Raw genomic sequence first — 144179 nt, forward strand, 5'->3', positions numbered from 1 at the left:
CATAATCACTGAAATAGTATACATATTTGTTAAGGAACCAGCCGAAGGACGTCTGCGGGTGCGGGAATATTTCGCTGCATTAAAGACCTATTGGTGAACTCCTGCTGATGTCTGTTCTATTGTCGGGTTTTTGTCTCTTTTACTTATTCCCCATTTCCATTATCAATTTTATACTAAGTCTGGTATCTGGTATGGTGCGTAACCGTATGTGTGAAAGATTTTTAAAAAAATTTGCGGTATGGAATTTGGTTTTGGAAATATTAAATACATATATAATAAAAATATAAAATGAGATTCTTGGATAGCATTGACTTATTTACATACATGATCTTTAAATCGAATTCGTACCTTGTTTATAACAATAACTTTTATTTTTACACCAAAATTTAAAACAAAAGGTCTCTTCTCAAATGGCAAAATTAAAAGTTCAAACACATCAAACGAATTGAAAACATCTCTCATTTACCTGACTTGGTCATGTTGGTAAGATTTTCGTATATACAAAATAATGGATTAAACATGGTTTTAAGCTAGCGCATCCTTTTACTAGTATGTCAGTCTCAACAAATTCCATTAAGTTGACAACGAATTTTGAACAAAACAAACAGACATAATAGGTAAATGAAGGTTACAATCATAATTCGTATACCAAGACACCCTTATAAAGATTGAGGCCAAGTTTGGTAAAATTTTGCCTAGTAGTTAAAAAAAAGCAGGTCATCCCATTGTAGTCTTACCGTATTTACCAAACCGATTAAATTCGTTGTCAGATATATTTTTTTTTGTAATACGTGATAACGGATTAAATTTTGTGGCAAGAACTATATGAATTTGTTATCACAGTTGTTTTTTACTTTGTTATTCATGATTACTGCAATACCTCATTTTAACAAAAATAATGATACATTCTGAACTTACGAATATTAAATTCATTTTTACAGCGTTTGCTTCTTGTTCAGTGTTCGGTCTCCACAGGTAGGCACCATCTGTCTGAGCACAAACGGCCTACAATTTAGTCAGATGACATTCATATCATATTTACATTCTTTATTTTTGGAGGGATCCGTGGTTACAGATGAACCACGAAATTAAATATTCAACGAATAAACATTAATTTTCTATAAACTTGTTTATAGACATAAGATTACGTATTTGTGCCAATTAAACAACTGTCCATTGAAGTCACAATTTATAAAAGTTCACCATTACAGGTCAAAGTGCGGTCTTCAGCACGGAGCATTGACCTACTCCTAACAGCAATCTATGAGGGCCCCAATTTCTAATGTACAACCATTTAAACATGAAAACCAACGGTCAAATCATATAAAATATCGAGAAACGAGAAACACTTGTTAACAGAATCAACACACGACAACTACTGAACATCAGTTTCTTTCCTGTCAATAATTCCAGCGGGTTTACACATTTAATGGTATCACATCTTTATTCTTATCTGAACCAATAGTGTAACATCACAACATAGAGAAGCAGACTATAAAATATCAATTGGAATGGCTTTATTCAAAAGAAGTAACACAAATGAACAAACACAGACCAAATAAATTTGATCGATGATAGAATAAATATACAAAATTAATAATAATAAGGGATAACTAATAAAATAAAAAAGTTTAATGATAAACAATTGCAGAAAAAAGTCAATCCTCAAAGTCAGCCATTTGCAATAATGTTGATCAAAGGTAAATGAAAATAACTTTGTTGTTAGGTATATTTCTTTTGTCTATATTACATTTCGTTTAGGAACAAAAAGAATTTTCTTATACAACAATAAAACTATCCAAAACTTTTGCACACTGGGTTCAATATCAAGAATAAAATAAAATGGGAGCTCGATAATTTTGTGGTTATCTGCATGAACAGGTGCCAGAAATGTGATGTACATGTGTATACAACATACAATTCGAAAGGAAATAATATTAGTTTAAACATATTTATGTATAGTGGATAGGGAAACAAGTTTTGCAACTTATATTAATCCCTTTCCACTTTGCGGGTGCGAGTGCTGCCTTGTAGCGGCATTAGCCTACTCTTTTTCGAAATAAAAAAGGAAATAATATTGATGTTCATAGTATGAAATTATAGTTATTCCAAACACTTACAGATATATGTATGCTGATTCCAGCAGCAAAACCACGAAAATAGATAACCACGGACGTAAGAGTTTTTTTTTTTATTTTTCACGAAAACTGAATTTTTACTCTTCGCAGATATAGTAATGTAAAGAAACCTTTAACATTAAACTTTCCCTTAAATTTATAGGTTGACATTTTGAATCTACTTAATTCCTTTGCTCTTGCTTGACCGGTTTACAAAATAGTCTACCACAGAGAAGGTAACATGTTGAAAATATTATATTCCGGAGTCAAAAGTCGGTAGTATGAAAACAAGGTCTATAAGGAGTCAGAATTATGCCAAAGACCATTCAGGTGTAATACCACCAAATCATGGTACGCCACATCCGGTTGCATACGAAAGTAGGTCTAAAAAAATATTCCCTTGAATTTAACCTTTGTAGGTAATTAATCCTACATTTTATTGCAGTATAACTATTTCTGTGTCATAAACATATGTCTAGGGTATTTCAAAACACCATTATTTTTTATTTGTGATTTCTATAATAAATTTTGTAATCTTGAGGTTACATGGTGACTAAACCTTGTACACAGATAGAACAAGGGGAGAAATTTGATTGGTTTACTTCCAATGATGGTTATTTTCTTATATGCAATGAAATGTTATGTGAAACTTTTTCTATAGAACTGGACAGGATAAAACTTTACTCATGCCAAGTATTTCTTTATTTGAAACAAAGATAAATTCCTCACATTTTTTTGAAAAGTGCAAATTTAACAAAGACTAATAGGGGAAAATCAATGGTGGTATTACACCTAATATGGGAAGCTGTACATGCACCTATGGCCTTGTGAGTAATCTCATGTGTTAAAATTTCCTTGCTTTTAAGTGAAATAATACAAAAAATTAAATATTCTGAGTGTATTGAGTCTCCAAAACACATTTTATGAGAAAATTGTCTTGAAATAGGACTGTACCATGAATATTCAGTTGACACATAGAGCCATACTAAGAGCATATATTTATTTTTTTTGGAGGGGGTGGGTTTTTTCTTCTTATTTCTTATATTTTGCTATGATATAACATTTTCCTAGGTAATACTTAAATAAATATGTAGTTATAAGTAGATGAAATTAATTTTAATGTTTTAACGACAAGTTATTCCTTAAAAGAGAAGCCTTTAATGTCGCTCTTTGGAACGCGGCGTAAATTTAATTTTTACGTAAGGACTTATTGAAACCTCCTTGGAGACAGTAAACTTTTATAAAGATTGGTCATTCTGCTTAAATGCTTCAATTACTCATTTCTTATAACATTTCTACCATAAATGAGTGAAAGTTACCCCAATATTTTTATTTATTGGCCTGAAAAGTTGAAATTTTCAGGAAATGTGAGGTATAAATTGACCCCAAGATACCTTATAAAGAAGACAAAGAGGTTTATTAGTGGTATTTTATCTTCCTAAACTCATCTTGTGTATCATATTCAACTGTTTGTAGGCAGATAAGATAGATATCTGATCATTTATTGGTCCACACTCTATTCTAACTTGATGCGGCTTGGTTTGGATTTGTCGAAGAAATTTTACTCGGATTGCTGTAGATGTCGTCTTTCATTATACTAGATTTTTCTCAAACTATTGAACTGATTATGACAAAACTTGACAGAAATGCTTGAAATAACCAGTATTACAAAGGGAAAAAGTCACATTCAGTTTATTGAACAAAAAGGTCTTCTTTAGGTGTAATACCACCAAATCATGGTACGCCAAATTCGGTTGCATACGAAAGTAGGTCTAAAAAATATTTCCTTGAATTTAACCTTTGTAGGTAATTAATCCTACATTTTATTGCAGTATAACTATTTCTGTGTCATAAACATATGTCTAGGGTATTTCAAAACACCATTATTTTTTATTTGTGATTTCCATAGAAAATTTTGTAATCTTGAGGTTACATGGTGACTAAACCTTGTACACAGATAGAATAAGGGGAGAAATTTGATTGGTTTACTTCCAATGATGGTTATTTTCTTATATGCAATGAAATGTTATGTGAAACTTTTTCTATAGAACTGGACAGGATAAAACTTTACTCATGCCAAGTATTTCTTTATTTGAAACAAAGATAAATTCTTCACAATTTTTTTGAAAATGCAAATTTAACAAAGACAAATAGGGGAAATCAATGGTGGTATTACACCTTCAGTTATTTTGTTTTACTATCCTATTTTAGTTATGTTATCAAAATACCATTGTGGATTCAGATAAAGTTTTGTCCAAATATTTCGGCTTCATTCAACACTACTTAAAACGTCACATGGTATCCATATAATTATATAAAAAGAAATCTGCAACAAAATTAACCAGACTTTCATTAAAGTACTGCATCAATTGAATACAGATACAGATATAACGCCAATGACATAATTATGAACACTGTAGAAAAACTTTTTGAAAGTCGTCATTCTTCGTATGTTAAACCAGGTAATCTTTTTTTACTCTTATAAGTCAGGGATTAAGAATTATAGGAAATCATAAGAAATTACGTAAGTCAGGGATTAAGAATACTGAAATGTCCCTTAATAAACACATCAAACATATACTGTTTTTGTAATCTTATATGAAAACTATTGTCTGCTTACATATTAGGTAAAGTATTGTATATAGTGTGTGATTCTTGTTTGCTTTTGAAGTAACATGCTCGTCCTTGCAAATGGGGACTAATTAACATACTCACAAGAGTTTCAGGCCAGGTATACAATCTATTACCATCATACGTGGAATAACAATTAGCACTACTAGTTTGGTTTGATAATAGCTTGAACCCTTTTGGGCAAGTTTCAGGAACACACAGCGCTTTAAAAATTAAAACAAATAATTATAATTTTATCAACAATAGCAATTAAAACATAAAACGATGGCGTAATTACAATAACGTTTAAAGAATCATCATATTTAAATTTTACAGAACTTCATTAAAGAAATAAATGTTACCAATCGTCTGCACCAGATGCACCTTTCGACAATCAATGTCTCGTCATTGATGCTGGAGGCCCAAATATTTAAAAAAAAAAAAAAAAACAGGAACAGCTATCAACCAGCAAGAATACAAACTTTAAAAGGAGGTTTAATTCACCATTTTTTTCATATATATATATATATATATATATATATATTTGAAAATGCCGGAACGTTGTAAGGAATATAAAAATTCTTGTCCATTCGTTTTTTATGTGTTTTGTCATTTGATTTTGCCATGTGATTATGGACTTTCCAATTGGATTTTCCTCTCAGTTCGGTATTTTTGTGATTTTATTTTTTAGCCAAAGATGGACACAGAATCAGAGCTTTTCATTTTGAATAAAAGAAGCAACTTTCCACCATAGACAAAGAAGAGGGTTCAGTAGGACCGCTTTTTTGGCTCGAGAATATAGCAGTTTTACAAAATCGTTCAAATGTAATCTTTTAGGGTTTTTTTTGTAGATATTATGCATTTACTACATAAGCATGCACTGTTTATGGCATTACAATGCACATATATCGGGTACTTAAATCATTAAGTCATGCTAGATTACTGAAATTTTCATAATTTCAGCATTTTAGTTAATTTTAGACGGTTTGCGCCTTAAATGAAAGTGGCCGCATTCAAGTTCATTCTTGATATTGAAATGTAAGTTGTGTCTAATGATAATACATAACATATTTAAAGGTATAGGATGAACAAAGACGCGACCACGTTCATTTTTGACAAAAAACATATGCAAAGTGACAGTTTTTAGCATATTTGATAGATTTTTCATATTTGAGCAAGAATGGGAGCGCATTTAATGAGTAAATCAGTTAATAATAGTTCACAAAAATTAACTGGATCAATTGAAATAGTGTTAAATAAGTGTTCAAAATCTTTCGTCAGTTGAACTTGAAATTTGAGGCCAAAACCGGCGCTTACCGGACCTACTCCTTTGATATGCATTTCATACATAGACATTTTTATTTTACAAATCTGTTTATGATAAAAAAAAAAAACACAACAGAAAAAGGATGAAAAGAAATAGACAGACAGGCTATACTTACGTTGCAAATAAATATCAAAATAAGTTAACGTTTTTAAAGGGTACACTTATTGCAGTAAATTTGATTGTAAAGGAACAGCATACATTAGTGTTGATGTTATGTTTAATTTTGCATATTGCAATGAAGGCATATAGCGAATTTCAGCGACGACATACAGTTGTTTTTATTTGACCTTTATGCTGATTTAGAAATAGGCGATTATGATATTTTTAATCTTGTTTTAGAAAATGGTTACAAAGGGAATTTTTAGTTTTGATTTTGGACGGGTTATTATTCTTGCATTTTTACAAAAAAGAAACAATAATTAAAACCGTTCTTTATGCCTGTGTACAACCAATCGTTGTATTATGTGTTTATGGCTTCTGAATAAATGACATTTATCGCAAACCTTGAATTAGATATTTTGCATGTGAACTGTAATCCTTGAAGTGTATCCGTCATACGTCATCCGTTTAAAAGGAAAAATGAAAACAAAGAAAGGGCGGACAAAAATACACTTTACATAACATTTTTTTTCAGAAAAAAAAACCGAAGCTATAGGTAGTGCAAACTGATTTCTTTTATAAAATGTATACTTACATTATTAAAAGATAGAAAAAAAACATTTCTGATGACGTGAGGCGTTTTTTTTAAACCATGGCAATTGTTTTAATTGAAAGTAAGTTGACATTCATTTATTGAATATTATGAAAACAATTGCAAATAAACACATGTAAGCACATAATTGTGCTTTCAAAGTGTATATTATGCAGACGAAAAGTCAGAACATAAGTTAAAAAAATTAAAAAATCTGAAAATTGTAACAAAAAGAAATCTGTATGGACAATATGGCAACTAGTTTGTATAATTACTTTTTCTTTGACTGCAAAATTGCAAATGTGGTATTGTAAGTATAAACATGTCACATGTAGATCTTCTGTCTATGTTGTGGTATTGTAAGTATCAACATGTCACATTTAGATCTTCTGTCTATGTTGTGGTATTGTAAGTATAAACATGTCACATTTAGATCTTCTGTCTATGTTGTGGTATTGTAAGTATCAACATGTCACATTTAGATCTTCTGTCTATGTTGTGGTATTGTAAGTATCAACATGTCACATTTAGATCTTCTGTCTATGTTGTGGTATTGTAAGTATAAGCATGTCACATTTAGATCTTCTGTCTATGTTGTGGTATTGTAAGTATAAGCATGTCACATTTAGATGTTTTGTCTATGTTGTGGTATTGTAAGTATAAACATGTCACATGTAGATCTTCTGTCTATGTACAAAACAACATCATCAACGATGTTGAGCACAAATTATTTCAATAAAGGGAATGAGAAGCTGTTCTATGATTTTTTTTCTCTCCAAAAATAACTTCTTTGTCTATAAATTTCATTTGCATTTTGTTCGACGTCATCAACAGTGACTAAAACTATTAATTAATGTATTTGTTTACTTACATTTGCAACATGGTCGTCCACTGCAGCATTTTCCGTTATACGTCCATTCAGGTCCGAACGTCTCACTACATGAAACATTTTTTTCCCCACAGGTACCATTAGAGGCGAGGCATTTTCTAGAAAGAACTGAATAACAGAGTACTCAGATAAAATATATAATGATTTACTTTGATTTTTATAGATTATTGTTGATCATTTCAACGAGATTGATTTTCTCGCTTGAGCCGTCCCGGCTCAAGCGAGAAAGGCAGCCGAGTTGAGATGACTAATGACAATCTGTGTATCACTATTTAACCTACATGTATAATGAAGTTGTTAATTTCATGTCAATTTCGTTAGCAAAGCCACGTTCCTCCTTAGTATCTAGCGATATTTTCCATCTCAAGCGAGTAGCTAAGTTACTAAGTGCTTGTGATGCTTAGAAAGTTTTAAAATTAATTCTTCTTAAATGCAGATTTTGTTTTTATTGTTCTTATGGTAACTAAGAAAGTAGCGTTAAACAGTTTTGTTCAGCTTCGAAGCTCGACAAATATACTGATACTATCGTTGTTTAAAGACCAAACAGCCTATTGTTTATGCGCATCTGCTAACGCAACTTGGTAGTGACATACAATCTCTATGACGTTGTTTCCAGCAATGAAAAAAACGTCAAATTGTAACGTCCTATTTCGCGTTTTTCACGGATTCCAACATGGTGTACGCTACGTCTCCCAAGAAAAGAGGAACTATTATGCGTTGCGCTACTTTAAAATATCTTGTGGAAATTTAACACAAATGTACACATAATTTAAGATACTACATTATATTTAACCTTCGTTCTAATAGAAATAAAAAAAAAAAATTTTGATCTTGACTTTTTGCATTTGCGCCGTTCTGCCTTTCATTTTTTTTTCATTCTTTCACATGCGTAGATTTTGTCTTATTTTGGCGTCGATCTGTATTTCATTTTTTTCTTCTTCACTTTCGTAGATTTTTGTCTTTCGTTTGTGCCAATTGTATACAGGTTAGGTGAAAATTATTTGTATGCCCGATTTATGGACATATTATGTTTTCTGGTCTGCGCGTCCGTTCGTTCGTCTGTCCCGCTTCAGGTTAAAGCTTTTGGTTACAGTTTTTGGTCAAGGTAGTTTTTGACGAAGTTGAAGTCCTATCAACTTAAAACTTAGTAAACATGTTCCTTATGCAATGATCCTTCTAATTTAAGTGTCGATTTTGCAAAACTTTAAAAAAAATGAGTATTCACAAGGTTAGGCCGATATTCAATGATCCCTTAAAGTTTTAACATACTGGTAACATGTGCATGTAACTGATGTCTGGATGATTCTCGTAAAATAATGCCCGATCTTGTTATGAAGTTAAAATTTATTTATACTGCTTATTGGACAAAATCTTATAGTAAAAATAAAATGATGACTAAGGGTCATTTTTGTTTGTCATTTGTTTCATTTCAAATTGTCTTTAAGAGAAATGATAAACATATCGTCTAATCTCACTGAAGCTTACAGCTAATTTCCTAATGTCTGTAGATCAACACTTTGGTTTGCATGCTTGCTTTGTTTGTATGTTTTGTATAATTATATTTTGATAACGTATATACAGATTTACATATCTATATATAAAGATGTCAATCTTAATTTCAGAGCTTCAGTAGATATTCATACAAACAAAGCAAGGAAGCAAACCAAAGTTTTACCCTACAAGCATTTGGAAATTAGCTGTAAGGCAAAAATATTAATAAAACTAATACTACTCAGCGAATGTGAATTAAAATCAAAATTTTCAGTGTTTAAAACTAAATTGTCAGTGTAAATTTAACTTATGACAAAAAACAAATGCTCCAAGAATAATATCTTACATCAAATCGCTCCCATTCATTTAGCTACAACTGTGACCGGAACGATTGAAAAAAAATCGATTTTAAATGCCGGCAACAATTTTTTCTTTGTTTTACTTTTTAATGTTTTTGAATCGAAACGTTCATTCATATATTATACCTATAACTTTAATTTGCTTATATCTTAAATATTCAAAAATAATGAATTCACAAACTTGATGCAATAATTTCTAAACGTCCGTCTTAATCAGGAAAAATAATAGTTTAATAATTGTATGTCCGTCTTTTAACAGTACTGAATGAGTTCGTTACGGCAAACTTCCTTCTGAAATTGACGCGAAAAAGACACAAGCACATATAGTCTGGTATAGTCAAATACTCTGTAAGTTAACCAGTGCAATCTTTCATTTCTTTTTTTATTTTCAATAATTCTGCTTATGTGGAACAGATGACAAAAAAATATATAAAGCGACGTGAAAGCTAGGTTATTTCAAACAATTTTCCATTCCGACTGATGGTGTTTCTGAAGGTTTATATTGTGCGGAAACATCATAAAGATCTGAAACTGATACATGCTTAATCTCTAGTATTAACGGACAATAAAGTAGGTGAATATAGTTGTTGCTCTTGGAAATTTAAATGTGGGTTTCAAACGTCCAATTTGTGATTTCTTTTGTCAAATAGTGCACCATCAAGGAAAGTTTGTACTATGACGTCAGATGCAATGTTCTGAAGAAAGACAACTCTTTTCTTCAAAACGAACGAGAAAAAATCATAAAAATTACTCATAACTTTTTTGAAAGGTCGGTGACATACACTTTTTTTTGCTTTATTTTGAAGAGTAAATATGGCTCTTTCCTTCTTTAAATTTTTTTGAAAAAATCACTGGTAGTTATTTTTTAATACTGGAAAAGTTTTTCAGTTTTACGTTTAATTTTTGGCGGGAATGAAATAAATCATATCTTTAAAGATCAAATCAATATGAGCCTTAAACTCTTGAACCTGTATTTGAAAGATACAAATCTACTGTTTAACGTGAAACAAGAATTATGATTGTAGGTTTGATATAAAGCATTTTTTTGAGAGTTTAGATAACAAGCAAATATTATGTCAATATTCGGTAAAACAGGAAAATGAGGTTGCTATAGTGACAAAACTAAGTCGGTGACCCCCATTTTTTTTCATCATATTTTGTTCCTCAAATCATGAAATATCTTCACACAAAATTTTAAGGAAAAATCACTGGTAGAAATGAATAGGCTGTTTGGTCTTTAACTGAAGGTGTCTATCCCCAAAATACTATAAAAACAAAGGGTAGATAATTGTATTAGCATGATTGAATATCTGTAACATAAAAAGCTTCAAACGATGTCTGTATCTTTTGACTTTCGAAAGGAGAACTTTTGGTCACAGAGATATGACCGTACATGTATATCATGAGAGAGTCTAGCAGCTTAATCTTTAATCTTCACTACAGTGTTTTTAACTTATAGAATACTTACTGCCACCCTTTGACACACCAATTGTGCAAAAGATGAAAACAATCAAACAACACCACTTCATCATAATTCTGAAATGAGATTTCATCTATATCAATTCATAGACCATGATTTTTAGAAATAATCACATTATCGATACATGATTGAAATAGAGTCTTGTCTACAAATATGGAATTATTTTAAAAAAAAATTACCCAGAAGTAAGCGCAGTGAGCCTATATACATTAAATGTTATATTCTGATCACTTATTTCAAGTTCCAAAAACATGAAACAGTTTTTAACCAAAGTTCCAACTTACCAAAAGAAGGATTATTATGATGTCTGAAAGTCCTTTCAGGTTGTAAACATTAAAGAGGTTTACAGTTTTGCTTTCAAAGTATTTTGATAACGAGCATTTCTTATCAACACCACTGTAATTCACTTGTCATATGTTAAAATCGGAAGTTTGTAATCGGACTGTCAGAAATAAAAAAAAAATATTTGGAATTATTTGTTAAAGGGATTCGTATTGATTGTTTTCTTTTAAATTTTGTTCTTTTTAATTTTATATTGAATGGCATTGTTGTTTATAAATATTACAAAACTTTAAATATTTCGAAAAACTGAGGATTTTTTTTATAACAGGTGTAGATTACCTTAGCCGTTTTGGGCAACATTTTTAGGAATTTTGAACTCTCAATCCCCCTCAACTTTGTACTTGTTTGGCTTTATAACTATTTTGATATGAGCGTCACTGACGAGTCTTATGAAGACAAAAAGCGCGTCTGACGTACTAAATTATAATCCTGCTACCTTTAATAACTATTTACAGTCTTATCTATGAAAAACGTGTTTGAAAGTCAACGACTGTTATATTCAGTCAAGTTTAAGGGTAAGAACTCATCCGAAAATTTACAAATTTGGTATGACTTATTATAAGATACAACTTAATTACTTGTTTCTTATAATGTAATATCAAGAAGACCGTACGGTTAACTATAGTTGTTAATAACTGTGTCATGTTGGGCTCTTGGTTACAATTGTCTAATTAGAAGTCATGCCACTTTTTTTTATGTATGTAAACAGACGCAGATGACATAAAAATTTCAAAAATTAATGCATCTTCCTAACGGGTACATCTTTTGGTACATTGTTAAAGTAAAGTAAGATTTTATCTTTCAATTAAATACTTGCAAATTTGAGGTTTTGATGAGCTGAAATTTATCTAATTAAATAATCTGTTATATTGAAACTTATTTAAACCAAACCTCTTTGGGCCTTACGATTTTGTTCGGTTTTGGCCAATGTGAGGTTTAAGTAGACTCACAACGCATACACTTGGTTATACGGTTTTTAAAAACAAATTTTGTTTCCGGTTTATACATGATTCGGTTAAGCCAGGTTTCACTATATGTTACATATTAAATTGTATTGAATAAATTGAAATCACAAGAATACCGTTTGTAAGAAAATAATTGAAAACTTACCAATGTGTGGAATAGCAGAGCCCGAGATAGAAAGATGATTTTTGAAATATACTTGCTACTTAAATAGCAAGTTAAATACAAATACAAAGTAAATGTTATGCGTAGTTTATAACATCGATTAGTGACATATGTTGTTTTTCTGTCGTAATATTCATTGAGTAAGCATAATATGTTAAACGTGTTACTTCCTTTATTTGTTACTAAAAATTGTCAATTCTATACGAACATTGTAAGTCAATCAGCAAACAGTTATATCATTAAAATTCTAAACTCAGAGGAAGTTTAACGGAATCAAAAGAGAAATTCAAATGCTGAAACAAATTGAACAAATGGGCAACAAATGTCATATTCGTAGTGTGGTTTTGAAGTACAAAATGGATTAAACCTGGCTAAAAGCTAGTTAATGTATTGCTTGTATGACAGTCGCATCAAACTCCATCACTTTGACAACGATGTATGAACAAAACCAACAGACACAACAGACACAAATGAAAAAAATGGGATACATCAGTAAACATTGTGTTATAATATTAATCACCATAAAAACAAACATATATGTAACAAAAAAAACATGTATACATGTATACATAAAATACGAAATCATTAAAATACATGAGTGAGTTGTTATATGTCATTTTAAGTCAAGAAATATACACATGTTTGTTTCAATGTGTTTTAGACCAAATGCGGTATGATTGAAAATAAATCAAGTTCATATATATAATGTCGATGATATATGTTACTATGTATACCAAAGATGTCTGATGCTGCCTTCCGTACTTTCTTTTTTCATATTATACATTCATTCCCGTGCCTTTTGAAATTTTGTTTTGTTTTTAGGTCTTGAATCAGGTTGAATTATTGTAATATATACTTATAATAATTTTTAACATCGCTATTGTTAAAAAGGTTTAAGACATTATGTAGATTAAACGCACGTAACGCCGTACGGTGTAGTCCCGGTGTTTCAGGGGGGAATATGATATAGAGGTAAATACGAAGATTTGTCCCATGACATTTTGAATAGTCCCAACCAATCAAAGGTTGATTTAACTATCATATATATAGTGAAATAACACAATTTATTCCCAAATTAATAAGACGGTTGGTTAACAGAAGTTGAAATATATCAATGAATACATTTAAACATTAAAAAAACATGTGTGATATATATGTATGGTTTACAAAAATTGTAATATTTCATTTATTCTTTTGTATATTATATTAATAAGATATTAATAATGTGTTCTAAAAGTATATTCAGCTATTATAGCAAAATAAAAGTACTTTGATTATTCTAGCTAATTATACAACAATGTCGACGGTCTTTGTTTTTCGTCATTAATATTGATTATGCAAGTGATGAACATGATATACGTGTACCATCTTTCTTACTTCGTTATCGATAAATTAATCATGATAAAGTCAGCGGAATTTTACATGTAACTTTTAAAGTACACTAAAAATATGTATTATATGAATTTATATATTTTATTCGTTATTATTATATACATTTTCCTCATCTGCGTAGTATCGCCTACTCTAGACTATCCGGTACATCTTACATTTACTTGTTGGTATAACATTGTTGGGTTGGTATAACGACAATGGAGTAGAAATAGAATGTGTGTTCAGCCTTGTATCACCATCACTGGTGATCTGATGTATGAAATCTGTCGTAGAGTTGTCACCGGTTCAGACGAACTTATAATATAGTTATTTATGTGACTTCATTCTATATTAATTTGTAAGATCTTCAGCAATTGAAGCTTCCGCTGATCTGTAGGTTTTCCATCTTCATGCTTTTAAATAGATCATTTTATGTGTAAGACAAAAACTGATGAGAGCTTTATTACGTTGTATAGAGCTTAGATAGTCGAGTTGTCTAGCGCGTTGGACATAGTGCAAGGCGATTTGGTGCCATGATATCTCAGAGGCGTGAGTTCGAGTCCAGACCAGAGGAGAACAACAACTTACTCTCGAAAATTTGCAGATCTTACATTGTTGGGTTACGAAAAAAATACATTATATATTTATAAATATATAAGGATTAAATAAAAATTGTAAAATTGACAATATGATATGTTGTGAATTAAAAAAGTATTTTTTTTTTAAATGATTTCACAAATTTAAAGTTATTTTATTATACTAGCTAGTTATATAACATTAAATATCGACGGTCTTTGTTTTTTCTTCATTAATATTGATATTGATTAATCAAGTTATGGACGTCTTTAGACATGTAATAATGTACGTGTAACATCTTTCTCACTTCATCATCAATAAATTAATTATTATAAAGTCAGCGGAATTTAACATGTAACTTTTAAAGTACACTAGAAATATGTATTCTATGATTCATATATTTTATTCGTTATTATTATATACATTTCCCTCATCTGCTTAGTATCGCCTATTCTAGACGATCCGGTACATTACATTTACTTGTTGGTATAACATTGTTGGGTTTGTATTACGACAATGATGTAGATATAAAATTTGTGTTCAGCCTTGTATGACAATCACTGGTGATCTGATGTAAAAAAAAATCTGTCGTAGGGTTGTCACTGGTCCAGACGTAGTTATAATATGATTATTTACGTGACTTCATTCTATATTAATTTGTAAGATCATCAGCGATTGAAGCTTCAGTTGATCTGTAGGAATTCCATCTTCATGCTTTTAAATAGATCATTTTATGTGTAAGATAAAAAATGATGAGAGCCTTATTAGTTGTATAGAGTTTAGATAGTCGAGTGGTCTAGCGCGTTAGACATAGTGCAAGGCGATATGGTGCCATGATATCTCAGTGGCATGAGTTTGATTCCAGGCCAGAGAAGAACAAACAAGTGAAACTGCGAGCTACTGCTCACTGATGATACCCCCGCCGCAAGTGGATAATATTAATAGTGTAAAAATATGCAAGTGTTCGGTAAACAGGAAGTTGTCGAGTGATGAATCTGAAAACGCATCACACAGTATAGCTGACTTATAAAAAGCCTGAGACCAAATTTCAGAAATCCTTGTATTGTAGTTTCTGAGAAAAATGTGACAAAAATTATCAACTTGGCTATCATGTGTAAAATCATACAAGTGTCCGGTAAACAGGAAGTTGTCGAGTGATGAATCTGAAAACGCATCACACGATATAGCTGCCTTAGATAAACCCTGAAACTAAATTTTAGAAATCCTTGTATTGTAGTTCCTGAGAAAAATGTGCCGAAAATTTTCAACTTTGCTATCATGTGTAAAATCATACAAGTGTTCGGTAAACAGGAAGTTGTCAAGTGATCAATCTGAAAACGCATCACACGGTATAGCTGACTTAGATAAACCCTGAAACCAAATTTCAGAAATCTGTGTATTGTAGTTCCTGAGAAAAATGCGACGAAAAATATTCATGCTACGGACTGACTGACGGACGGACGGACGGACGGACAGACAGAGGTCAAACGGTATACCCCCTATATTTCAAAGCGGGGGTATAAAAAATACTTTCAAAAATGTGCAGATTTAACATTGTTGGGATACGAATAAAATATATTATATATTCATAAATTTATAAGGATACAATAAAAAGTGCAAAAACTACAATTGGATAGAACACAATAGCTTTTTTAGTTTTTATTAGTATGCTTGTTTTTTAGTTTATTTTTATCTTTAATTTTCTATATAATTATGTTGAAATAAAGCTACATTTTCGTCTGCTAAGATTAGTTAAAGATAACAGTATTTTCCAAAGAATGTATTACTGTGTAGAAAGTTAATGGTTAATCTTAACGGTATTCCTAAATTTTATGACACTTTCAGTAGGTCAGTCTAGTCATTTAGAGTTCAAGTAAAAATCTTCTGCACGTGCAGCTGTGGCTATTTAATTTGATTACTTTGTTTTGATCATCTCTGGGAATCAGGTTAAGTTAGTGTGAAATTTTATGTCTACTGGTCAGACGTAAACAGATCGTCTTTATAACATAATGCGATAAGTTAAATTCGAAAACAATGGTGTGAAATTGCATTACGAAAATGATTGTATATATAATAAATATTGGATTAAAACGTAGTTATTAGCAAACATTCGTTAGTTATATAATATGGATATAATAATGCTATTGATTGGTATAACGTTATCTTCGAACTCCCAAATCCCAAATCGTCGAACTTTAAATGAAACAATTTATTCCACTGCACATTTCAAATCGTCTCCGCAACAACAATATTATATATTCTGCATTAAAAAAGTTAAATGTTACTAAACATATCACACATTAAATGGGCTCCAAAGGTCAACAACAATATACGTAAATACGTCATCAATACTTGTGTACCTATCAAAGGTGAAGATATTTCACTTTAACGGTAAATGTTGTGAAATTGAATTTCTTAATTCAGAACATCAGGTATCGATATTTTACAAATGTTAATTGTATTTTGTGTTTAAGTTTTGCGCAAGTTTACGAATAATTCATATATATATTAAAAACCAATTGTTCAAAGAATATTGTTCAAAGAACAATTGAGGGTCTTTCCACCAATAAGTATCTATTTTGATATGAAAATATTAAAATTCAGTTGAAAATGTCAGTTCCTATGGCTTAATGATGTATAAATATGAATTTGAAGCAAAGGTCAAAATCTAGAACGTCCAATTAACCTATGACCTTGACCTCAATTTTAAGGTCATAAACCAAGGATTCCATATCAAAAGACCCTAGGTCTGTATTATGTATGGTTCATGAGTAATATCCCTTTACGCATAATCTAAATATAAAAGGGGCAAAAACTCCCATTTATTGTCTACGCACCCTTCCTATCAAAATTTTTAAGTTGCGACATGTCGCAACTAACAATTTAGTAAAAATAATTTGTCGAAATCTTATAAAGTTAATGAAAAGAGTGAAAAAAAGCCAAAATCAAAATTTAGAATTTGACCTTGACCTTTGACCTTGACCTTATTTTCATTTTTATGGACCAAGGACCTCAAATCAAAAGATCCTAGGTCTCTAGCACTTATGGTTTACAAGATAGAAATGCATATCACTTATAACAAATGCATAAGGGGAAATAACTCTCATATGGAGCGTTCATATCGCTTCGGTCAAAATAGGACAAATCATGCGAAGGATATAACGAGCAATTTTGTAAAATAAATTTGTCATAATATTTTGCGGTTGTGAAGGAGTTGCGCTCACAAGGAAAACAGTGTATGGGGAGATAACTCCTACAAAGAAAAGTATTCGTTTACGCAGGGTTAATTTCAAAAGCGCATAAACTGTTCGATATCATATACCAATTATCTAAGCGACATATTGCGAAACAAATGTTTATTGCAAGAACAAAATTAGGCGGAAAAAAAAATAATCAGAAGAAAAACAATAGGTCTTTCCACAGAAAAGTGGAAAGACCTAATAATACACGTCTAATTGAAAACAACGTTCAAATATATGATTGCGTTAGACAAACACCGTTATTTGTATACGTGTGCATGTAAACCGAATTCCGTTGTAGAGGGACTCAATCCAGCATAAAAAACATTTTATTTTTTTAGTCCATTCAAACTATTCTGCATAGAGTATAACATTTTTTTGCAAAGCTTTAATTAACTACATCAGGATAAGGAATATACTATTCCTAACAAAGCAATCACCAAATTCAATTATCTGCATATAAATTATCAATTATTTTTGTTTTTTTTATACCCTATATACCACAATTCACTAATATGTGAAAATGAAATTTTGAAAATACTTCGATCAACAAAATTATTTTTATATTTCTCCGTGTATACATTTTGACGTCAAACACGCGACTCTACACTAACGTTGACGTGAATGCAGTCACAGAACTTCAAATATTTCAATCATTTATTGGTTGATTTAAAATACATATTAAGTAAGAAATGAATGTAAAATTTGAAAGATGCTTGTTGTGCTTCGATGTTAAATATTTGTTTGTTTTTGTTCTATTTGAGATTGTGACACAGTGAAGAATGCCGTACTACTATTTTGACAATTTTGCCTATTATGTCTTTTATGTTCACGCATCGTTGTAAACATGATTGAATTTTATGCGACTATCATACGAGTAAGACGTAAATAAGAATATGCCTGTGCCAAGTCGGAAATGTGACAGTTGTTGTCTATTCGTTTGATGTGTTTGAGCTATTGATTTTGACATAACATTTGAACGCATATTTAGAAATTGAATATGGGGTTCGGTTGAAAATAACACTTTATTTCAAAAGATATATTTTCAGACTTCCTATTGTGACCTTTCCACTTTTGAATAAAGGCAACACATGCAACAGTAATATACCGCTGTTCGAAATTCATCAATCAATTGAGAAAAATACAAAACCGGTTTACAAACTAACATTGAGGGAAGCACATCAAATATAAGAGGAAAACTACGACACAAAAGAAACACAACATTAAAATGTAACACACACAGATACGAACTTAAATATAGAAATGGTCATGTTACTGGCTTTTTCTGGCATTTTCCTGACTTGGTACAGGACAATTGAAGAATAAATGGCGGCTTGTATCTGGGTTTGTGTTATAGAAAACCTCCCGCTTTTATGGCAATGTTGGACATAACATTATAATGACAACATTACATGTCAGGACTACAATACAAATAAATGGGAGAAAATATAGGACAGAGAAACACACGAATAATAGCTATCATAAGGTATCAGGTTTGAATTTTATTACGCCAGAAGTAGTTTCATCAACACAAGACTAACCAGTGACGCTCAGATGACAAAGTTCGAGAGCAAAAACAAGTTAAAATTTGAAGAGCATTGATGACCAAAATGCCAAAAATGGTGCCTAATACGGCTAAGATTTTCTGGCTGTAAACAGTATTTGTTTTATAAAATGACTATATAATATATATACTTGATGAAACCGTACGTAGTAGTGACTATCCACGAAATAAAAACGGATACATAAACAATCTAAACTAGCGCATATAAATGCACAGCCAAGTTACCCAAAAGCGATTTAAGCACAACGTGACGTCACATTTGAATTTCTAAAATAATCCCTAACAAAGGATAAAATGTGGATACAATTCAAGATGAGGTTTGCCATATTGATATAACATTCATTAATAAGAATGATTTAAGTCAATACTATATAGACAATAATAGTGCATAGACTTAATATACCAACAATATAAAGATGAGGCTTAGAAACGGTGAAATGCGAGGTTGTACCGAGCTATTTTCCCGTTTCGGGCCGAATCTTTATATCGCCGAAATGTCAAGTCAATGCACTAGTATTGTCTTTATACTGCAATCTAAAAAAAACATTTTCAATTGTAGTTTAATGCGTTGAGGTTATTTATTTGATTTAAATATTGGGAGAAATCCCCTTTAAAAAGACCTCATATCATGCAGGCGGAGAAATGTACAACACAAGTAAATGTACATTTACCTGTTGAACCCAATTTTCGATGGACTAAAATATCAACCATAAGCATACAACATAATGATTTATAGATTGCAAACAAAATAAAATAAAATATGTTTTTCAATAATTGTAAAAGAAACAAGGCTGAGTCGTTCCGCGCATCGTTGTATGCATTGGAAACAAGAACACGTTGAAGAGGCCGTATGAATAATTAAATATCATTTCGGCAACTTCTATTTGAATATTCATGAAGAAAAGTGATATCGGGTAAGTGACTGTATATGACATAGAAATATACAGTTAACGCATTTTGACTGCTCAAATAGAACGAGTGCAGTATAAAAGTAATTAAGTAATAGTAAAAGTTCAATGATAAGTTACTATTGATATTAAAAGACGTCCGAACAAACAGGGATGTTCAGATCCCCGAGGCCCGAACTTTTATTGACTTACAAACCGTCAAAAATATAAGAAAAGTCCATAAAAAGCACTTGCAGAAATCTAATTCCCCTGAACTGGACGAGTCTAAATATGTTCAACTTAAATGATAGTTAAACAGTACTCAGACTGGTATATACAATTAACAGTTACCAAAGTGAAATGAAAATGGACCGATTTATTACATGTATCATATAATTATTATTTTTGATAAAAAAATAAAAATAAAACAGCATTTAAATAACACTAAATGATAGTTTTACAATATTAGGGGGTAAATTTATATTTTTTTATCCAATTTTTCAAAATAACGATTTTTTATTTTATAAATCAGGCAATCAAAACCCCATACAGACCTCATTTATAACTGACCAATGAATATTATGCCGAACAAATTCATGCTATATATACCTGATGTTTTTGATCAGTCAGTAATCTTGAAATAGATTCGTAAAGATCAGACCTGAGAAAACAGTAAGTAAGCTCTTCCAACAATTATTTTTTTAAACAGCTTGTTTCAGAACTTCTTACTGGACAGACCTAGATGCATAAGGTCCGTCACAATATTCATCCGGTAAATGTTCCTTTTGTATCTGATTTGGTTATTTTCCTACAAAACGTTACATGCGAGTCAATGCAAAATAAGTTTCTCTATTCAGTCAAATTAATAAAAAGATCTTGCTTCAATTGTGTTTCTTAGAAAAAAATAACTATGCATGCAAGAATAAAACCGTATTAAACTAGGTTTGACTGGCCCGATCAAAACTTGTGAGGCGATATAAATTCGCAAGGTCAATGCGGTATATGAAAACAAACTCTTTAATTTGTTCGTCCGCTATTCCCTTTTCGTGTCTTAATAAAGCAAAAACACATGAAAAAACTTGTATCTTTCATAGTTTTATTCCTTGCCTGGCCAAACAACGTTGAGTTTTCTTCTTTTGAACTAATATCTTGTGAACTTAAACAATAAATAAACCGACTTAGCTTGTCAGTCTAGTAAAAACACGGGGTTAATACTCTTATTATATTTACATGTAATCGTCCTGAATATTAATTTTATTTGCCGCTGGTCGTCATCCATTATCATTATATATTTTACCGTTTTATTATACAGTGAAGGGTTTTTCTTTTACTGGTTTACATACCATTTTCTTAAATTTTCACGAATCAAAATTAAAATATGGCAGGTGATTTTTTTTTACCAAACACTTGTGATTGTTGGGATATCTTTGAAAATAATATAATTAAATCAAATGTGCTTTTTCGGATACATAATATCTGACGGTAAATATTATTGAATTAACTCCGTAGAACTATTATTTAGTCATGGGTCGGTTTTGAGCTTATTATTCTGTATACGCATCTTTCTATAAAAAAATGACCGAATGTTGCAATTGATTCTAAATATTTTAATTTTATCTTTGTCTTTGGGTTGCTGTCGCATTAATGTATACATTTATCTCCTTGTATTCAAAACCAAATGATTCGCTTAGCTATAGAAATATTGACATCTCTGGACCTCTCCCGTCCCAGAGTATACTCTTGCTAAATGGGTGCGCTCGTTTGGCTTTTTGGTAATATTAATACACAGCTTTGTCTGAAAAAACATATGATAGGAATGTATATCCGATGCCTGGTGCAGTGATGGTTTTTCGCTATCTTTACTTTAAAACAAGAAATATCTTTGAAAAAGATATTCGACGTATTTAAATTTGAGTATATGTGTAAAACTATCATTTCGATTTTCCATTTAAAAAACGTTTTCTCTGTTTGTGTTCAGTATTTTCGGTCCTCGTATCGTTCTGTTTACATTCACCAAAATCCCGCGGAAATCTCACATGCGTAGGTGTGTTTTCAAATACAACCAAATCACCCACCATGACAGCATTTTGTCCAATCATAGAAAGGATTTTCGAGCATGCGTATTTTGTTGCCATAGTTAAGCGTCCTAAAGGGCACTAACCGTAACTATACCGACTACGTCGGAAAAACATAAATTGTTGTCAACCTTTTTTTGCAATTATTTTTTTTTTTACTTCTATGACAGCTATTATACCAGTCTAAGATATAAATAAAATTGAAACAGCAAGTGTTGTCACCTAGACGGGTTGGCCGTCATTGTACGCTTCAATATATGAGTAATTACCACTCATTGAAGATTGTTTTTTCTGTTCTAGTCCCTCATCTTTTAGTTTTGCTGGAAATTATACAATGTTACATCTGATGTGCACTACGACAAAGTTTTTTTTATGTTAAAACAAAAGATTAAATGCAAAGAGAAAATAATGGAAGATATGCTCAAATTTACGCATTAAAATTCAAAAGTAAACAATGATGCAATATATAAAAATTGGAAATATATTCGAGACTATAATCAACTGAGGACAAATGGTTATACATCACTTCATGAAGCTGTTTAATGTATTGCTCCTTTTTGTCCAGTGGCAAATATTTCATGCCTATTTACGACTAGATTCTAAGTGGATCAATTTGAATGAAATGCCTACACATTTAGAGTGGCATTGTTTACAATAAGGCAGAGCCTTCGCTAGAGGTAAAACGTATGCCGTAATAGAATAGATTTCAACCATAATGATCGAAATCGTAAGTTGAGCTATTAGCCCTCGTTCCCTCTTTTTTCTTCACGTTAGACGAATGTCATGAATAAAACGTCATGAATATACAATCAATAACGGGCACTGTAAGTAAATGAGATATGGACTTTTTTATATATAAATTCCTATCGCAGTCAACATCTCCTCGTGCGGGACAGGTCATTATTTCCACAAATACCGCCTGATTATTGACCAAAAGCAATTGCTTCACCTTATTTAAATTCTTTAATTGAGGTATTGTGCTGGGTGTTTTTCCCGATCCTATTTCGGACCCCCTGATTTTAAGAGGGCGTATCTTATTAGTCATGCCCGATTAACTTTAAGTAAATTGAACCTTAACTTAAAGACCTACATCGGGTAAATAAGTTCCAGGTACAATAAGTAGACAAAAGAAATCCTTTGTGAAATGAATCGTCCCGGGTTTCTTAGATGATTATTTTGCTTTGAATAACAATAAAAATTGCACGAGCAGGTTTGTAATATCAAATTGTGGTAGTAATTAGATAATTATTGGATTATCTAGCTATGTCGGTGTTTCTTCTAAATCAATCTGTGAACCAAATATACTATATATTATATATAATATATGATAGTAATGAGTATTAAAAGCAAATTTCTAGTACTACATATTTCAAGTACAGAAATAGTACCTTAACAAAAGTTGCTTTGTATCTTATTATTTTACGTGAACCAAACTTAAATCTTATAAATGAACTGGGTGTTTCATTATCTTTACTGTAACACACGCATGCAACAGAAAAAAAATAAGAAAAACAACTTCAAATGATGAGATATTTGAACAAAATCCGATGAGAATAACAAATATAACATAAAACTAAATACATGAGTTTTGGATATAAAAGTATCTTGACACGTCTTATAGCAATGCAATATCACATTTAGCAAACAGTCAGGATGGGGAATAATTAGTTAGCAAAGGTACCAGGATTATAATTTAGTACGCCAGACGCGCGTTTCATCTACATAAGACTCATCAGAGACGCTCAAATCAAAAATATTTATAAACCCAAACAAGTACAAAGTTGGAGAGCATTGCGGATTCAAAATTCCAAAAAGTTGTGCCAAATACGGCTAAGGTAATATATGCCTGGGATAAGAAAATCCTTAGTTTTTCAAAAAAAAAATTTTTTTGAATACTGGAAATTTATAAAAACGACCAAATTATTGATATTCATGTCAACACCGAAGTGTTGACTACTGGGCTGGTGATAACCTCAGGCACGAAACGTCCACCAGCAGTGGCATCGACCCAGTGGTGTAAATAGTTATCAAAGGTACCAGGATTATAATTTAGTACGCCAGACGCGCGTTTCATCTACATAAGACTCATCAGTGACGCTCAAATGAAAAATATCTAATAACCCAAACAAGTACAAAATGGAAGAGCATTGAGGATACAAAATTCCAAAAAATTGTGCCAAATAAGGCTAAGGTAATCTATGCCTGGGATAAGAAAATCCTCAGTTTTTCAAAAAAGTTTTGTATACAAGAAATTTATAAAAACGACTACATTATTGATATTCATGTCAACACCGAAGTCACGTTTGGTAATTAAAAAATCAGACGTTGTAATGCCAAGCCACAATCAACTTCTTAAATTTTATGGACGCCATCACAATTTAGTTGACGGTTATTGAATATCCGTTTTTCAGATGATATCGAATATATTCCGTTGATATGTCGTAACAATACCGTTCCCTTTTCGAATGTGATCTACCGAATAAGAGTATTTATTATCTTTGTAATAACAAGAGAAGCAAGACAGGTGCCAAATATGGAGCAGGATCTTCTTATCATTCCGAAGCACCTGACATCACTACTAGTTTCTGGTTCGGTTCGTGATGTTTTTCTACTCCTATTTAGGACACTTATTTTACACATCGATGTAAGTACAGTATAATTTGATGCGATCGTCGTACAAGTGAAATGTTTAGCACAACATAAACAGGTTTACTCCATCATTTTCTAAATTTGAAAATGCCTTTACCAAGTCAGGAATATGACGGGTGTTGTCTATTCGTTTGATGTCTTTTTTGACATTGACATTTGATATTGATATTTGATTAGGGATTTTCCGGTCTGAATTTTTTTCTCGGAGTTGATTTTTTTATTGTGATTTTACTTTTTGCCCATCAAATGTCAAGTTGGAAGACAATGCAACAAAACTAGACAACTGTCATCTTCATTTAAGACTTTCAAGGTTTAGTATCATATGTGCGTGCTTTTGTGTTTTGTTAGTTATGATTCGCAAATTAATAATCATTATAGAAAGCATATTCTCATATTCATTTTGACCATCTGAAAAGTGTCACATTTCAAAGCTTTATCCACAGGAACATCACCATTTATTTTGTAAACAGATGATAAATATTTCGCAGCTTCTTTACCTCTGTTAACACATTGTGGTATATCATTCACATAGTTTTTCAGTTCTCTAAACTTAGGACCATGAGAGATCGTCTTTCGGTGATGTCCATGTTAAATTATGTAATATATCAGTTAATAACATGGCCAAAGGGCCGATACAAGTAGGCGAGTTGGAATAGACACATGTCAGTGGATTTCATGTATTGTTTAAAATCAAAGTGCTGCAAGTCTGGCTTGTAGTTATATGCTGTAGGTTCAACAGTTTTGATGTAACCGTAGAATATAATAGGAACAGACTGGTTTTGAAAATAAAGCTGAATTAGAAAATTGACCACCTTGTGATGTCGAACATTGCTGTTGCCTATTGCATCAATTTCTTAATTTTAAACTAAATAGGGAGGAATTTCTTTTTTCATCATGTTAGTTAAGTGCGTAGTCTCTCAAACGTTTTTGAAAATAAACAGGCAGTTCTAATGTAGTGTAAGCCTAGCGGATTAAACAAATGTGAAAGACTGTCATCAAAGCTCAAGAGGGATACCTACATTTGGAAGACCTTATTTTACATTACTCATTCGACATTGTAATTGCAACCATATGTCATAGTAATATCTAGTTCCCTTAATTATACATTTTTCCTAAATATTCGGAAACGGGTACGTAGTATAGGGTGTTTAGAAGATGGGCGGAAGAAAATATACCAGTGGCGCAATGAACAGTACTATCATGGAATATGTGAAATTATGTAATACTTCAGTGTCCAACACAGTACAAAGTAAGTCCTCCGATTTACTATTCAATGGAATGTTTATTTCAGCCATGACAGACTTATTTTTCGACACATTTTCATCCTTGTCAAACTATATGTTTTTTTGTAGGTGGAATTTCCTGAGTGCTTATTTGTTTCTCAATAATTAAGACGACACTCGTAGTATTTACATGCAGACACAATATTCTTGGAAACTTAATCCACAGGAACATCAACATACATTTCGGTAACATCTATGTATCTCTGTTAATGAATTTGGGTCTTTCATTCACATAGTTTTTCAGGGTTTTTTTTGTAAATTTTAGTCATCTTTGATAGGTTTGAGTTATTTTAATTAACTAGTAAATAGAAGAGGATGTGATATGAATGTCAATGAAACAACTTTCTATCAAATTGCAAGTCACAAGATTTTAAACAAAAAAACATTAAGGGTAAATTTTAGGTCTTCCGAGCCATGAATTAAACAAAACACCAATGAATAAAAGGCCCGACAAATGACAAATGTATAACTACATAAACGGGAAAATCAACAGTTAATCCATATAGAGTCGACAACGAGAAAGCACTTATAAACCACATCTGCAATCGACAACCACTGAATACAATGTTAATACCTATTTGATATAAGACACAATTCTATTTGTCTGTTCTTTTGTGAGCTGAACTATTCCAGCAGCTCTCATGTATGAACTATTTGTCTTATACGTTTCCTTTTTTCATTTTCCCCAGGTGGTTTGCCTATAAAGGACCTTTATGAACCAAGTGGTTTGTTTTAGTTTATTTTGTATTACTGCAATTGAAAACATTGCAATTGCAATCATGGCTTAAGTTCTCCTTTTATAATATTAGTGACCACTTTGAATACAATTCTTAAAATTTCTCCTCGATTAAGGTGGTACATATATGTAACACACGGGGAGATAACTATATAAAATCAGCTGAACGTCTAATTACGTTCTTTTGTTAAAGATACATTAAGCTTCTCGATGATCAAAACTAGTGTTTGTCACGTTTTTACAAAGGATTTTTATTTCGAGAAATTGTGGGGTTCGCTGGTTGAAATTTCGTCCCCGAGTGTATCATCAGCTCAGTAGTCAGCACTTCAGGATTGACGATAATATCACTTATATGGTGAATTTTACAATTCATGTTTACAAGAGATTGACCTTTTCGAAATACTAAGGATTAGTTTCAGCCTAGGCATAGATATAATGTAACCTCTGCGGTATTTGGCATAACAATTTGCAAATTTGAGTCCTCAATGCTCTTCAACTTATTACTTGTTTGGCTTTAATACTTTGTTTTATATAAACGTCACTGATGAGTCTGATGTAGACGAAACGCGCATATAAAATCATAAGTCTGGTACCTTTGATAACTATCAAGCTTTTCGGATTTTTTTCCTTATTTTTGACAAAGTGTCAAATCAAATTTGTTGTCAAAATGGAATGAAAATTAAACGCGCCACACTAATTTAAGTCAAGATTATTGGTATCAAGACGAATTCGACATACTATTAAATTACTCATAACTTACATTGGCTAGAGGTATAGGGGTGGGTTGAGATCTCACAAACAAGTTTAACCCCGCCGCATTTTTGCGCCTGTCCCAAGTTAGAAGCCTCTGACCTTTGTTTGTCTTATATTATTTTAATTTTAGTTTCTTGTGTACAATTTCAAAATTAGTATGGCGTTAATTATCACTGAACTTGTATATATTTGTTTAGGGGCCAGCTGAAGGACTCCTCCGGGTTCAGGAATTCCTCGCTACATTGAAGACCTGTTGTTGACCTTCTGCTGGGTTTTTTTCCATGGTCAGGTCGTTGTCTCTTTCAAATATTCTCCATTTCCATTTTCAATGTTATGGCATGGCATGATCATACCAACCAATGCAAGGTGGAAATAAAGTTGATACTCTTATAATTTATTATTTTTGTTTTGTTCGTTTTGCATTGATATATCCTTTCTATTTCATTTTTTAAAGAAAAGAAAAATTTGCTTGAACAATTTAATTTCATCAAGTATTGCAATGGCCTGCATCCTCTCTACGGACAAACTCTCTGAAAAAACACAATACTATAAATCAACAGACACATACAAATAACTACTATCTGATTTAAAATGGAGATCACATGATATATATTGGTATAGGTTAGAAACTCTTTGTCAACAAATGGTTATGTGCGCTATTACTCACGTACGATACCCCCGCCTGCAAAAAATATACGTCCAACAGGAAGTTGTTGATGAATTGAAAACGCACACCACAGTATAACTGACTTATAAAAACCCTGAAACCAAATACTAGAAATCATTGTATAGCAATTCCTAAGAATAGCGTGATGACAATTTTCAATTTGTTTACAATGTGTAAAATGTTACAAGTGCTCGGCGTCTGATATGTCTGGCGTAAATATAAAATTATAATCCTGATATTTATGATGAGTAAACAGGAAGTTGTTGAGGGATGAATCGTAAAACCAATCACACGATATAATTGACTTATATAAACCATGAAACCAAATTGTAGAAATACTAGTATTGTAGTTCCTGGGAAAGATATCCATTGGACGGACGGACTGACGGATGGATGGATGATCGGACGAACAGACATAAATGAAACAGTAGACTTCCATTTTTCTTTAAGCGTGGGTATAATTATAAGAAACATAACTAATAGTATATGGTTCTCTTGTCTGCTGGTTCATTGATCAAATGAAAATGAGTTCATTTTGTTCGCCTTACACTATCAAAAAATGTAATTGGTTCTCATCAATTTACCCACATTATATATTTTGATGTCCATCATCTTAAATTTTGTAAAAAAGGTAACATATACAATGTACCATAACAAAAAATTGCAGGAAGAGAAGCATCGGTTGTTTCCATAAGGGATAATAAATGAAACCGAATATAATATTGATTTAATTGTATCCAATATCATCAATTTAAAATACCAGAGATCACAATAAGCAATCTTCAATGCAGCGGTAAACTCCCATCAATACATGTTTGCATAGTTATCTCCCCTTAAATGGCTTATTTGGAAAAACAATATTTTCAAAACCCAAAAATTAGATATTTCTTAAAATGTTTTGAATAATATGATAAATTAAGAAGTGTTCTTCATATAACGAAACCTTCCTAACTATTAAATTTCAAATCTATCTCCAAATTTGCAGATTTGGCCAAATAACTAGACCGATTGTGTACTATGATTGTACAATCCAATATGGCTGTATCCCACTTAGCTACCTTAAATTATCACAGATCACAATAATCAATCTTAAAGCAGCGTTAAACTCCCATCAGTACATTCTTGCCACGTAAAACGTTATATTGAACAGCCTTTTGCTGCAAAATTTTCTCAAAGATAACAGGGTTAACTGATGGTCAATTGTTTGTTAAAGATAATCAAACTTGACGATATGTCAGTAAATATATAATGAATGTAAACAGTTAAATTGGCAAGCCTTATTGCTTCAATATCATGAATATTTTCACAGAGAAAACGGGAAAACTAAAAATCAATTGTTAGTTTAAGACAGTCACGATATGTCAGTAAATATATATTCATGAGAATGATATTAATCAAAGTGATAATTTTCTAAACAATGATACCAATGATATGATGTGGTTATTTTAATAAATTACCTGTTTACAAAACTTTGAATTTTTCGAAAAACTAAGGATTTTCTTATTCCAGGCGTAGATTATCTTAGCCGTATTTGGCACAACTTTTTGGAATTTTTGATCCTCAATGATTTTTAACTTTGTACTTGTTTGGCTTGATAAATATTTCGATTTGACCGTCACTGATGAGTCTTTTGTAGACGAAACGCGCGTCTGGCGTACTAAATTATAATCCTGGTACTTTTGATAATTATACCAAAATATTTATTGTATTTACTTATATTGTTTTTTTTGGGTGGCCGAACAGCTTAAATGGGTTCATCTTAACCAGGGGTTTCGGCAATTACCCCTTGTACGAATAAGAGTACTGCTCTGGAACTCATTCATCATTTGTACTTCATGTGATCAATATTTTATATTGTTTATTTGTCATTGCGTACGACACTTTATGTGCTCCAGCTTTTGGAGTTTTTATACAGGACAGGGTTGTAACCCGTGTTACTTTCCTCTCTATTCTGAGTGACGAAAACTGCTCAGCAGGCCGTGTGCACAACTGCAATGCAAATTCAGCGGACACGTTGTCCAAAGTAACAATTCGTGGCTACTTACAGCGTGAGTTACCTTTAAAACATTACAAAGCTGTCTGTTCAGTGATGAACTGTTTTAATATTTCTTCCTATGTTATAAAGAAACTATGAACAATCAACCGTTCAAACTGTTCGTATTTGCTGTTACATAATTTAATTCAGCCAGAAACCGACATGTGCCAAAATATTCATCTATTTACTATTATAAAGAACATTAACAGCTTTATTTATCTGAAAACTATTAATTAGTATTTTTAATGTACTTTAATTATTATTGAACACATTGTTCAATTGTGTTTTTATTTGTATTTTGAGTGTTTCACAATTAGGATTGGTAGCGAAAAAAAATTTCAGCTCCTGGTTGTTTTATCTTTACATAAAACCAGTCATATTGGTTAAAATCGCTGGTCCGACAAGAACAGTCAGAAAGCTACAACTTGCTTGTTGTTTTTTCTGGATAACGTACGCCACTCCACGACAGTCAGCCGACCCATAACGTAGTTTCAACGACAACGTTTCCTGCTAGTAAATTGACGACAACCTGTCTTTATATATCCAGAAAAGGAACGACAACGTAGCAACGTTCATACCTATACACTGACAGTGGACTACATAACTTGTGTGTACTAAGCAGAAACCTAACAACGTTGAATCATAATGGATTCCAGCCATGTGGAACAACAAGACGAGGTTCAACTCATAGAGGGAGAACTATTAGAAAATCCATCCAATAATACATCACAGTCTGTTGCTTGATCTCACTGACAAAGGACATTAAGTATTCACAGAGAAACATGAACAGTTATGTGAGAAACTAGAGGCTCTTTGGTCAGATTTAGAATTGCAGTTATTAGAAAGACCACTCCTGTTAATGAGCTCCAACAATTGCTTACGGCAGAGGACAAAATCTTACAAACATGTATTCATTACCGCAAGCGCACAGATGAGTGCCTGAACTTTTTGGAAAAGACCAGAACGTCTGAAAGTCTTAACAACATAAACACATGTAATCAATCATCAGAAATGTGACTGTCTTAAATAGATCTGGCTATGGAAACTCTATGCGAGCATCGCCTCGCACTAACAAAGGCTAAGTCCACCAAAACATGAACATCTATGGCTCATTAAAATTATCATAGCGGAAGTTCAAATGCCTCCGATATGTCAAGCCTTACACGGAGGAAGCGTGCCAATGCAGAAGCTGCTTAGTCAAAAATTGCCTTTGCTGAAAAACATGCATTTATCATTAAACATTAGGCATTTAAAGAGGAACAGGCTCTGTTCAGACAAACTGAAATCAAAGCCGAAATGGAGCAACAAGCCATTCAAGCAGAACAAGAAGCTTTACGTATAAAAGTTCAAATGGAACAAGTAGCCAAAGGTAAAGCCTATCAAACGGAAGAACAGGCTGTACAAAGAAAAGTTCAAGTGCATCAAGAGACTGCGTTCCTGTAAACTCAAATGGAACAGTAGGCAGCACAAAGGAAAGCTCAACTAGAACGAGAGGCCATACGTAGGAAATCTCAATTAGAACAAGAGGCAAGACGAGTAAGTCGGGAAAAGTTGAACAAACGGCCAATTTGAACCTTCTCAAAGAACAGAGTGAGGCTGCAGCCGCAGAAGCCGCGGCTCGTATCCTGAAATACGATACCAGCTAAGCATTTAGCGATCTTCCTGACGAAACAGAGGACCCACTCCAGCGTGTTCAAGATTTCGTCAGTAAACTTTATGTACCACGTGTTGTACAAGAAGTTACATGACCTCAAAAGATAAAACGAATTCCTGTTAAGATTGAGCTGAATCATTTAAAAGCACAAGCATTCGTGCCATCTGTGGCAATGAACTTGCCGTCACAGACATCTGTTGTCTTGCCTTCTGAAACTAAGTCACCGGAAGTTACAATAATCCCAGATCTAGGAAAAGTTACCGGCATACAACAATTGAGCCTTTCAGTTGGATTCCCTGTTGAACACCAATAACAAGGCGTAATAGAAGCGATCCCTGTTGCACACCAGCAACAGTCAAGCCAACGTCGGATATTTCTACTACGTAAGGACCTGTTGGGTTCCCGGTAAACAAACTTAAACGACCGTACAGAATCCGTCTGTACATGGAAAGCAAGCTTTAATAACGTCAAAGACACATTTCAAGTTTTGGACTTTGAACAAATAGACCTACTGATTAAGTGGCCGAGTTCAGAGTCTGCAAAACCTGCCATGAGAGTTCGGGCATCAAACGTCAACAGCCCAACAAGAGGCCTACAAATAAAGGTAGTGGCAGAGACTGGATGAGCAATATGGTGCTCCAGAAATGTTGAAGGATTCTCTTACAAGCAAACTTGCTTATTTTCCTACCTTGATGAACAGAGATAGCGCACGTCTATATGACTTGTCTGATATTCTATCAGAAATACAATATCGCAAGGAAAATCCCATGCTGGGATGTTTGCGTGCCTTATTCGACTCTTAGTCGTGATAAATCCTATTGTGGAAAAATTGACATACGGGCTCCGAGAAAAGTGGATAGCAAGGGCTTCAAGAAACAAGTGTAAATATGAAGTTGCCTTTTAACCTTTCACAGAATTATCTGTGTTCATCAGGGAAATTAGCAAAATCAAGAACGATCAAAGGTTCATTTTTGGGTCAAGAGTCACACCAAGTACCAAAGATGCTGCGCCAAAGTTCATACCTCACGCAAATGTTAAACTCAATGTGCATACGACTGCAATTGAACAGCAAACTGGAAACATCAGTGAACAAAAAAGTCGTTGCATTTTGCATAATACAAAGTATACATCAAACGAATACCGACCGTTCCGTGCCAAATCAATCGAGGAACACAAGGAACTGTTAAGGTAAAACAATCTTTGTTGCAAATGTTGTGATTTTTTACTATGCACAGAAGTCGTGATTTCAATGCAAGTGCCAGGTGCAATGAATTCGGATGTTATTACACATCACTGCATTACACACAAATCGAGTGACCTTAAGGTGCACTGCCTTCAACGCCTATATCAGACGACGGAGGGGAGCTTATTGATACACCCTATACGGCAGAGAGAAACTTGAGTTAGCAGAAACCAAGTTAACCTCTGTTATATAAAAAAGAAGATGTGGTAAAATTGCCAATGACACAACTATCCACAAAAGATCAAAATGACACAAAAATTACAAACTACAGGTCACCGTACGGCCTTCAACAATGAGCAAAGCCCATACCGCATAGTCAGCTATAAAAGGTCCCGATAAGACAATGTAAAACAATTCAAACGAAAAAACTAACGGCCTTATTTAAGTTCAAAAATAAACGAAAACAAATATGAACCACATAAACAAACGACAACCACTGAATCACAGGCTCTTGACTTGGGACAGGCAACTTACACATATGAATGTCTTTCACAAAAATAATCAGGACAAAGTAAATCGCATGTTTGGAATTATTGACGAACAAAGCGACCGTTCTCTCGCCGCTCCTGAAGCTACACGTGAAGATATATTGCAATATCAACACTTGCAAAAACGGCAAAAAAATATTCTATCGATTGATAGAAAATGCAAAATCCTATTGCTCATTTGAAGAAACCTAAAAGAGGCACATCACGTTCTTGATCAATGTTAGGACCACCACGGGCACCATTTGTGTAATAGATAAACATGGGTTTGATTATCGTTGTTGAAATACGATCTGATAAGCAACATGTTCACCTTGAACTCACTACAAAGGAAACAAATCCTACTTGGAGTGTTGTGAAACCACATACAAAAACATTACCTGAGTGTTATAAAACCAATGCCCAGTAAAATGGAATTTGAAATGATTCGTTTAAACACTATCCCCGTTGACATGGGCAACCGAAATCGAAATTGGCGATATCGATCGTCAGATTTGCAGAAACCGAAATGTTTATTTCGGAAGTAACACGATAAAAAGTGAACACCTACAAAGAAAAAATCCATCCGAAAACATTTAAGTCCCAAGTACAGCTTCAAATCGCCTTTAGATATGCAAGGACAAAAAGAAGGTAGAATGGACAATTCTGACTTAAGTCACAGAGAAAAGGAACATGGCATCGACAGGTGTACTATATGCCGTAACCGTAATGCCGTAACCGTAACGGAGAGCATCCGTATTGCGAGATGTCCTTGCTGGATTGCATATCGATGTCGAAAGGAGATTCTTTCATCAGAACTACAGCCATGGAACTTGAATGTAATTGCCGCAATCTCGGAAAGATCGCCTTGTCTAGGATAGAAGTGGTGAAATACCTAGCGTTCCGTTGGATTACTTCTTAGTTCATATAAGTGGAACTTAAGGCTGTCGTTTTATATATATTATTTTTGTTTTAATAATGGAATAGTGATGTCAGATATACCATAGACGGGGAGTGTTCTGTAACTCATTCATTATTTGTTCTTCGTGTGATCAATGTTTAAGTTTAATTAGAGCTTTCTTACAAATTGACGAAAGGTACGTATGCTTGACGAATCATACGTAAGACTTGTTTTAGGGATCCTTTATTTTGACATATTTAAATAATAGTAGTGGAACTTCGGACAATTATCGTGCAAGCAACGACACTTATTAAATTGGATTTTTTCTTGAGATATATTTACGATTTCGGGACGTACGAAAGGTTAGAATATGATTATTGATACCATCAAGCCGGAGGAGATAACACTACAAAATATTCTAAATATAAGAGTAGTCAGACAAAAAAGATTACCCTAGAAGACTAAAAACCGTTTCCTCCCCCACTCTTCAATATTACAATGTTGCACTGTTTAACCTAAGAAGATGTCAAAGCAAATACATTGTCTTCTTCCCTAACAGAAACACAAATACTTCCTTGATTCAAAATTTGCCACGCTCAAAATAATTAAATGAAAATGAAGTAAAAAAGATCATCTTCATACTATGCCATATGCTAGTGCTCGTTTCATAACGTTTGAATCATCGCCTCTCCCCTGGTAATATTCATTCTCCCTAAATGTGTATACGAAGCAATAGAACGATTATTTTAACGTATAGCTCTAAATTAACATTCATGAAATATTAGCCACTGGACGATAAGTGACAACTTCGCGTGTGTACTCGTAGTTTACGTACGTAACGTATCGGACGTAATTGAATTTGACACTATTTTTCTGTTTGATTATATTAAAACCGTGTATTATTTCCGATATTATTCTTTTTTTAAATAAACTTGATTTAGAAAAGAATGCCGTTTATTGGATAAAACATAGACTCTTTGATCTGTTATTGTAGAAATGAAATACGTGCTCCCTTCACGTTTGTTCGTACCTTTCGTCAATTTGTAAAAAAGCTCTATTACGTACATCACATTATGTGCTCAAGTTTAAGGATTTTTTTTATACAGGACAGTATAGGAAATCATGTTATTTTCCCCTCTCTTCTGAGTGACGAAACCTGCTGGGCAGCCGTAGTGCACAACTGCAAGGAACATTCAGAGGACATGTTGTCCAAAGGAACAATTCGTGGCAAACTACAGCGTGAGCTACTTTGAAAAAACATACAACGTTTGTCTTAACATCAGCGATGAACTGTTTTAATTTATTTTCCTATGTTGTAAAAGAAACTATGATCATTTAACAGTTCAAACTGTTCGTATTTGCGATTACACAATTTTATTCAGACAGAAACTGACGTCTGCAAGAATATTCATCTATTTATTATAATAAAGAACATTCACAGCCTAATATATCTTCGAAGTGTTTATCCGTATTTTTAATGGACTTTAAATATCATTTAACACATTGTAAAATGATTTATTTTTGTATTTTCAGTTTTCACCATTTGGATTGGTAGTGAAATTAATGTCAGCTCCTGATTGTTTTATCTTTACATAAACCCAGTCACCTTACCTAAACCCGCCGGTTCCGGCCAGAACAAGTATCAATACTTTATTTAAAAATTAATCTTAATTTATTGGTATCGATTGACAGGCGATTGTAACCTGTCTGTAATATGTATTGTATTTTTTTTCATGATGTTGTTGAAGTTATATATTAATATTTAAATGGAACATTGATTTTTTCAACTAAAAGCTAAACCAAGGGTTAATTTACCAGTTTGTACTCGCATATGTAGTTTTGAACAGAAAGGTTACCACAGGGTACAATTTCCCAATACCAGAAATCACCGGCGACGGCATATATTCTCCCAGCACAGGGCGAATTTGGGTCAACATAATTGACTGAAATAAATAACCGAATATTTCTTTCATATTTCGTATTAAATAACACAATAGGGACAATTTCTATTCTGATTGTTTTTTATAGTATTAGAAAAAACATTAAAAAAAATAAATAAACAAAATTATCGTTATTCAAACCTGTTAGTCGAACACAAACTGGATTACACGTAGTTCGGAGTAATCAAAAGATCCGTGCTGAAGACAGCACTTTGAACTATAATGGTTTAATTTTTTTTTTGGCAAATTGTGACTGGGATGGAGAGTTGTTTCTTTGACACTTATACCCCATTATATTATATCCATTATCTTATATTTTATACACATTGCCTTGGGCAAAACAGAGAATAGATCAGTAAACAAAACACAACATATAAAAACAGGCGGTGATAGCAGGTGCTCTGGAAGGGTAAGAAGATGCTGCCCACCTAGTGGCACATATGGGGTTGTAAATTGTACACATCCGTAGTACAGTCTTATTCGGACGGTCACAATTGAAAAAAAACTATTGGTTTTTATTCTTTTATCTTGTTAGGGACTGAATTTTAAAAGTGCTGATCAATATAAGTCTATATTTTGTATTACCCTTTTTATACACATATATTGTTTGATACCATGTACTGTCCTGTAGATGACGTTTCTTTTTTGTGCTGTTTATTTTCTGTTTCATCCACGTATGGTGTATATGCTTTTGTTAATTATCATAAAATTTACCCTGACCAAATGGGGGATTATTTAATGAAAATGGACCATTTTCTACGGCAAATTCATAGTTCCCATCCTGATCTAAATCATTTGCTCCGGTCCACACTTCCTCAGCATTGAGTGCTGTAAAAAGAATTAAATGTTAATGAGCTTCATTGACAATTAGTAGAATAAAACTAAGGTATGAACATAAATAACGACTATGATGAAAATTTTATAAAAGTAAGCCTCTCTGTTTCAAAATAATGAGATTTTTAAAAGTTTGATGTTAATAAATAGAATATGAATGTAAAAACTCAAATGTAGAGAGGACTATAAGGGTCCGTGTGCTTGTTTTCTAGATACAGGCTATCAAAATTATGGCGGGAAATTATTCTTTGTGGTCTTTTCATTCATTTACATTGGTCTCATTTTTCTTTGATAACAAAAAATGAAACAAATAACAAGCATTTTCTGGGATTTAAAAATACTGGTTATAAACTATATGTAATGCAATTATGAAAAAAAAGTAGTGGTTAGTGGGGAAATTATATTAATGGCACTATATAGATAAAACCAGGGAGTTCCGAAAATCTGGAATAATTTCACAAACAAGCGAGGCGAACATCTTAAAACTCGATAAACTAAATAATTAATCAGTGACACTAATGGAAATTCTTCATATTCCTGACTAGAAACAAGATCAATCAATTTTGTTGAAATTTATAAAAATGACCACATTATTGATATTCATGTCAACACCGAAGAGTTGACTACTGGGTTGGTGATACCCTCGGGGACGGACGAAACGTCCAACAACATTGGCATCAACCCAGTGGTGTACATATTTATCAAAGGTGCCAGGATTATAATTTAGTACGCAAGACGTGAAAGCGGATTATTGCATTTTTTATTGGAAAGCTGCCTTACAGTATATGGTGTTGCAATAGGATGTTCAGATGGGTACACGGTATCGACAATTAAGCAACATTCACGAGAAAACAGTAATTTATCATGTGGACCGATTGCATCTATCAATATATTGTTAATACCTAGCAAACCAGAATTAATGTACAGATGTATATTATTGTCCTAACTGTTCTATAATGACTTACATATGAATATATATATGTTATGATGGTGTGATACTAAACCCCTAACGGGAAGGACTGTGCCTTATATTCATATGATGAAATAATAATCTGTCGATCAGTTTAACTAAAGTCTGGAGCTGGCATGTCAGTTAACTGTTAGTAGTCTGTTGTTATTTATGTATTATTGTCATTCTGTTTATTTTCTTCGGTTACATCTTCTGACATTAGACTAGGACTTCTCTTGCATTGTATTTTAAATGTGCGTATTGTTATGCATTTACTTTTCTACATTTGCTAGAGGTATGAGGGGGGGTTCAATCTCATAATCATGTTTAACCCCGCCGCATTTTTGCGCCTGTCCAAAGTCAGGAGCCGCTGGTCTCTGTTAGTCTTGTATTTTTTCAATTTTAGTTTCTTGTGTACAATTTGGAAAATATTATGGCGTTTATTATCACTGAACTTGTATATATTTGTTTCGGAACCAGCGGAAGGACGCCTCCGGGTTAGGGAATGTCTCGCTACATTGAAGACCTGTTGGTGACCTTCTGCTGTTGTTTTTGTATATGGTCAGGTTGTTGTCTCTTTGACATATTCCCCATTTTCATTCTAAATTTTAATTGAAATGTGGAAACACATTTATTGTAAAAGCTTTAATAAAAAGCTTTCACATTTTGGTGTTTCTAGGGTTAATCTCCTTTACAAATGAAAAAAAAGTGCTGATTTTTTTGGTTTCAGATCTCTTACTTGAGTTTGTCTCAATTCAATGTTATAAAATGCATATATAATGATTATTGCCACAAAACTCAAATTTTAGTAGCGTCACTTTTAAAGTTCTTGAGATATGTCTCTGTATAACTTTATATGTAAGCAAGGTAATCAACTGCAATGGACACATTCTCCATTTATTTATGTTGAATTATATAATCTTTGGGCGAAGAAAAAATAATAGAAATTAATTGAAATCTTATAGTCATAAATAACATTGTCTTTTCATCAGATCATGAACAATTGATTTTGTTTTGAATATAACAATAGAGAAAAAATAAACATTTTGAAAACAGGGGGGGGGGTATATGTCATAAGCCTGTTGTTAGCAGCAAGGAATCTTAGATTATTATTCAGTATGGAAAAATAAAAACATATGTATCTGCTGTCTCTCTTTTATATGAAAATACATACGTAGATACGTATGCATAACAGTTATTTTATCTGATTTCCGGTGGTTGCTTAGCAAGATATTAAATCAAGGAAACGTCCATGTGTAACCATGGAAACACTGAATTAAGAATTATATTAGAATTGCACATCTGCACTAAAGGTACTCATAAATAACCTTTTGTTCCACGTTTAAAGCTGAAAAATTACACTCAGTAATAATAAACATCTTTTTTAAATGTTCTTCAACTGTTAACTTAAAACGAACTTTGCGTTGCTAAGGAAAACTCGGGTTGATTAGACGGATTATATAGATATAAAATCAAATTGTTTTTTTCATGCAAACATTGTTACTAAATATATCAATATAGTAAATATTCAAGTGTTTGGTAACACATTACCATTCATTTTAATAGATTCAGAAGTTTTTTCCTTGGGAAATAGCAATAAAGATGGATATTATAGTTCGTTTTATAAAACCCGTTGCTAGGCAACCAAATAATCACATAAACACAAAATGTTCAACATTTTTAAAGTAACTATGCATAGACTAATGATGGATCAAATATGAAGTCATTTGAAGAGGGGGCCAAAAATGCCTCTTATCACACCTTGTCCTTTACAAAAAAAATGAACTCGAGGAACAATTTTAAACAAAAGGTCCCTTCCAAATGGTAGATTTTCGTACATTAATAATGGTGGATTTAACCCTGTTTTTAACTCGTGTATCCTTTTACTGGTATGTTAGTCGCATCAAATTCCATTAAGTTGACAACGATGAGTTAACAAAACAAACAGACAAAATAGGTAAATGAAGGTTAAAATCATAATTGTTAGAAAAAAAAACACCCTATAAAATATTGAGGCCAAGTTTGGTAAACTTTTGCCTAGTAGTTAAATAAAAGGCAAATCATCCCGTTGTAGTCTTACAAAAGTTACCAAACCGATTAAATTCGTTGTCACATATTTTTGTACAACGTAATAACGGATAAAATGGTTTGACACGAATTTTATGAATTTATTATCACAGTTTCTGTTTTTGTAATTCATGATTACTGGAAAACCTCATCTAAAACAAATAATGATACATTCTCAACTTACGAATATTAAGTTCAATCAAAACAGCTTTGGCCTCTTGTTGAGTGTTCGGTCTCCACATGTAGGCACCATCTGTCTGGGAACAAATGGCCTAAAATTAAGTAAGGTAACATTCATATCATATTTACATCTGTTCATTATCGCAGAATTCGAGGGTACAGGTAAACCACGAAATTAAATCTTCAACGGATGAAAATGAATTTTCTATAAACTTGTATATAGATACAAGATGAGGTATGTGTGCCAGCTAGACAACTCTTCATCCAAGTAACATTTTATAAAAGTTAACCATTACAGGTGAAAGTGCGGTCTTAAGTATGGAGCTTTTGCTTGCACCTAACAGCAATTTATAAAGGGCCCCAAACAATTTATAGTGTAAAACCATTTAAAAATGAAAAAATAACGATCAAATTATATAAAAAATTAAGGCCACAGTAGTATAGCGCTGTTCAAAATTCGATGGAGAAAAAAACTAATAAAATCCAGAAACGAGATAAAAAGTTTTTAAGCGAATCAACAAACGACAATTACGGAACATCAGAATCCTTCCTGTCAACAATTGCAGCGGATTTACACGTTTTTATGGTACATGTACCACACGTTTATTCTTATCTAAACCAATAGTGTATCATCACAACATAAACAGGCACACTATAGAATATCAATTGAAATGGCTTTTTTAATCATAGAAGTAGTAACACAAATGAAGAAACACAGAACGAATAAATTCGATGGATGACAGTTAAATGTTAAACATTTGCAGAAAAATGTCAATTCTAAAACAAGTCAACCATTTGTAATAATGTTATACAAATATTGACAAAGGTAAATGAAAATAATTTTGTAGTTAGGTATACTTCTTTTGTCTGTATTACACAAAGAACACAAAGAATTTTCTTATATAGCAATAAAACTATTCTTAAAATTTGAACACTGGGGTCAATCAAGAATAACACTAAAAATGGGTGCTCGATAATTCTTTGTTATCTTCATGAACAGGTGCCAGAGATGTGATGTGTATATTATAAAAAATTAGAAAGGAAATACTATCGATGTTCATAGTATGAAATTATAGCAATTCCAAACACTTATAGATATATGGACAAGATATATGTATGCTGACTCCAGCAAAAAAAAAAATAAAAAAAAAAATAATTAACCACGGACGTGAAATTTGTAACAGTCTTTCTCTTAAATTTGTAGGTTGACACTTGAATCTACATATTTTCTTTGTTCTTGCTTGACCGGTTTACAGGATACCGCAGATAAGTCTAAAGTCGGTAATATGAAAATAAGGAGTCAGAATTACGCCAAAGACGATTCAGTAATTTTGTTGTACTATTTTAGTTCTACTATCAAAATACCAATGTTTATTTAAATAAAGTGTTGTCCAAATATTTCTGCTTCATTCAACACTTCTTAAAACATATATACATATATAAATCTTCTGCAACAAAGTTAGCTAGACTTTCATCAAATACTGTATAAATCAAATACAGATACAGACATAACGCCACTGACATAATTATGAACACTGTAGAAAAACTTTTTGAAAGTCGTCATCCTTCGTACATTAAACCAGGTAGTAATTTATAACTGTTTTAAGTCAGGGATTAGGAATTATACGAAATTATAGAAAATTACTTAAGTCAGGGATTAAGAATACTGAAATGTCACTTAATAAAAACATCAACCCATACATATTTGTAATCTTACATTAAAACTATAGTCTGCTTACAGATTAAGTAAAATATTGTTTATGGTGTGTGATTCCTGTTTGATTTCGAAGTAACATGCTCGTTCGTGCAAATGAGGATTACTTGACATACTCACAAAAGCTTCATTCCAGGTTGTCAAACTAGGACCAATAGACGTGGAATAACAATTAGCACTACTTGTTTGGTTTGATAATAGCTTGAACCCGTTTTGGCAAGTTTCAGGAACACACGGCACTTTTAAAACAAATCATTACAATTTTATCAACAATAAAAATTAAAACGTTAACAAGATAAGGCGATGGCGTAATAACAATTACGTAATAAAAGAATCATCATATTTAAATTTTACAGAACAACATTAAAGAAATAAATGTTACCAATCGTCTGCACCGGATGCACGTGTCAACAATCAATGTCTCGTCATTGATGCAGGAGGCCCAAATATTTAAGATTTAAAATCTCATTAAAACATGAATAGCTATATACAAAAAAGAACACAAACTTTAAAACGAGGTTCAATTCACCATTTTCGTCATTTGAAAATGCCTGTACCAAGTCAGGAATATGACAGTTCGTATCCATTCGTTTTTGATGTGTTTTGTCACTTGTGATTATAGACTTTCCGATTGGATTTTTCTCTGAGATTGGTATTTTTGTGATTTTTCTTTTTAGCCAAAGCTGGACACAGAATCACAGCTTTTCATTTTGAATAAAACAAACAACTCTCCACCACAGACAAAGGAGTAGGTTCAGTAGGACCGCTTTTTCGCCCCAGAATATAGCAGTTTTGTAAAATTGTTCAAATGTAAACTGTTAGTTATTGTTTTGAAAGGTATAATGCATCTGCTACAGAAATATTGGCTGTTTTTGGCATTCCAATGCACATATATCGGATACTTGCATAATTAAATCATGCTAAATTACTGACATCTTCCCATTTTCAGCATTTTAGTGAAATAAAAGTGGTCGCATTCGCGTTCATTCTTGATATTGGAATGAAAGTTTAATGATAATACATAACCTATTTAAAGGTCGAGGATGAACACGGATGCGGCCACGTTCATTTTTGACAAACACCATATGACAAGTGAAAGTTTTTAGCATATTTGATAGACCGGCCAAAAACCAGCCCTTAGCGGACGTACTCCTTTGTTGTGCATAGACATTTTTATTTTACACATATGTTTATGATAGAAAAACAAACACAACAGAAAAAAAGATGAGAAGAAATCGAAACCGAAAATATATCATACAAATAAATCAATGGAATAAAAGAAGAAAAGAAAATCAGAAAGGAAAAAAAGACAGACAGGTTATACTAACGATGCTAATAAATATTGGAATAAGTTAACGTTTTTAGAGGGTACACTTATTGCAGTGTGTTACCCTTTTGTCGTGAAAGTTATTTGTAAAGGAACAGAATACATTAGTTTTGATGTTTAATTTTGCATATTGTTATTAATGCAGATACATGTAGCGAATTTCAGCGAAATTTCCTCCGGTCGATCTTTCATTTGATCAATCCTGTCACCCCTCGGTGTGTTCTACGACAAGAAAAACCTTAAAATATGCATTATCTATAACATATTCAATATAAGAATTAAAAATAAAACCTCATTACAATAATGGTACAAATCTTACTGAATTAGATGCGAATTACAACAATTTACATTATAAAGTCTAAAATTTATACTGAAATTTAAGTGATAGATTATATTAGCTTATAATTAGATTATATTGAAAAATGCAAGTTCTATGTGATAAATTAAAAAAAGTTTATAAGAAACTTGTCTTCGTAACAAACCAAAAATCACAAAAAAACGGAACTGCATGGAAAATTCTAAAGTGAAAGTCAAATGGCTAAATCAAAAGTTCAAATACATCAAACGAAATGATAACAACCGTCGTATTCCTGACTTAGTAAGACAATGACGTTTATACATGTGTCCTTTACACAATACATTTCAACAGTATTTTGAACAGATATAGAATGTTGAATTATGCGAGCAGAAAGGTGAGGGAAATTCATTCTCAAGAAATACCCACAAGAACATGCTATATCTGTTTAATTACACCGAATGTTAACGTTAAAAAAAAGCAGTGATGATCGTGACGTTACAGGCGTCTAGTCGGATAGAGTATATTTTGGCTAATTACACCTAATGTTGGAATCCAGGGTTTTGATTGGTTGATAGACAGGGTTTTTTCACCAATTAACTGTTATCAAATGAATATCGTTCATTTTAAACGCCACCGGGGTATTTGCTAAAAGGATATGCCTTTTCTACCGTCTCTGCCGTGTTATTTGCCAAAAAATACTCTATCCGACTGGACGCTTGTAAAGTCACGATCATCAATACGTTTTAGTACATTAACATTCGGTGTAATTAAACAGATATATCATCTTCTTGAGGGGTATTTGTGAAAAACACCTATCTATCAATATAAATATGTTAAATAATCAAGGATATAGGTGGGTGATATTAAACACCTTCGCATTTCTGCAAAAAAACAAAACTAGCGTCTGCTAGCATAAAGTCTTGAGAATGAATTTCCCTCGCCTTACGGCTCGTGAAATTTAACATTCTCTCGACTGGTATTTTTCGCGAATACCCCTCCTTAACAAGCTATATCTGTTCAAAATACCACGGCAGAGAGGGTAAAAATGGCATATCCTTTTGGCATATACCCCGGCGGCATAAACAATTAACGATATTTATTTGATAACAGTAAATTGGTAAGAAATACACTAGCTACTAACCAATCAAAACTCAGGATTCTTACATCAGGTGCAATTATTTAAATAATCTACTGTAATACTGGTGGATTGAGTGCTTATTTTCAATTTGTTTATTTTAGCAGTGAGCAGTTGAGACATACAGTTTTTCAACCTTTTCATAAATCATAAAACATAAACAAAAAATCATTTAATGGTACATAAACACATTTTTGTAAGGAAACTATTCTCATCAAGAGTAATATGAAACTGTATATTTGCATGGGGTTGTCTGTGGATTATTTAAGTTTTTGATTACAGTCAAATAATGTCAGTATGCTCATCTTATGATTAGGGTCAATAAGTATTACTAGTATGATTGTTTATTAATATATAATTGACCAAGTAGGATTACGTGCATATTATCATTTCACATGTGTTAAGATTAGCCAGCATTCTCACAATTGCACTTAATGCTAGCAGACGCCAGTTTTGTTTTTTGAAGAAAAGCGAAGGTGTTTAATTCCACCCATCTATATCCTTGGTTCTTTAACATATTTATATTGTTAGGTGTTATGTTTTCAAATTAAACGTTTTAAATTTCATATGATGATGATTACAATTATTTATTGTACAATATGTGTTTACTGATATATTGTGTTTGTTCTGTTGAGGATGGCAGTATTTATTTCCTTGACAAATTATTGTAATTTATTCAGTTTGAGTTTATTACATAATTGTTCATAACATTCAGTTGTATTATGATTTTATGGTTTTTGAATAAATGACAGTTATCGCAAACCTTGTGCTAGATATTTTGCATGTCAACTCTAATTCTTGAAGTTTATACGTCATACGTCATCAGTTTAAAAAGAAAAAGGATAAAGAAAAAAAGGGTGGACAAAAAATACACTTTACATGCATTTTTTCACAAGAAATAAACGAAACTATAGGTAGTGCAATTGATTGCTTTAATACAATGTATACTTACATTATCAAAAGATATAAGAGAGAACTTGAGTTGACCAATGAACCTATGTTAAAAACATTTCAGCTGACGTGAAACGTTTCTTTTTTTAACTATGAAAATTGTTTTAATTGAAAATAAGTTGACATTCATTTATTGAATATGAAAATAATTGCAAAAAACACATGTTAACACAAAAATGTGCTTCCCCAGTTTGTATTATGCAGATTAAAGACAAAACAAAAGTAAAAAACAGAAGAAACAAAATCTGAAAATTGTAACATAAAGAAATCTCCATGGACAAGATGGCAGCTTAAACTATTTTCATTAATTGCTTTATCCTTGACTGCAAAATTGTAAATGTGGTATTATAAGTATGAACATGTCACATTAAGATGTTTTTTTTAGGTTAGTTGTATAAAACGATATTATCGACGATGTTGAGCACAAATTATTTCAAAAATGAGAATAAGAAACTGTTCCATGCATGTTTTCTCTCTCCAAAAAACAGTATTTATGCATTTCCTTTGCATTTCATTCGATTTAATCAACAATGACAAAAACTATTAACTGATTTATTTGTCTGCTTACATTTGCAACATGGTCGTTCATTGCAGCATTTTCCGTTATACGTCCATTCAGGCCCGAACGTCTTATTACACGAAACACCTTTCTGTCCACAGCTACCATTGGAGGCGAGGCATTTTCCAGAAAGAACTGAATAGTAGAGTACTCCAATACAATATAGAATAATTTACTTTGATATTTATAGATTATCGTTATGAAAAGTTATCACAAAAAAGATCAAAGGAAAAATGCACAAAACAGCGATAAATATATATACACACAATAGAAATATAGATATAAAGTCATTGTTTATTTCTCAAATTGATTTGCTTAACCATGTTGAATATAGGACACAAAGAAGATATATGTTAATGTAAAGAAAAAGGTTGATATATATATATACAACTCGTCTAAATATCAACCCAACAATGTTAGATCTGTAAATTTGCTTTCGCAAATTTTTGGTTCTTCCCTCGCCGGGATTCGAACCAATAGCAAATTAATTTACAGATCTAACATTGTTGGGTTGATGTTTATACGAGTTGTATATACATTATGTACACAGCCATGTATCACCATCATTGATGGCGATCCGATGGATACATCTGTTGTAGAGTTGTCACTGACTCAGACGTACTTATGTATATATATAATTATTTTCTGTGACTGTATCTTACATTAATTTGTAGGATCCTTTACTATAGATAATTTAGCTGATCTGTAACAATAACATCTTCATGCCTTATATATCATGTACTGTAGTACGCCGCTAGATTAAAAACTGACGTGGAAAGGTAACATATGGCCACCGAAAGCTCTTTTTTTGAGAGCCCAGGTGGTCGTGTGGTCTAGCGGGACGGCTGCAGTGCAGGCGAATTGGTGTCACGATATCACAGTAGCATGGGTTCGAATCCCGGCGAGGGAAGAACCAAAAATTTGCGAAAGCAAATTTACAGATCTAACATTGTTGGGTTGATGTTTAGACGAGTTGTATATACATTATGTACACAGCCATGTATCACCATCATTGATGGCGATCCGATGGATACATCTGTTGTAGGGTTGTCACTGACTCAGACGTACTTATGAATATAATTATTTTCTGTGACTGTATCTTACATTAATTTGTAGGATCCTTTACTATAGATAATTTAGCTGATCTGTAACAATAACATCTTCATGCCTTATATATCATGTACTGTAGTACGCCGCTAGATTAAAAACTGACGTGGAAAAGTAACATATGGCCACCGAAAGCTCTTTTTTGAGAGCCCAGGTGGTCGTGTGGTCTAGCGGGACGGCTGCAGTGCAGGCGAATTGGTGTCACGATATCACAGTAGCATGGGTTCGAATCCCGGCGAGGGAAGAACCAAAAATTTGCGAAAGCAAATTTACAGATCTAACATTGTTGGGTTGATGTTTAGACGAGTTGTATATACATTATGTACACAGCCATGTATCACCATCATTGATGGCGATCTGATGGATACATCTGTTGTAGGGTTGTCACTGACTCAGACGTACTTATGAATATACTTATTTTCTGTGACTGTATCTTACATTAATTTGTAGGATCCTTTACTATAGATAATTTAGCTGATCTGTAACAATAACATCTTCATGCCTTATATATCATGTACTGTAGTACGCCGCTAGATTAAAAACTGACGTGGAAAGGTAACATATGGCCACCGAAAGCTCTTTTTTTGAGAGCCCAGGTGGTCGTGTGGTCTAGCGGGACGGCTGCAGTGCAGGCGAATTGGTGTCACGATATCACAGTAGCATGGGTTCGAATCCCGGCGAGGGAAGAACCAAAAATTTGCGAAAGCAAATTTACAGATCTAACATTGTTGGGTTGATGTTTAGACGAGTTGTATATACACTATGTACACAGCCATGTATCACCATCATTGATGGCGATCCGATGGATACATCTGTTGTAGGGTTGTCACTGACTCAGACGTACTTATGAATATAATTATTTTCTGTGACTGTATCTTACATTAATTTGTAGGATCCTTTACTATAGATAATTTAGCTGATCTGTAACAATAACATCTTCATGCCTTATATATCATGTACTGTAGTACGCCGCTAGATTAAAAACTGACGTGGAAAGGTAACATATGGCCACCGAAAGCTCTTTTTTTGAGAGCCCAGGTGGTCGTGTGGTCTAGCGGGACGGCTGCAGTGCAGGCGAATCGGTGTCACGATATCACAGTAGCATGGGTTCGAATCCCGGCGAGGGAAGAACCAAAAATTTGCGAAAGCAAATTTACAGATCTAACATTGTTGGGTTGATGTTTAGACGAGTTGTATATACATTATGTACACAGCCATGTATCACCATCATTGATGGCGATCCTATGGATACATCTGTTGTAGGGTTGTCACTGACTCAGACGTACTTATGAATATAATTATTTTCTGTGACTGTATCTTACATTAATTTGTAGGGTCCTTTGCTATAGATAATTTAGCTGATCTGTAACAATAACATCTTCATGCCTTATATATCATGTACTGTAGTACGCCGCTAGATTAAAAACTGACGTGGAAAGGTAACATATGGCCACCGAAAGCTCTTTTTTTGAGAGCCCAGGTGGTCGTGTGGTCTAGCGGGACGGCTGCAGTGCAGGCGAATTGGTGTCACGATATCACAGTAGCATGGGTTCGAATCCCGGCGAGGGAAGAACCAAAAATTTGCGAAAGCAAATTTACAGATCTAACATTGTTGGGTTGATGTTTAGACGAGTTGTATATACATTATGTACACAGCCATGTATCACCATCATTGATGGCGATCCGATGGATACATCTGTTGTAGGGTTGTCACTGACTCAGACGTACTTATGAATATAATTATTTTCTGTGACTGTATCTTACATTAATTTGTAGGATCCTTTACTATAGATAATTTAGCTGATCTGTAACAATAACATCTTCATGCCTTATATATCATGTACTGTAGTACGCCGCTAGATTAAAAACTGACGTGGAAAGGTAACATATGGCCACCGAAAGCTCTTTTTTTGAGAGCCCAGGTGGTCGTGTGGTCTAGCGGGACGGCTGCAGTGCAGGCGAATTGGTGTCACGATATCACAGTAGCATGGGTTCGAATCCCGGCGAGGGAAGAACCAAAAATTTGCGAAAGCAAATTTACAGATCTAACATTGTTGGGTTGATGTTTAGACGAGTTATATATATATATATATATATATATATATAAGAAAATTATTAAAAGATAATAATGGTTTCAATGCATCACTTTTTTACTAGTACTTTCACTGCTTCCGCAGATCTTCAGGTAATGTGACTTGTATATAAATAAAACAATTAATTGACGTTAACAATAGTATGACGTTAACAAATACAAGGAAGACTACTAATGTCATAATGTCATTTTAAGATTTTAAAATGTTATGTTAAAATTAGAATATCATTTATCATTTAATCCCGGGTTGAGAATGTTTATGAATAATTCTTCCTTCTTCCTCCGGAGAAAATCATTTTGACGATTGTCCATATACAATGGAAATATTTTAAATCGTCCATTAGAACAACGATGGAAATGGTCGTTTGCCCTGATGAGTGTTAAATCTTCATGGTTGGTTTGCTGTCTATGTAAAGTCATTCTAGTCCGCAGTTATGATAGGAATATAGATATAAAGTCATTGTTTATATCTATAAACAAGTCTAAATTGAAAACTACGTTCAAACCTTCAAACCAAATCATTGCGTTGAATAAAAACCGCAATTTTTATACGTGTGCATGTAAAACAAATTTCGTTGTAGAAGGGTATAAAGACAGCACAAACAACATTTTTCAAAAGACCAAAAAAGTGAAAAAGTAAATTTAAACAAAACGCATTTGACTAACAGGTCGAACAACTGATGTTCTTAAACCCTACTGAGTGCCTTTGGCGATTGCCAAGATGTTATGCCACACACACAAGGTGTCAATATTTATTTTGTACACCAGATCTAAATTTCGACTATATATAAAATTGAGAATGGAAATGGGGAATGTGTCAAAGAGACAACAACCCGACCAAATAAAAAAAAAAACAACAGCAGAAGGTCATCAACAGGTCTTCAATGTAGTGAGAAATTCCCACACCGGGAGGCGTCCTTCAGCTGGCCCCTAAACAAATATATACTAGTTCAGTGATAATGAACGCCATACTAATTTCCAAATTGTACACAAGAAACTAAAATTAAAATAATACAATACTAACAAAGGCCAGAGGCTCCTGACTTGGGACAGGCGCAAAAATGTGGCGGGGTTAAACATTAAACCCTGTAGTACTAATTTTTCAGTAATACATAACTTTCACTCATTAAAATCTAAAACATTGTTACATTCAGAAGCGAATCGTACAAGTTGAGATATATAAACACCGTAAGATGGTGACAAGGGAACGTCACCATCTAAAAACGGATAATTAACGATAGGAAATGAAAAATCATCACTTTTATCATTACTTTTAGTATTCAGCTTCGTTAATGATATAGATATCAAGATAGGGGAAAGGGCAGTGGTCATTGATAGTATTAGCTTTATTTAAAGTAAGTTCAGCAGGATAAATTTCATTAATATACATACTGAAGTCGTCATTATTGGGAGCCAAAATATCATCCAAATATCGAAAAGTATTATTAAAATTGTTAATCAGATGTTGTTTTGATGGGTCTTTGCTTTTTTTTGTCATAAGTTGTAACTCTTAACAATACAAAAAGAGGTCCGCAATAAGTGGTGCACAGTTAGTCCCCATTGGAATTCCGATAATCTGACGATATACGGAATCCTCAAAGTGAACAAAAACGTTATCTAGTAAAAATTCAAGGGCAAATATAGCATCAAAGCATGTCCAATTGACATCGTTTTTTTGTTTATTGCTACTAAAAAATGACATAAAAGAGTTTGAACATATATATTCACATTCTGATTTTTTGAATGCCCATTTTATTAGGTGTGTGATTTTTTTCCTAATGAGAATGTGAGGCAATGTGGTAAGCAAGGTAGAAAAATCAAAACTTTGAACAGATTCAAAATCACCAATATAAGCATACAATTTATCAAGTACTTCTAACGAGTTCTTGACACTCCAAAAGTAATTTATTCCACTCTTTTCGAAGGCCTTATTTGAACAATTTATTATAAGGTTTTTAATTGTACGAAGTGTGCTGGTAAGAAGAATAGACAATGTAGTAGTTGAACACACAACATAAATCTATATTTGTAAGGGGTTTTGTGTAGCTTCGGAAGCCAATACATAGTTGGGACTTCTATTGTTAATTTTTTTGGCGTCAATTTTGCCGATTTTTCACCCCTTCTTTTGACCCAGAAGTCCCAGGGTTGCTGGTTAAGGTATCCAGCTGTAGCCTGCGTGTAGAGTGGACCCTAGTGAACAAATTGACCCCAACAGTTGTTAGGTCGGAGTGAATCTGATCTTGATTCATCAGTCTACAGAAGGTCATTTGGACCCAAAATACCGAATTTCACGATTTTTGCTGATTTTTGACTTCGAATGGACCAAAAACCGGAAGTAGTTGTTTTCTATGCGTATTTCAATAATAATTATGATCAGCAGTTCAATGGCTGTGGGTTTGCACTATCTTTGCCAGTTTTATGCCTCTGAACTTCTTGTGTAAGATACAGATGTGAAGCCTACCCCTCCAGAAAACCGAGTTTTAGCAAATTTCAATTTTCCAAGTCCGTATTTGTGCTCAAAATGCTACTTATACATGAGAAACGTGAATATGGATAGCCTCAGGTTGACGGAACATGCATAACTTTTAAAATAAGTATCATAAAGTGGACTTCTAAAAGTATGGAACGCCATTAGAGCCAAATAACGGTTATTAGGGTCCGCCCGTCAAAAAAACGGGAAACGCATGGTAAGGGTTAACAAACTTATAAAACAAAAAAAAATTTTTTAAGCGTTTTTGAACTATTCCTTGTATCTGGAGGCCTTACTGACCCGTTCTGACCCATAATAAGAAGAAAAAACATTCAAATTTGAGCTAAAACTGAAAAAAAAATGGTTTCTTTTACCAAGGTCCTTACATGTAACAAACTTAAAAAAAATAAAATATTTGTTTAAGCGTTTTTGAACCATTCCTTGTATCTGGAGGCCTAACTGACCCGTTCTTACCCATAATAAGAAGAAAAAACATCCAAATTTGAGCTAAAACTGAAAAAAAAATGGTTTCTTTTACCAAGGTCCTTAACCCTTACCATGCGGAATTGTTTTTAGAAAATGTCTAATTTTCGTTTATTTGCAAAAATATGCAAATTATATGCAAATGAGCTTAGCCCTGTTGCTGTACATATTGATTTCTTTAAATCTAATATAGGTGATCACGGGGTTGGCTGGTCGGGGTGTGGAGGCGGATTTTTTTTGGCGTGAATTTGCCCCAAAGTGGGTCAACAAGTGCAAAAAGCGTCAATTTTGCCGATTTTTCACCCCTTCTCTTGACCCAGAAGTCCCAGGAATGCTGGTTAAGGTATCCAGCTGTAGCCTGCGTGTAGAGTGGACCTTAGTGAACAAATTGACCCCAACAGTTGTTAGGTCGGAGTGAATCTGATCTTGATTCATCAGTCTACAGAAGGTCATTTGGACCCAAAATACCGAATTTCACGATTTTTGCTGATTTTTGACTTCGAATGGACCCAAAACCGGAAGTAGTTGTTTTCTATGCGTATTTCAATAATAATTATGATCAGCAGTTATATGGCTGTGGGTTTGCACTATCTTTGCCAGTTTTATGCCTCTGAACTTCTTGTGTAAGATACAGATGTGAAGCCTACCCCTCCAGAAAACCGAGTTTTAGCCAATTTCAATTTTCCAAGTCCGTATTTGTGCTCAAAATGCTACTTATACATGAGAAACGTGAATATGGATAGCCTCAGGTTGACGGAACATGCATAACTTTTAAAATAAGTATCATAAAGTGGACTTCTAAAAGTATGGAACGCCATTAGAGCCAAATAACGGTTATTAGGGTCCGCCCGTCAAAAGACGGGTACCGCATAGTAAGGGTTAATAGTAAAATGTTCTTTAAAATTTTGAATACGTATATCAACTATCTTCATTGCTGAATTAAAAAAGAGTCCAATGACTTTTTGTCAGCTTTTTCCCGTTTATCCATTTCATACAGTAAGTATGAACTGAGTCGTGGATGATATTACGACACTCATTCCAATTAATAATTGACGGGGGACGATATTTAGGTCCATTACTGAGGAATGATTTTAATTCTCTGTCTTGAACGATGTTGAGATCTCCTGTTATAACATGGGAAACGGGTCCATAAATATATTCGGAATTACTGCAATTACATGGAGTAGGTGTATTTTCACTGATTTGAACATCTATACACAATTGACTATAATTAAACACAAATTTCCGGATAGATATCTTGTAAATATAACAAATAAGAGGTAGCTCAGTATTGTCAAAATATCCCGGAATTTGTTCTTTAACAGAATGGTCGTTAAATATACCAGCAATATTTACAAAATCGAAGCCTTTATTGACATACTTAATTTTAATAAAATGTTTTTTTATGATCTGCAGGGCTATCAATTTTGGGAAATAATTTAGATTAACAATATGCCATAATAATTTGAACAATTTCATACTTAGGACTGCTATATCAAATTGTGTTGCAATCCTTCAAAATGTTATTTAACGTATTAACCGGTAACGAACAGAGTTGTGTTAACAGATAATGTCTGCCGTTGTATTTTGAAATAGAAATTAGGTCCGAAATATTGGTATGATTGGTCCGATATTTTCTTTGATTGCGATTTGTTCTACGACCGTGAGAACTGTTTTTACGAACAGTTTTAAAACCTATATCCAAAATTTTAACGGAATTGGTTCTAGATATATTACCAATTCCCATGATATTATCATTTAGACCGAGAGGGTAAACTGTCTGTAATTTTTTTAATCCAATTTAATTCAATTTTTTTCCGTGATCGTACAAACTTAGAACGCGATTCACCAGGCTGCTTATTTACTACTTCTAACGGTTGAACTGCTAAATATTTAAAAGGATGGTTGTGCTTCGTAGCTCGACAAAAGTTCTGATATTATCGTTATAAACTGAAGGTTTTTACTCCCCACCTACTATAAAAACAAATGGAAGATAACTGTTTGAATGATTGAATATCTGTAACATAAAAAGGTTCTAACTCTGTCTGTCTCATTTGACTCTCGAAATAAGAACTTTTAATCACAGTGATATGACCGTACCTTTGTATATTATGAGAGAGTCTAGCAGCTTAATCTTTAATCTTCACTACAGTGATTTAAACATATCGGATACTTACTGCCGCCATTTGACAAATTAATTGTGCAAAAGATGAAAACAATCAAATAACAACACTTCTTCATAATTCTGAAATGAAATATCGTCTATATCATTTTATATTCCGGGTTATTTAGAAATAAACTCATTATCGATACAGGATTGACATTTTATGTTTGCGGCAGACGCCAGGGTTTCGTCCATAAATATGGAATCATATAGAAAAAAAACGTAACCCAGAAGTAAGCGCAGTGAGCCTCTATGCATTAAATGTTATATTTTGATTGCTAAATGTAAGTTCCAAAACATGTAACAGTGTTTCAACCATAATCCCAACTTACCAATAAAAGGGTTTATATAATGTGCAAAAGACTTTCAGGTTGTAAACATGTAGAGGTTTAAAGTTTTGCTTTCAAAGTGTCTTAATAACGAGCAATACTTATCAACACCACTGTAATTCAATTTTCATGTGTTAAAATCGGAAGTTGGTAATCGGACTGTCAAAAATTAAAACAAAATGTCGAATTATTCGGGTGAGGGATTCGTATTGATTTTTGGTTTTAAATTTTGTTCTTTGTGATTTTCTATTTCGAATGTCATTGTTGTTTAAGTATTACAAAACTTTTAATTTTTCGAAAAACTAAGGATTTGTTTTATCCCAGGGATAGCTTACCTAAGCCGTATTTGGCACAACTTTTAGGAATTTTGAACTCTCAATGCTCTTCAAGTTTGTACTTGTTTGGCTCTCTAACTATTTTGATATGAGCGTCACGGACGAGCCTTATGAAGAGGAAACGCGCGTCTGGCGTACTTAATTATAATACTGGTACCGTTGATAACTATTTACAGTCTTATCTATGAAAAACGTGTTTTAAATTCAACATTTTATATTCAGTCAAGTTTAAAGGTAATACATCATTCGAAAATTTAAAAATTGTGTATGACTTATTATTAGAAAAAAATAATTACTTGTTTCTCATAATGTAATATCAAGAAAAGTATTGTTGTGCAATATTTACATATAATACTTCTTGTTCTGTAACGGAAATGTAACATGATCCGAAAAGAGTTTGGCAATGGACTAACTAATTCAGAATATATATTTGTTACCAGGCTGTAAACTACAATGCCATATATCGTAGGCAAACACAGTTGATATCAACATTCAGTACACTCAAATACGACTTTTTATTTGAAAACGAGTTTTCATTGCTACATGTAGCAAAGTTTATATGTTTAGTATGTTCGGTGTTCGAATGTCTGTTTGTCGTTTCAACCTTTTTTTAATTTTGAAATTAGTTTTTTAGGTATGTTTTAAAATCCTTTCCACCTTTCAATAGTTTTTTGTTTTGTTTGATTTGCATCAGAATAGTCTTTTGGGTCTTTAGTAATAAACATATATATGGGTTTTAAATATGTATGTGGCAGTCTCGAGTCAGGAGCCTGTAAATCAGTGGTTGTCGTTTGTTTATGTGTTATATTTGTCTTCGATCATTTTTTTTTTATATAAATAAGGTCGTTAGTTTGAACTGTTTTATGTTTTCAAGTCGAAGCCTTTTATAGCTGATTATGCGGTATGGACTTTAATCGTTGATGAAGGGTGAACGTTGACATATAGTTGTTAATTCATGTGCCAATGTGTGCTCTTGTGGACAGTTGTCTCATTGGCAATCATACCACAATGAGCAGAGCCCATATACCGCATACTCAGCTATAAAAGGCCCCGATAAGACAATGCAAAACAATTCAAACGAGAAAACAAACGGCCTTATTTATATTAAAAAATGAACAAAACACAAGCATGTAACACATAAACAAACGAGAACCACTGAATTACAAGCTCTGATTTGGGATAGGCACGTACATAACTAAGGTGGCGGGGTTAAAAAAAAAGTGGCATTCGATAAAGGACATAAATTTATCAAAACCAGACAATACAATGGTAAAAAATTGGATTATTGTCAGGTAAAAACATAACATTAAAATTTAACGACTAGGCAACTTTTGGTAAATTGTTAAAGAAAAGTAAGATTTTATCTTTCAATTAAATTTTACTTGCACATTTTACGTTTTGTTGTGCTGATATTTATCTAATTAAAAATACTCTGTTAAATTGAAATCTGTTTAAACCGAACCTTTTTGTGATTGAGGATTTTTTTTCAGTTTTGGCCGATATTAGGTTCTAGTAGCTATAGATTCACAACGCATACAGTTGGTAAGACGGTTTTTAAAATCAAAATTTGTTTATACAGTTTTTCGGTTTATACAGGATTTGTTTAAGCCAGGTTTCACTATATGTTACGTATTAACTTGTATTGGACAAATTAAAATTACAAGAATACCGTTTGTAGGAATATAATTGAAAACTTACCAAAATGTGTAATAGCAGAGCCGTAGATATAAAGATGATTTTTGAAATATAGTTGCTACTTCAATAGCAAGTTAAATAAAAGTACAAAGTCAATGTTCTGCGAGGTTAATAACATCGATTAGTGACATGTGTTGTTTTTCTGTCTTAATATTCACTGAATAAGCAAAAATTGTTAAACGTGTTACTTCCTTTAACTGTTACTAAAATATTTTCAATTTTCAATAGTAAAATCACTAAAATTATAAACTCAGAGAAAATTCAACGGAAAAACTCTGATCAAATGACAAATCCAAATGATGAAACACATCAAACAAATTGATAACAACTGTGATATTCGTGACGTGGTAAAGGTAGTTTGTTTTGAAGAAAATACTGGATTAAACCTCGTTGTTTAGCTAGTTAAACCATTTGATTGTATGACAGTCGCGTCCAATTCCATCACTGTGACAACGATGTGTGCACAAAACAAACAGACACAACAGGAAAAACATGACAAAATAGGATATAGCAGTAAATATTGTTTTATAATGCTAATCCCCATAAAAACAAACAAATATGTAACAAAAAAAAATAGAAAGATATAAAGACAATACACATTAGACAGATTCGCGTTTCCTCTCAAAGTGACGAAATGCCATATTAAATAAACCAAAGCTGCATACAATTGATAACTATTGGAAGGGTCGGGTTCCCGCTAGCATGTTCTACTCGCCACATTCTCTATGTATGTGACTGGCCCAAGTCAGGAGCCAGTTATCTAGTGGTTGTCGTTTGTTTATATGTTACATAATTGTTTTTTTTTTTCATTTTGTACATAAATAAGGCCGTTGATTTTTTCGTTTAAATGGTTTTACATTGTCATTCAAGGGCCATTTAAAGCTGACTATGAGGTATTAGCTTTGCTCATTGTTGAAGGCCGTACGGTGACCTAAAGTTGTTAATTAATGTGTCATTCTGGGCTCTTGTTGACAGTTGTCCCATTGGCAATCATACCACATTTTCTTTTTTTTTATATTTAAACACCCGCAGAACTCATTGAAATTTCAGAAAATAATGCATCTACCTAACGGGTACATGTATAAAAATTAGAGAGAGTATAAGAAAATGGCATTCGACAAAAGATATAATCTCACAAAAACCGACAATACAAAGGTGAATAATAAATTTTAAAAAAATGGATCATTGTCTGGTAAAAACATTACATTGAAATTTAACGACTAGGCAACTTTTGGTAAATTATTTAAATAAAGTAAGATATTTATCTAATTAAATACTCTGTTACATTGAAACCTGTTTAAACCGAACCGCTTTGGGACTTAGGATTTTGTTCGAATATAAGGTTTTAGTAGAGTCACAACGCATACAGTTGGTAAAACGGTATTAATTAACAAACTTTGTTTATACAGGTTTTCGGAATATACATGATTCAGTTAAGCCAGGTTGCTCTATGTTACATTTTAAATTGTATTGGAAAAATTAAAATAACAAGAATACCGTTTGAAAAAAAATAATTGAAAACTTACCAATATGTGTAATAACAGAGTCGTAGATAGAAAGATGGTTTTTGAAATATAGTTGCTACTTAAATAGCAAGTTAAATAAAAGTACACAGTCAATGTTCTGAGTAGTTAATAACATCAGTTAGTGACATATGTTGTTTTTCTGTCGTAATATTCACTGAATAAGCAAAAATTGTTAAACGTGTTACTTCCTTTAACTGTTATAAAAATGTTTTCAATTCTTAATGAATGTTGTAGTTCAATCAGCAAAAAGTAAAATCACAAAAATTATAAACTCAGAGGATATTCAGCAGAAAGGCCCCAATCAAAAGACAAATCCAAATTCTGAAACACATCAAACAAATTGATAACAACTGTCATATTCAGGACGTGGTAAAGGTATTCTGTTTTGAAGGAAATACTGGATTAAACCTCGTTTTACAGCTAGTTAAACCATTTGCTTGTATGACTGTCACATCCAATTCCACCACTTTGACAACGATGTGTGCACAAAACAAACAGCTAAACAGGCAAAAATGACAAAATAGGGATACAGCAGTAAACATGTGTAATAATAATAATTCCGATAAAAATAAACAAGTATGTAATTCAAAAGCACAAAAAGATATAAAGACAATACGCATTAGCCAGATTCGCGTTTCCTCTCAAAACGACATCACAATGGCGTGCAAATCTAAAGAGACGAAATGCCAAATTGAATAAACCAAAGCTGCATACAATGGATAACTAGAGGGAGGGTTGAGATCCCGCTAACATGTTCAACCTCACCACATTCTCTACGTATGTGGCTGGCCCAAGTCAGGAGTCAGTAATTCAGTGGTTTCGCATTGTCATTCAAGGTCCATTTATAGCTGACTATGATGTATTAGCTTTGTCCATTGTTGAAGGCCGTACTACGGTGGCCTATAATTATTAATTTCTGTGTCATTTTGATATCTTTTGAAGAGTTGTCACATTGGCAATCTCACCACATCTTCTTGTTTGTAATCAATCTAAACATTATCTGCGTCTGGATCAGATCCAATGCCGAAAGATTTTATATTTTCAATACGTTATAACTTCCTTTCTATTTTCTAGTTATTTTTTTTTAAATACAACAGTAAACGTTATGGTTAATACAATTTGTAATACTCCTTTAATTGCTTAATCCATGTAAAAGTTCATCCTCTTCGTAAGCTATTAATTAATTGATTACAAATATTACACAGCTTACAATTTTGAACATATTATGTAGATGCAATATTCATGCTAATTGTACATTATATGTAGACCGAACGAACAATACATTCATGTAAATACATCAAAACAAAATCATTAACATATATGAGTGAGTTGTTATATGTCATTTAAAGTCAAGAAATCTCCACATTTTTTGTTTCAATGAGTTTCTGACTAAATAGAAAAGTAATACCATGTTACTTTAATAATTAAATTAAATAAGAGCTAGACATAATTATGTAAGATTGTAGGAAAGTATGATTAAAATGGTTTGTAAAGTTTCTATTCACTTTTAAATTTTTTGTCTTTTTTATAGTACATAAAATATTGATTTGGAAAACAATAAATTGTATTAAACTTGCAACGATACAAAAAAAAAGAGAAATGAATTATTTAAATTAAATGGAGGAACTTAACTTATATTTCTTTAAAATATAAAACTGTTAGGTTATATTTTTCTTGAACTTGCCGTATCGCCAGCTATATCAACAGGTGCTCTATCAGCATGTTAGTGATCTAGACCTTACTGGATGAATCATCAACGTCTATTGAAAAGTTTAGATTGTAGATTGTAGGTGTGATACAGTCTTTTTGTTATTACCTTTCATACACATAAGGCAAACGTACACGCATAGCTTGTTCCTCTGTTTTTTTAGGGAAACACATCAAATATAAGAGGAGATCTACGACACAATAGAAACACAACATTAAAGTGTAACACACACATACACGAACTTTAATATATTTATGGTATTTTCATGACTTTTATGAAAAAATGGTGGGTTGAAAATGGTGTTGTGGCATGTTAAACCTTCCGCTTTTATGGCACTCTTAAATAGAACATTAAAATGACAACGTTATGTCACAGGACTACAATACAAAAAAATAGAGGAACATATAGGACAGAGAAACACATGACTAATAGCTACCAAAAAGTACCAGGTTTAAAATTTATTACGCCAGAAGTGTGTTTCATCAACACAATAAAATTGAGAATGGAAATGGGGAATGTGTCAAAGAGACAACAACCCGAACAAATAAAAAAAAACAGCAGAAGGTCACCAACAGGTCTATAATGTAGCGAGAAATTTCCGCACCCGGAGGCGTCTTTCAGCTGGCCCCTAAACAAATATATACTACTTCAGTGATAATGAACGCCATACTTATTTCCAAATCGTACACAAGAAACTAAAATTAAAATAATACAAGACTTACAAAGGCCAGAGGACTAACCAGTGACGCTCAGATGAACACGTTCAAGAGAAGAAACAAGTACAAATTTGAAAATGTCTTTACCAAGTCAGGAATATGACGGGTGTTGTCTATTCGTTTGTTGTCTATTCGTTTGATGTCTTTTTCGATATTGACTTTTGAATAGCGACTTTCCGTTATGAATATTTCCTCGGAGTTCAGTATTTTTGTGATTTTACTTTTTTCAATCAAAAGTCAAGTCGGAAGACAATACAACAAAACTAGACAACTGTCATCTTCATTTTAGACTTTCAAGGTTTAAATCATAATTGCGTGCTTTTGTGTTTTGTTAGTTATGATTCGCAAATTATTAATCGTTACAGAAAGTATATTCTCATATTCATTTTGACCATCTGAAAAGTGTCACCCTTTAAAGCTCTATCTACAGGATCATCATCATTTATTGTGTTGACAGATGATAAATATTTCACAGCTTCTTTACCTCTGTTAACAAATTTTGTTCTATCATTAACACAGTTTTTCAGTTCGCTAAACTAAGGACCATGGGAGATCGTCTTTCTGTGATGTCCATGTTGAATTATGATAGATCTCAGTAAATAACGTGGCCAAAGGGGCAGTAAACGTAGGCGAGTGGAAATAGTAGACTACATAGGGAGGATTTTCATTTTTCATCTTGTAAGTCAAGTGCGTAGTCTCTCCAACGTTTTTGAAAATAAACAGGCATTTTTAATGTAGTGTAAGCCTAGCGGATTTAAAAAATGTGAAAGACTTTATTTAACATTACTCATTTATTATTATAATTGCAACCAAATGTCATAGTAATACTTAGTTCCCTTAACTATACATTGTCCCTAAATATTAGGAAACAGGAACGTAGAATATGGCGTTTAGAAGATGGGCGAAAGAAAATATACCAGTGGCGCAATGTACAGTACTATCATGGAATATGTGAAATTATGTAACACTTCAGTGTCCAACACAGTACAAAGTAAGTCCTCCGATTTACTATTCAATGGAATGTTTATTGAAGCCATGACAGACTTATTTTTCGACACATTTTCATCCTTGTCAAACGATATGTTTTTTTGTAGGTAGAATTTCCTGAGTGCTTATTTGTTTCTTAATATTTAAGAAGACACTCGTAGTATTTACATGCAGACGCACTATTCTTTGAAACTTAATCCACAGGAACATCAACATACATTTCGGTAACATCTATTAATCTCTGTTAACGGATTTGGGTCTTTCATTCACATAATTTTTCAGTTTTTTTTTTGTAAATTTTAGTCATCTCAGATAGATTTGAGTTATTTTGATTAACTAGTAAATAAAAGAGGATGTGATATAAATGTCAATGAAACAACCTTATATCCAATTGCAAGTCACAAGTTTTTAAACAAAAAAACATTAAGGGTAAATTGTAGGTCTTCCGAGCCATGAATTAAACAAAACAGCAATGTATAAAAGGCCCGACAAATGACAAATGTATAACAACATAAAAGAGAAAACCAACAGTTTATTCCATATAAAGTCGAGGACGACAAAGCACTTATTAACCACATCAACAATCGACACAATGTAAATACTGTGGATTCATTTATTTTCGTGGGTACCAATTTTCGTGGATTGAGGAAAACTTACATGTTCGTGGATATTTGATTTCGTGGTTGTGCCGAATCTACATACAAGCCTATTGAAAATTTGTCATTCGTTGAGCATTTAATTTCGTGGTTCAAGTGTTCCCACGAAATCCACGAAAATTGGTATCCAACGAATAATAATGAATCCACAGCACTATTTGATAAAGGACACAATTATATTTGTCTGTTCTTTTGTGAGCTGAACTATTCCAGCAGCTCTCATGTATGAACTATTTGTCTTATACTTTTCTTTTTTCATTTTCCCCATGTGATTTGCCTGAAAAGGACCTTTATTAACCAAGTGGTTTGTTTTAGTTTATTTTGTATGATTGCAATTGAAAACATTGCAATTGCAATCATGGTTTAATTTCTCCTTTTAGAATATTAGTGACCACTTTGAATACAATTGTTAAAATTTCTCCTCGATTAAGGTGGTACATATAATAATTATGTAACACTACGGGGAGATAACTATATAAAATCAGCTGAACCGTCCAATTACGTTCTTTTGTTAAAGATACATTAAGCTTCTTGATGATCAAAACTAGTGTTTGTCAAGTTTTTACAAAGGATTTTTATTTCGAGAAAGTGTGGGGTTCGCTGGTTGATATTTCGTCCCCGAGTGTATCATCAGCTCAGTAGTCAGCACTTCAGGATTGACGATAATATCACTTATATGGTGATTTTTACAATTCATGTTTACAAGAGATTGACATAATAGAAATACTAAGGATTAGTTCCAGCCTAGGCATAGATAACCTCTGCGGTATTTGGCATAACAATTTGGAAATTTGAGTCCTCAATGCTCTTCAACTTATTACTTGTTTGGCTTTAATACTTTGTTTTATATAAACGTCACTGATGAGTCTGATGTAGACGAAACGCGCATATAAAATCATAAGTCTGGTACCTTTGATAACTATCAAGCTTTTCGGATTTTTTTTCTTATTTTTGACAAAGTGTCAAATCAAATTTGTTGTCAAAATGAATTGAAAATTAAACGCGCCACACTAATTTAAGTCAAGATTATTGGTATCAAGACGAATTCGACCTACTATTAAATTACTCATAACTTACATTGGCTAGAGGTATAGGGGGAGGTTGAGATCTCACAAACAAGTTTAACCCCGCCGCATTATTGCGCCTGCTCCAAGTTAGAAGCCTCTGGCCTTTGTTAGTCTTGTATTATTTTAATTTTAGTTTCTTGTGTACAATTTCAAAATTAGTATGGCGTTTATTATCACTGAACTAGTATATATTTGTTTAGGGGCCAGCTGAATGAGTCCTCCAGGTGCAGGAATTCCTCGCTACATTGAAGATCTGTTGGTGACCTTCTGCTGGTTTTTTTTCTATGGTCAGGTCGTTGTCTCTTTCACACATTCCCCATTTCCATTCTCAATGTTATGGCATGGCATGATCATACCAGCCAATGCAAGGTGGAAATAAAGCTGATACTCTTATGATTTATTTTTTTTGTTTTGTTCGTTTTGCATTGATATATCCTTTCTATTTCATTTTTTAAAGAAAAGAAAAATCTGCTTGAACGATTTAATTTCATCAAGTTTTGCAATGGTCTGTATCCTCTCTACGGACAAACTCTCTGAAAAACACAATAGTATAAATCAATAGACACATACAAATAACTACTATCTAATTTAAAATGGAGATCACATGATATATATTGGTATAGGTTAGAAACTGTTTGTCAACAAATTGTTCTGTGCACTATTACTCACTAATGATACCCCACCTGCAAAAAATATACGTCCAACAAGTTGTTGATGAATTTAAAACGCACACCACAGTATAACTGACTTACAAAAACCCTGAAACAAAATACTAGAAATCATTGTATAGCAATTCCTAAGAATAGCGTGATGACAATTTTCAATTTGTTTACAATGTGTAAAATGTTAAAAGTGCTCGGCGTCTGACATGTCTGGCGTAAATGTCAAATTATAATCCTGATATCTATGATGAGTAAACAGGAAGTTGCTGAGGGATGAATCGTAAAACCAATCACACGATATAACTGATTTATATAAACCATGAAACCAAATTGTAGAAATACTAGTATTGTAGTTCCTGGGAAAGATATATATTGGACGGACGGGCTGACGGATGGATGGATGATCGGACGAACAGACAGAGGTGAAACAGTAGACTTCCATCTTTTTAAGCGTGGGTATAATTATAAGGAACATAACTAATAGTATATGGTTCTCTTGTATGCTGGTTCATTGATCAAATGAAAACGAGTTCATTGTGTTCGCCTTACACTATCAAAAAATGTAATTGGTTCACATCGATTTACCAACATTATATATGTTGATGTCCATCATCTTAATTTTTTTTTTAAAAGTAACATATACCATAACAAAATATTGCAGGAAGAGAAGCATCTTTTGTTTCAATAAGGGATAATAAATGGAATCGAATATAATATTGATTTGATTGTATCCAATATCATCAATTTAAAATACCAGAGATCACAATAAGCAATCTTCAATGCAGCGTTAAACTCCCATCAATACATGTTTGCATAGTTATCTCCCCTTAAATGGCCTTCTTTAAACAGCCTTCTTGCTTCAATATCATAAATATTTTCTCAGAGAAAACGGCAAAACTAAAAGTCAGTTGTAAATTTAAGATAGTCACGATATGTCAGTAATACATACTGATAAGAATGATATTAATCAAATTGTTAATTTTCTAAACAATGATACCAACATATGTATTGGATTTAATTCTATTGCGTAGTGTGGTGGCCGAACGGCTTACGTAAGTTAAATTTAACCAGGGGTTTCGGCAATTACCCCTTGTACGAATAAGAGTACCATTCTGGAACTCATTTATCATTTGTACTTCATGTGATCAATATTTCATATCGTTTATTTGTCATTGCGTACATCACTTTATCTGCTCTAGTTTTTAGAGTTTTTATACAGTACAGTGTTGGAACCCGTGTTACTTTCCCCTCTATTCTGGGTGACGTAAATTGCTCAGCAGGCCGTGTGCACAACTGCAAGGAACATTCAGAGGACATGTTGTCCAAAGGAACAATTCGTGGCAAACTACAGCGTGAGCTACTTTAAAAAATACATACAACGTATGTCTTTACATCAACGATGAACTGTTTTAATATATTTTCCTATGTTGTAAAGAAACTATGATCATTTAACCGTTCAAACTGTTCGTATTTGCGATTGCACAATCTAATTCAGACAGAAACCGAAGTGTGCAAGAATATTCATCTATTTATTATAATAAAGAACATTCACAGTCTAATATATCTTCGAAGTGTTTATCGGTATTTTTAATGGACTTTAAATATCATTTAAAACATTGTAAAATGATTTATTTTGTATTTTCAGTTTTTACCATTTGGATTGGTAGTGAAATTAAAGTCAGCTCCTGATTGTTTTATCTTTACATAAACCCAATCACCTTAACTTAAGTCGCCGGTTCCGGCCAGTACAAGTATCAATACTTTATTTAAACATAAATCATAATTTATTTGTATCGAATGCAAGCGATTGTAACCTTTCTGTAACATGTATTGTATTTTTTTCATGATGTTGTTGAAGTTATATATTAATACTTATATGGAACATTGATTTCTCAAATTAAAAGCTAAACCAAGGGTTAATTTACCAATTTGTACTCGCAAATGTAGTTTTGAGCAGAACCGTAACAGGGTACAATTTCCCAATACCAGTAATCACCGGCGACGGCATATATTCTCCCAGCACAGGGCGAATTTGGATCAACATAATTGACTGAAATAAATAACCGAATATTTCTTTCGTATTTCGTATTAAATAACACAATAGGACAATTTCTATTCTGATTGTTTTTGATAGTATTAGAAAAAACATTAAAAAAATAAATAAACACAATTATCGTTATTCAAACCTGTTAGTCGAACACAAACTGGATTACATGTTGTTCGGAGTAATTAAAAGCTCCGTGCTGAAGACAGCACTTTGACCTTTAATGGTTTAATTTTTTTGGGGGGCAAATTGTGACTGGGATGGAGAGTTGTTTCTTTGACACTTACACCCCATTATCTTATATCTATTCAAAATGCCATGGTGAAAAAGGAGAAAAGATCAGTAAACAAAACACAACATATAAAAACAAGCGGTGCTATCAGGTGCTCTGGAAGGGTAAGAAGATGCTGCTTGACAAGTGGCACTTGTGGGGATGTAAATTGTACACATCCGTAGTTCAGTCTTATTCGGAAGGTCACAATCGAAAAATAACTATTGATTTTTATTCTTTTATCTTGTTCATGTTGTTATGGTCATCATTATTAGTCTATATTTTGTATTACCTTTTTATAAACATATATTGTTTGATACCATGTACTGTCCTGTAGATGACGCTTCTTTTTTTGTGTTGTTTATTTGCTGTCTCATCCACGTATGGTGTATATGCTTTTGGTAATTATCAAAACATTTACCTTGACCAAATGGGGGATTAGTTAAAGAAAATGGACCATTTTCTACAGCAAATTCATAGATCCCATCCTGATCTAAATCATTTGCTCCGCTCCACACATTCTCAGCATTGAGTGCTGTAAACAGAACTAAATGTTAATGAGCTTTATTGACAATCAGTAGAACAAAACTAAGGTATGAACATGAATAACGATTATGATGAAAATTTTATAAAAGTTAGCCTCTCTGTTTAAAAAAAAATAAGATTTTGAAAAGTTTGATTTTAATGAATATAATATGAATGAAAAACTCAAATGTAGAGAAGACAAGAAGGGTCCGTGTGCTTGTTTTCTAGATACAGGTTATCAACATTATGACGGGAAATTATTCTTTGTGGTCTTTTCATGCATTTATTACCAATGATTTTTCAACTGATCGGGCGGAGCTTACGTTTTAATTTGCATATGGACAGTCTATTTGAAGATGTGTGTAATAAGGATGATTGCCGTTATAATTATAGTGATTTCTAATCACCTATCAGTGTTACGAAAAGAATTTACAAAAGAATAACTGGACACTTCATTGATGAGTTTATTCTAAAATACCTATCTATAGATGGACTGGTTTATTATGAGCGAACCGGTTAAACTCCGCCCAGTGAAGTGAAATAAATTGAGTAATACATTGGTCTCATTTGACATTTTTCTTTGGAAAAAAAATATGAAATAAATAACAAGGATTTTCTTGAATTTCAAAATACTGGTTTTAAACTACATTTAATGCAATTATGAAAACAAAGTAGTGGTAAGTGGGGAAATTGTATTAAAGGCACTTTATAAATTAAACCAGGGAGTTCCGGAAATCTGGCATAATTTCACAAACAAGAGAAGCGAACATCTTAAAACTCGATACACTAAATAATTAATCAGTGAAACTAATGGAAAACCTTCATATTCCTGACAGGAAACACAATCAATCAATTTTGAATATGATACATTATCAACTTACGAATATTAAGTTCAATCAAAACAGCTTTGGCTTCTTGTTGATTGTTCGGTCTCCACATGTAGGCACCATCTGTCTGGGAACAAATGGCCTAAAATTTAGTTAGATGATATTCATATCATATTTACATCCGTTCTTTATTGCAGAATTCGAGGGTACAGGTAAACCACGAAATTAAATCGTCAACGGATGAAAATAAATTTTCTATAAACTTGTATATAGATATAAGATGAGGTACATGTATGTGTGCCAGTTAGACAACTCTTCATCCAAGTAACATTTTATAAAAGTTAACCATTACAGGTGAAAGTGTGGTCTTAAGTACGGAGCTTTGGCTTGCACCTAACAGCAATCTATAAAGGGCCCCAAACAATTTCTAGTGTAAAACCATTTAAAATTGAAAAAAACAACGGTCAAATTATATAAAAATAAAGGCAACAGTAGTATACCGCTGTTCAAAATTCGATGGAGAAAAAAACTAATAAAATCCAGAACCGAGAAAAACACTTTTTAAGCGAATCAACAAACGACAATTACTGAATATCAGGTTCCTTCCTGCCAACAATTGCAGCGGATTTACACGTTTTATGGTACATGTACCACACGTTTATTCTTATCTAAACCAATAGTGTAACATCACAACATAAACATAAAATATTTTTTTAAACCTACTTTCGTATGCAACCGGATGTGACGTTCCATGATTTGGTGGTATTACACCTAAAGAAGACCTTTTTGTTCAATAAACTAAATGTGAATTTTTTCCCTTTGTAATAATGGTTATTTCAAGCATTTCTGTTAAGTTTTGTCATAATCAGTTCAATAGTTTGAGAAAAATCTAGTATATTGAAAGACGACATCTACAGCGATTCGAGCAAAATTTCTTCGACAAATCCAAACCAAGCCGCATCAAGATAGAATAGAGTGTGGACCATTGAATGATCAAATATCTATCTTATCTGCCAACAAACAGTTGAAAATGATACACAAGATGATTTTAGGAAGATAAAATACCACTAATAAACCTCTTTGTCTTCTTTATAAGGTCTTTTTGGGTCAATTTATACCTCTCATTTCCTCAAAATTTCAACTTGTCAGCCCAATAAATAAAAATATTGGGGTAACTTTCACTCATTTATGGTAGAAATGTTATAAGAAATAAGTAATTGAAGCCTTTTAGCAGAATAAACAATCCATAAAAAGTTTACTGTTTCCATGGAGGTTTCAATTAGTCCTTACGTAAAAATTAAACTTCCGCCGCGTTCAAGAGAGGGACATTAAAGGCTTCTCTTTTAGTGAATAACTTGTCGTTACAACATTAAAAATAATTTCATCTACTTATAACTATATATTTATTTAAGTTTTACCTAGGAAAATATTATATCATAGGTAAATATAAGAAATAAGGAGAAAAAGGCCACCCCCTCCAAAAAAAATAAATATATGCACTTAGTATGGCTTGTTCTGTCAACTGAATATTCATGATACAGTCCTATTTCAAGACAATTTTCTCATAAAATGTATTTTTGAGACTCAATCCTCTCAGAATATTTCATTTTTTGTATTATTTCACTTAAACAGCAAGAAATTTTAGCACATGAGATTTCTCACAAGGCCATAGGTGCATGTACAGCTTCCCATATTAGGTGTAATACCACCATTGATTTTCCCCTTTTAGTCTTTGTTAAATTTGCACTTTTCAAAAAATTGTGCAGAATTTATCGTTGTTTTGAATAAAGAAATACTTGGCATGAGTTAAGTGTTATCCTGTCCAGTTCTATAAAAAAAGTTTCACATAACATTTCATTGCATATAAGAAAATAACCATCATTGGATGTTAACCAATCAAATTTCTCCCCTTATTCTATCTGTGTACAAGTTTTAGGCACCAAGTGACCTCAAGATTACAAAATTTTCTATAGAAATAACAAATAAAAAATAATGGTGTTTTGAAATACCCAAGACATATGTTTATGACACAGAAATAGTTTTACTGCAATAAAATGTAGAAATAATTACCTACAACGTTCAAATTCAAGGGAATATTTTTTTAGACCTACTTTTGTATGCAACCGGATGTGACGTTCAATGATTTGGTGGTATTACACCTACATAAACAAACGACAACTACTGCACATCAGATTCCTGACTAAGGACAGGTACAAACATTTGCAGCGGGAATACACATTTATAAAAGCCTTTAACAGTAAACTTTCCCTTAAATTTGTAGGTTGACACTTGAATCTACATATTTTCCCTTGCATGACCGGTGTACAGGATACTGCAGAGAAGGTAACATGTCAAAAATATTAATTTTCGAAGTCTTAAGTCGGTATTATGAAAATAAGGAGTCAGAATTACGCCAAAGACGATTCGGTAGTTTTGTTGTACGATTTAAGTTCTACTATCAAAATAAAATTGTTTATTTAGATAAAGTTTTGTCCAAATATTCTGTTTCATTCAACACTTCTTAAAACATATATATATATATATATATATATAAATGTCTAAGAATATAACTAAAACACACTAATTGATACATTAAAAAGTTCTATTAGATGTTAAATAGAAATACGCAATATTTCGCTAAACAAATTAGCTTCATCAGGCGTGTGCATCTCTCAAGGTGAAATCGGATGCATGACAGAAAAATATTTTTGTAGCTTAATCTATTCAAGATTTGAGGGATGGGTGTAACATATTACTTCGGTCATAAAATATGTTTGTAGCTACAACTACATGAAGTTGGAATAAAAGTTTAACACATTTATAGATGTTCGATTAATTGTATGAATTTTTATAAATTAATTTGTATGATTTCAAGATAACTATGGTTTTGATTTGCTTTGAAATCTTTTTTCGTCTCTCTCATTGAGTCCATCAGGTTCAAGAGTTCGTAACTGGTGCATCCAAAATCTCTCTCTTTTTTGTCTTCCTTGTGTATCCCAATTTTGATTTTTCTCAATGATTTGAAATGTGATGTTTTCAAAATCATGTCCTGCTCTTAAAAGGTGTCTTGTAATTGGGCAGTTCCTTTCTTTTGTATAAAATGACCGATGGTTATTTAGTCGGATGTTAAATGGGGTTTCTGTTTCACCAACATATTGTAATTTGCAAGTTCCACACGTTAGAACATAAATGCAATTTTGCGTTTTGCAATTTGATGTTATAAATATGTTGTAATTTTTCTTTGTGACTGTGCTGATGAACTGGGTTTCTATATTGGCGACTTTGCAGCACTTACAGTTGCCCCTTCCGCATTGTTTATAACCTCCGATTGTTGATATCTCCCGTTTAGATACTAAAATAAAAGTATCTAAACGGGAGATATCAACAATCGGAGGTTATAAACAATGCGGAAGGGGCAACTGTAAGTGCTGCAAAGTCGCCAATATAGAAACCCAGTTCATCAGCACAGTCACAAAGAAAAATTACAACATATTTATAACATCAAATTGCAAAACGCAAAATTGCATTTATGTTCTAACGTGTGGAACTTGCAAATTACAATATGTTGGTGAAACAGAAACCCCATTTAACATCCGACTAAATAACCATCGGTCATTTTATACAAAAGAAAGGAACTGCCAAATTACAAGACACCTTTTAAGAGCAGGACATGATTTTGAAAACATCACATTTCAAATCATTGAGAAAAATCAAAATTGGGATACACAAGGAAGACAAAAAAGAGAGAGATTTTGGATGCACCAGTTACGAACTCTTGAACCTGATGGACTCAATGAGAGAGACGAAAAAAGATTTCAAAGCAAATCAAAACCATAGTTATCTTAAAATCATACAAATTAATTTATAAAAATTCATACAATTAATCGAACATCTATAAATGTGTTAAACTTTTATTCCAACTTCATGTAGTTGTAGCTACAAACATATTTTATGACCGAAGTAATATGTTACACCCATCCCTCAAATCTTGAATAGATTAAGCTACAAAAATATTTTTCTGTCATGCATCCGATTTCACCTTGAGAGATGCACACGCCTGATGAAGCTAATTTGTTTAGCGAAATATTGCGTATTTCTATTTAACATCTAATAGAACTTTTTAATGTATCAATTAGTGTGTTTTAGTTATATTCTTAGACATTTATATAATTTTAATTCAGTAACTGTATCAGTTTATTTTCACAAACTGATCCACGCTTAATTAGATTGAATGTTGATTGTTGCTATTTTTAGACATTATATATATATATATATATATATATACGAGTCTAAATTGAATATTTTCTGCAACAAAGTTAACCAGACTTTCATCAAATACTGTATAAATCAAATACAGATACAGATATAACGCCAATGACATTATTATGAACACTGTAGAAAAACTTTTCGAAAGTCGTCATCCTTCGTACATTAAACCAGGTAGTAATGTATTACTCTTTTAAGTCATGGATTAGGAATTATAAGAAATTATAGAAAATTACTTAAGTCAGGGATTAAGAATACTGAAATGTCACTTAATAAAAATATCAAACCATACATTTCTTTTTATCTTATATTAAAACTATAGTCTGCTAGCAGATTAAGTAAAATATTGTTTATGGTGTGTGATTCCTGTTTGATTTCGAAGTAACATGCTCGTTCGTGCAAATGGGGATTAATTGAAATACTCACAAAAGCTTCATTCCAGGTTGTCGGTCTAGGAACAATAGACGTGGAATAACAATTAACACTAATTGTTTGGTTTGATAATAGCTTGAACCCGTTTGGACAAGTTTCAGGAACACACGGCACTTTTAAAACAAATAATTACAATTGTATTACCTATAGCAATTAAAACGAGAAAAAGATAAAGCCATGGCGTAATAACAATTAAGTAATGAAAGAATCATCATATTTAAATTTTACAGAACTTCATTAAAGAAAGAAATGTTTCCAATCGTCTGCACCAGATGCACATGTCGACAATCAATGTCTCGTTTTTGATGCAGGAGGCCCTATATTTAAAATTTACACCTTATTAAAACATGAACAGCTATATACAAAAAAGAACACAAACTTTAAAACGAGTTTCAAGTCACCATTTTCGTCATTTGAAAATGTCTGTACCACGTTAGTTCTTGTCCATTCGTTTTTTATGTGATTTGGGATTTTGCCATGCGATAATGGACCTTCCGATTGGATTTTTTCATTGAGTTCGGTATTTTTGTGATTTAACTTTTTAGCCAAAGCTGAACACAGAATCCGAACTTTTCAGTTTGAATTAAAAAACATGGTATAGGGATATAGAAATACAGAAAACACAGTTACTTAAGAAATTTCTTGCCAATGAAACAACTCTCAATCATAGAAAAAATTGTCGTGCATGTAATGCATAGACATTTTTATTTTACACATCTGTTCATGATAGCAAAACAAACACAACAGAAGAAAAGGATGAAAAGAAAAACAGAAACCGAATAATGTGAAAGAAAAATTCAAAGAAATAGAAGAACAAAAGAAAAACAGAAAGAAAAAAAAGACAGACAGGTTATACCTACGTTGCAAATAAACATCAAAATAAGGTAACGTTTTAGAGGGTTATCTTAAGCTCTACTTTCCGCTATATAGATGTTGTTCTTTCACTAAACAATTTAAAATTTGGTGACTATGTGGAACGCATCTATCCAATCGAACTAGAGATAAGGGATACTACAGATACAGTTAAGTCGGCGTCATATCGTGACGTACATCTAGAAATTGACAATGAGGGTCGGTTGAAAACAAAACTTCACGACAAAAGAGATGATTTCAGCTATACAATTGGGAACTTTTCATTTCTAAGTAGCAACATTCCAGCAGCACCTGCATACGGGGTAAATATCTCCCAATTGATACGATATTCCCGTGCTTGCATTTCCTATCATGATTTTCTTGATAGAGGGTTGCTACTCACAAGGTGCTCATAAACTGATTGATATTATAAAATTTATACTTACATTATCAAGAGATATAAAAGAGATCTCGAGTAGATCTATAAACCTATGTTTAAAACATTTCTGCTGATGTGAGGCGTTTCTTTTTTAAACTATGATAATTGTTTTACTTGAAATAAAGTTGACATTCATTTATTGGATATTATGAAAATAATTGCAAATTTAACGCATGTAAACACATAAATGTGCTTCCCAAGTGTGTATTATGCAGAGGAAAAGTCAGATCATAAGTTAAAAAAAGAAAAAAAATCTGAAAATGTTAACATAAAGAAATCTGTATGGACAATATGGCAGCTTAAACTACTTTGTATTATTGTTTGTCTTTGACTGCAAAATTGCAAATGTGGTATTGTAAGTATAAATATGTCGCATGTAGATCTTCTGTCTATGTACAAAACAACATCATCAACGATTTTGAGCACAAATTATTTCAATAAAGGAAATGAGAAGCTGTTCTATGATTTTTTTCTCTATAAAAATAACTATCTTTGTCTATAAATTTCATTTGTATTTTGTTCGATGTGATCAACAGTGACTACAACTATTAATTAATGTATTTGTCTACTTACATTTACAACATGGTCGTCCACTGCAGCAGTTTCCGTTATACGTCCATTCAGGTCCGAAAGTCTCATTACATGGCACATTTTTTTCCCCACATTTACCATTGGAGTCGAGGCATTTTCCTGAAAGAGCTGAATAGTAGAGTACCCCGATACAATATAGAATGATTTACGTCGAAAGCGAGAAGGTCAATCGAGTTGAAATGACCAATGAAAAGCTGTTTATCGCTATTTCACCTACCATGACGTTGTCAATAGTATGTCAATTTCGTTAGCAAAGCCTCGTTCGTCCAAAGTTTCTAGCGACAATTGTCCATCTCAAGCAAGTAGCTACGTTTCTTAGTGTGCTGGAGATGCTCGAGGATCTGCTTAAAAACTAACTTAAATGCAGATTTTGTTTTTATTGTTCTTATGTTAACTAAGAGAGTAGTGTTTAACAGTTTTGTATAGCTTCGTAGCCCGACAAAAGTACTGATATTATCGTTGTAAACTGAAAGTGTCTATTCCTAAGTTACTGTAAAAACAAACGGAAGATAACGGTGTTAACATGATTGAATATCTTTAATATAAAAAGGTTCAAACGATGTCTGTATCTTTTGACTCTCGAAAGAAGAACTTTTGATCACAGTGATGACCGTACCTTTTTTATATCATGAGAGAGTCTAGCAGCTTAATCTTAGATATTCACTACAGTGTTGTAAACATATAGGATACTTACTGCCGCCCTTTGACACACCAATTGTGCAAATGATAAAAACAAGCAAACAACACCACTTCATCATAATTCTGAAATGAGATTTCATCTATATAAATTTATTTACCATGTTATTTAGAAATACACTCATTATCGATACAAGATTGCAATTTAAATAAATTTACGCAAGACGCCAGAGTTTTGTCTACAAATATGGAATTATTTAGAAAACAATTGTAACCCAGAAGTAAGTACAGTGAGCCTGTATGCATTAAATGTTACATTTTGATCGCTTATTTCAAGTTCTAAAAACATGTAACAGTTTATTAACCATAGTCCCAACTTACCAATAGAAGAGTTTATATAAATTATAGAAGTACTGTCAGGTTGTAAACATTAAAGAGGTTTACATTTTTGCTTCCAAAGTATCTTGGTTACGAGCATTACTTATCAACACCACTATAATTCACTTGTCATGTGTTAAAATCGGAAGTGGGTAATCAGACTGTCAAAAATAAAATAAATATTTGGAATTATTTGTGTTAGGGATTCGTATTGACTCGTAAAGATTGTTTTGTTTTAAATTTTATTCTTTTTGATTTTCTATATTGAATGGCATTGTTGTTTATAAATATAACAGAACTTTGAATTTTCGAAAAACTAAGGATTTTCTCATCCCAGGTCTAGATTACCTTAGCCGTATTGGGCACAACTTTTACGAATTTTGAACTCTCAATGCCCCTCAACTTTGAACTTGTTTGGCTTTATAACTATTTTGATATGAGCGTCACTGACGAGTCTTATGAAGACGAAAAGCGCTTCTTGCGTACTAATTTATAATCCTGGTACATTTAATAACTACTAGTATTTACAGTTTTATATATGAAAAACGTTTTATATTTAACTTTTATATTTAGTCAAGTTTAAGGGTAAGAACTCATCCAAAAATTATGAATTGATTTATTATGAGATAAAACTTAATTACTTGTTTTTCATAATGTAATATCAAGTATTGAAAAGTATGTGTTGAGCAATATTTACATATAATACTTCTTGTCATGTAATGGAAATGTTACATGATCCGAATAGAGCTTGACAATGGACTTACTAAATCAGAATATATTTGTTACCAGGCTGTAAACTATAATGCCATAGGTCGTAGGCTAACGTAGTTATTTTAACCTTCAGTACACTTAAATATAAATAAAATTGAGAATGGAAATGGGGAATGTGTCAAAGAGACAACAACCCGACCAAATAAAAAAACAACAACAGAAGATCACCAACAGGTCGTCAATGTAGCGAGAAATTCCCGCAACCATGCAGTGGCGTCCTTCAACTGGCCCCTCAACAAATATATACTAGTTCAGTGATAATGAACACAATACTAATTTCCAAATTGTACACAAGAAACTTAAATTAAAATAATACAAGACTAACACAGACCAGAGGCTCCTGACTTGGGACAGGCGCAACAATGCGGCGGGGTTAAATATGTTTGTGAGATCTCAACCCTCTATACCTCTAACAAATGAAGAAAAGTAAACGCATAACAATACGCACATTAAAATTCAGTTCAAGAGAAGTCCGTGTCTGATGTCAGAAGATGTAACCAAAGAAAATAAACAAAATGACAATTATACATAAATAACAACAGACTACTAGCAGTTAACTGACATGCCAGCTCCAGACTTCAATTAAACTGACTGAAAGATTATGATTTCATCATATGAACATCAGGCACAATCCTTCCCGTTAGGGGGTTTAGTATCATACCAACATAACATATATGAGAAGAACATAACCCGTGTCATGCCAACAACTGTTTTTAGAATTAATGTGTTTAGTTCCGACGCAAAGACCTTATCAGTGATTCAATATTAACGCCAAAATATGCAATCTTTAATGACTTGACAACAGTATCGTAATTATATCCCTTCTTAATAAGTCTATTCAAAGGTTTTGTAAGTTTCTGAGGTGAATACTGACACCTTTGTGCTTTATAAAGAATATTTCCATTAAAAATTGGATGTGAAATACCTGAACGTATAAGAAGTCTGCATTTTGAGCTATATATACGAATGATGTCTTTATACTGATGATAAAATTTAGTAAATGTTTTGACTAGTTTGTAATATCGAAAACCCTGATGTCATAATTTTTCAGTAATACATAAATTTCTCTCGTTAAAATCTAAAATATTGTTACATACACGAGCGAATCGTACAAGTTGAGATAAATAAACACCGTAAGATGCTGACAAGGGAACGTCACCATCTAAAAACGGATAATTAACGAGAGGAAATGATTTTTTTTTTTTATTTTACAAGCTAATTATACAACAATAAATGTCGACGGTCTGTTTTTCTTTGTTAATATAATTGATTATGCATGTTATGTACGTCGTTATAATGAACGTGTTACATCTTTCTTACTTCGTTATCGATAAATTAATTATTATAAAGTCAGCAGAATTTTACATGTAACTTTTAAAGGACACTAAAATATGTATTCTATGAATTCATATATTTTAATAGTTATTATTATATAAATTTTCCTCATCTGCGTAGTATCGCCTATTCTAGACGATCTGGAAATGAAAAATCATCCCTTTTATCATAAATTTTAGTATTCAGCTTTCCGTTAGTGATATAGATATCAAGATCGAGGAAAATTACTTAAATATGACTGTTCACTTTAAAACAATTTTTTATTGCTAATAAATTGTATATGTTTAGTTTCTTCGATGTTCGAACGTCTGTGTGTCATTTCAACCTCTTTTTGATTTTGAAATTAGTATGAAAGGGATGTTCTAAAATCCTTTCCGCCTTTCAATAGATTTTTTTATGTATGATTTGAAGCAGAATAGTCTATTGTGTCCTTAGTAAAAAACATATATATGGATTTTAAATATGTATATGACATTTCCAAGTCAGGAGCCTGTAATTCAGTGGTTGTCGTTTGTTTATGTGTTATATTTGTTTTTCGTTCATTTTTTTATATATAAATAAGGTCGTTAGTTTTCTCGTTTGAACTGTTTTACGTTTCCATGTCGGGGCCTTTTATACAAATGAAGCTGACTATGCGGTATGGACTTTGATTTTGACCTATAGTTGTTAATTAATTTGTCATTTTGGGCTCTTGTGGACAGTTGTCTCATTAGCAATCATACCACATTTTGTTTTTTATATATTTGGACTCTTGTGGACAGTTGTCTAATTAGCAATCATGCCACATTTTCTTTTTATATATTCAAACAGCCGCAGAACACATTGAAATTTCAGAAAGTAATGGATCTTCCTTACGGGTACATGCATTAAAATGTTAGAGAGAGTATAAAAAGGTGGCATTCGAAAAAAAGACGTAAATATCTCAAAACCAGCCACTACAATGGTAAATCAAAATTTGTTTTTAAAAAAAATGGATTATTGTCAGGAAAAAATTGAAAACAACACGTTATTAATTTCTTGCGTCCGAAGGGCTTTTCTGGATTTACCTTCATCAGGAACGCTGAAAGCCAAACATTTGAAATCCGAAGATGTATAGTACCGAAAAACATTCATTGAAATTTAATGGCCAGGCAAATTTTGGTTAATTGTTTAAGCAAAATAAGATTATATCTTTCAATTAAATTTAACTTGCACATTGATGTTTTGATGTGCTGAAATTTATCTAATTAAGTTGTCTGTAACATTTAAACTTGATTAAACCGAACCTCATTGGGACTTAGGATTTTGCTCGGTTTTGGTCGATGTTAGGTTTAAGTAGATTCACAACGCATACAGTTGGTATGACGGTTTTTAAAAACAAACTTTGTTTATACAGGTTTTCAGTTTACTGTGGATTCATTTATTTTCGTGGGTACTAATTTTCGTGGATGATGGAAAACTTGAAAGTTCGTGGATATTTAGTTTCGTGGTTTTGCCGATGTCTATATTCAAGCCTATATAAAATTTGTTATTCGTTGAACATTTAATTTCGTGGTTCGCCAGTACCCACGAAGCCACGAAAATTGGTATCCTACGAATAATAATGAATCCACATTATAAAGGATTCGGTTGAACCATGTTTTACTATATGTTACATATTAGTTGTATTGGACAAATTAAAATAACAAGAATACCCTTTGTAAGAAAATAATTCAAAACTTACCAAAATGTGTAATAGCAGAGCCGTAGATAGAGAAATGATTTTTGAAATGTAGTTGCTACTTAAAAAGCAAGTTAAATAAAAAGACAAAGTCAATGTTCTGCGTAGTTAATAACATCGATTAGTGACATATGTTGTGTTTCATGTTTTTATGTCGTAATATTCACTGAATAAGCAAAACTTGTTAAGCGTGTAACTTCTTTTAACTGTTATTTAAATATTTTCATTTCTTTATAAGGCCACACCAATTTGATTCCTTGTTCGACGGACCCGCCCGCACTTATTTTTTTCAAAACAGAATTTTTTTATTTTTTTAAATTCCCGCTTCCCACATCCGGAAATGTAATCATGTCCATTTCCCGCACCGTTTTTTTGTAAATATTATAAAAAGATATCAACATTTGTTTTTAAAATCACAGTCTAACCTGTATATATAACGATTTTAAACATAAAAGCACCCAACCACACTGTGTAAATATCTGTGAGAATATTTGTTTCAGCATGAAACCTATTTATCCAAAGTGGGAGTGCTCCGATATAAATTTATAAAAGCGGAAATACCTGTAAAGAACAAAAACATTGTTTCTTTCCCCCTTACTTATATTCCCTATCAAAAAATGTTCGTTGTTAGAATAAAGTACAAAGAACTTCTGAATGATTTGCCTTTAACTGCAATTATATTGTATGCTGGCGAAACAAAACTATCCATAGCCGCTGCATGTTTATGCACCTGTCCTGATTGATTCAGGGGCCTGTCGTTCAGCAGTTATCGTTTGTTGATGTTGTTCATTGCCATTGGTATTTTCCCGTTTGGATATATAAATTAGATCGTTGGTTTTCCTGTTCGAATTGTGTACTCTAATAATTTGGGTCCTTTATAGCTTGCTGTTTGGTCTGTATCAAAGCCCTGTATAAAAGGCCGTACTTTGACCTGTGTTTGTTATTATCAGGTTGAGAACAACCCTCCCTCAGACAAGGGGTCATTTTACTGATGTAGAAAAAAATTGAAATACCAAGGATTTGTATAGTTCTTCTATACAAAACCTTTGAAAACTTAGAATGTTGTACTCAAAAAGAGGAGAGTTACATCATATTTCAAACAACTTTAAACAACTTTTTTTCTAAAAGAGGGGTCCACTTATTTTGAATAATATTAAACTGTTAAAGTTAATGTTTTAATTCATAGATGTAATACTATATATTAATATGGGTATTACATCTATGGTTAATTTAACATGGTTAAAGTCCAGGAATATTACAAAATTATTGGACATGTTTTGACCATTTAATACGTATACCAGATAGATATATAGTTCTTTGAGAAAATATGAGCCCTTTTGTACAAACAAATATATATTATAACTTATATGGATCCCTCATAAAACATGTAAAAGGGATATTTATAACACTAAGGGGTTGCCCCCAAACTGATTATGACTTGGATGGAGAATTGTCTCATTGTCAGTCACAAATACATAGACCAGATTTAATTATTTCTTGGTGAACAGGGAAAAAATACTTCAGAAATTAAAGAAACGTCAAAGAACAAGTGATAAATGAAGTTTTAATATTGTCAAAACCTACTTTTTTATGATAACAAAAAAAAATTATAATCGCTCGCCTTTACTTTTCAAGCTTCGCCTCAAAAAATTTAAAATTAAATATTTTGTTATTAAAATTTTCAAATCGCTCGCTCGCCCCAAATTTTGGAGTCCAAAAATCCGTAGAACAAGAAATTAAATTGGTGTGGCCTAAACATTATAAGTCAATCAGCAAATAGTAAAATCACAAAAATTATAAACTCTGAGGAAATTTAACGAATTCAAATGACAAATTGAAATGTTTAAAGAAATCGAACAAATTGGCAACAACTGTCATATTCGTAGCTTGGTAAAAGTATTTGGTTGAAGTAAATAACGGATTAAACCTGATTTAATAGCTAGTTTACCTTTTGCTTGCATGACAGTTGCATCCATTTTTATCACCAGACAAGAATAAAAAAATGGGATTCATTATAATAATAATCACCATTAAATCAAACATATATGTAACAAACAAAAAAACACAAAAAAACATGTATACATGTATACATAAAATACAACATCATTAAAATATATGAGTAAGTTGTTATATGTCATTTATAGTAAAAAAATCTACACATTTTTGTTTCAATGTGTTTTAGACCATATGCGGTAAGATCAAAAATAAATCAAGTTCATACAATGTATATATAATGTCGATGATATATGTTAATACATGCACCAAAGATGTCTGATACTGTAATTGTTCCGCACTTTCTTTTATTATACATTTATACCCGTGCCTCTTGTCAATTTTGTTTTGTGTTTACGTCTTTAATGTATTATATACTTATAATGAATTTTTATATCGCTATTGATAAAAAAAAAATGTAAAAATGACAATATTATATATTCTGCATTAAAAAAAGTAAAATTTTACTAAACTATCTCACAAATAAAAAGGGCTTCCAAAAGTCAATAACTAAAACGTAAATAACGAAATCAACACTTGTATACCTATCACATTTTATATCGCTATTTAAAAAGGCGTTATGTCACCAAACGCACGTAACATCCTGAAGTTTCAGAGGGGAATATGATACTTAAAGGTAAATATGAAGATTTGTTCAATGACATTTTGAATAGTCCCATCTAATCAAAGGTTGATTTAACTATCAATATATATAGTGAAATAAAAAAAAATATTCCAAAATTGATATGACGGTTGGTTTACAGAAGTTGTAATAAATCGTTGAATACATTTAAACATTAAAAAAATGTCTGATATATTTGTATAGTATGGTTAACAACAATTGTAATATGTCATTTATTCATTTGTATATTATGTTATTATGATACTAATAAAAGAGGGACGAAAAATACCAAAGGGACAGTCACACTCATAAATATAAAACAAACTGACAACGCCATGGCTAAAAATAATAAAAAAAAACAACAACAGAAAAACAATAGTACACATGCCACAACATAAAAATCTTTAGAATAAACAACACGAACCCCACCAAAAACTAGGGGTGATCTCAGGTGCGCCGGAATGGTAAGCAGACCCTGCTCCACATGTGGCACCCGTCGTGTTGATTATGTGATTACAAATCCGGTAAAAAGTCTAATTCGGTAGGTCACATTCATAAAAGGGAAGGGGATTGTAGTTACGACGTGAGGAACATATCCGATATCATTTGTGAAACGGTTATTCCAAAACGGTCAACGAACTCGTTATGGCGTTCGTAAACTTTAGGAAGGGATGATTTCAACTTCATCATTTGGAACTCTTGGTTGAATAACTTCCTTTTGAGCAGCAACCCTCTATCAAGAAAATCATGAAAGGAAATGCAAGCATGGGAATATCGTATCAATTGGGAGATATATACCCCGTATGCAGGTGCTGCTTGAATGTTGCTACTTAGAAATGGAAAGTTCACAATTGGAAAGCTCAAATCATCTAATTTGTCGTGAAATTTTGTTTTCAACCGACCCTCATTGTCAATTTCTAGATGTAAGTCAAGATATGAAGCCGACTTAACTGAATCTGTAGCATCCTTTATATCTAGTTCGATGGGATAGATGCGTTCCACATAGTCATCAAATTTTGAATTGTTTAGTGAAAGAAAATGATCTATATAGCGGAAAGTAGAGTTAAAGGGTATTGCTAACTTCTTATCTTTCTTCCTAAGAAGTTCCTGCATGGAGTCAGTCTCATAATAATAAAGAAACAAGTCGGCAAGTAGAGAGGTACATTTTGTTCCCATTTGAATGCCGACAGTCTGTTGAAAAACAATTCCTCCGAACGTAACAAATACGTTTTGAATCAAGAAATCAAGCATCTTGGTAATATCAGTTTCAAAGAATATTTGTTTGAACCAGAGTGATCCTTTTCAAAGTAGAATTTATCCCTCCTTAAAACAAGATACTTGTATCTACGTTGACCATTCTTTTTTATGAAGCAAAGTAATACCAACGCTTTCAATTTATTTTTTAGTTTGGAATATGGAATACTTGTGTAAATCGTTGAAAAGTCAAATGAAAGAGAGTTAGATTGTATGTACTCTAAAAGATCTTTAGAATTTTTAAGTATCCACATCTGAATCACGCCACCTCTACCATTAGCAGTTTCACAATAAATTTAAAGCCCGTCTTTAATTGCTGATAAAATAGATGTTAACAATTTATAAAGATGTTTCGTGGAGCACTTGGAAGACCCAGCAATATACCGTTGTTTGTAAGGACACTTATGTAGTTTAGGTATTCAATACAGTGATGGAAGATCCAGTTCTTTGGTTGAAATTTCAAAGGAACACAAAACAGACCTACGATTATTCAGGATTTACTCTTTGGTAAGTGTCGTGAGGGTATATGTTGAGTTTCCAAGTGCATTGTCAATACTTAACTCGTTGAGTAAGATATTCTAATATATATTCAGCTGTAATAGCAAAACAAAAGTACTTTTATTTTACAAGCTAATTATACAACAATAAATGTCGACGGTCTGTGTTTCTTTGTTAATATAATTGATTATGCAAGTTATGTACGTCTTAATACATGTAATAATGTACGTGTAATATCTTTCTTACTTCATTATCAATAAATTAATTATAATAAAGTCAGCAGAATTTTACATGTAACTTTTAAAGGACACTAAAAATATGTATTCTATGAATGCATATATTTTAATAGTTATTATTATATAAATTTTCCTCATCTGCGTAGTATCGCCTATTCTAGACGATCTGGTACATCTTACGTTTACTTGTTCGTATAACATTGTTGGGTTGGTATTACGACAATGATGTAGATATCAAATGTGTGTTCAGCCTTGTATCACCATCACTGGTGATTTGATGTATAAAATCTGTGGTAGGGTTGTCACTGGTTCAGACGTAGTTATAATATGATTATTTACGTGACTTCATTCTTTATTAATTTGTAAGATCCTCAGCGATTGAAGCTTCAGCTGATCTGTAGGAATTCCATCTTCATGCTTTAAATAGATCAGTTAATGTGTAAGACAAAAACTGATGAGAGCTTTATTACTTGTATTGAGCAAAAATAGTCGAGTTGTCTAGCGCGTTGGACAAAGTGCAAGGCGATTTGGTGCCATGATATCTCAGTGGCGTGAGTTCGAGTCCAGGCCAGAGAAGAACAACAACTTACTTTCGAAAATTTGAAGATCTAACATTGTTGGGTAACGAAAAAAAAAATTTTATATTTATAAAATTATAAGGATTAAATAAAAATTGTAAAATTGACGATATTATATATTCTGAATTAAAAAAATAAATATTTTCTAAACTATCTCACAAATTAAAAGTACTTTTATTATACAAGCTAGTTATACAACACTAAATATCGACGGTCTTTGTTTTTTCCACTAATATTGATTATGCAAGTTATGTACGTCTTGATAATGTACGTGTAACATCTTTCTTACTTCGCTATCGATATATTAATTATGATAAAGTCAGCGGAATTTTACATGTAACTTTTAAAGGACACTAGACATATGTATAATATGAATTTATATATTTTATTCGTTATTATATATACATTTTCCTCATCTGCGTAGTATCCCCTATTCTAGACGATCCAGTACATCTTTCATTTACTTGTTGGTATAACATTGTTGGGTTGGTATTACGACAATGATGTATATATAAATCATGTGTTCAGCCTTGTATCACCATCACTGGTGATCTGATGTATAAATCTGTCGTAGGGTTGTCACTGTTTCAGACGTTCTTATAATATGATTATTTATGTGACTTCATTCTATATAAATTTGTTAGATTCTCAGCGATTGAAGTTTCAGCTGATCTGTAGGAATTCCATCTTCATGCTTAATAGATAATTTTATTTGTTAGACAAAAACTGATGAGAGCTTTATTAGTTGTATAGAGTTTAGATAGTCGAGTGGTCTAGCCAGTTGGGCATAGTACAAGGCGATGTTATGCCACGATATCTCAGTCAAGGCCCGAGAAGAGCAACAACTTACCAACTTACTTTCGAAAATTTGCAGAACTTACATTGCTGGATTACGAACAATACATTATATATTTATAAATTTATAAGGATTAAATAAAAATTGTAAAATTGACAATATGATATGTTCTGTATTAAAAAAAGTTTTTTTTTTCTAAACCATCTCACAAATTTAAAGTTCTTTTATTATACTAGCTAGTTACATAACAATAAATATCGACGGTCTTTATTTTGTTTGAACTAGAGTGATCCTTTACGTAGTAGGATGTATCCCTCCCTAAGACAATATACTGGTATCTACGTTGATCATTCTTTTTTATGAAGCAAATCAATACCAACTCTTTCAATTTATCTTTTAGATTGAAATGTGCAATACTTGTGTAAATAGTAGAAACGTCAAATGTTTTAATACTGTTGCAAAATCAAAGAGAGTTAGATTGTATGTACTTTAAAAGATCTTTAGAATTTTTAAGTATTCACATCTGAATCACGCCATCTCTAGAATAGGCAGTTTCACAATAACTTTGGTGCCCGTCTTTGGTTGCTGATAACATAGATGTTAATAATTTAGAAAGAGGTTTCGTGGAGCACTTGGAAGACCCAGCATATACTGTTGTTTGCAAGGACACTTATGTAGTTTAGGTATCCAATACAGTGATAGAAGATCCAAGGATTTCCTCTTTGGTAAGTGTCGTGAGGGTATATGTTGAGTTTCCAAGTGAATTGTCAATACTTTTAATTAAAATTCGTTTAATTACATATTCTAATATATATTCAGCTATAATAGCAAAACAAAAGTTTTTTTTATTTTACAAGCTAATTATACAACAATAAATGTCGATGGTCTGTTTTTCTTTGTTAATATAATTGATTATACATGTTACGTTCGTCGTAATAATGAACGTGTTACATCTTTCTTACTTCTTTATCAATAAATTAATTATGATAAAGTCAGTGGAATTTTACAAGTAAGTTTTAAAGTACACTAGAAATATGTATTATATGAATTCATATATTTTATTCGTTATTATTATATACATTTTCCTCATCTGCGTTGTATCGCCTATTCTACACGATCCGGTACATCTTACATTTACTTTTTAATTAAATGCTTCTTTTTGTAAATTAATTGGGGTGTAAAAGCGTTGACCGAAGTACATTTTGTATGAAGCGCGGAAGCGCACGGTCAACGCTTTTACAACCCTATGAAGTTACAAAAAGAAGCATTCAATATTTATAATTACATTTTTTAGCTATGATCATAAAAACACGAACTTTATATTTTTCTTATTTTATTCACCTGTGCACTTTATTGTGGGACCACGTGTTAGCATGAATGAAAAGTTTTATTGAGTAATGCAATTGCTTGCGGAATAACACGTGCTGTGTAGTTAGCCAATCATACATCTAATGTAATTATTTGTTGATATAACATTGTTGGCTTGGTATTACGACAATGATGTAGATATCGAATGTGTGTTCAGTCTTGTATCACTATCACTGGTGATCTGATGTATAAAATCTGTCCTAGGGTGATCACGGATTTAGACGTAATCATAATATAATAATTTACGTGACTTCATTCTATATAAATTTGTAAGATCCTAAGAGATTAATGTTTCAGCTGATTTGTAGAAATTCCAAATTCATGCTTTATAGATCATTTCTGTGTTAAAACACTAGACAACAAATGATGAGAGATTTTTAGTTGTATAGAGCTTAGATAGTCGAATGGTCTAGCGCGTTAGGCAAAGTGCAAGGCAATTTGGTGTATGATATCTCAGTGGAGTGAGTTTGAGTCCAGGCCAGAGAAGAACAAAAAATTACTTTCAAAAATTTGCAGATTTAAAATTGTTGGGTTACGAATAAAATATATTGTATATTCATAAAATTATAATGATACAATAAAAAGTGCAAACACTACAATATTGTATATTCTGCATTTAAAAAGTAAAATTTTACTAAGCATATCACAACATAAACGGGCTCCAAAGGTCAACAACAATAGACGTAAATACGTCATCAATACTTGTATACCAAGGGTGAAGATATTTCACTTAACCGATGAATGTTGTGAAATTGAATTGCGTAATTCAAAACATCAGGTACTGATATTTTACAAATGTTAATTGTATTTTGTGTAATAGTTTATGCTATTTATAGAAAGGTCTGTTTGATTGGATCTATAAAGTATGCGGAAAGAATTTCATGCACGGGTGGTTTGATAGTAGTTAAAGTCATTCGAGTCATTGCAGTCAAGTGCTCTGCATGCTTTTTCTAAATAGATAATTAAAAAAAAAAATTATTTACAGGTTGATAGTCCAAGAAGAGTTGCAAATATTAATGTTGCAGTGCTAGTCAGAGACAGACAATTTTCATAATTCTCATTGATATATATTGAATTACGTGTACTTATTACATGAATAAAAATGTACTTGTCTTTTGCAAGTGGCTACTCCCATGTGAGAGGTTTTTGTTATATTAATAAATGTTTTTTGTTCGGTTGAGGTTACTTATTAGAACATTATAAAAAATAATTTCTTTTGGTGGGGTTTACATTTCGTGGTTTTGTAGCTAAAAGTATGTTCGTGGTTTGAAAGTTTAGAAAATAATTATAAAAATGTCACTTTATAATTGACAATATTTATAAATGATCTTAACTTTCGCAATTGGAAAAATCAATAATTGCGTTTCATAGTAACAGAGATCACTAATCAAGTGTTGTTACCTGCACACTCTTACTGGCTTTTACAAACCTTTTAAACCTGTGTAATATCAGAGGACAATTATTGTGTAATACATGTATTATAGCTTAAGGGTATTACCGGCGCATTTGACTGTTGAATGACATAGAATGACAGTTTTTGATCATTATTGATTAATGTACAAACACAAGATAGGGATTATCATCTGACGTTAATACAACCTCAGCATATCGTTGTCTAATCAATTAACATATTTATTTCATTGTATGCATTTAACTGCAATACTCATGTTTATAAAAAAACCTATATCAAAACTGAACGACTAACAATAAGACGAAGAACAACGGTCAAGAGTTGTTGACTTATTTTAAAATATGTTGAAGTCTTTCCTTTAATCACATACTTTTTTTTTAGTTATTAAAAATTAATCTAGAGTTGTCTATCTTTGTATAGTGTTAATTGTCATTCAAAAATACCAAAATTAATATACTACAGACTTTCTGTAAATTATACTGATTTGTGTTTTCCATTTACAACTTATACAAAATTAATCCTTTTAATTGAACTTGCGTTTTATTACATTATATGTATTTATATTTTCATGACTAGAATATATATTTTTACTTTGTGGCATTACTTTGGCAACACAATATTCAATACATTTTTTAGTGCACCAGGGTGACTACCGATTGCCTATACACAATGGCTATCGGCTGACCTATGCTGACATAGTGTCATAAAACCCCTGGTAGTTAAACACGCGTACACAACCATCTACCATGGGGATTGATGGAGAAAACACTCGTATTACCAATGATCAAGTTATTAATGCCCTACCTATTAGCAGGTAAAGGCCTCCCCTCTATAAGATGAGGTGGAGGAGGTCCCAGAGTCACCCATCTGTAGACCTAACCTTTAACACTATCCAAAATAATCCCCCGATCACTACCAGTCTCCCTGGACCGCCACATAAAAACCCAAGTCAGCTTCCAAATCTGACTTTAGTTCTCACCTCCAACTTTTGTTTACTATTGAATCTGAAAAACTTGATTTTGTTGTGCGTAGGAAAGACTCACCCCCCCCCCCCCCCCCCCTTTCTCCCCCGTTTTGTAATTTATGTCAGAAAACCTGATTTCCAGCTTGTGAGTTCCATATACATGTATTCTGTACACTATACTTGTCCGTATATTCTCATGTAATATAGCTGTTCCCAAATTTTCTATAACAAAGTTTTTGACCAGTAAATTAATTTTTTTCTCTTCTTGTCTATTATTGCACCCGTATTCCATGGTGCAAAATGCCAATATCGCACTGTAGCATCGAAGACCAACTATAATAATGGATATCAAAGGTAATAGGGTATTAATTTAGTACGCCAGACGCGCTGTTCGTCTACATAAGACTCTTCAGTGACGCTCAAATCTAAATATGTATCAAGCCAGCCAAGAACAAAATTAAAGCGCATTTAGGATCCAATATTCCAAGAAAAATGGCCAAATACAGCTAAGGTAATCTTTGTCTGGAATAAGAAAACCCTTAGTGTTTAGTAAAGTTTTGTAAACAGGAAATTTATGGAAATGAAGTGTTGACTACTGGGCTGGTGATACTCTCTTGGACGAATAACCTTTTTTTTTCTGTCAAATCATTAGCTCCGCAGTGAATAATAATAAAATAAAGAAATTGTTAAAAATAATATGTTTGCATCCAGTAGGTAGTCCAAACCTTGAAGAGACTATAGAGACAATGACATGTGGAATCACGAAGTTATCGTTCATTAACTCGGCACAGTAACTTATCAGATCCAAGTTGGAGATTTAGTCTGAAAGAAACATATTGATCAGATACGTGAATTCGTACCGCAGGCCATACTGAAGTCCATTCATTTAAGGACAAATAAACACGCGACGATCTTTCTTCAATATAAATTCCCCTTTTAATTTGAAAGCGCCCTCGTCATCTCCCCCATTGCTTTTTGCGTTCTCAAGAGGGAATGAAGCTCTTCTAACTTTCCCTCCTAAACCTTAATGTAAAACAGTACGTGTTATCCCACTGTGTCATGCATATTAGACTTTTGTGACAATTTGAAATCAATGGAATTTATGTTAAAATCAAATATGTTTTTTTCATCCTTCTTTACAAGATTTGTTTTATAAATATCTTATTTTATGTTCAGTTTATTGCAGAGACATATTATCAAGTCATGTATAAACATTTAATCTGATTTAGATTTAGATTTTTGTTTTTACTTTTTCCTGCTCAAGCTCTTTAAAGGGTTACTATCACTATTTGAACAGGCAGACACGTGCCTTATACATCTCAGACATTGAAACGGATTTTGAATTGAAATCAAGAGGGGAACAAGAAAGAGTGATTTCAGTATCAAATATTGTTAAAATAGAGTTTTGTTTCAATATGCTCAAATTAAAAAGAGTTTGCAATTAACATAATGTACACAACATGTATCTAGCAATTATAACCCTTTATATCTAAAAACTCCTGGTCTATGAAATCAAACACATAACCGTGAATTAAGAAATCATTGCGTGCATTTATTATTGCGATTTTGTCATTATAGACTTAAATCTAATTTTATTTTTTACGATTTTTAGACAAATCCTGTTTAATTCACATAAACATATTTTAAATTGCGAGTTAAATTATTGCGCTAACAGTTCTGTCGCAATAATTAAAACCTCGCAATAATTTCTGAATTAACAGTAATTATATTTACACTTAAAACAAATAAATACTCAGTTATTATATATAGATAAGACGAGAGGGGCATGACTACCAACGAAACAACTGTTGATAAAGACTAGAACATAAGGCTTATGCTATTGTATGGTCATCAAGCGACTTAAAAACAGACTCATCAATAACATTGTGATTCCAAAGGCTAAAAAGGTATGATAAGGGGATTGACATTCAAACAAGGACACCAACAGACTGGTCTTGACATCAACAAGAGAAACAAAAAAATGAAAGACACCACATAACAACGGGATGACATACGGTCGTTGGAGTACGTAAACAATATATTGTTGTTAAACATAATTCCCAGCGCTAACCTTAATAAGGAGAGCCGTTGAAAAAAACAATACGATCAGTAAACACCGATTTTGATTTTTTTTTATAAATTTCGAAAACCGTCTATGGTTGTATATAGTCCGCAAATCTTGTACAAACTACATATTTAAGGAAAAAGTGCGGAATATGCATGCCTAAATACGGTAACATAGAAATTTAAAAAAAAATGCATAGGACTCACAGGCTTATTGATGATAACTTCGGAATAAACGAAATTCAAAACGTTCTTCCTTACTTGTATATTGTACAATTAAATAGTTGACTTCATATGGTGAAGATATTAGAAGAAAGTAAGGAGATTGACTTGGTGTATGTTATGACAGTTATACATAGATATGTCGGCCCAAAGTGCCCGTCTGAATTAAGAAGCCAGTGGTTGTAGTTTTTTTATGTGTTTCATAATAATTTTTCGGTAATTTTTTTGTAAATAAGATAGGCCGTCAGTTTTCTCATTTGAATTGTTTTATTGATTTACTAATAATCTTGCATTTCACAATATAAAGAATTATAGTTGAGTAAATGCAAAGATTAAATGAGTAGATTTGCACACTGTTTATCGTTGATTTGAATTATTTAGTTATAATAGAAACATGGTCGTTGCAAGATATATACAGTGTAACCGGCCTCGTCCGACACCTGAGTATTCCAACACCCGGATTTAACCGACCCATTGTCATGGGCCCAAAGTATGCCAATCCTTGCTAGAAAAAAACTCGAGTATTCTGACACTAGCCCCAAATTTGTTGAATTAAACAGGTTACAATGTAATCAAAGTTAATCAAAGTAACTAACATCAAATGCGGCCTGATGTATGTTCAAAATAATGAACGCAAAGTAAATATAATTTTAAACAACAATCAACAGACCATTGAATAACAAGCCCATGATATAAACCCAGGCAAACAGTAGAACACAAAACACATTATAGAAAACCATACAAAGAGAACATGTAACAATAAACTTTAAAAATCAGCTAAAAAGGGCTTCGGTCATCATATCAATTTAGATAACATCTTAAAAAAAAAGAAAAAAAAGTGCTGAGGATCATATCTATCTTAACGTGTACAACGTAAGCACGTACAGATCTGAAAGATATTCTACATAGGAAAACACTTAACGTATATAGATACAAACAGGGAAACAATTGTGCAATGTTCTTTGATCGATAACATCTTTGGATAGTACAAACACAGAATCCTTGTTTGAAATATTAAAAAAAACTGATTTATAGATAGAATAAAATATATTTTTTTCATACCACTTTACAAGATTAAAACAGATCTTATTTTATGTCCGGTTTATTCTTGATACTTATTATTCATATAAATATTTAATCTGATTTCGATTTCTATACTTGTTTTAACTATTCCCTTCTCAAACTCTGCAGGTTTTAAAGGGTAAGTAGTATTGTTTGAACAAGCACATAAGTGCATTATATATCATAGACAATGGAACGGATTTTAAATTAAAATCAAGAGGAAAACAAGAAAGTAAATTAAGTTGAAAAGATTGGTTGTAACAGTGCAATCTGTTACAAACTACACGTCAGAACATATTCAAAATATAGCTTTTCCAATCACATACCGTTTCAATGTGACCTACAATTTCTGTTCTTTTTATGTATTAACTTGATTATATTTGCTATTTAAAAATATTACATAACCATGCACTCACGAATTAAGTTTGTTATGATCATTGTATTTTTCAATAATTTTAACACTTCTATACATGTCGTCTTTATGTTTTTGGTCTGTTAAAATGTTTTTATCTTAATGTTATTTTATGATTTTGTAATTACTTTGAATATCAAAATAGTTCTATAGCAATGTGTTAATTGTAAACCTCGCCATGCAGTCATTTAGGCTGATTAAAAAAAATATATATAAGAAGAAATACATGCAATTGTTGAATTTAATATTTACTTTAGTAATTCTTTGTTATATATTTGTTTGTTTTTGTTCTGAGTAAGATTGTAACACGGTGATGATGGCTGTATCCCTATTTTCACAACTAACCTATTATGTCTGGGTTTTTACACACATCGTTATAAAAATAATTGAATATGAGTGACCACAAGTTAGAGGTTTAGCGCAATAAAACCAGGTTTAATCAATTGTTTCCTACATTTTAGAATCCCTTTACCTTTCCCTTTAAAAAGTTTGTATAAATATTGTCACATGTGAAATATTTGATTTTTTCATAAAAAATAGATATCCTGTCGTTTTCAAATGATTGAAATAATGATATGCATTGTATATGCCGTAATCCATCTGACAGAATGACTTTGACTGAATATATTTCCATTAAAGGAACCACATTTTTTATGTTATGTTGAATAGACAGATACAATTACAGTTATTTCTTATAATTGAATTCTAGATTCCATTCTAAACCGGAGTAAACCATGAGAAAAACTTTGAAGACGTCATGGTCACATGACTAAATTATGTATATGAGCTGTTTAACAAAACGACGTCAGCCAATCAGAAGACGCGTTATATCCAAAATTAAATTATTCAAAATTGAAAATCATAAATGTGTTTTAAATAAACATTATACATACTGTCCTACAAAGACATTATTATTTTGTCACGAAACCTTACGACTATGATAATTTAAAACATTAAAGGTATGTAATATCATTGTTGTCAATGAAGATATAAATATACAAAATGTGCCGTTTTGTGTTATATCAAAGTTGGTGTCACATTTTAAAATTATTTTGAATCGACAGAAACATATAATCATTTAATTCTCAATCAATTCTATAGGAGTGAATCACAAAATATTGCTGATAACGTCACGGTTACTTGAACAAAATCTGTCTAAAATCTGATAGAAAAGATTTTTTAGTCATTTAGAAGGCGTGTTACATCTAACAGTAAATTTTAAAGGGTTAAAGACATTCTACACGATGTTGTGATTCATTATATGGCATAACAATTTTTTCACTAAAAACTTATTTTGAAGTGTCACTCAAATGCTTGGCGTTTAAAGTCAACCTATTTGTACATGTTGTAGTTGCCAAAGTTCTTTGTTGATACGAACCAAGCTTTATATTATACTTTATAGTCTCTTCTGTCTGAATTAAGTGAAAGACACGATCGCTGTCAAAAGGAATTGATCAATATTCGCTTATTTTGCATTTATTTTTGTTTACTTGATCAATATTATTTAATACTTGTCATTTGCTAATGTCTCTATTTCATCGTTAACGATCTTTTGTCTTATCAAGGTTAAGAGATAAAGAAAGATGGGGTAGATTGCCAATAAGACAACTCTCCATTCATGTAACAATTTATAAAAGTAAACCATTATAAGTCAAGGTAAGGCAGCCATGGCTCAAACCGAACAGCAAGCTATAATGAGACACACAAATTACTAGTGTGAAACCATTCAAACGGTGCAACCTACGATTTAATCTACAAATGTATAGTAAGGGCATGATTGTATCGAGTGCGGCTAATTATATACTACAAAAAAATAAAGGAGTATAAATGAAGAAAACAGAATTTTTTGGTTCAAAATTTTCATCTTGTAATTTTTGCAAAAGCAATTCATAAGCGTTGTTATCTGTCTTCATGTGGACAGTTGTTTTCTAGAGTATGCTCGTGCTAAAACGCAAAGTCGAAATTCAACTTGAAATGTGGTGTTTCAACAAGTAACAGGGGTGGTAAACTAATGATATAGACTATAATTCATAATTCCGTAAGATTTTGGGTCATTTTCTCTATGATTTTACATTTAACGGTCTATTTCATTTCAATCTTTTTAGTTATTTCTTGACATATATATTTAGGTGTAGTTCTCAACAGTGTCTATAGTTATAATGAGTTAGTTCATCAGACTACTAACAGAAAGATTCCTGGTTCGATTCCCGTTGCTGGAAGAAAATTTAAGGGGGTAGACCTTGGTTCAGGGAGATAACTCTTTAAATCAGTTAAGCGTTTGTAATAGTCAAGTTTTATTAATGTATTTTAAGCATTTACCTGAAACAGATTGATAATAATCTATGTAACCTAGAAGCTTAGAACGGATTTATTAAAATGGCTGATACAAACGTACTGATGATATTAAGAGTTATTTCCCTTAACGTAGGTCTTCCACCTTAAGCGACTGGATTGTCGGCTCTTCCATGATACCATTTGCAAGTATAGTCTTGAGGAAACGATAATAGACCGTCGGAAGGAGACGATAAATAGCTGACCTGTGCTTAGAGAAAACCACATCCCTTGCACGATAAAGACACCCTTGTAGTTTTAGAAAAAGAGTACGCTAATGTTGAGTAATAGGCAGCACTCGTACCCTCAAAGTGGAGAGGGATTAATATAAGTTGCAACAACGTGTTTCACAATCCTAAAAAAAACAGTTTATGAAAAATCGAAAGCTGAAGAATGGTTTGTCAACTAGTTTTATAGAAACAAAATATGAGACTCATTGTTACAAAATTACATGGAGCTTTTATGTTTTGTAAATTCATTAAGAAAAGATAATAAAATAATCAATATTGTTAAATTTATCATTTTGCCAATATAATGTGAATACACATTTCATCTTTAAAAAAAAAATTGAAATAAAAACAAACTTGACACAGTTAACTGAAAAAACTTTGATCATCCAATTAATTAAGGATGAACTTAGATGAGGTTTTTGAATTTATTTCAAATGTTCGTACTCCTTGAACTTTTTCCATATGTTACAAGGTAAAATATTTTGCCCGATACAACCTATTCATCTTTTAATATAAAACACAATAGCTTATAAGGCGTCATTTGACAAAATTTAAACAGATTGTTGATTTTTCTTTCTTTTGATTGGAGACACAAATAATACCAATGCAAAAATAAGGTAAAAGTCAGAGTCAGCCTTTTCCCGCCATATTTTATATATCAAATATCTCGAAAAAGAGCTCCATGACCTATCAATATTTTTAGCTTATTTTGACCCTTAATTAATGCTCTTCCAGCTAAAAGTATTAATTCTAAATGCTTGATTTATTAAATTTCGTCCAAGGTCACCTAAGTACATCATTAAGTCAACAAGGCAATGGAAAATTCATTAATTGTTCTATTTAAATGTTTGAAGAATACAAAAGTGTAATGTCAAATGAAATGTGTGGTATCTTTTACTGCACAAGAATGCAGATGCATTGGTGCATATGCTTAGGATATTTTTGTTGTTGTTTATCGTTATACATGAATCCTAACTTTAGAACGAAACAAAGGGTTATCTATTTTTAGACATTTACGATTATAGTCATTGCAAAGCTTTGGACTGTAATTTAATTGGTATATACATGTAACTAATTTGTAAAAGAAAACAAGTTTAGGTTAAAGTACGGTCTTCAACTCGGAACTTTTGCTCACACCAAACATCAACTTACAAAATGTATAAAGGTTCCCAAAAATGACTGGTTGAAAAATATTCAAACGGGAAAAACAACGGTATAATCGATATAAAAAACGAATAAAGAGAACAACTTATGAATCACATCAACAAACGACATCTGCTGAACATGTTACGATGGTTTTTTTTAAATTCAATGTATGGTTTCGATACAATGATCAATGATGATAAAATATTAAAATTTCATAATTCGTTGAATTTCAATGCAATTTAACAGGCATGCATAGTGATCTAGTAGAATTTAAAACTGGAATGAGTCATTCTCCCTGTGATAGGGTGTGGAATAATTACTTTGAAAACCTCAATATTGATGATGCCGAACATACACACAGGATATCGGTCATGATATTTTTTATAACATTGTACAACGCACTAAACATAGATATGCTATCAGTTTAAAGCACGAAACGTATGATTTTATTTTATTTGGATTAATATTGAAAGATATACTAAACATAATTGTATATTGTCAAATAAACCCCCAAAAGTATTTTACTTCTAATATATTTTTTTTAAATTTGACACTACGAACTGTCTCATTTTATTTACATGTAATGTCATCAAACCGTGTTATCTTTCTGCACTGATTAAGACTTTTTAAAATAAATGTAATTTAAGTACATTGTATGGCTTTGTTTTTAAGTATTGTTCTTCTTTAAAGAATAAAATTAACCGAATACCATTCAAAATTAAATATTTTAAATCAATGTTTTTTCAGAGAATTATTAGACGTACATTCCTAAATAGGTAAATATTGCTATGACTTATACTTACTTAATATGTATGAATTTATATTTACACGTCATTTTGTTTTCCCCGAGTGAAATATATCATAATTCGTTGAATTTCAATGCAATTTAACAGGCATGCATAGTGATCTAGTAGAATTTAAAACTGGAATGAGTCATTCTCCCTGTGATAGGGTGTGGAATAATTACTTTGAAAACCTCAATATTGATGATGCCGAACATACACACAGGATATCGGTCATGATATTTTTTATAACATTGTACAACGCACTAAACATAGATATGCTATCAGTTTAAAGCACGAAACGTATGATTTTATTTTATTTGGATTAATATTGAAAGATATACTAAACATAATTGTATATTGTCAAATAAACCCCCAAAAGTATTTTACTTCTAATATATTTTTTTTAAATTTGACACTACGAACTGTCTCATTTTATTTACATGTAATGTCATCAAACCGTGTTATCTTTCTGCACTGATTAAGACTTTTTAAAATAAATGTAATTTAAGTACATTGTATGGCTTTGTTTTTAAGTATTGTTCTTCTTTAAAGAATAAAATTAACCGAATACCATTCAAAATTAAATATTTTAAATCAATGTTTTTTCAGAGAATTATTAGACGTACATTCCTAAATAGGTAAATATTGCTATGACTTATACTTACTTAATATGTATGAATTTATATTTACACGTCATTTTGTTTTCCCCGAGTGAAATATATCACACTGATTTGTCTTTTATATAGATTAGTCGCAATATTTTGATAAAGTAAGGAATCAAATTCATTATATCCATATATATGTTTGTAATTTTGTAATTGTATGGTTAAACATTGTATGGTTAAACGTTACTACAAAATGCATATGTAAGTAATATAATTTTAATCACTCAAGCAGCTAAGGAATACAAACTTACATAAATATAATACAATACAACTGTTGATCAAACAAATTGAGGCCCATTAAGGGCGTTATTTAAAAAAAAACAATTCATCAATCTATGAATAGCAATGTACACACAGTATATAGCATTAACAAAGAGAAGGGAACAGACACTCATTACATTTCAGTTAATGATTGTTTTGCAAAACAATCTGTGTTTCTTGCGCATGCTAGTCAGAAATTGTTGTTAAAGTTTCTGACCATTCGTCACAACTCCGTACATGTACCTCATCTAACGACAGATAGAAAAAGAGAAGCGGAGTCACCCGAGGATTGCCGATTGAGTTTCTGACTTTATTTGATTCCCTTAGTTATTGTTACCATGATTTGTATTTTCTGTCTTTTGATCTACCATTCTACATTTGAAAATGCATGTACCAAGTCAGGATTATAGACTTTCCGATTTGATTTTCCTCTGAGTTCAGTATAATTATGATTTTACTTGTTATCAATTTCGAATATCAGTGAACTACAATTGCCTTAATATACAACTGATTTTGTATTTATTGCTTGTAAATTAAATCTAGAGTGGCAACGATATTCTTCTAATTCAAAATATCTTTTAAAAATGTTAGTTAAAATCTTTTTAAATTAACTGAATTATCTAACGCTTGCATTTGAATAATATATCTAAAAAAAAATCACAAAAATACTAAACTCAGAGATAAACCTCATCGGAAAGTCCACAATCACATCGCAAAATCAAATGACAAAACACATAGAAAACGCAGGGACAAGAACTGTCATATACAAAACTTGGTACAGACATTTTCAAATGTAGAAAATGGTGGATTAAACCTTGTTTTTTTAGCGTTACACCTCTCACTTTGATGACAGTATTATCAAATTTCGTTATATTTACAATGATGCGTGTACTAAACAGACATAATAAATACAATAGTCAAAATATGGTTCATCGTGAACAATTTTTTAAGAAACAATTTGAAGTGTTTCTTCTTTCATGCTCAACTAAGTAAAATCAAAAACATATTGTTTTGTTTAGGATTTTTGCCTCTAGTAAAAAGTGTTTGTTGGATGAGATTTAGCCTTTATACATTTCCTACCGTGGAGCTTTTGCAATATACTTTAACAGGTAAAGGGCAAGGCATTCAGCAAACACTAGGTAAAAGTATGAACTGACATGACGGAGCATGTTCCGTAAACCGGGCGTCACTTTTTGTCATTCGTTCTGTAAATCCGTTGAAAGGTAGTTATTTTTATTTTACGTCATCTTCTTATAGGTAGTGAAAATTTACAAACTAACAGTCGACAGAGTTAAGTTAAAATTTGTTGAATACTACAAATTAAAACAGGTTTCAAACAAAAATGGGATCGTCGTAAATGACTAGTTAGATGATGGAATCAGCATTTTTATTTATATTCAAACTGTTCGTTTGTATTACATTGTAGTTCCTTATATCACTGATTTGTGACTGAATATAGATTTAGGACTTTAAGGACACTCACTGACCACATCTTTTCTATGTTTTGATTGAAGTAATATTTTGCTTGGTCTTCATTTTAACGTATTTTGTTTTCGATGTATGCTTCAGTTGTTATAATATTTCTCTTTGTTATAGAGTTCTCTGTCTTTTACAATTAAGCATTTTATCTCTGTCAAACACATTCCGATGATCAAACTCGTATATTTTTCATTGTATGTTGCAATAACGACCTCCACTTTAAGATTTTTTATTAGATTTTTCATCATTTTAGATTTTTCCAATATGGCGGAATATTCATGTGAAGCAACACCTCAAGCTGTAATCATGTGTGTGTTTTGTGAACAACCAAATGTAAAATGGAAGTGTGAAGAGTGTGGTCATATGTGTAATGTGTGTAAAGAAAATAATCACCGAAGGCTTAAATCATCACATACGCACAAGATTTTATCTCTTAAAGATATTGGAAAGGTAGCTACACGTTTTTGTTCGAGATATTTACAATGAATTGGTATTTTTCAAACGTCTTATCTGATTTATGTTTCTGAGATGATAAATATTGATAATAATGTCGTGTCTTAACACTAGGGTTGTATTTATATAATACATTATGTATCTATAAACATAAGAAGATGTGGTTTGATTGCCATTGAGACAACTCTCCACCAGATACCAAGTTACATATAAGTTTACAACCATATGTCTTCGCACGGCGGTCATCCACTTCGTAGACGTGTTCAATTGCACATTTTAAACAACTAATCAGGAAATGTACATGTGACTGCGTGAATCTTACAAATTCCTTTATATTTAAATAAGTTTGAATAAAACAGCTATGCGAAAATAAACTGTAACGTTTAAGCTTTAAATGACAAAGAAACTATATATAAATCGTGGATACAAAACCTGAATGTTTACATTTCAAATACTTTATTTTGTCCCTCATAAACAATATTTGTGTGACAATTTATGTACATTGATTATTTTTTTGTTTGAACATTCATTTCTAAGAGTTGTTTGAAAATATATATCGACGTATCAGATTTATTTAAAACAAAAACTCAATAGGCATCACTGATTCCCCAATAGTTTAATGTCATCAATATTTCAAATTGTGTTTGTTTTCATATTCCATTTAATGTACATACCAAATTCACGGTTTACCTTTCAAAATTAAAAGTATCGAAATACCTGTAATAAAGACAATTCTTCTTATGTTACAAATACGAGAACTCATTATTAACTGTTCTCTTCTGAAATAAATCCAACCATTAAAATAATATAAAAGTTATGATTTTTATATTTACACTACTTGTCCCCAAACTCTCTCGCTCCGCGGTGATTAAGATATACTTCATGACTTTCAGGCAAAAGGAACGTTTTGACAGAATGTTTGTATACTAGAGAGACCGATTTACCAATGCAAATATTGTATTTGCCATTACAAGCTGCGTCGGATAGAAATCTTCATCGTGTAAATAAATAAAAATATCATCTTTTAACCCATTTCGGGTTGAACAAAACTTCTTGAAAAAGTCTATTGATATAAAAATAAAAATGTGATATGAGTGCTTTTTAAACAACATTCCATTCAAGTCACCTTCATAAAAGTAAACCATTATAGGTCAAAACAGGGTCTGCAATACAGATCCTATATCTACGCTGTATAGCTGTTTGGAAATCGCGTTGATATAAGAATCTTACAGAACAGTCGTTTTTTCAATTCGTAATGGAATTTTCAAAAATCAACAGAACTGTTATACATGTACATATTATGTTTTAAAATTGTACCGTTTTGACACAATGTTTGGTTTGTTGCATGACACTAGCATATGCATAGATTTTGAATTATTCAAAATATGTTCCCTTTGCATTACTCTAGTATCGGAACTAAAGATATTGTGTTGTTTGAACCTTGTTCTACAGCTAACTTAACCATTTACTTATATAATTGTTGTTAAATAGTACGTTTTATATTTCAAAATTATGTGAACGACATATTGAGTACGATTGTAAAACAATTTCATAGAATTTCATCAGATGGTAATCGCAGTCATCTGTATGTACAATTTCACAGATATCGATCGCTCAAATACATAGAAGTTAAAATGGTTATAGTGTTATAAGTACAAATGATGTGACGTATTGTACGTCTAAAGTGAACATGAAATTCAATATCCTTATACAATGTTGAATGAGGCAGAGAGGACACGAATATATTCCATTATAACTGTTTGAAAACAGATATCGATAATAAAGCTTCAGATATTCTATTGTAAATCCAAGTTATAACTTGTTGATTACTATATCTACCAGAATATGTTTCTCGTTCTGTATATAGAACATGTGGAGCATGAATTGCTTATCCGTCCAGAGCACTTTAGTTGACCCGATGTGGTTGGTTGCCCTCATTTTGTTCAGTCTTTACTTTTATATGTTGTGTTTTTTGTATTATTGTTCGTTTGGTCTTTTTACCATTTTTAACCATGGCATTTCAGGGTTTTTTTTACCTATAAATTTGAAATTTTTCTGGAATATGTCGTCTTTTTTTTCAAACAATGAATGTCTGAACCAAGTCAGTCAGTTGTTTTTCAGTTGTGTGATGTATTTGAAATTTTATTTTGACATTGGATAAATGACTTTCCAATTTGATATAAACTTGGAGTTTATTTTTTATCTTATTTTACATTTTAAACAACATTTTTGAACCAACTGTTGTAATATGACATCATTTTGGGGTTTTTTTCTTCCGAAAAATGATTGGTTAACCGCTCGAATAAAAAAATACCTTTTTGTCAATTTAAAAGACATATTCATGATATTATTTAATATGACATTCAGAATAAAAGACAAACACAAATTGTAGACAAAACATGCGTCTGGCAAAAATAAAAAAAATCAATCCTGGTATATGTGATAAGTTTATTTACTACAATGCTGTCAACGATTATTTGACCATTATTTGTAATTTAAAAAATTATTAATGAGATTACATAAGCTATTGGTTAATTTGCTGTTATTGATAACATGCATACAAGTTGACTAAACATAGAAAGGAGTATGTTGTCTACATCTTTTGAAAATGAAATTAAATTGAAAATGAAAATCGGGGATGTGTCAAAGCGACAACAATCTGACCGTAGAGCAGACAACAGCCGAAGGCCACCAATGGGTCATCAATGGAACAAGAAACTTCCGCACCCGAAGGCGTCCTTCAGCTGGCCCCTAAACAAATATGGATACGTATTCAGTGATAATGGACGTGATTCTAAACTCAGAATTATACACAAGAAATAAAAATTAAAAAAACAAAGGAAAGACTAACAAAGGACAGAGGCTCCTGATTTTGGAAAGGGGCAAAATTACGGTGGGTTACATATGCTTTTTTGAGAACTCAACCCTCCCCGGAAAGTTTGGTATTGGCTCAATGCATATCTGGATTATGTATGTATGTGTCCGTAATTGTACAAATACATTCTTTTATGCACCAACTGTTTACACTAAAACTGAGAAAAAAACAATTAAACAGTATTAATATACTTTATATTGTCATGTCATACCTTTGATTACTCTCAATTGAGGTATATCCCTTTCTCTCTTACAGAACATTTTTTACGAAGATCAACCATGGTACCATGGTAATATAACGCGCAAGGAAGCAGTGAATTTACTTCAAAAACACAAATATATGGGAGACGGTACTTTTCTCGTACGGGAATGCCAATCAAGTATTGGTAGCTTTGCAATAGACTGTATGTACGTATAATTTTACACTACACAAAAAGATGTTTGGTGTATGTTGATCAGGATCTGCTCACCTCTTTAGAATCTTTCAGCTGTCATTTGAATACACTCTTTTTCAACAGACACACTTATGAGTTATAACGAAAACACTTTTTAAAAGCGTGATTAAGCAATATTATCGTAATTATTAAAAATCATTTCCAGAAGATTTAGGTCTTTATAATTCGATGCAAAGAACCAAAATTCATATAAGGTCAACTTTGCCTGAAGGAGTTGAAACCTTAGTTGTTTTTATAATTTCAAATTTTAAACCGGACAATTTCATAAAGGTGTGTTATAAGTCATATCAGTGCCCTTATTTCAATTTAATTTCTTATTATATGAAATATTTCAGGCTGAGTGGTGAACCAAAACATGTACAGATAAAACCAAAGGAGGTGTCTGGTCAGTTGAAGTATTGTGTAGGTGAAGAACTATTCGATGAACTAAATGACGTTGTCGAATTTTTCAAATCAACTGCATTATCATTAAAAACAACTGGTCCTACAACACACAATGTATTACTTACGGAACCTGTGCTGCAAGAAACCTACATGTAATACCTAGGTGATGTCTAAAAAAGATGAATTTTCAGTGGATAAAGAGGCTACAAAGATAATAAAACTATCATGTATTCCATTCACCGTACATGTGTTTTATTTTTCATTTATTTTCCGGATCAAATCTATTCATGGCCATCTGTCTTAGCATTAAATGAAAATTAATCAGCTTCCTTAACCTAGATAAACTATGATACTTTGGACAAAAAGTAGAACTAGTTAGAAAAAAAATCTTTTGATAAGAATCACTGAACCGATTTAGCTCAGTTTGTATACAGAATCAAAATAAGTTCCGAAACAAGACTTAATTCCATAAACAAAGCAATCAGTCTCAGAAGCCGCATATGGTACCGTTAATGTCAACAATGAACCTAAAATATGCATCACCTCTTTTCTTTTGTTGAAGACTTTAGTGGTGTCGAGCTGGAGGTTTTTTTTATGAATTATTTACTTTAACAGCGCCAAACATTTCATTAAATGCAACTACTAGTAGTCGATATCATATAAACTAATATTATTAATTTGTATATTTTAACTAATTTGATTCGTTCAGGGATAGTCACATGTTAAACTATATTTTCGAAGGTAGAGAGAAAACGAAAGATAGAAAAAAGCTTGTAGCACGGCAAAAAAGCATATTGCACGGTTATTTTGAGAATATCTAAAACAAATAAAGGGATATACTTTGTGACGTCATGTAATGAATTTCATGATATTGTCAAAAGTTTATGATAGATTATTTGAAGAAAATAAATCTTTATAAACATAAGACGTTAAAAAAAGAGAAATGAAAAAAACAACGAATTTGTCGTTATTGTCTTTGAGACAATATAATATATATCAAATTTCAACAATATCACGATTTCGATACAAGTATGGTCGGAAAATAATAATATCACAAGTATAGCCTATGGTTTAGGTCAATACAGAAAATATCGACCAAAAGAAGTATATTAACCTCGTCATTCGTCCTCAATCTATATACTTCTTTCAGGACAATATATTCTTGTATCGACCTCATACAAAGGCTATAATTGTATAAGGTATTATTTGATCTGATGTTAAAAGTAACAAAAACATCTTCCATTTTAAAGTTTAGTTTCAAGGCCATTTCGAAATGAACGGTATATATTAAACCGATTTCACTGTATCTGCGATATCATTTATATAAATTTTGAGGGATAGACATATGAGAACATTATCTACCAAACACAAGACTACGATAATTTCAGCAACTATAAGAAAGTCGTCATTGAGCTTTCATAAATGAGCAAAAACAAAACTGCATATAAGAAAAGTGTGCTGATGTCAAAACAAGACCAGTCAAAAATTGTGACAGCAACCAAAGAAATCCCTGAATTGAAGGCTCCGTGCTTGTCAGAAACAGAGTAAAACCATATTTAGCATATATACCATTTGACACTCCCTTCCTGAAGCATGGACAGAGCTATAACGTTTCAATACACATAAACATAATATAAAAACAAACTATAAAATGTAACAAAATTTAACTATTCCGTACAAAGCATGTGCTCAGTACAAAAATAGATTACAGCGACAAAACAAATAAAACTATTGATTGATAATTTTTCTCACTCCTCGTTAAGTGCTTGTCAGCTATTCCATTGTGATCCTTTATGGTGAAGTAAATGGAGTGCACGGAAGTATACAACAATTTTTCCAAACGATTGAAATCGAGCGCATCTGCCACGTGTTGGATCAGAGCTCATAATCTCAGTGTTGGTATGCTAGTGCTTTTGATAACTATTTACTTCAGGGTAGAAATGATAGTTTTGATATGAACGTAATCGAAATGGCAAAACAGATATCAGAAGATGAGGTATGAGTGCCAATGAGAAAACTCTGGATCAAAGTCATAATAACTATAGAAAACCAAGAAAGGTCAAAGTAAGGTATTCTACACGGAGAATGATACACATCAAACAACAAGCTAATTAAGGCCCCAAAAATTACCAGTGTAAAACCGTTCAAACGTGAAAACCAACGGTATAATCCATATACAAATAACATCAGGTTTTGTTTCTGACTTAGGACAGGTGCAGGCAGATGCTTAGGGTTTAGTCGTACCGACCGCCACTCTTACCTGAAACAAGTGTGTACCATCACAACATTGAAAGACACACTATAAAATATCAATTGGAATGGCTTAACTCAATCGTATAACAATGAAAACAAACAAGTGAATATAAACTGAACCCATAATACATATTTGAGTCATAGTGTGTCGTTCGTTTGAACAGCAAGATCCTGTAGAATCTTCCTTAATGAAAAAAAAACATTTATTGTTTGCGTATGACAGTCTTTTGGGTTAAACACACCTTTAATACACAAATACTGCTGATATATATTGTTGCTCATATTCAAATAATAGTGACGAGAAACATGATTTAGAAAGAAAAAATTAGAGATAACTAGTAATATATGAATTTGTAATATTTATTCAAAGCGAGTACATGTCCAGTCTGATAGATGTGTAAGGTGTTTTTTTTTTAGAAGTCCTAGTAACAACAGCAACAATGACCTGGTCTTTTATTGTTCTCAATATTTTTGTTATTTGTCAACACTTTTGAGAGTAGCGTGTTTCAGTCATTCTTTTTAAGTACTTTATTTCTCTTTCTTTGGAATGAAATTTAAGTTTTAATTAAGAATATTAAAACAAACCGAAAGCTTTCAATAAATGCAGAATGCAAGGAAATAATGTATATGTTCTGAATTATAAAGTTCAGTAACATTCATACTTTTGAAATTATCAAAATCAAGGAAGTTGTAAACTATTGTGTTTGCCATACGACTTAAGCCTCAAGACAGCAGCAGAATAGTATTAACTGTGAGTTTTGTGATGGTGTGGTATTCACTATTATTAAATTATTTACAATCTGAATTGATTTAGGCGAACATGCATGCATATATAAAGATTGTTCCCTTAACAATGCATCCTACAGACAAAACGAAGTACTGAGCACGTATTACACATGTAAAAGTATTGTTTTCCATCGCCATGTAGTACGTGCTTCTTTAATTTTTAATTGCTGAGCATTTTCCTGCATGTGGTAGATGCATTCGACTTAAATTTTAATCGATAAGATTTGTTATTTTTTCCTACCGAAGGTCGGTATTTTTCTCATGGCATACCTGCACCCTGCAAAATAACAAATGACCGCCACAAAAAAGCATAATAATGTTGAAAGTTGCATTAAACACCAATCAATAAATCAATCATTAATCACCGAATAAGATACAAAAGCACTATCATAAACAAGTTATCGCGACACCATTAACAATAATTATAATTGCTGGTTTTATTGAAAGTAACCAAAATTCCTGATGTACCAACAAGACTAATTTATTCAATGAAAAACTTAATTCAAGTTAATATTGAGCGATACATCATCAGTGGATTCATACCGTCCTAATGTTTTTCGATCAAACACCAACAAAGACGTATTCATTATATTTCTGGTGTACAAAAGAACTGTATGGCGGTGCTTGGTGACAACCTATTTGATTTGGATTTTGTTCTGACTAATCTGGATTGAATAGTGTAATTACAAATGCAAAATGATATTATATATAAACATATATTAATATGTCAAACTAATTCATTAAATGCGATATAATTTAACTTGCTGCTATTATTTTTTTCCAAGAAAGTCTGAACTTGTTCTTTGTATTTGACTAAAGGTGCAAACAATTCCGGAAAGTTAACAAAAAGTGTATACACACACATAACATAAGACAGATGATCAAAGACGTTTTTTTGCCATTTTAGTTTATCGTTCAGCATTGCATTCCATCATGCCTACCACATAATATAAGATAAAAGAATAACTACATAAAGTCCGCTGTTTTGTCTTCATTCTAAATTTAGTGTAACTAATTTTTGAAGGACATTGCGTTTCGGTCTAGAGATGTAAGGTACACGAAACTCCCGCCAATATTCCAATAGACAACTTTCGAGTTCGATACATTTGAGTTAAAAGAGTCTGGTTTTAGTGAGCATCATTCCTGCGTTTAGGGGAATCGTCACTTCCGTTCCAATGTTGAGCGAGTGGTAAGAAAACTAAAAGGGAATCATTCGTCAAATTGAATTATCATAATTGACAATCAGAACTGCTATCATAAGGGAAATAAGATTAAGAAATTACAAAACAAATTATTTTTTAGTTTATCCTGCATGTACAATGACGATCACTAGGAAACTTGATGAACGGTAATAGTGCAGGGACACAAGCGATCCCTTCTATAGGGTAAATGACGTCATAAAGGCGCGTATGATTGACGAGGTTTTTTTTGGTGCAGGAAGAACTCTGAGGTGGTCAATTGTTCTAATGTTTTTAGTGACTGTATTAGTTTGGATAGGAATGGAGTCGATCGATGCATAGAAGGACACGCACCCCTTTCATGCCTTTTCGATCTATTCATTCTTGCTTCTGACAACGGTCATTGATTCACACTAAACATTTTAAACAAATCAGATTGGGTTTCATTAATATATCTCCCAGAACTTGATATTGAAAAAAACAACCAACTTTTTCAGACCAAATTCGAAATAGCAATTAGCGAACTTCACCTACATATGGAATATACATTTTAAAACTTATTCCATATTCAAGAGCTTGAAACTCCTACTCACCAGTGTCTAAGCAGAAGTTGGTGAACCAGGGGTATGTAAAAAACTTCTAGTCCCTTTTTTCCTAAACCTATATCGGAAGGTACCAAGTCCTTGTCGATACACAATCTCTATTATTTTAATTTATGTTACCAAATGATCTTAGAAAAGAAATTATGGGTACTGATGTTGTTTATAATCTTTAAAACGTATAAAGGTTTTATTTTGTTTGTCTTTATAGAAAAATACTTACTGTTCAGTCTGGTTTTGGTGATATCCGTTTGACGTGACTCTGTACGTATATATCCCATCAATGTGTTACTGTTCTATGATACTTTTTGTATTCTTGACTTTCATTTTTGGTAATTGAATTTGTCTATAAAACTTTTTGTGTTTCTTCGATATATATGACTTATACATCCCGTCGTTGTTTAATTAGTTAATGCTTGTATTATTGTCTTTAATGTTGGCTTTTGTGTTTTTTATATGTTTTTATATTGGTAAAGATGACAACACAGTGTTGATTGCTGTACTCCTAATTTTAACATTTTACCTATCATTTATATTTGTTTCGTTCACATATTGTTGTCAATATAATAGAATTCAATACGACTGGCATACAAATGAGAGGTTTAGCTAGCTATAAACTAGGTTCACGTCAATATGTTCGACAGAAGAAATTGCCTATACCAAGTCAGGGATATAACAGATTTTTATATTGATTTAATATTTTTACTATTCCCTCTCATGTATTTGTTTTGCTTTTTATGACGAAAGTGTAATGTTCTGTAAGCTTGTGTTATTTGACGATTGCCTGCTGTTATTGATTCTAGATCATAGGAAATGTAATTCTGCAATAAATTAAAATGTTAATGAAGGAACAAAACTACTTTATAGATAAGATGTTTATTTAAAATTACAAGTGACCAATGTACAAGTAAATACGTAATATGTACACACAAAAAAACCAATGCAATATCAAACATCTAATGCTGATCATTTAAATTCTATTCATGATGGAATGATGTTAAACAAAACAAAATGGCATACTGCAACTTAAAGACATATATCAGAAGAATATTTGGTATATATAAAGCTTACTTATAATTATTTAATGGTGGCAAAAAGACGAGACAACTGAATCTGTTTATAGTGGATGACATTGGATCAAATATTCCCTGAATTTCAGTAAACAGGTAAAATATTATCTTGATATTCAATGGTACTGGCCTATGACATACAAAAAAATGTGATGTGTTTAAAATGTTGATGATAAATTAAAATCCCTCTAATTTGAGTCAGTGGCTTACTTCATAATATTAAAAAATACACTGTAAAAGACATTCTCATCTCTTATTAACACACGCACAATTAACGAACACGACGAGGTTAACAAATGATTGAGTTATTTAACCTAATCTGAGACAGTGGTGTAAAACATTACGAATTTGAAGCTATAACTATGTCTTAATTAACTAAAATATAAACCTGTACACATGCACAATATTCAGTTGAAAGATGCTATAACAGTCTGATCAAAGCATAAAATTGTGCAACCCTCTATACAATTAAACCTAACATTTGTACACTTTACGCGCAAATCAAATGAATATCTGACAAAGAAATTGCCATAAAATATTTTTAACCACACTGATTTTACGTGCAGTTAAGCCGATATGTTTTGCTTAGTTATACAACTATGTCTGATATACCTAAAAATTGTACATCAACAAGACAACGTAGACCACGCCTCTTTTGTGGAGTAACTTAATATTCATCTATGTTTTGTTGTGTTTACTTGTAATTACTGGTTCACAGCTTACTGGTCCTAGATATGAAATATATGATTCGTTTCGTAGAGACATACATTGTTGACAGTATAAATAAACAGGAATAGCGACCAAAATAAGTTCTGAGAAAGACAAAAGGTTTGAGTCAAATACATGTTGAGAATATGCCGCACATCGTCGCAGGGTTTCTAAAATGTCGTAATGACTTGTTTGGCTAAAAATACTTTTTGACACCAATGGTGTGGGCAGAAAATCTTTGGTATTACAAAATAGCATACAGTTAGATCAATCAAAATGTGTGAAATAAGACTTATTACAAAACTGCCAATGTCAGTTGTTTGTAAAGTTTGCTTCCAAAATGTCCAAACATTAGAGAGAAAAGGTATGTTTCAAAACATATTTTTTTTCAACAATAAGGTGACATAATTTTATAAAAAAAAATATATACAAAAAACAAGGGATATCAAAATATAAAAATAAAACCGATATATACGTAAAAATACACATTATTCGATTTCCAATCACTTAAAGCGGCATTATCTTCCAAATTCATATTCACTAGTTCGACATCAAATATATGGTTTATAGCATACTAAAACGTTTATCAAAATTACAAAAAAGCATAGAATTAACAATTGACAATACATGAACTCGATAGCATGTATCGCCATTTCGTTCGTGCTAGCTATAGTCAATACGCAATCTAATTACGTTATCTTATCTAAATGATAGCGAAATAACCTGATAATAATATAGATAATAACATAAATAAATAGCGATTACGTGTGATTGAATTTGTCTACGTCTGGTTGATCTTATATTATAAGTAAAACAATATGCTAGTCTGTTTTCATTTAAGAATTGAATGCTTCTTTTTGTAAATTTATAGGGTTGTAAAAGCGTTGACCGAAGTACATTTTGTATTCCGCGCTTCATTCAAAAAAATGTACGCACGGTCAACGCTTTTACAACCCTATAAAGTTACAAAAGAAGCATTCAATACTTATAATTAGATTTTTTAGCTAGGATTATAAAAACACGATTTTCATGAAGTTAAATTTTTAAATTCACCTGTGCACTTTATTGTAGGACCTCGTGTCATCATGAATGAAATGTTATTGTCTCATGCAACTGCTTACGGAATAACATGTGATGTGCATATAGCCAATCAGAATAACGTATTATAATGAAACATACATCTAATGTAATTATTTCACTATAACATGTATATATACGAACTCCATATCAACACAAAAATTAGGAAAAAAAATTATTTAGAAATTAAATTACTTTATAAACATGCCATTTTGTGGTTTTACTTGCTCATCTGTAAGTGTACAAAGGAAAATAAACATGCCATTTTGTAGTTAAATATACTTGCCATTTTATTGTTTTGGTTAACATGTCATTTTGAATTTTAATTAAACATGCCTTTTTGTAGTTTAATAAACATGCCATTTTGTAGGTTTTTAACATAAAAAAAAACATAAAAAAAAGTTTATTTTCCTATTCAAGTAAGGTATGGACACATGTTTGTTATGAAATTTGAGCAATATGACAACACTAGTTTATCACTGTTTGTCGTATTCTTACATGCATCTGTACTTAAGGTGGTACCTAACACTACAGGGAGGTAACTCTTTAAAATCAGCTGAACGTTTTCATCATGTTGTGTTGTTTAGGGAATATAAAGCTTTTCAATTATCAAAATAAGTGTTTGTCGAAATGCTATATAAGCAGTGTAAATTTTCTGATAAAATGGTTGGTTCAATTTTTTTTGAAATTTTATTCCTTTGTCAAATGATCAAATTAAATACTTCGTCGAAATTTTATGAAAATTAAACGAGCCAAATTAATTTTAGTGAAGGTGTTGGGTACCACCTTAAATATTCGAAAACACCCAGAAAATGCATAACCCATATCCAGTTTGAGCAGTACATTGAAAGTATCATGAATCCGAATTCAATGAGGTAAAATTATCAGCTTGAACGCTAATAAAATAGGGTTATTGCATGAATATTGAGGAGTATTGTCCTGAGTAGAATTTTATAGAACGAACTTGCGAGTGCAATATATGTTCTACGGGGGACAATATTCCCCGATACTCCTGCAATAACCCTTGTATAGCAAGATGATATCTGAAAGTAAAAAATAGTTTAAATTAAGATTTTGTTGTTGATAACGTCATGAATTTTGAAAATGTATTGCACGAGTGCAATATAAGAATTTATTGCACGCTAACTTTTGGTACTTTCTGTGGGAAATATTATATTGCTATGCCAAAAACTAGCTATCGATGTTTTGGAGTTTATTTTGCCAATTTTGGTACAAATTGAAATTTGCCCTTATCAATACTTGAAATATGAATAACTGTATTATAATTTTGTATAAATCGTAGAAACATAAATAAAAAAATCACAAAGAATTAAAACTTATGGTCAAATTCATAGATGAGGTTCGTAAAGGTTTTACTAATTTAGCACATTATACAGTATAGCAATTGAAAATTCTTGACAAATCGACCTCATTTAAATAACTGTCAAAATTACGACTTTAGGCAACTTTCTTTAGACAATGAATATGTATACATATATCCCTTAAACATATTGTAATAGTTTTGTCCTCGATAAAATGTAAACAATTTTATTTTTTTCCTGCAATCATTATTTGTTAGGAATTATATAATTTCTCAAACAAAAATTGGGAAATTTGTTCTCAAATTTTAATTTTATGATAGAATAATACTTACGTAATTGGAAATTACATTAGGATTATCTCCCCCTAATTAGTATTCACACCGCCGATCGCGCTTTAAAATATCAATAAAGCGCTCAGGTATATCGACTCCCACCACGCATGCGTGATTCCCCAGTCTCTCTCGGCGAAAAGTGTTCACCAAAAAAGATTCAAAAGGGGAGGTGGGTGGGAGCCAATTACGTAAGTATTATTCTATCATAAAATTAAAATTTGAGAACAAATTTCCCAATTTTATATTAATTCATAATACTTACGTAATTGGAAATTACATTAGGAGATTTCTAAGCTATCCACAGCTGAAGAATCTTTCTGTACTTTGTATACTGTATTTTCTTCACATCAGTTCAGATATAAATAACACAACACTATACAGTTAAAATTTTTTCTTCCATTTTCTATAAATTTTTCTCCTTTTTTTTTCTTTTTTCAGAATTTTCTTCCATATATATACAAAATTCTTATTTACACAGAATTTAAAACTTCAACATCTATGTGACGTAAATAAAAACGAGTAAAGGTTGATTCCTTTGTCCAGTCTGCTGTGTCCATAATAGACTTCACAGATGCGCCGTTAAAAAGTGCCCAAGATGGGCCCAAGGCTCTTGTAGAATGAGCACGAAATTTTTTGTCTTTTTCATTGTAAGCACATTTAATTGCATTAACAATCCAAGACGAAATAGTCTGTGATGTAACCGGTTTATGCGGTTCAATAAAAGATAAAAACAACTTGATCTCAAACTCACTGTCAGAGTTTCTAAAAGGTGCAGTTTTCTTCAAATAATAATAAATAGACCGCTTCGGATCTAATAATTTATCTGATTGATAAGACGGAATAAAAATCTTGCTGCCAAAATGTTTTGGTCTATCCTGTTTTGATAGTCCATGACGAACAAAAGTTACCCCTTTCTTCTGCACAACAATCGACTCTTCTCCAATACACAAAGATTGTAAGTCACTGCATCTCCTGAAAGAAGTAATTGCAATTAAGAATGCAGTTTTCCAAGAAATAAACTTCAAATGAGCATGTTTCATTGGTTCAAAAGGTGCTTGTTTTAATTTTTTTAAAACTAAGGGTAAGTCCCATTCAGGTAAAAGCACTACTTTTGGAGGTCTCGAGTTAAAAACACCCTTTATAAGACGAGTTATATAAGGATGTTGTCCTACTGGAATTTTCCCAATTGGAGCTAGGAATGAGGATAACATAGATCTATAACCAGCTATGGTTCTATACTGAAGACCTTCTGAGAATAAAAATGTCAAAAACTCAGCCGCCTCCGTCAAAGAGGCACTATAGGGATCAATTTCCCGTCTACTACACCAGCTATTGAATTTTCGAAATTTGACAGAGTAATCTTTTTGAGTCCCAGAGCGCCATGAGGCTCTGAGTAATTTTCTAGTTTCTTTAGAAAAACCTTTCTCTTTAAACTGTTTGTCGATAAAAACCATGCAGTCAGATTGAATACTGCTGGATTTGGATGAAATATGTTTGTTTTTGGCTGGTGTAATAGATCCTCCCTGACTGGCAGGCTCCTTGGATAATCTATTATGTACTTCAGAAGATTTGTGTACCAATGTCTGCGCGGCCAATGTGGGGCTATTAGAATTAACTGACAATTGTACTTTGTCATGTGTTGTAGTATTTTTGGTATTAGACAAATTGGAGGGTAAGCATATGCATACATGTTGTTCCAAGGAATTGTTAGAGCATCTATTGCATAAGCCTGAGGGTCTGGGTTCCAGGAGCAATAGATCTGTGTTTGTCGATTTTTCGCAGAGGCGAAAAGATCTATGTGAGGTGTCTCCCAAATCTGAAACATTGCATGAGTTATCTCTTTGTTTAATGACCATTCCGTTGGTTGAATTTTTACCCTGCTTAAATGGTCTGCTAGAATGTTCTTTTTCCCTGCAATGTGTGCAGCTTTCAGAAAAATTTGATTTTCTAGCGCTAATTGCCAAAGTTTCCAAGTTCTCATACATAGCTGGGGAGAACGAGTGCCTCCTTGTTTGTTTATGTAACGAACAACGGTTGAATTGTCTGACCGAATAAGAACATTTTTGTTTATCAATTTTGGGAGAAAATGTTTTACAGTTAGAAAAACTGCCTCCATTTCTAAAGAATTTATGTGGAGAAGTTTTTCTTCTACTGACCATGTACCCTGAACTATGAGACTGTTGTTGATGTGACCTCCGTACCCTGAATTTGATGCGTCTGTTGTTACTGTTATTGACGTTTCCCAAGGTGTTATTGATCTGCCTATGACCAAATTTTCTATTTTTAACCACCATCTGAGGTGACCTTTTAGATGTTTCGAAAAAGGAATTTTTATTCCTAGATTTTGACAAACTGGTTTCCAATGATAAAGGAGGTGTAACTGAATTGGTCTCATAAAGAGTCTTGCATTTGGAATTAATTCTATGCATGAAGCCATAATACCTAATAATTGTAGAAAATCTCTTGCTGTTGCTTGATTTTGCTTGTTTAAGATAAGTTCTACTGCAGAAAGGAGTTTTGACACCCTTTCTGATGTAGGACGAACCATTCCCTCTTTTAGAGAAAACAGTGCTCCTATGTATGTTATTGATTGTGTTGGAATTAGGCTTGACTTTTCTAGATTTACTACAAATCCTAAATTTGTTAGGAGTTTTAGCGTTTTCTCTCGATCTGAAATCAGCATTTTTTTGGTCTGATTTAGCAAAAACCAATCGTCTAGATAAGTTGCTAGACGAATATTTTGGGCTCGTAAATGAGCTGCCACTACAGAACACACTTTTGTGAAAATTCGTGGTGCTGATGTTGGACCGAAGCACAGCACCAGAAATTGGTAACACTGATTGTTGACACAAAATCTTAGATACTTTTTGTGTGTTTCGTGAATTGGTATGTGGAAATAAGCATCTTTCAGATCGAGAGAAATTGCCCAATCTCCTTTTTGTACTAAGTTTAAGACACTGTTTAGAGAATCCATTTTGAAGTGTTTTTTCTGAAGACACTTGTTTAGAGGTTTTAAATTTATGACAGGTCTCAAATCGCCTGTCTTTTTTGGTACTAGAAAAAACGTACTGTAAAAACCGTAGTTTTTTTCTTTTACAGGTACATTTTCTATAGCGTTTTTTCCAAAAAGTTGATCTATTTCTGTTAACAGAATAGGTAAATCTTTCGCAGGAACATTTGTTTTCTTTATTCCTGTTTGTGGGATTTTCCCCGAAAATTCCAATTTGTAACCCTCTTTTATTATTTTTAAAACCCAACTGTCGTTTGTTATTTTTGCCCAATTTTGCCAAAAAAATTTTAAACGACCTCCTACAGGTATCTCTGGATTCTGACATAAAATATTTACCTGCTTTTTGTAGTCATTTAGATCTACCATTGCCACGAAAAGAACCTTTCTTTTCACCATCAGCCTCTTTTCTACCAGAACCAAAGCGTCTGAAATTAGGTTTAAATCCACCTTTGTTTTCACTAGGTTTAGCTGCTACCTTAGGAATGCGAAAATTGGAAAAGTCATTTTTAGCTACTTTAGGACCATTAGTGTCTTGGCTAGTATGAATGATAGCACTCTTCCTTTTAAAACTTGAAGTTGAGGTAGCTGATTTACGAGTTAACTCTGGTAGTAAATCTTTGATTTGTTTGTTTGTCTCAGAACGATTTTTCAGTTTCTCTTCAAAATCTTTCCCAAGAACACCATCACTTGACAATTTAAGAGATAAAAACTTATCATTAAGCTCTGTTATGTCCTCTAGACCTGTATCTAACAAAGTGGCTTTCCTACGGATCAGATGATGAAATGCACCTGTTCTAGCTGTTTGATCCATAGATTTCACTGACATGGCAAAAATATCTTTGACCATTTGTACAAGTAAATCAATATTTGGTTCAGAATCATTTAGTTTTTCCATTAATGAACCTAAGGCTTGTTGCATGTATGCCGTAATAATCAAACCCATTCTAGCTGCTGACTGACCTTTGAAAGCCATATTTTCAAAAATTTTCTCAGGTTTAGAAAAAAGTTTATTATGAGCTTTACCAGCATTAGGACCATGTCGTTTACACAGTAAAGTTTGAGTAATGTCATCTAGTTTTGGTAAGTTAAGAATATCAGCTGATTTATCACTCACTGGAAAACTAGCCCTATATTCCTCTTTATAAGTTGACAATAATAAAGGATTATCACAGTGCCATGATTGATTCAAAATATTAATCTGACTTTGATCCAGAACAATACCAGCTTCAGATTTGTCTGGTTTAGTTTTGGCATCTTCACCAAAAATGTCACCAAGGATATCTCTACTGACATTTTCAGTATCAAGAGAGTCCTTATCAACTACCGAATATCTCTGAAAACGGTTGTGTGTACTGTTTTTCACAGAAGAATGTTGGGATTCATTATCAGAATCTAAATCTAAATCAAGACCCCTTCTTTCGTCTCTATCCGGTTGAAGGGAAATTGCATCATCAATGTCATTATCATGATTTGCAACACTAGCATGTCTGAGAGAATTTTGCCCACCTGACGTGGCAATGTCCCTCGAGTCCTGAGAAATGTTCTGCCCACCTGAAGTGGCAATTTCTCTGTCCGTTTCTATTTGTCCACCTGAAGTGACAGTTTGTGAAACGAACTTCTCGAAAAGAGGTAGAAAAATGTCCATTCGAGAATTCACCGAATTAACGGTCTCTTTGACACTAGAAATTTCTGCCCTCAATTCATTTTCTATGTTTACAGACAAACCTGTTGTTGACATTGTCTCCGGTTCCTCTGATACTTCTTTAGCACACGTGCTGCTAGCTTTACGAGACTTACTTGTCGTCTTTTTACGACTTCCGGTCTGTTTACCTGACGATTTCTCGTTTTTATTATCAGAGCGAGACGGAGTAGCTTTAGGAGAATTTGCTTCTTCACTTGCCGAATTAATGGCCGTAATGAAAGCTTCTGCCATGTTGACAATGAAAAGCGTCTATCTCAAAAACTTAAAATTAAAACTATGAAAATACACGATATATAAATCAAAAAAGTTACATTTCCGAGAGGAAAAAATAAAGCGTGTGAACACTTTTCGCCGAAGAAGAAGACTGGGGAATCACGCATGCGTGGTGGGAGTCGATATACCTGAGCGCTTTATTGATATTTTAAAGCGCGATCGGCGGTGTGAATACTAATTAGGGGGAGATAATCCTAATGTAATTTCCAATTACGTAAGTATTATGAATTAATATAAAATTGTAATTCAACGTATCATATTACAGTTCATGGAGAGATTTCCAGTAATTATTTCCCTAAAGGAACGAATGACGATGTATTTAGTTCTTTAGATAAATACCATACTTTTAACATATTCTTTTATGTTTTTAATACAATTAATAACTTGTTGTCCATTCGTTTGATGTGTTTTATTATTTGATTGTGTCATTTGACTAGGGACATTCTGTTTTGAATTTTGTTCAGAGTTCAGTATTTTTGTCATTCTACTTTTTAGGTCTTGTTTCTATTTTAAAAATGAATTTACTGCCCGAAACCTTACTAAAAAAAATTGTTGAAAAGACCTAACGATTTTACAAACACAAATTGTGTTCATGGAAACATAACGTAATCCCGGAATCAATAATCGAACTCGTTTCATCTTTTGAAAAAAGATTATGTTTTATATGTGTTCTTCAACACATGCCGTGAATTAAGAAGATAGATGGGTTTATCGATATTGCCAGGGGATTTTATCAATTGTCTTAATCCAATGAACTTCATTCAATAATCACTTCAAATAAATACGGCAATACTATTATCAACAAAAAGTTGGAAATTATTCCTACTTATGGAGTACCACTGTGAAGCAGAAAATCAGAACATCAAAATATATTGACAAATTAAAATAGTTAACTTACGATTTAAAAATTAATAATTAAGTTTTAGATCGTCGATTTTAACAATAAGTATTGCAAAATGTAATACAAATACTTTTCTTATTTTTGAACGATGGTATACTACTGTGCCATTATATACACTGTTGGCTTCCAAATGATGATAAAGTATGCTCGTCTAAATTCCAGAATCACTTAAATTTAAATATTGATTTATGATCTGGATTTTCTAGAAATACAAGAAGCCATATATGTTTTATTCGGGCATAATTTGTCAGGATGTGACGTTGATGGTTCGGTAATGGTATACGGCAGAGTAGAGACTTTCAGAGCAGGAATTTAATATTTTCTAGAATATATGATTATCTTATCGAAATTATAACAAATATCGGATGATTTTATAATCGTTAATACTAATATTAGTTTGATGGTCACAATTATTTTTCAAATTTTGTTACTATTTCCAATTTCGTGAGATAATTTTATACTCTAAATGATTGCACTTTGCAAAATGACTGTGAAGCAGAATGTTACATTATCACGCTTCACAGTTTGAAAACAAAAAGCTTTTCATTACACTGGTTATATATTGATAGGGGAATAATAAAGGAACAAAAAAGCCAAAATAAATATGTAGGTCAATGTGCTTGTTTTCGCGATATTAGCCATCGAAATTTTGGAGGGAAAATATCCTCTCTTGATTTTCCATAGCATCTAATGACAAGTTTACGTTCTAGAAAACTATTAAAAAATATCACCGAGTTCATAAGACTTTTAGATATGGCTTATAATTATACATGTAAAAGATTTATTAAAAAAATGGGGGTCAATGGACAAAAAAATTAAGGCATTCACATTGATAAAACCAGAAGATACCGAAAATCTGACACAATTCCAAAACAAGACAAGCGAACATCCTAGAATTTAATTTAAATATGTTTATACGACAAAATGTACGATATGTAGGATGTAAAAATCAATTTTTGAACACAATTCAATATATTTTCCTTTTATATCCAAAAATATCATTTTCCATAACCAGAACTGTTCTTGTTTTTTGTTGGTAAAAATATTGCTGTTTTACTTCACATGTTTGTTGAATGCTTTCTATAATTCCTTATTAGAGTAATGTACATTTATCAATAAAATTATTGATATTGCAAATGCGTTACAAACCTGCCCCATTTTCATCACATTATATTTATTTAAAAGTTATGTTGATATGTTTGATATATTCGCTTCCAATTCTTGAAGTTAAGGGTAATTGCAATAGTATAACGCTTGTTTTAACGGATTTTTTTTAATCAAAGCAAATTAAGATGAAAAGATATGTATTGGTTATCGGCTAGCAATTTCTAATCTTGATTTACATATTCAATTTTATAAGTAAAAATTAGTGTTCGCCCAATGCAATATATAATAAAAAAAATATTGTATTTCAAATGCGACAACTATTCACAAGAAACCAACATGACACATTAATTATCTGCTATAGGTCATCGTACGGCCTTGACCAATGAACAAAACCAATACCGCATAGTCAGTCATCTATAAAAAGTCCCTAAATCATCACTGGAAAACATTATTCAGCATCTTTCAAAGTAAACGCTACCACCATTAACACTTGCAGAATATTTACTTGTTTGAAACAAAGAGCATGTTCCATCAACAGTCATCGTGAAACCAAGGCAGCTATCAGTTTTTCGGCAAAAAACGGCACATCGAAGACGTGTGGTTTTTGTTAAAATTTTCTGAAGACTCGAAATCGGTTGTTTGTTTGTCTGCTTGCAGTACAACCCTGTAAAGATGTATAAGACAAATATGTTTAACACGTAATGTTTAAATCAACATACATAATTGTTCCGAAATGCAAAATATAAAGATTGACATCATTGAAATCGCGAGATTTCAAAAGGCGTTTAGAGTTTGTGGATTTTATTGTTCTGAGTTCTGATTTTTCGATAGTTTTAAGTCAAAAGCCACTGATGAGACAAATACAGACAAACGCAAGGATGACACACTGGAAGAGATCACGTTGTAACATTGAACTTAATTTGTAAAATTTATCAAAACACACTGCTATCGAAACAAACTGGGATGCCAAAAAAAAACGTCTTTTATACACTTTTTAATTTGATTCTATTAATAAAAAAGAAATAAACAATCTTGTTTGTTATACATGTCAAATAGTTAATATACGTCAACTCTATCCACGACCTTATATCATTGATGTATTCAACCTCAGGTTACAATTTGATCTTTAAAGCGTCTCATTGTCTTTCACAGCACATAGTTCACAAAGAACAAAAAAAAACAACAGCAAAAATGGAATATACCAAAAAAACCACTCCTACTTATTTCGATATATGCTGACTATGCTGCATTTTAACCATTACACTTTCTTGACAACTATTGTACTTATTAGATAAGAAGATGTAATATTTACTAGTTATTCAACCCAAAACGTCGTTCATATATACAACTTAATACTACATGTATATATCAACTTATCTTCGCGGACATTTTATTTCGCGTATATACCTTTTTAGTCCATTCGCGGCAAGTTAATTTTGCGATTTTCTAATTAAATTGAGGAAGTTAATTAAGGAAATAGCCAAGTTATGCATATTCGCGACGATTTAAGTTCGCGTTATATTTCTTCTCGCGTACTCATTTGATATACTATGAGAATTTAAGGTGTAACACAATGATGAACAAAAGAAACAATATTGACAAACAGTAGCTACACTGTGTTATTGGTATTTGCAGGAGATAATAAAAGAATTTAGAAATAACGTTTAAGAATACCTTTATAAGGAGTTTGATCAGCAAAAACTTCAACCTCACACAAAGTTAAGGCGTCTCCTTGAGAGAAATAATGATGATTCTTGTATAGTTTGATGTATCTTCCACGGATAAGCTGATTGCAGGCAATACTGAGTACACTTGGAGCCGACACAGCTTGATGAAAACAGAGTTGCCCTTGCTGCTGGTCATAAGATGTCCAAGTGTTGATGCTTGGATTGTAGATGAGAATTTGAAAGTCGGTCAAACGATAACCTACAATTTTACATAAGGCAATACATTATACCAAAATGAATTGAAATGAATAATATGGTATATACAACATGGTATGTGCCCAAAAGGGGCAACCAATTTAACCTTAAAATTAATCTTAAATTCAAGAAGCTTTTATTAAAATCTGTATTATGACAATCATATTTTATTTTAGAGTTCGACATCAATTTAGGAACAGTAATTTATATTTTGAAACCTGATAAGACATGAACACCTCATCGTTAATCTCGGCTGACCCGGCCGCTAGAACTTTTGACGCAAACAACAATCATTTTTCCATTATGGCGTAAGATATTTTGTTTTATGACGTCAACATTTTACTTCAACCTATGTCATATCTAGTAATTGCGGACAGATATCGATAACGTGTATTCTTGTTGTCTAATAAATAAAAATATAAATCTTGCTTTTGGAATTATTTGAAATTGCATTATCGGTGTTAAGGTTCATGCTTCTGAATCTACCGGTAAACAAAAGTCATTTTAACAAGTAAAGTTGTTGTTATTTTAGACATGAAAAGTCACATGGTCTATTATTATCTTTTCGTTATATAACTTTAAAGATATAAAGCGTGAACCATTGTAAGACTTTTCAGTTTTCCAAATTGTAGTGTTTCTATCTTTAACAAAACGACTCTTATGACAAACCAATTGTTCACGAAATATTTAAGGGTCTTTCCACTATTTAAGTCAGCATCATTGATAAGAAGTTACATCCAGTTTACTCAAATGTACTTTTGGAGTCAAGTCTGATTTTTGTTCACACTTCTTGTAAAGATATATAATTTCGACATATATATAATAGTTTAACGCCACGTAAATATCACTTACCACAACAGTCTTCTCTATTGTAGAGTGTTATCACGTTAATCGTGTACTCCTGTCCAAGGTCTATGGCCCACCAATAATTTGCTTGATTACTTAACGTTTGGGCGCAGAAAGGCCCGCCGGATAGACCATCATCAAACTGCTGCCTATTGCCATCCACAGCATAAGAAGAAGCAGATGGTTTAAAATTGGTCCAGAAAAGATAAGTTGTACTTTGATCGGTGTTTTTGTTAAGCGCTATGTTCTCCCGAGATGCTAAAAAAAAGTTAAATGATAAAAATACCGAGCACCATGGAAAATTCAAACCGGACATGCCCTAATCGATTGCAAAAATCGAAAGGTAAAATTAAAAAAGTATCATGCTATACAGGCATTTTACTATATGAAAAATGGTGGTCTTAACCTCTTTATTTAGCTAGCAAAACCTCTCAATTTTTGACAGTCGCAAAAAACGCGCTTATATTCACAACTAAAAAAAACACACGATTTTTATAGTTTGTTCTTTTGATGTACTGTTACACCACTGTCCTAGATTAGGGTTAGGGGTTGGATCCCACTAACATGTTAACCCAGACACATTGTGTATATATGCGCTTGTCCCATGTCAGAAGTCTGTAATTCAGTGGTAGTCAGTTGTTGCTGTGTTACATGTTTTAACTTTCATTTTTTGTAGATAAACAAGGCCGTTAATTTTCTCGTTTGATAGTTTGACCTCTGTCAATTCGGGGCCTTTTATAGTTGACTATGCGGTATGGGCTTTGTCCTTTTGTTGAAGGTCGCTCGGTGACCTATTGTTGTTAATTTCTATGTCATTTGGTCTTTTGTGGAGACTAGTCTCACTGGCAAACATACCACGTCTTTCTTTTTTTGTATGTGACAAACAGACATAAAATGTAAAAGTGTCAATTATTAGGATACAGCAATTAACTTTGTGTTATAATATTTATCTCTATAAAAACAAACAAATATCGTTATGCGTTTACTTTTCTACCTTGGCTAGAAGTAAAGGGAAGGGTTGAGATCACATACATCTGTTTAACCCCACCGCAATGTTGCGCCTGTCCCAAGTCAGGAGCCTCTGGCTTTTGTTAGACTTGTAGGATTTTTTAATTTTAGTTTCTTGTGTATGATTCGGAGTTAAGTATGACGTCCATTATCACTGTACTATTATACATATTTTTAAGGGGCCAGCTGAAAGTGCCTACGGGTGCAGGAGTTTTGCGCTACATTGAAGACCAATTGGTGACCTTCGGCTGTTGTTTGCTCTATGGTCGGGTTGTTGTCGCTTTGACACATTCCCCATTTCCTTTCTCCATTTTATAAGAGGCAATTGAAACATATATGTCGTCATCTGTGAAATAAAGATTTCAAAATAAACACAAAAAATAGAAGGGTAAAAATACCAAGAATATACTAAGTAACCAAAAAATAAAGGAAAATACTGCCCAAAAATGACCATAGACCAATACCACAATAGAGGGGAAAATAAGTACCTATACACGCAAAAATGATATCACCAAAACTGGATTAAATAGCACAGGTTTATAATTGACTTAGACAAAAAAAAATCTGTAACACGTTTGGATTTCAAATATTTTGGCCATGGGCATCACTGAAGAGACATGTATTGTCAAAATGCGCATCTGGTGCAAGAAATTGTACCGTTAATTTTATTACATACTATGAAATCACCAAAATAAGGAAACAAGATGTATAAGTAAAATTATTTCAGTTGTTATGAATTCATAAAGTCTTTGCAAAATCTTGAAAATGGAACCAGCTGGGACATTTAACCTGATTGATAGGTATTTCAGGATACTTTAATTTATTTTTACGAATGAATATCAAATTACGACGAACTGTCACATTCATAAATTCAAATATATTTTACTCACCAAAACTTTGCACAAGAAAGCTCAAGAATGTAATCCAATAGTTTGTAATCTTCATAATGTTAATTCATGTAATTCTGGAAAGAAAGTAGTTAAATTACTATGAAAAAATATCCTGGTACTTTCATTCATAAGGGGTACTGATTAATCAACCGTAAATGATCAGTCGGTAATCAGTCAAAATTTTAAATACCTTGTTTGACGTATGACAAATTTACACGTTAATGTGAACGGACTGTTTTCGATATAAAACAATAGTTATACTTTACACAGCAAATCAATACGACGCACTGGGATATCCTTTTCTATTATGCAATCCTAAAATAAATTCAATCACTAAATAATACAAGGAGTACATTGTATGACAGATAGAAAGTGGTTAAATATTCATAATCTAGTAAATTAAATCATTAAACTATGTTAACACTTAAAAAAATTGTCTAGGAACCATTTCATAAAGAACTGCTAACAATAGTGAAAACTGATTTAACATGTTTAAGGAACTAATTGATATAAGCAATGCGTAATATGCATAACCCTTGATAAAAAATTCAGATTTGTGACAACTTAACAAAAGCAGTTTGGAATATCTTTTAATATTATTTTTCTTTTGTTCATTCTTTAGACAGGCTAAACTTGTTTTGGCTTAACTGTCTAAAAAAAACGTGTAAAGTACTTATACTTTGTTTTTTGTACAATTCAAATCTTTTAATGTATATGCCAAAGTCAGACATATTATTTTTATTTACAAGTATTATGAATAATCATATGTTAAAATATCATTTAGAAGCTCGAAATGTGTCATGATAATGCATAGGTAAAATTTTATGTATGAGAAGATTTTGTTTCTTTCTTCTCGAAAAAAGATTAAGTGCTGGAATTTTGAATATTGTGGATTTATTAAAATTCGTAAGATTTTTATTTTCATAGATTTTGTGAGTACTGTGGAACAATGAATATAAATGGTAAACGAATAACACAATTTATAAAAGAATATATGCAAACTTTGCCAGAAACACGACATAAAACATTTATGAAAATGCAAGTTTCCCTCAATCCAAGAAAAAATCGGTACATAAGCGAGATAAAAAATATGAACCCCTACTACTTGGTGTGCTCATCACAACACAAAATTGGTTGTCGAAATGCATATATATACCTATTGCCTAAGTGATGAATATTTTCAATTACTGCTAACACGTATAAATCTACAGCTGATCTATTGAAACTAGTTGTTTAAAATTAAAAAAAATATATGTTTACTTTTGATACATAGTTCTGATTATGAGTATGCATTTAGCATTGTGTTCTTTTTCAGTTTTATCTATCACTGAGTTGATTCGTCAGCTGTTTGATCGTAAATTCCCGAATACTTCCTCTATCAAAATAGGCTGTTAAACATAATTGAATATTCACTATGAAATATCTTAGCAAGTTATTTAAAAGCCGCAAAATATATAACAATTTTTATATGTCAGAAGCTATTTGATCTAAAAGGGGCATAGAAAATACTATTATGATTATGTAAGGTCATCCTTTCCTGATATCAGTGTAAATGAAGTTCGTAGAAAATGAACAAATTAACACGTTTTAATTACATTCGTCTGAAGCAGTATTCTGCTCGCATCTTCTTTCGGAGCCTCTAAAGCTGAACATGTGAAGGACAAGAACGATTTAAACCGTAACAGTTTATAAATGTTAACATTTCAGCTTAAATGATACGTTTCTTTTAAACGATTTGAAGGCACACGGTTCAAGTTTGTCATTTTGCTTTCTATGAATTATGTACATATGAGATTAGGATTTTTGTATACTTCCCATTGTAAAATACTCGTTTCAGTAATGTATTGTCACTAACTGAATAAAATACTGTTATAAGTTGCAATAACTTGTTTCCAAATCCACTATAAATAAACAAGTTTAAACAAAAATATATTGTCATGTAGATATTACGGATATTGTCTCCCACAAAAAGGAAGCAAACGCCAAGGAATTAAATCTTCTATCCTGACATTATAATTATAAAAGATATAGACTGTATGATTTTATTGCAAATATGACGTAAGCTTCATTTAACATTGTAATACAAATTCAGATCACGTAGTCAGGGATCGTGTTATCTAGAATTTACAATTTAAGGAAGTTTTAATGAAGCTTACGACATATTTACGTTAAATTGAAATAATTCTATAATTATAATTTAAAATTTACTGTGTAGCCAAAAAACAGAAATATCAATAGAAATTCGCTTAAACATTATGGAGTAATTTTTATAAAACTTTCTGTTTTTCTGACAGCTCAAAATCGACCATTCGTTATCAAAGTGTCAAATGTTAAAGAGCAAAAAATAAGCAAACAAATATACGTTGAACACATAAATATGTAACGCAAACAACTAAATTATGAACAAGTGTCAAATATGTCCAGACTATTTGTTTGATTCTTATATTTTTGAACCTATATTTTTCATGCAATTTCTCTGGATATAATTTGGCATTTATATTGTGTCTCTTTTTGGGTTTTGACCATTATTTTTTATTATGAATCTAATTTGTAGTTTTAATATAAAAATATAAAGCTATGGGATTAAATAATAACTTAAATGAGACAAGAATATAACAGTTAAATATCAAGTTATTTCGTGATATTTTTACATCGACCATTTTTTTGTTCGGGTAAACAACCTCTAATGAACTTTGTGATATTTAAGGGACAATCTTTCTGCATTCAAGTTGATAAAAATACCGTTGTTTTTTGTACATGCATGCATATTGACAGAATGCATAACACTTAAATTATGAGATTTTGCTAAATGCATTTCAAATTATCAGTTAAGGATGTACTTTGTGAGGTTTTTGAATAAGTGTCAAATGTTCGGACTTCTCAGTGTTTTTCCTTACGATACAAGGTTAAATATTGTACCCTATAACACCTATTGATCTTTTAACATAAGATTTAATAGCTCATAAAAGGTCATATAACAAAATTTAAGCAGATTCTTTATATTTTTTCTTTTGATCTGATACCAAAATAATACTATTGCAAATAATAGGTAAAAGTTCGAGTCAGTTATTTTCCCGCCACATTCTATAAATGAAATATCTCGAAAAGGAGCTCCATGACCTATCAATAAGTGTAGCTCATTTTGATCCTTAACTTATACTCTTCCAGCTTAAATTATCAATGTTAAATACTTGATATATTTAGTTAGCTCACCTAAGTACATCCTTAAGGAAAACAAATATATTATTTTTCCTGATTTTTTCTGGTTTCACTGCTTTCGACCTACACATTCATCTTTTTGTTTTACTTTATTCTTATTATTTGGTCAATGTGTACGGGTATGTCATGAAATAACCCCCTATTATAATTCAACTTGAAAATACAGAAATCAAAGCTCAATTTGAACTAACAGTAAATTTATTCTTAAACTCAAAATAATTGAAATTCAGAAAAAATAAACGTACATTATCAATTAACACGTGTTCTTAAGTTATCACTCACAATTTAGTGAATGATATAGTTTCGTTCAATAAACATTTTTCTTTTAATATTATCAGATAGAAAACTTTTATTTGAGCGAATGTATGCGATATTTGCATTAGGCTACCTGCCAATTTTATTGAATGGCGCAATAAAATGACAGGTATGCATTAAATAATTGTGGGTAGGTTACAACGTACATGACGTATGTCATAACACATATAAATATGTAAGTTTAAAAGGGTGCATTGATACTTGAAGTGAGTTTTCTCCTTTTTCATGCTTAAAGTGTGCTGTATTGTGATAAAACTAACAACGGTATATAATAGTGACTTATGGTACTTTGCTTTGAGATCAAAATTAGGTCAAAATTATTTACTTTTGCCTAAATTGATAGACTAATGGGGTCTTTTGATTTTGCTTAGTAGTCATATGTGCCTGTCCAAAGTCAGGAACATATATTCAGTAGTTGTCGTTTGTTTTTATTACATATTTGTTTTTCGTGCATTTTTTATATATAAATAAGGCCTTTAGTTTTCTTGTTTGAATTTCTTTACACTGTCTTATCGGGGTCTTTTATAGCTGACTATGCGGTATTTGCTTATTTTTAAAGGTCGTACGGTGACCTATAATTGTTAATGTCTGTGTCATTGTGGTCTCTTGTGGACAGTTGTCTCATTGGCAATTACACCACATCTTCTTTTTTATATTAGAAATGTCAAACCTTCAATTGACAAAAAATACTTAAATAATATATTTTCGGAATTAATGCGAGATAAGCTATCTGCCATCACCAGACATAGTTTGGTTTGTTTTAAGTTTATTTCGTGAAAAGACCTGTAATTGTTCTTTGATCAAATTGTCTCTCATTAATGTTATACTTTGAAATATTTATCATATAACTGATATAGCCATTATATTCGTTATTATTTTTGCCCGAAATAACACGAATATAATGAATACCCATATTTTTGCTCGAACCAAAATAACACGATTATAATGACTACCTATTTTAAAACTACGATTGAGTATAGCTTGCATCAATCATTTCGATTCTGATTAAAATAATTAAGGTAATTTAAATGTCCGATGTGTAGAGGTGTAGCGCGTTTGTGTCGGCTTTTCCGTGAACCTCCTTTTTTTTGCAAGCAAGCAGACAATATTTAATGTATTTTCAGAGACAGGGGGTTTGATCAGCCAAAATGAACGGTAGCTGTATCCCGGTCAAATATGGCGATTTTGTTTTACACATTGTAATCATTGTTTAAATATCAACGTGTGCATCATTTGATGGTTTGAAAAAAAGTTTTTTTTAAGTCAATGAAATATATTAAATGCATGCCAATTTGATTACAATTTATTTTTCTGCAGTAAACGCATGCACACACAAACTTTTATTGGATTACGAGCATGGGTTTGTTTACATAGTGAACCACGTTATATTAGAATCTTTGTTAGACACGGCATTCTTGAATTATTGGTAAGACATATTGTTATGTGTATATGTGTATAAATGGATATTTTTGGGGTTTATAGAATACACATTAATGTGGAAGGGGGATTAATGAACAGAGTAACATCAAAAGTATAAAGAATAAATGTGAAGTTCTAAAGATTACACTGTTCTAGTTAAATACTGAATATAGAACTGAACGAAGTACAGAATATAGAAATAAACTAATAATACAGAAATTCTAAATCTAATTTCAAAATAATGTTTCACGATCAACTTTATTTTATAAAATACAGAATGTAAGGACCCATTAAGACCCATTAAGACCCGAAAGTCGTGAGAAATAAATCGCACGCAATTTGGTTTTTTGGGTAGTAGTTTTTGCGCAGTAGAAATATAATTAACGCGTCCAAATAGATATTTGACTTCAATTCAGGTCGAACCTGTGTCATGTGTACTATTGTAAGTCTGTTTGTATTTTTCATTTTTAGCCATGGCGTTGTCAGTTGTTTTTTTTAGATTTATGAGTTTGACTCTCCCTTTGGTATCTTTCGTCCCTCTTTTACCTTCATGCAACTTCAACATTGAAGTTAAGTTATAACCAATTTGCTTGATATACAAATCAGGAAGCGACGTTTAACTAACAAGCTGCATTGTAAGCGAAGCTTGGAAACAGGACCTGCATTGAGGAATATTACAAGAGTTGTGTTGTAGTACTATATGAAGGTAGTTTCAGATATAAGGGCTGTATTTTCATCAAAAGTATTTAGTATAAGATGCATGATTTTTTTATAAGTTGTTAGAGGCTTGAAACTAGTTGTCAGGTATTTTTTTGTTGCTGGGGTGTACAAGTAGCCGTCCACGTCAATTTGTATTTTGCCAAATCTGATCCATTTTCAACTGATTTATAATAGTTTTTATGTTGTACTGTTATACCACTGTCCCAGGTAAAAGGAAGGGTTGGGATCCCGCATGTTTAACCCCGTCACACTTTGTATGTATGTGCCTGTCCCAAGTCAGGAACCTGTAATTCAGTGGTTGTAATTTGTTTATGTGTTACATATTTGTTTTTCGTTCATTTTTTTTTTGAAAGTTAGTCCGTTAGTTTTCCCGTTTGAATTGTTTAAATTTTCATTTCGGGGCCTTTTATAGCTAACTATGCGGTATTGACTTTCCTATTTGTTGAAGGCTGTACGTTGATCTATAATTGTTAATTTCTGTGTTATTTTGGTTTTCCGTGGAAGGTTGTCTCATTAACAATCATACCACATCTTCTTTTTTATATTTAATTTAGTAAATTTGTATGTTTTCAGATTATTGTATAATACAATATATTACCCGTAAAGCTACTTGATATAATATTTTACTTTGTCGCAGTTTAATCATGTTTCCGTGCATGCATTATAAATTGTTTTTTACTTTTTGCTCACACCCATTCTCTGAATAATGCAAAGGGATATATCGTCCTCATGTTTAAATTTTCTATTAAAATTTCAAAAATTATACGAGTGAGTTTTTTTTCTGAAAAGATTCTTTGATCAAAGGTAAAAGACAAAATATATGCAATCGTGCTAACACGACTCACCACGCACTATTCATAACTACCATTTATATGACGTTGCATTTCCTGTTAAAACCAAATAGCTGGTTTTATGTAATATATGACATACTTAAAATCTCAACTACAACAAATTACATATAATGTGAACTATCAGTTCTTAAGTTATTAGAGCCTGTTCTAATCAAATTATTAGCCTAGTGACTTTGATAACCTATTAATAGGTTTATCGCGTGCAGTCCGGGTTTAAAATAAAAACACTTAAAAAATCGTTAGAGTTAAAAAATAAATTAAAAAAAATCCAATTTTTTCATCAGTAGAGAACATATTGATATTTGTCATTTTTAATTCTATACATACAACTTATAATAACTAAACCATACATATAAGAAACAAATAAATATACTAATAAAATAAATGTAAATAGTTTTGTATTCATCCATTTTTAATTTGAAAGACTTTCTTTTTGGAGTCACAAGATGAAAAATTACCTGAATAGAAGAATATAACAACAGCAAAGATGAAAAATCTTTTGTACTGCTAAAATGGTAGAATTTAGTGAATGTTTGGTCTTGCATCTAAAGAGAAATATGAATTCAGAAGTCTTTTTACTTTTTTCTATTTCTTAATTATTTGATAATGTGTAGTAAATGATGTCGTATCTTATAATAATGCTACTTGAATTTTCAAATTTTAAAGCTCCATTAGAAAAAATTTAAGTCGAAAATACTGAAAAAATCAAATTCCGACCACATGCATGACTTAGAAACTTTTAATATGAAGAATAATTTGGTTGATCTAATGATGTGTTTCTGCTTTGACCATGAGTAACGACAACTGTCAAACAAAGGGCATGTTCTAGCTATAAAAGCAGTCTTTAAAAAACGTAGGATACTTACAGTAACAAGTCAGAAATTTTACAGCTGTAATTAACTTCTTGTTTATAGACCCACTCCTTTTTGAATTTGCATTGACGTTCATAATTTTTTGTTAAAATCCAAACTCTTTATCAACAGTAATCAGTAATGTATGTTATCAATTAATGAATAATAAAGTTATTGTTATGAGACATTTTTCTAAATATATCAATAATATTTACTTCGGAAAAAAAAATAACAGAAAAAAACTAAACTCCGAGGGAAATTTAAAACGGAAAGTCTGTAATCAAATTATATAATCAAAAGTTCAAACACATCAAACGAACAGACACCAACTATTTTATTCCTGACTTGAGACAATTTATGGAATTTTGTTGACTGAATTCAGTATGCAGTTTTTATATTAAGCAATTTTATGAAATCATGATGACGACAATGTTTGTTTGGAATAAACAATCTATGTTTAGCTGTGTAATGTCACAGAAACAATTAACTCTGCCTTGATAACTTTAGCTGTGTTATGTCACAGAAACAATTAGCTCTGCCTTGATAATAATTTTGGATTTTTTTTTATAGACGCATACATATTTAAAGAATTAAACATACTTAATAAAATCATAACAAAAAAGTTATTAAGAATTAATGCTGTAATTTGACTATATCTGACATCTTTGCAAACAAAATGTTAAAATTTGGCTCACTGTATTTGTAATGATTAACAAAACAAAAATTTGATATCCGATTTTCGATTTTTCTATTGGGAGTGTTGGATAAGGTATCGTTTGTTTTGGGATTCTTAATCGTCGCTCATTGTCTATACGAATAAATAGAAATACTAAAACAAATTTGGTAAAAAGATTTAAATTTTGAAAATTCAAGTAGCATTATGATAAGATAAAATATCATTTACTACGCATTAACAAATAATTAAGAATAGATAAAGTAAAAAGACTTCTGTATTTATTTTTCTCTTTAGGTGCGAGACCAAACATTCACTAAATTCTACCATTGTAGATAACATTATGTTTGTAAAAAAAATGTGTGAAAAGATGTTAATAAAATTCTTGAAATCTGAATCGAATCGTTTCCCGAAAGAAACAATAATGGCTTATGTCTCGAAAACAAGACCACGGACATTTAATTTCCTAAATTTGTGAATTTCGTTATGCATATATTATCAACGTAGACTTAGAGCCATTTAAAACAATGCCTTATTCATCTCTTTTCATGATTTTACTACATAATTTACAAAAATATTCTATTTAATGTTATAAAATCCTATTTATTTTATAAAATAATATACATATATATCTGACACGGGACACACCCGTGAACATGTATTCAGGTTTAAAATTTGTGAAATGTATTTTAACCCTCATCTTTTATTCATGATCAGTTTAATAACAAACAGGAAAGTCTAAGAATAAGAATCGGATGAATAACTAATATGACCATGATGACGATTAAGTAGTTTACCTACACTATCTTTTTCAACTTTAAGTCAAATATTCGAAATAAAATTGAGAATAGAAATGGTGAATGTGTCAAAGAGACAACAACCCGACCAAATAAAAAGCAACAGCAGAAGGTCACCAACAGGTCATCAATGTAGCGAGAAATTCCCGCACCCGGATGCGTCCTTCAGCTGGCCCCTAAACAAATATATACTAGTTCAGTGATAATGAACGCCATACTAATTTCCAAATTGTACACAAGAAACTAATATAAAAATAATACAAGACTAACAAAGGCCAGAGGCTCCTGACTTGGGACAGGCGCAAAAATGCGGCGGGGTTAAACATGTTTGTGAGATCTCAACCCTCCCCCTATACCTCTAACCAATGAAGAAAAATAAACGCATAACAATACGCACATTAAAATTCAGTTCAAGAGAAGTCCGAGTCTGATGTCAGAAGATGTAACCAAAGAAAATAAACAAAATGACAATAATACATAAATAACAACAGACTACTAGCAGTTAACTGACATGCCAGCTCCAGACTTCAATTAAACTGACTGAAAGATTATGATTTCATCATATGAACATCAGGCACAATCCTTCCCGTTAGGGATTTAGTATCATACCATCATAACATATATGAGAAGAACATAACCCGTGTCATGCCAACAACTGTTTTTAGAATAAATGTCTTTAGTTCCGACGCAAAGACCTTATCAGTGACTCAATATTAACGCCAAAATATGCAATCTTTAATGACTTGACAACAGTATCGTAATTATATCCCTTCTTAATCAGTCTATTTAAAGGTTTTGTAAGTTTCTGAGGTGAATACTGACACCTTTGTGCTTTATAAAGAATATTTCCATAAAAAAATGGATGTGAAATACCTGAACGTATAAAAAGTCTGCATGTTGAGCTATATTTACGAATGATGTCTTTATACCGATGATAAAATTTAGTAAAAGTTTTGACTAGTTTGTGATATCGAAAACCCTGGTGTAATATCTTTTTAGAAATACATAAATTTCTCTCGTTAAAATCTAAAACATTGTTACAAACACGAGCGAATCGTACAAGTTGAGATATATAAACACCGTAAGATGGTGACAAGGGAACGTCACCATCTAAAAACGGATAATTAACGATAGGAAATGAAAAATCATCCCTTTTATCATAAATTTTAGTATTCAGCTTTCCGTTAGTGATATAGATATCAAGATCGAGGAAAGGGCAGTGGTCATTATTAGTATTAGCTTTATTTAAAGTAAGTTCAGCAGGATAAATTTCATTTATATACATACTGAAGTCGTCATTATTGAGAGCCAAAATATCATCCAAATATCTAAAATTATTATTAAATTTGTTTACGAGATGTTGTTTCGATGGGTCTTTGCTAATTTTTGTCATCAATTGTAACTCATAGCAATACAAAAACAGGTCCACAATAAGTGGTGCACAGTTGGTCTCAATTGGAATTCCGATTACCTGACGATATACGGAATCTCTAAAGCAAACAAAAATGTTATCTAGTAAAAATTCAAGGGCTTATATAGTATCAAAGCATGTCCAATTAACATAGTTTTTTTTGTTTATTGCTACTAAAAAATGACCTAAAAGAGTTTGAACATATATATTCACATTCTGATTTTTTGAATGCCCATTTAATTAGGTGTGTGATTTTTTTCTTAATGAGAATGTGAGGCAATGTGGTATACAGGGTAGAAAAATCAAAACTTTGAACAGATTCAAAATCACCAATATGAGCATGCAATTTATCAAGTACTTCAAGAAAGCCTCTTAGTATAGCAACGAAGACTTAGAGCCATTTAAAAACAATGCCTTATTCATCTCTTTCATGATTTAACTACACAATTTACAAAAATATTCTATTTAATGTTATAAAAACCTATTTATTTTTTCATTGGTTAAGACAGAAAAAAAAGTTGCCAATAAATTCTAAAAATCTGAATCGAATCGTTTCCCGAAAAAATTTTAATGGCTTATTTCTCGAAAACAAGATCACGGGTATTTAATTTTCATAGATTTTTAAATTTCATAGTGCATATACTATCTGTTAATAATAGTTTTTGTTTAAACAAGGTTATTTAAAAAAAATGTGTCAAACACCATTTTCTGTTGAATAATCATGATTATGATCACGATAATGTATGCGGTTGATAAGATTAAAAACACTATCGTCGAGTAAAAATGACTTTGAAATGAAGGACATGTTTGATGTCAACGATGACAAAAAAGAGGGATTTGGTCGTTGGACAAAAAAAAATATGTTTACCATTAAATTTGTTAAATAATAAGACTTTAAAAATAAGAAGGCTTAATGCATCGCTTTAAAGTATTCCTTATTAAAATCAGCTATAGCTAAATAGTGTACATACCAACACATACGGGAAAATCACAATGATTAAAATATATCCACTTTTAAGATCACACTATTATAAAAAATAAACTTTACAGATTAATCTTAGACGATGTAGATTATCAAATTAGTGATAAAAAATATGCGACGCTCATCGATATAAATTTATAATGTTGATTGATAGCTGTCAAATCAGGATGGGTTGTTCAATAGAGGAAGTAAAATAGATCAGCGTTGAGTCGTTAAAAAGGTACAATAAGTCCGGATGCCGAATTTGATTTAATTAACAACTCATTGCATATCAGTTGTATCTCTCTCTAAGAAACCACGGTCATTTAGTATGCAGACGTCACAGCTATAGTTTACACATATTTATTCAAAATTCAACTGTTACATAGCAATTTGTCTGTGTATATTGATTGTCGTAATCATATCTCGGTTAATTACCCACAAACACAATACACTCACCTCAATGAAAACCATGGTTTACAGCGCTAAACCTCTCACGTGTACGACAGTCGCGTCAATGAATTATAAACCACAGAAGAAATCAAAATAAACAAATCTGTCTAAGAATACAGAAATGTAAACCATCATCGAGATTTTCATGTATGTACCATGTAAACCCGAATTATCGATTCATACCCTAGAAATAAAAAATGATCAATACTTTTTAACTGAAAGAGAACATACATATTTTTCTCTTCCGTTAGATTTCTATTTTACCTTTTTATTTATATATTTAGCACTGTCGAACAAGTTTGCAAAACTTGTATATTAAATTAGTTTGACATATAGTTATTCGTTACGACTTTTTCTTCGGTGGCATTACGGGTGGGGTTTTACAGTCATATAGAATAAAAGATGATAGAAACAGATGGAATATTGTAGTAATACAATTACGGAACATTGCTGGCATTCAATTACATACAACATGTACAATCATTACAAAGATTCTTGGTATAAGAGGGTGGTAAAGGGTTATTTTCGTGCAACGTGATCGCCGTTTTTTTTATTTCACGTTCAACGTGTTTTTACTTTTTTTATTTGACGTTCAGTCGTGCAAGACGGGTGCCTCGTTCAACGTGTTCTGCTTATTTAATTTTACGTGCATCGTGTTTTTCAAAGTCTTATTATGTGTTCTCGGTATTTAATTAACAACTCATTGCATATCAGTTGTATTTCTCTCTTAGAAACCACGGTCAATTAGTATGTAGACGTCACAGTATTATTTAAAACATATTTATTCAAAATTCAACTGTTACATATCATTTTGTCTGTGTATATTGATTATCGTCATCATATCTCTGTTAATTGCCCATAAACACAATACAATTAAAAAACAAGAACTTTTATACATGTACTTTTAAAAGATTTGCCATTACAAATAATATTTATTGTACAGTATTTTTTGTTAACTGATATATTGTAAATTAATTTATTTCGCGAGTAGAAAAAACAAGCGAAAATAAATCGAAGCGAAAATTTGAATCTTAATTGAATAAAATCATAAATATATAAATTACATCAAGTAGATTATATAATTGCAAATTTAAGCAGCTTCAAAGGCGACTAAAAACGCGAGACAAATTATCCGCGAAGATATATCAGTATTTCATATTTGTTAATTTTTTTTTCTACAGGACATTTTATTTCCAATGCTAAATAAAGTCAACAGTAGTATACCGCTGTTCAAAACTCATAAATCCATGAACAAAAAACAAAATCGGGATAACAAACTAAAACCGAGGGAAACGCATTAAATATAAGAGAAGAACAACAACATAACACTAAAATGTAACACACACAGAAACGGGCTGAGTATCAGACAAAATCGCACGAGAACAAAAAACAAATATAACATCAAAATTAAATACAGAAATCATTGTCAAAATTTAACTTTTTTTTTTTTTTGTTAAAACAAATTAACGTACTTTATTAACCCCTGATCAAGACTCAAATCAGCATCATTGCAGAACATTTAAGGCAGCAACCAATGGATTTCCCTGGGGGGGGGGGGGGGGGCTAATATGGTTGAGTATAAAACATAAAGGCAGGGTGTGGGAGTGGTGGGCTATTGATTTTGTTTTTGAAAAAAAAATGATTCCAGTTTTTGGCCCTGAAAAAAAAATTCAGCTGCCACTTTATATAATGCTAAAATAATTTCGACTTGTAACCAAAACTGTCCTGAAAAAAATCCATAGCCCATGCCCCCCCCCCCTCCCAAAAACATGAAATGAATAGTTGCTGCCTATTTCATTTGAAAAGGTTTTCCCGAATCGACTTGACGTACAAATGTACACAGAAAATTTTGCCACTGGTCTTTACTCAAACAACGATTCAAACATAAATGCATGACTCAAAAAAGTGTGAAGTAAATGATATGTTTGTATAAGATCTCAGATCTGTTAAATTACACTTAAAATTTAAAAAAAAACACGTTACCCTATTCCTTTACCAAGTATTCCTTGAAGAAGAAATACCATTTGAAACAAACAGAAAAGATAAAAATGAAGTGACCCCCTCAATTCTTTTTTTCGGCTGTAAGCACGCTGCTGCAGCTAACGTTTTCTAATGCGTAATCGAGACATCTCTAGTATATTCAAACTACTGCAAATTATAAAAATGGCTTTCATAAAGTAGCAACCACTCAACTTAAAAAAAGGGTGAGGGTTATTTTTTTATCTGAGTATATTTTTTTTTCGCGCGTACGTTTTTATTCCTTGTTTTCGTTGCTGGTGATCAAATACTTTTTTTTCAATATTTAACACTATAATGTATGGGGAAACTCTTGATTCAGAATAATTTTTTTATCATCTGTATGATCAGATTTTTTTTTATCAAATTGGGGATCGGAATATTTCCATCGCCCCCCCCTTTTGAAGTCCAATGGTCGTTCCCTTACTGCTAGAAACATTGTCCGAAAACTTTGAAATCAGGTCTACGTAATGAACATTTAAATGGCATATATTTTAAATGTGTAAACAAATCTTAAGTGCAGATATTTATACAGGGTGTATAGATGTGAACAAGTTTAATGTGAAACCAGTGTCCTTTACATTATCAACTCATCATGCATGACTAGTTTACTGTACACGGCGTTTGGTGTGAACTAATGCCGTGTTCACATTTACTTAAATTCGGTGTTGTGTTAGTGTAAATTAACACAATTGCGTTCCCATTGATAAAACTCAATGTTTACATGAAGTTTAAGTCATGTTTTATCTACACACAGTCGATAGTCAATGTAGGCCTTGTGTAGGTTAAGTGTACACAAAACTAGGCAATTAGAGATTTCCAATAAAATGACTTTACTCGACATAACCGACCTAACTCAACGTATTTCGTCCTACTGCATTGAAGCATGACGGAGGGGAGCATACACTGCATGCATGTTTTGCTCTTTGAACACGCATTGTTGCTGGAATATGCCTTCAGTAAAAATCAACCACAACTATTTTTTTTACTCTTTAAATATTTTGTCATTAAACTTTGAATGATTTTATTAACATAAATACTATAATGGAACAAGTACATTACCTACTTGTAATCAAACACACCCATCATTTCTTGTCATTTCACTTGACCCATATCATAGTTCTTCTCACATTATGAATTTTAAAAACTACCAAGACGACATTTAGCATACAAATACTTAAATAACGAATTCCGAAGCGAGAAGCTTGCCTTTTTGTTGTTTTAAAAATATTTAACGTTTAAAGTAAATTCCAACACACCCGAATGTAAAAGGTGTACTCGACTTGTAAAACAAAATAATATTTTTCTATAATTTAATTGAAAAAAATTGATGTGGGCAGAAATTCATATCAATGATATATTTTTAAAAAGTACTTTTTCGTCTTTAACTATACCAAATTATGGGGCGAGGTTTTTGTTTAAGTATACCTTAACTTACATCCGAGGATACAGGGGTAGAGGGCGTACTCCCCCTTTTCGATCGATAAATAAGAAATTAAATATTAAAAAAACATTAAAGATCGAAAAGAAGAATCTATCTGATAACGACACACAAAATCAATACAAATATCAAATAATAAGTTTATTAATTTTACAATTATATCTGAAAATCAAAGTCATTGTCAAAACCATGAAAGACAACTCCAATGAATCATATGATAGGTAAAGATACGTATATATACGTGGTCTTATGACAGTGAAGTTTAGGCGGGAAACTCAAGAATCACGTGATATATAAAAATCATGATTTTTTTCGTTTTTCATCATGTTAGAAACATTTGATATTGATTAAATTTATTATGAATGGGTTTCCTAGTTAATGAATACTTAGTTAATGCTTGAGTAACGCTTTTTACAAAATTAATTGATTAGCAATAACCGGTCCCGTTACGTGCGTACGTCGAGTTAGGTACGTATGTCATTTTATTGGAAATCTCTATTAGGACATTAGTTTTACCGTGTATATATTTAAGGAGGAAACTATTTTGAGTAAAATTGATATTTTTGATTATTATTAGTATAGTTCTTTACAGAAGTTTTTGTCTGAATTTTACAGATTTTTTTTGGTTAAAAAAACGTACTTTATTAACCCTTGATCAACCCTCAAAGCAGCATCATTGCCGAACCCATAAGGCAGCAACCAATTGATTTTCGGGGGGGGGGGGGGCTATTATAGTTGAGTATAAAACATAAAGGCAAGGGACTGGGGGTGGTGAGCTATGGATTTTGTTTTGGAAACAAAAAATGTTTTCCAGTTTTTGGCCCTGAAAAAAAATTGTTTGTTTCACCCTCAGCTGCCACTATAATGCTAAAATTCGTTTCGACTTGTCACCAAAATTTTTCCTGAAAAAATCAAAAGCTCACGCCCCCTACCTCCGCTCCCCCTCCCCCTCCCCAAAAAATGAATTAAATAGTTGCTGCCTAATTCATTTATAAAGGTCTTCCCGAATCGACTTGACGTACACAGAAATATTCGCCACTGGTCTTTACTCAAACAACGATTCACGCATAAATGCATGACTAGTAAAAGTTTGAGGTAAAATGATATGTTTGTCTAGTATATCAGATCCGTTAAATTACACTCAAAATAAATAAAAAATACATTACCCTATTCCTTTACCAAATACTCCTTGGAGAAGAAATACCATTTGAATCGAACAGAAAAGATAAAAATGTAGTGATCCCTAATATCTCAATCATTTTGTTCGGCTGTAAGCACGCTGCTGCAGCTAACGTTTTATAATGCGTAATCGAGACATCTCTAGTATATTCTACCACTGCAAATTATAAAAATGGCTTTCATAAAGTAGCAACCACTTAACTTAAAAAAAGGGGGAGGGTTATTTTTTTTATCTGAGTTAGATTTTTTTTCACGCGTTCGTTTTTATTCCTTTTTTTCCTATGCTGATGATCAAATACTTGTTTTCAATATTTAACACTATAATGTATGGGAAACCCTTGATTCAGAATATTTTTTATCATCTGTTTGACCATTTTTTTGTATCAAATTTGGGATCGGGATATTTCCATTCCCACCCCCACCCCCTTTTGAAATCAAATGGTTGTTCCCTTACCGCTAGAAAAATTCAGTTCTACGTAATGAACATTTAAATGACATATAGATAACATGTGGGAACAAATCTTATGTACAGGTGTATAGATGTGAACAAATGTAATGTGAAACCAGTGTACACTAAACTAATTGTAAACATGTTTACTCTACACGGCGTTTGGTGTGAACACGGCCTTAGTCTAAGATACATGTTTTTAATTTATGTTTATTTTTTAGAATCTGCGATTACTCTTAGATCTGCTCTTTGTAATAACTATTTTTTAATTAGTTTTTTTTTTGCTATGTATATTTCCTAAGCGCCATTCAAATAATCTGCTTAAATAATTCTTATGTTTGGTTTTTACACCATTCGCACACCTATATATTAACCACCCGTAAGTTCCTGATTCAAGTTAGCAGCATCAAAAATGTATTACGTATTAGTCGATTGTTGTGGTATATCCTATTTGTCTTTCGTTAATTGTTTTGAATATAAATTAGGACTTTGGTTTTTGTCGGTCGGATAGTTTTACATTTTAGTTTAGCTAATTGTGTATGCAGTACGGTCAGTTATGATAACTTGCTTCTACTTAATTAAATCTAACAATTTCTTCTTTTGATTTATAATGAATTGGTTTTATTCATTATGTCAAAAAATTTAATGAATGAATGATTTGTACTTTAATAAAAGGTTATTAAACGCATTGAATCCGGAAGCAAATGCATTTACAAGAATAGACTTTCAGTGGATAATGAAAATTAACACAACAATTCGTTCACATGTTATATTTTCCATGTAGTTTTCTTCGATGATTTTAAATAACCAGCTGATCTATAACATATTGGTGTTACACATTGAATAAACACGCAAGTTCATTCTGCCAGAATAAAAATTAAAGAAATGTTATGCACAATTATATATTTTCATTATTACACCACCACATGAACATGATGAAAGTACCAGGAACTTTTTACTAGACATAACATTGAGGCCAAAGTGGTGATGACTGTGTTTCGCTTGTTTGTAAATTTATTCTGGGTTAAGGTCATGGAAAATAGTTTTTTTGGGTGTGCTAGTTTTACGACAGGATGGTTGGTGTTGTAAACTACATTCTACACTTAACAAATTGAGAAGACAAATAGTATTAACTCCAGGAAATTCAATCAACTGGATATGTTTAAGTCTTAGATGTCTTTTTCAATTTATCTGGGGGTTCATTGTAAAAATAATGACATTGTGTAGATGTTGTTAACGAAGTGGAGAATAATGGACCAAACTTTTTTAAATTGTGGAAAAAGAGACAAAAAGAAATACAATTATTAATAATAATACTGTTTTTATAATGTGATAGAAATAGAAAATAATCAAAAGTAAATTCACAAAAATACTGAACTCCAAGGAAAAATAAACCGGAGAGTCCCTTATCACATAGCAAAATAAAACAAAAAACCCACATCAAACAAAAGGACAACAACTGTCATATTCCTGACTTGGTACAGACATTTTCAAATGTAGAATTTGTTGAATTGAACCTGTATTTACAGCGTTAAATCTCTCACTAGTACGACAGTCGCGTCAATGATTTATAAACCACACAAGAAATACAAAAGAAACAAATCTGTCAAGGAAAACAGAAATGTAAACCATCATCGATATCCTCATGTATGTACCATGTAAACCCGCAATATCGATCCATACCCTAGAAATAAAGAATCATGATAGATACTTTTTAATTAACAGAGAAAATAAATATATTTCTATTCCATTAGATTTCTATTTTACCTTTTCATTTATATCTTTAGCACTGTTGAACAAGTTTGTAAAAAACTCGTATATGAAAATTAGTTTGACATATAGTAATAAGTCACGAACTTTTCTTATGTGGCATTACGGGTGGGTTTTTACAGTCATATATAGTAAAATAGAATAGAAAAAGATGGAATATTTTATTTATACAGTTACGGAACCTTGCTGGTTTTAAATTACAAACAATCATTACAAAGATTCTTGTTATAACAATAAAACTGTCACAAAATAAAATACCACCCAACACAATAGAACACTGACTAGTTTTTGCATGCACATGAAAAATAATGCTAATATGAAAGACAAGTAATATATATGAAAGGATTATTCCATATATGAGTCAGATGATAGAATAGTATTTATATTGAAGTTCTGTCATGTCATTTTAATGTTATATGCATAATTGCCATAAAAACAAGAGGTTTGGAATGCCACAAAACCAGATTCAAACCACCATTTTCTTTCCTAAATTGGTCTGTATTAAGTCGGGAAAATGGCAATTGCTGTATTATAGTTCGTTTCTGTGTGTGTTACATCGTAATGTTGTGTTTCTGTTGTGT

At 31.9% G+C, this 144179-nt stretch overlaps 3 protein-coding genes and 2 long non-coding RNA genes across 5 annotated transcripts; all 5 read right to left on the reverse strand.

Moving 5' to 3' along the window:
* Positions 1-28070: 28070 nt before the first annotated feature.
* LOC134690936 (uncharacterized) lies at positions 28071-67326 on the reverse strand. The gene is made up of 3 exons (XR_010102060.1): positions 67219-67326; positions 66408-66532; positions 28071-28097 (listed from the first exon to the last, which is right to left on the reverse strand). It is a non-coding gene; the product is annotated as an uncharacterized LOC134690936 (long non-coding RNA).
* Positions 37197-42357, reverse strand: LOC134690857 (uncharacterized). Its single transcript, XR_010102041.1, has 3 exons — positions 42336-42357; positions 40506-40593; positions 37197-37299 (listed from the first exon to the last, which is right to left on the reverse strand). It is a non-coding gene; the product is annotated as an uncharacterized LOC134690857 (long non-coding RNA).
* Positions 67327-68171: 845 nt separating the features above from the next.
* Positions 68172-79646, reverse strand: LOC134689986 (uncharacterized). Its single transcript, XM_063549958.1, has 5 exons — positions 79552-79646; positions 75424-75491; positions 74712-74837; positions 72842-72960; positions 68172-68291 (listed from the first exon to the last, which is right to left on the reverse strand). Exons 2-5 carry the CDS (start codon positions 75485-75487, stop codon positions 68172-68174), a joined length of 429 nt encoding a protein of 142 aa, XP_063406028.1. The 5' UTR covers positions 75488-75491; positions 79552-79646.
* A 34239-nt stretch (positions 79647-113885) lies between these two features.
* Positions 113886-115844, reverse strand: LOC134689987 (uncharacterized). Its single transcript, XM_063549959.1, has one exon. It carries the CDS (start codon positions 115842-115844, stop codon positions 113886-113888), a length of 1959 nt encoding a protein of 652 aa, XP_063406029.1.
* On the reverse strand, positions 114250-118383 carry LOC134691015 (uncharacterized). Its single transcript, XM_063551203.1, has 2 exons — positions 116762-118383; positions 114250-114387 (listed from the first exon to the last, which is right to left on the reverse strand). Exon 1 carries the CDS (start codon positions 118356-118358, stop codon positions 116775-116777), a length of 1584 nt encoding a protein of 527 aa, XP_063407273.1. The 5' UTR covers positions 118359-118383; the 3' UTR covers positions 114250-114387; positions 116762-116774.
* Positions 118384-144179: the final 25796 nt, after the last annotated feature.

Source organism: Mytilus trossulus, chromosome 11 (genome assembly GCF_036588685.1).
Source record: "Mytilus trossulus isolate FHL-02 chromosome 11, PNRI_Mtr1.1.1.hap1, whole genome shotgun sequence".
NCBI lineage: Eukaryota > Metazoa > Mollusca > Bivalvia > Mytilida > Mytilidae > Mytilus > Mytilus trossulus.

Excerpts from the sequence above, each read along its gene's own strand:
- LOC134689986 (XM_063549958.1), bottom strand. The coding sequence starts at position 75,487 with ATGATGAAGTGGTGTTGTTTGCTTGTTTTTATCATTTGCACAATTGGT. Across the intron at positions 72,961-74,711 it reads TGGACGACCATGTTGTAAAT|TGCCGTGTGTTCCTGAAACT; the intron begins GTAAGTAGACAA and ends TTGTTTTAAAAG. Across the intron at positions 68,292-72,841 it reads CAACCTGGAATGAAGCTTTT|GCCATTTGTTCCCAGACAGA; the intron begins GTGAGTATTTCA and ends ACTAAATTTTAG.
- LOC134689987 (XM_063549959.1), bottom strand. The coding sequence starts at position 115,844 with ATGCATAGAATTAATTCCAAATGCAAGACTCTTTATGAGACCAATTCA.
- LOC134691015 (XM_063551203.1), bottom strand. The coding sequence starts at position 118,358 with ATGGCAGAAGCTTTCATTACGGCCATTAATTCGGCAAGTGAAGAAGCA.